General features: G+C 42.1%; 7 protein-coding genes across 7 annotated transcripts in view; all 7 read right to left on the bottom strand.

Moving 5' to 3' along the window:
• Positions 1 to 4,935: 4,935 nt before the first annotated feature.
• On the bottom strand, positions 4,936 to 16,348 carry LOC139313290 (vomeronasal type-2 receptor 26-like). The gene is made up of 6 exons (XM_070938826.1): positions 16,344 to 16,348; positions 12,151 to 12,442; positions 10,188 to 11,045; positions 8,760 to 8,978; positions 8,450 to 8,576; positions 4,936 to 5,840 (listed from the first exon to the last, which is right to left on the bottom strand). The coding sequence occupies exons 1-6, from the start codon at positions 16,346 to 16,348 to the stop codon at positions 4,936 to 4,938; spliced, it is 2,406 nt and encodes an 801-aa protein (XP_070794927.1).
• A 3,069-nt stretch (positions 16,349 to 19,417) lies between these two features.
• Positions 19,418 to 37,972, bottom strand: LOC139313281 (vomeronasal type-2 receptor 116-like). The gene is made up of 5 exons (XM_070938814.1): positions 37,956 to 37,972; positions 35,997 to 36,288; positions 30,721 to 30,939; positions 28,584 to 28,713; positions 19,418 to 20,322 (listed from the first exon to the last, which is right to left on the bottom strand). Exons 1-5 carry the CDS (start codon positions 37,970 to 37,972, stop codon positions 19,418 to 19,420), a joined length of 1,563 nt encoding a protein of 520 aa, XP_070794915.1.
• Positions 37,973 to 43,974: 6,002 nt separating this feature from the next.
• LOC139313271 (vomeronasal type-2 receptor 26-like) lies at positions 43,975 to 50,737 on the bottom strand. The gene is made up of 5 exons (XM_070938802.1): positions 50,621 to 50,737; positions 49,783 to 49,920; positions 49,207 to 49,452; positions 46,265 to 46,394; positions 43,975 to 44,879 (listed from the first exon to the last, which is right to left on the bottom strand). Exons 1-5 carry the CDS (start codon positions 50,735 to 50,737, stop codon positions 43,975 to 43,977), a joined length of 1,536 nt encoding a protein of 511 aa, XP_070794903.1.
• Positions 50,738 to 56,311: 5,574 nt separating this feature from the next.
• On the bottom strand, positions 56,312 to 57,172 carry LOC139313264 (vomeronasal type-2 receptor 26-like). The gene has a single exon (XM_070938791.1). It carries the CDS (start codon positions 57,170 to 57,172, stop codon positions 56,312 to 56,314), a length of 861 nt encoding a protein of 286 aa, XP_070794892.1.
• A 25,529-nt stretch (positions 57,173 to 82,701) lies between these two features.
• Positions 82,702 to 91,751, bottom strand: LOC139313257 (vomeronasal type-2 receptor 26-like). The gene is made up of 5 exons (XM_070938777.1): positions 91,522 to 91,751; positions 90,419 to 90,710; positions 84,649 to 84,867; positions 83,979 to 84,108; positions 82,702 to 83,606 (listed from the first exon to the last, which is right to left on the bottom strand). Exons 1-5 carry the CDS (start codon positions 91,749 to 91,751, stop codon positions 82,702 to 82,704), a joined length of 1,776 nt encoding a protein of 591 aa, XP_070794878.1.
• A 5,856-nt stretch (positions 91,752 to 97,607) lies between these two features.
• LOC139313250 (vomeronasal type-2 receptor 26-like) lies at positions 97,608 to 107,644 on the bottom strand. The gene is made up of 5 exons (XM_070938764.1): positions 107,528 to 107,644; positions 106,537 to 106,812; positions 100,538 to 100,756; positions 99,270 to 99,399; positions 97,608 to 98,512 (listed from the first exon to the last, which is right to left on the bottom strand). The coding sequence occupies exons 1-5, from the start codon at positions 107,642 to 107,644 to the stop codon at positions 97,608 to 97,610; spliced, it is 1,647 nt and encodes a 548-aa protein (XP_070794865.1).
• Positions 107,645 to 114,795: 7,151 nt separating this feature from the next.
• Positions 114,796 to 118,922, bottom strand: part of LOC139313247 (vomeronasal type-2 receptor 26-like) — a 7,287-nt gene continuing 3,160 nt past the window's right edge. The window contains exons 3-5 of the mRNA XM_070938750.1: positions 117,872 to 118,090; positions 116,463 to 116,592; positions 114,796 to 115,700 (exon numbers count right to left, since the gene is read on the bottom strand). Coding sequence (XP_070794851.1) covers positions 114,796 to 115,700; positions 116,463 to 116,592; positions 117,872 to 118,090 — 1,254 coding nt within the window. The remainder of the gene's footprint in view (positions 115,701 to 116,462; positions 116,593 to 117,871; positions 118,091 to 118,922) is intronic.

The following is a 118,922-nucleotide window of genomic DNA, read 5'->3' as shown; positions in this document are numbered from 1 at the left end:
AGGCAACTCAGCTTGGATCATCAGAGGCATTTAAAAGAAAAAAAGTCTCTGCCGATCAGGCAACTCAGCTTGGATCACCAGAGCCTTTTAAAAGCATTTTTTTACATGGTTTTAAAAAATGGTTTTAAAAGTAAAAAAAAAAAATGGCCATGCCCACCCAGTCACATTACCCCACCACCACCAAGCCACACCCACAGAACTGGTAGTAACAAATTTTAGATTTCAACACTGCACATAACAGGTGATGAATTTAGAAACTAACTTCATTTTCTCCAACTGAAATGGGGAATATAATAAAGACTTATATTCCTAGCAGTCAGTTAACTGATTGCCCTACACTTTTCTTTTTCTCCAAGTTGATCTTATCTGCCTGCCTTCATTCCTTCAACATTCCCTTTCTGGGAGATACAGGCCTAGGCAGAAATTTTCAAAACTAGGCAATGGAAGACGGTAGAGGTGGGAGAAATACTTAGATTGAATAGCCAAGAAGCAGTTACAGATAGAGACAAAGATCCCAGAGAGGAATGTGGGAGGCAAATTAAAAAAAAAAGCATAGCAACTAAAGTATTGAAGCGGGCAAGAGACGATGGATAGATGATTTTTTTTTTGTTATTGCTCTGATTTGCCTTTCCTTTTCTTTCTCTCTCTCTCTCTTTTACTTTTCTTTTTTTCTAGATAGGTGACACGACTATAAATTAGGTAGGATAGAAAGAAAATGTTTTTCAGTAAAAGGCAACATGATTAAAAGTTAGAATAAGTGATAGAAATAAGAGAAGGGGGAACATTAGTGTAGACACTTTTATATAATAAAATAAAAGTAGTAATAAGAGAAAACATGGAATAATTGAATAATGACAGATTTCAACTCATTATAATTGTGTATCATTATTAGAAGTATATAAGTTGATTGAATGTAATAACTATGATTAATTTTACTATTCTTATTTGTATTAGAATGTATGACACTCAGGTGCCACACAAATCACACATTGATTTGATATGTTTGAAAAAAAAACTTATTTAAAAAAATCCCTTTCCAATGGCTTCCCTGATATCAGCCATACTCCTTTTATCTTGCAACAGTTGTATGTGAATTAAGACTGATGTGTGTTAAGATTTAACTTCATTTAGGGGTATAACTACAGATTGTACAGCATTAGAGACTAAATTGATTTTAAATTAAATATCAGCAGCTAGGCTGTTGGTAGCGCAATACTGGAAGAAGGACTTTTTGCCTACTATTGAAGAGTGGACATTGAAAGTAGCGAACCTAGTGGAAATGGCGAAAATTTCAGCGTACTTGAAGGACTATACACAAGAAAGATATGTATTGGAATGGAGAAGATGGATTGATTATATTCAAAATAAGTATCAGACAAGACACTATCAAATAGCTTATGAATGAATGTTAAATTTTAGAAGTATTATGTTATCCATAGTAGAGTTAAGGTTTCAGGGGGGGATTTGGTACTTTAAGGATAGATAGGTTAATTTAGCTTATGATTGTTCACTGAAATATCCTGTATTTTGCTCTGGGAAGTCTGGGGGGGAGGGGGGGATGGGGGGAAGGGGTATGAGGGTGGTGGGGGGAGGGAAAAAGGGTAAGGGGAATATTGGGGATTTTTTTTTGTGTGTGTGTAAAACTTTTCAATAATAAAAGATTTAACTTCATTTAGGAAGGAATTTCAATTCATTCCCTTTTTGCAGCGTGGAAAGATTCGGTGCTGCAAGACAGAGTTTCTCTATGTCTCTCCCACAGATTTGCTGTTCCTCTTATATCATCATTTAAAAATCCCCACTGACATCCCACCTTCACTTCTGACCCCACCTGAAACCCACAACCAGAGTTAGAAGCTCTGGGAGAAAAATCATTTGGCTGCAAAACAGATGACAGACAGGAAATCGGCTCATCTTCTCAACATTTGATGGACTTTTCAGAAAAACGATCAAGGAATCAACTCTGCTTATGTTGGATATACAAGCTCTCAATGCCATTGAAAGTATTGGTTTTAACCTTGAAAGACTGCCTGAGTAGGTGGCTCAGTAACCTGACTAGGTGGCTGAGTGGGTAAGACACTGAGCTTGTCAATCAGAATGGTCGGCAGTTCAATGGTTCGAAGCCCTAGTACAGGTCTCCTGCGTGAGCAGAGGGTTGAACTAGATTACCTCTAAGGACCCTTCCAACTCTGTTACTGTTACCTGATTTGGAACAAAGGGATCAGAAGGACCAGCTTGCCCGAAGAGTTATGCTCAAAACTGAAGAGTTTGAAAGTGCAGAGGCCCTGTGTGACTCATGCTAACCTTGTGAAGTAGCTTGCTCCCAAAATTGGATCCGTTCCCATGTTCTATAAGATAATATGAGAGCAATCAACCGATGGAACAGAAGTTGTCTTCAGAAGTTGTGGGAGCCTCATCACTGGAAGTTTTCTCCTACTTGAATGTCCCCCTTCCAACTCTGTTAATCAGTTAATAATCCGTTCATAATTACAAATAGAATTATTCTGCAATGCATTTGGTATCTCAAGTATTGCTGTTAGCTTTATTGATTCAGTAAGTCTTCATATATTAACTGCCATTCTATGTGATGGCAGACCTCCATTTCCCATTGGTCCTGGGGATGGCCTGGCTTCGGGCCCACGATCTGCAGGTGGCGTGGTCAAGAAACGCCATCTCGTTCCCGAGCCTGCAGTGCATCGACCACCTCCGCCACACCTGTGCTGGCCAGGACATCTCCACCCCGGCCATTGCCTTGCCTCCTGAGCTGGTGCCCTTCACCAACGTGTTCAGCGAAAAAGAGGCGGACCGACTACCCCTGCACCGACCCTACGACTGCCCGGTGGACCTGCTCCCCAATGCGCCACTGCCCGCGGGATGCCTATATTCCATGTTGGAGACCGAGTTGGCTGCCCTACGGGACTTTCTGGACAAGAACCTGGCCCGAGGGTTCATCCGGCCTTCGTCCTCCCCTCTCTCAGCCTCGGTCCTCTTTGTGAAGAAGAAGACGGGGGACTTACGCCTGTGCTGCGATTACCGGTGCTTGAATGCCATCACGGTGCGGAATTGCTACCCCCTGCCGCTCATCCCGGAGCTGATGGAGAGGTTGTGGGAGGCCTCGATCTTCACCAAGCTCGATCTCCGAGGGGCCTAGAAATTGTTGAATGTTTCTTTGTAAATCGCCCTGAGTCCTTTGGGAGAAGGGCGGCATATAAATTACATAAATAAATAAATAAGGGCTCCTGAGACTAGACCATATTTGGGCAAGTGAGACAGACCTTGCACTGTAACTCCACCCCCACCTCTCATATCTCTGTGGGTCTGCAAGACTTTCTGGAGTATTATCAATAACTAAAGAAAAGTGACCCTATGTTTGTCACCTATGATATGAAAGCTTGATACCTTTAATTTACAGGATGGAATTGAAATTATGGATACAAGATTTGGGGTACAAAAAATTATGGATACAAGATTTGGGGTACAAAAAATTAGGTGGCACTTGGTCACAGAAAAGATGTACAAAAATATAGAATCCTATATCTGTAAAGTTGGAAGGGACTACTAGGATCATCTTGTCCCTCCTGTCGACTCACAAAGCATCTTGCTGTCAGACTGCGGTACTGTCTCAAAATTAAATGAATCTCCAAACTGCCAATCTTTAAGGAAAACTTTCTTTAATTGAGCTCAGCCACCGGATCATGACTCCGCATGGACAAGACTGACCTTTTGCCTCCCAATCCCTCCCTTTCCGACCCCCAAGTCTCTGCTTCTCATTGGCTGTCTTCCAAGTCATTCTTCAGACTTCTTTTCCCCGTCATTTCTCAGGAATGTGCCCCCCTCCCCTGATCTCCACAACAACCAAGCTTCAAAGGGATTTTGCAGGCAAAAGTTTCAGAGTTTATCTTTCGCTCTCCTCTGCTCTCTCTCTATGCAAGCGTTGCAACGCTGACACTTGAGTTGCCATAGGCCAGGTGGGATGGGAAACTGGTGAAATGGCACAGCAGCCAAAGACAGATGCACATTCCATGCTTATCTCTCTCAAGGCTGTATCCCAGAGTTACCTACAGCAGCTGGAGGGGAGTGACCTCTACAACCCACGAAATTGCTCCTTTGATGAATGTGATTGATGATACACCCTGGGGGGAGGGGGGAAACAGGGTCATAATTGGAGTGTAAGTTATGTAGGTTCAGAGCTGGCTTGCTGACTCACCAGTGAAGATGGCCCCTCCGGCACTTAGCTCATGCCAACTTCCTCCATCTCATCCTCCGAATCAGTATGCGAAGATAAATCAGCCTCCGGGGCCGGAGTCACAACACTGGTTAAAACCAGGAAGTAATGACACCCAGGCAGGTGGGCGGAGCTTTGCTCCACCATCACTACCGGATCACAGAACCACCCACCATGATCGCTACTGGGTCACCCTATCCGGTCTGAACCGGGAGCATTTCACCCCTGATCTAGGGCAAAAAACATACTTAAACATACTTATCTTTTATTTTATGTATACTGAGAGCATATGCACCAAGACAAATTGCTTGTGTGTCCAATCATACTTGGCCAATAAAAAATTCTATTCTATTCTAAACACTGATAGTGAATCCAATTCAACACATTTTAACTTTAACCCTTTTGATTTAAATAAATGAAGTAGGAAACTGTTATTTTTCCAAGCTGGTTACTGTGGCCTCACTGAGGTCAAGAGGAGTAAGTGAAAAAGGGTGATTGTTGCTGATACTTTGTATTCAGTCACATAATTTAATTTCCAATTATTTCATAGAGAAACTCCTCTCTCATTTCATCATTTTAGGAAATCAGATGAAATAATAATGCCCCCAAAGTCAGAATAAGTTCCCAATCCCTGCATAAATCAGAAGTGATTGTTCCTCATTATATTTTCTCTACAAGTTAGACCAGGTGTAGACAGAATAATGTAGCATTAGTTAGAGATTTTTGTTCCTCATCATATTTTCTCTACAATTGAGATGGGGCCTCAGCAGAATAATGTAGCATTTGGGGAAAAAGATACAAGCCAAGAGACCAGCCCCAGAGGCCAAGATGGAGAAGATCTCCACAGCCACCATGGACTTCCCTTTGGTGCTCAGGTAGGTGGGGAGGAAAGTGATCCAAACACTGCAAAAGACCAGCATGCTAAAAGTAATGAATTTGGCTTCATTAAAGCTGTCGGGCAATTTCCTAGCTAGAAAGGCCACCGTGAAACTGATGAAGGTCAGAACAGCCAGATAAGCAAGGACAGCATAAAACATTGAAACTGAGCCTTCATTACATTCCAAGATAATCTCTCCTACCAAGGAGTGGAAATCCAGATTGGGAAATGGGGGAGAGGTTACTAGCCAGGTGGCACAAAGGACTACTTGGACCAGGGGACAGGCTATGATAATGGAATTGGTCAGTGGTTTTCCTAAGAGTTTCCTTGTCTTGTTCCCTGGCTTGGTGGCCATGAAGGCAAGAACCACCATGACAGTTTTTGCCAACACAGAAGACACCGCAAGGGAAAAGAGAATGGCAAAGGCGGTTTGTCGAAAGAGACAGGTGAGCTTCCTGGGTTTTCCAATGAAGAGGAAGGAGCAGAGGAAGCAGAGCAGGAGGGAGACCAGGAGGATGTAGGTGAGATCTCGGTTGTTTGCCTTGACGATCGGTGTGTCACGATGTTTAAGGAAAATTGCCAGAACTCCCAAGGTGATCATGGAAAGAGAAAGTGTGAGAGAACTTAAAGCATATCCCAGGGTGTCCTGATAGGAAAGAAAATGGATCTTCTTGGCAATGCAGTGGTCCTTTTCCTTGTTAGGATATTGATCTTCTGGGCAGGGGTCACAGCGAGCTGCATCTGAAATCAAGATTAAATGATAAGATGAAAGTTCTTAGTCTTTGTCTAAGTATTTCAGGGACTTCTGCCACAAGCATTATTCCTCCCTCAAGGATACCGTGACTGTCCCACTGTGCATGTTGTGGACATCAAAGAGAAAAAATCATTCTTCAGTGATGACGACCCTGGCAATAAATTAGCCAGAGACAAGGTTCTGTTCAGTTCCAGTTAGCCTGGTCAGTTTGCACTGGAAAGAAAGACCAGTCATTGGCAACTTCCCTGACTACTGAGGCTTTCAGCGTGAGAGAAATTGCCAAGTGTACTTTTCCTCACATGCCTCTGCATAGCAGTGGCAAGAGAGGAGAGCAATGTTGAGTGAAGGATGTGTTTCTTCTGCTTGTGCTCTAGGTCCGTGATGGCAAACCTATGTCACACGTGCCCAAAATGACGCATGAAGCCATGTTGCCTGGCATGTGCGGCCTTGTCTGTTTGACTTCCAGGTTTCCAGCGTACATGCGTGTGTTACAATCAGCTGTCCTTCTCATGTATGGCAGTGCCAAAAACCTGTGAGCGCATGTGCGCTAGCCAGCTGATTGTTGAGCACGCATGCATGCTAGAACCCAGATGTTTGGCTTTTCCAGAGCACGATCCCTTCACACATGTGGCAGTGGTGAAAACTGGCCTGCTCATGCGCGTCGGCCAGCTGATCATTGGGTGCACATGCGCACTGGAACCCGGAAGTTCAGCTTTTCTGGAGCATGGCCCCGACAAGCGTGCATGTGTGCACGAGCGATGTTTCCGCGCAACCTTTTTGCCATCACTGCTCTAGGTAGAGACATCTAGTTGTGTACCCTTAAAGATAACAAGGAGGAAGATGGCCAAGAGGGATACTCTGGATTCAGAGTAAACCTCAGCTGTCAGGTGTGTCAAGAAAAACCTCAACTCCATGTTTGTAGAAAAAGGTACTTTTACTGAGCATGAACTGAATGCAACAAAAGGAAAGCAAGATCTGATGCAATAGGAGCGAAAATTACATATTGAAAATATTCCCAAATCCCACCCCACAAAGACCCAGGCTGAATATCCAATCCTGTGAGAAATAAGGATTATTCCTGTAAAAAGTATAGCCTAGTATAGCCTAAGCTACGCCATTTTAAAATCATGTTAAGGCTTTATTTTACCTTGTATAACCTGATTATATAATTTAGCTGACACTTCAGAACATGAGAAAGGAACTGTGTAATTCCTGTGTTCTTGAGAATATGTTTATCTTGCAGGAAATATGCTTTTGGGTCAACTTGCCCTCATTAATTAGGGGAAGTACGCATATGCTGATATCACACGTATAAGCAATATTTTTAAGTGGGGTATTTTTATATTGGAAATGTGGGGACTTTCCACAGGGGTAAAACATGTGCTAAACTTGTTATATAAGATCTGAAATTGTACTCCAGGGACATGCTTGTATCCTGTACGATGTAACCTGAAAACTGTATATAAGATGCTAAGAAAGAAGCCATAATTCGCCTTCTCTCTTTCTGAGAAGGACCTTTGCAAAGAATAAAACTAATCTTGTCTTGTCTATCAACTCTGTCGTTATTTTGAAGGTAATAGGTTTTTCCTGTGTATCACAAATCCCTAGCCCCCCAAGGCATCATGTGAGGTGCATCTTCAGATGGTCCCATCCCTCTGGTATTCCAGAACGGTTGACTTTGATGGACTATCAGCAACTCCATTCTGCTGCACCAAAGACAATGAGAAAATTCCCCCCCTCTCACGAGACATCTCCACCAGCACACTTCCCCCTCCCAAATACCTATACACCCTCCCCCCCCCCGTTACTATGGCAGCCAATGCAAGCAAGCAACATAGAGGCTGACATCAGCATTCAAAACTGTGTTTTAGTAGGTTGATTAAGCTCGATCAATGTCATTGTGGGTACTGTGAAAACCCCTGAAATGACCATAAGCTGTCTGTAACTTTCCCATCACTTCTCCTTATGGAAAACATGTTTATTTTTTTTCTTAGCAGATAAACTTGGTAAGGAAGAAGATAGAGAAAAGGAATGCAAGCTTTCTTACTGGTAGAAGTAAGATCCTTTGACTATAGAGTTAAATGTGATTGCTGGTTCATTCATTCAGAGATAGATTAACAGAGTTGGAAGGGACCTAGTAGGTCATCTAGTCCAACCCCCTGCCCAAGCAGGAGACCTTCCACTATTTCTGACAGATGGCAGTTCAGTCTCTTCTTGAAAGCCTCCAGGGATGAAGCCCCCACAACTTCTGAAGGCAACTTCTGTTCCATCGGTTGATTGTTCTCACTGTCAGAAAATTGCTCCTTATTTCTAGCTTGAATCTCTCTCCTTGTTCAGTTTTCATCCATTATTCCTTGTCTGGCCTTCAGGTGCTTTGGAAAATAGGTTGACCCAAGTTCTTCATTGAGTTCTTCATTTAGGAAGAAATCTTCCAGGGTAGAATCCACTTAATCTTCCTTTGTTTTTAGAGCTGCAAAATTGTCATAAATGCAGGTCTACATTAGGAAGACGGGCGCAACTGATTTGCTACCTCATGTTCTCTTTTTCTCCTAAACCTCCCCATTCCTGTTTGAGGATCTCCTTGAGCACAACTTGCCTGTTTGATTAGAAATGGTCCTCTCTGGGCAAGAAACACATCCATAGCAACAAGTGGGCTTCTCCTCTGCAACTTTCTTGGATTGACCTGGAAGGCAATGCTTCACACAACGGGAGAAAGGCTTCGTCTGAAAGGAGAGTGAGATTAGCTTTGAGATGGAGAGGTTAGAAATGTTCAGCTTGGCTTCGGGGTCTGCATAAAAGCAGCCCCTCTTCTTCCTTCCCCCAAATTCTGATACGAGTTTTCATCACAACATCCTGTTCTATTCTCTCAGCTTTTCTTAACCCTGGAAGAAGTATTTAGTCCCCACCTGGTTAGTCCACACAATGACATCGGGATCAATGCCAAAATCTGCCCCTGAAGGAGTTTCCGGATCAACCCATCCGACTTTCTGCCGAAGGATCGTCTTATTTGCAAAGACGATCCAGTTTAGGATGTCAAATCCTGCATATTTCATTCCATTATCTGAAAAAAAGACTTCATCCCCAGCACTGTTGTTAAAGCGGATGTTTCTCAAGAAAATATGGATCTGAAATTGTAAACCAAGCAAAGAATAAAAAAAAAAAAAGGATTGAGATTTTGGAAAAAGTGAAAAAAAGAGCAACTAAGATTTATTTATTCATTTATTATTTGTATTTCTATGCTGCCCACTCTCCGAGGACTCTGGGCGGCTTACACCAAAGACAGTATACTGAATAGCATATTGCCCCCAACAATCTGGGTCCTCATTGTACCCACCACGGAAGGATGGAAGGCTGAGTCAACCTTGAGCCGGTGAGATTTGATCCGCTGATCTGCTGAATTAGCAGTCAGCTGAAGTAGCTGCAGTACTGCACTCTAACCACTGTGCCATCTCGGCTCTTATGAGATGAGAAGATGATTAAGGGCCTGAAGACAAAAATATATGAAGAACGGTTGCAGGAATTGGGTTTGGCCAGTCTAAAGAAAAGAAGGACTAGGGGTGACATGATAGAAGTCTTTGTATTTGAGGGGCTGCTACAAAGAACAGGGGGGTCAACTTATTTTCCAAAGCACCTGAAGGCCTTGATAGTACAGTGGTTTAGTGCACCCTGTTATTAACACAGCTGCCTGCAATTTCTGCTGGTTCGAATCTCTCCAAGGCTCAAGGTTGACTCAGCCTTCCATCCTTTCTAAGGTAGGTGAAATGAGGACCCAGTTTGTGGGGGCAATAAGCTGACTTTGTATAAAATATACAAAAGAATGAAGGCTATTGTTTAATGCATTGTAAGCCGCCCTGAGTCTCCGGAGAAGGGCGGCATATAAATCAAATTAAAAAAAAAAAAAAAGGCAGGTCAAGAAACAAAGGGTGGAAACTAATCAAGGAGAGAAGCAACCTAGAACTAAGGAGAAATTTTCTGACAGTGAGAACAATTAACCAGTGGAACAGATTGCCTCCAGAAGTTGTGATGGGTGCTCCATCACTGGAGGCTTTTATGAAGAGACTGGACAGCCATTTATCTGAAATGGTATAGGATCTCCTGATTAAGCAGGGGGGGGGGGCGACTTGTTCCCCTTATGAAATTTCTGTTGACCAGAAATTTCTGTAACTTTCATGATATGAGAGTTAAATAATAGGGGATGAAAGTAGTTAGAGAAAAGGCAAGACGGAGGAGATCACAGGCAAAAGTTTATAAATCCTAAAACAGTGCAATGTGAATGTAGGCAAGAGAAGGAAGGATTCCTCGGCCAGAAGGGAAGATGTGAAGATGAGAATTACCTGCCAGGGCTTCACATGAAGTAGGTGTGGTTTATTTCTGCCCCTCTTCAATGCCCATTGTAATTCTGATGTATATGCAGCGTGTAATGCATGTGCCATGGAATAGGCAGCATTGTAGATGCTATAGCTGAAACCAGTCATCTTTCCATCAAAGACGGAGGCCGGGAGGGTTTCCAGGTTCTCCTCCCCTGTGCAAATCCTTCGGCCATCAGGTGAGGACACACCTATTTTCAAAACCTGACAGTCAAATACAACTTCCCACCATTCGGGGAGAAAGACGTCTCCATGGGGTTCGTGTGGATTCAGAGCCCAGAGATAATCTTTGAATCCTGGCACCGGCTTCGTATGGACGGTCAAAGACAAAGCGCCATGGAGGGATTTTAGTTTCCCCCACTCGTAGTGATTACCAAAAGCTGAAAATTCCCATTGGGTGGTCAGGATCCAGACCTTCTCAGTTGTAGCGTAGTTCTCTTCTTCATAAAAGGAGAGGGTCACTATAAGTCTGTGCAGTGCGTTAGAATCCCCCGAGACAATCACAACCTGAGCATCACTGTTCAAAATGGTCAAAAGCAAACGTATCTCGTCCCTGTGCAATTCGTTGAACATTGTAAAACGGGGCACAATATGTTTCACAAATTGTACACAAATGTCATTGTGGGCGAGGGCGGCATCAAAAATCCGGATGAAATGGTCACTGCTCTCTGACTTCTGAACAATGATCCCAATCCAGTTCCACTGGAAATAGAGAAGGACCCGGACGATGGCTGCGTTCTGTAGGTGATACTGAGGATCGATCTGGTAGAAGGTGGGGAACCAAGTCTTATCCTTCAAAACAGGATCTGAGCAGCGGTAACCTAGCTGAAGGGAGGGTGCAGATGGAGGAAAAAGAAAAAATTAAGCATGGAAAATGGTGCCTGTGTTTTTTTGTTACTAATTTCAGACCATCCAGATTAGCACGATTTCCAATCTAGACTCAGGGGTGAGATTCTACCGGATTGGACCAGTTCAGCGAACTGGGATCTCTGATGATCAGCTGGGAGTGAACCAATTCACTCCAACGATCAGGTTGCCCCACCCCCACCCCCCTGACACTGGGCTTTACTTACTTTTATCTTCTCAGCTGATTGGTGCAGCAGAGCGGATTGCTGTGCCCCACGTGTGTTACTCCCAAATGGTAACATAGAAGGTTAGTATTTGTAAAACTGTGCATGCACTTGCAACACACAATAGGCGCCCGTGAATCGTGTAATAACCAAACTGATTGTTAAACCGGCAGCATCCCACGACTATCTAGACCCCCTTCCCCCACAACCTTCCACCTTCATGAGATGTTTTCTATCGGTCACAGAATTGGGTCGGCGAGTTTTTGGCAGTAACCACACAAGGCAGAACTTATTTCCTTACATCTGCATTTCCCCCTGTCATCATGTTGTGGTCTTCCGGGTGCGATTCAAGGTGTTGGTCACCACCTTTAAAGCGCTCCATGGCATTGGACCTGGATACCTTCGAGACCGTCTTCTGCCACCAGTAGCCTCCCACCGGCCAGTCCACCCTCCCACAGGGTCTCCTCAGGGTGCCATCGGCCAAATTATGTCGGCTGGCGACACCCAGAGGGAGGGCCTTCTCTGTGGGAGCCCCAGCCCTGTGGAATGAGCTGTCCCCAGAAATTCGTAAAATCTCTGATCTCCGTGTATTTCACTGTGCCCTCAAAACCTTGTTGTTCCGCCAGGCTGGGCTATCAAGGTAAAGATTTTAATTGGGTTTTTAAAAATGGGATTTTAAATTTGGGGTTTTAAATTGAGCCTATCATTTAATAATTTTAATTATTTTTAATTTTTGTCTGTCTTTGTGCTTTTAATCAGGCTGTACACCGCCCTGAGTCCTTCGGGAGAAGGGCGGTATAGAAATAAAATTAATAAAATAAATAAATAAATAAATAAATAAATGTTACGTGCCCAAGTACCTGAGAAATCTTGAAATTGCCAAACATGGTGGCCATCTGGTATGAGATCCTGGAGTTGAGGCCCCCAAGGACAGAGAGAAGATTGTGCTGTGTATCACACTTATAGTTAGGAAACACTTTTCCCCGGCTGGAGAGCAGAGATAGGCTGACATCTGGAGTCATGCTTGCATACTGGTTCTCTTCGTAGATGCGGAAGCCCAGGGTGATGTTGGGGAGAATATGTGGGTCTCTGTTGATCTCCTGAATGGCAAATGCCAAAGCCAGAAAGTGTTGGTAGTTCTTGGGAACAGGTCTTTGTCGCAAGTGTTAGAGGACAAGAATTAGACAAGAGCAGGAAGAAGGTGTTTATTTTGTAAACAAAGCATTATCAGGATTCTAGGAGTTAATCATAGAACAGATCAATACAAATTAATTGATTTGTGTTACTGGTGTCAGAAAACAGGGTTACAGAAAACAATCAGTTGCACCTGTTACTATTGTCAACAGTGTATGACAAAGCCTCTTCTCTCTCTTTCAGCTCCACCTTTAAGTGAATTCATTCACAAGTTATAATTTACAGCATGAGCTCAGCTCAGGTTGGTATTGACTTTTCCAAAAATGAACTTTTCAGTCCAGTTAAGGAAACCTGGCTTATTATTTGATAATTGAGTCTGTCATTTGCACCTCTATAGCTGTCTGGTTTGGCTCTGCCACCCAACAAGACAGACACAGACTTTAGAGGATAATTAGAACTGCAGAAAAAACAATGGCTACCAACCTGCCTTCCATTGAGGACCTGTATACTGCACGAGTCAAAAAGAGGGCTGTAAAAGTATTTACAGACCCCTCGCATCCTGGACATAAACTGTTTCAACTCCTACCCTCAAAATGACACTATAGAGCACTGCACACCAGAACAACTAGACACAAGGACAGTTTTCCTCCGAACGCCATCACTCTGCTAAACAAATAATTCTCTCAACACTGTCAAACTATTTACTAAGTCTGCATTACTACTAATCTTCTCATCGTTCCTATCACCCATCTCCTCCCACTTATGACTGTATGACTGTAACCTTGTTGCTGGTATCCTTACGATTTATATTGAATGTTTCCTAATATGATTTGATTGCTTATTTGTTCCCTATGGCTATCATTAAGTGTTGTACCTTAAGATTCTTGACGAACGTATCTTTTCTTTTATGTACCCTGAGAGCATATGCACCAAGACAAATTCCTTGTGTGTCCAATCACACTTGGCCAATAAAGAATTCTATTCTATTCTATAAGACCACACCTGGAATTACTGCATCCAATTTTAGTCACCACATTACAAAAAAGAGGTTGAGACTTTGGAAAAAGTGCAGAGAAGAGCAGCTAAGATGATTAAAGGCCTGGAGAGTAAAACATATGAAGAACTGTTGCAGGATTTGGTCATGCCTAGTCTAGAGAAAAGAAGGTCTGGGGGTGATATGATAGCAGTATTCCAGTATTTGAGGGACTGCCACAAAGAAGAGGTGGTCAACTTGTTTTCCAAAGCACCAGAAAGCAAGACAAGAAACAATGGGTGGAAACTAATCAAGGAGAGAAACAATCTGGAATTAAGGAGAAACTTCCTAACAGTGAGGACAATTAACCAGTGGAATAGCTTGCCTTCAGAAGTTGTAGGGGCTTCATCACTGGAGGTTTTTAAGAAGAGACTGGACAGCCACTTGCCTCAAAGTGTATAGGGCTTGAACAGGGGGTTGGACTAGAGGATCTCCAAGGTCCCTTCCGGCTTTATTCTGATTGATTGATTTAGAAAACTGCACACTTTATTTTATCCAGTCGTGGGAACCTTTACAGGCTGTCAACTTCTGTCTTACATACTCAAGCACTTTTTCCCCAACTTGGCACACCTCACCTCTCACATTACCAAAGTCCTTTTCAATTAGGTGGCTTTACGAATCCAGAAAAAAAAGGGGTGTGTGTTAAATTGAATTAAATTGAATTGAATGCCTGAGAAGGTTGGCTTTTTCTGGCTTGAAATGAATAATGCATCTGGATGGCCCTCAGTTTGAAAGTGTCCTTTTAGTGTCTTGAAATACAGAAGTAGGGTGAGATTACTGAGCTGGCCTGTAGATTCTGGAAGAAATTAGCTCCATTGATAAATAACTTTATTGTCATTGTACGTGTATACATAGTATACCCGTACAATGAAATTCACTTAACACCCAAAGACCAGGTCCAACACACATAACAATCCCCAAACACACTCCCACCCACCACAATTCCCCACCCCTAAACCACCCAAACATCCACACAACAGACCAAGTAATATTGTCCAACAGCTCACTGATGGTGACCCTTTAGTTCATTGTTGAGTGCAATTATAGCTCTGGGATAAAAACCATTCAGAAAATAATAGGAGAGTAGTGAGAAGCTAGGCTTGGTGGGACAAAAGAAAGTCCTTTTCTACATGAAACGTAGCATTACAAGCCATCAGAGTAATGAGATGGAAATGTGAATTTAGTTGAGCTATAAGATAGAGGACCCTAGCATTATTTCTCTCCAAGTTCAGCCCAAACTGTCTTCTCTGCAAAGTGTACAATAGTGGCCAATATTGTGGAAACCTTTTGAGAAAACTGTATTTTTGAGTTTAATGGCTAATAACACCACTTTTTTGGGGGGGAGTTCCAAGATAATCCTATTCCACTGCTGGAATGGCCTGGGAATAGCCCAGACCTTCACCCAACTGAAAATCTATGGAGCCGACTAAAGAAACTTGTTAGTCAGAAGCGACCCAGCAATAAAACCCAGTTAATAGAAGCAATCCTTCAATCTTGGTTTCACATTAGAACAGCTGCAGAACTAAAAGACTTGGTTCACTCCATGGGAAGACGTTGTAATTCATGCTAAAGGTTACCCAACTAAGTATTAACTGACAAGGGGATAATTTCTGCATATCTCGTTTTTTCTACGGTGATAGTTTTTGTATATCTCATTTTTTCTATGTGTTTCCTTTTTCTTCTTTATACTGTAAGTGCTATTCTAATAACAAATCCTTCATAAAAGTTAGTGCATTGCATTCTTGATTAAATTATCTTTCCATTGATATATAATTTTATGGTACTACTCCAAAAAGAAAAGTGCTGTTATTAGCTAGTTTTAGAAAATACACTTTTCCCAAAAGTTTTCCACAATTTATGGCCACTACTGTACGTTGACTTCAGGAACATGGTGAAAAGGCTGACTCCCTATTCAAGTGATAAGCTTTCCTTCACCGCTGAAGAGTCAGAGGGCTTGAGAAGGGAATTAGAGGGAGATTGGTTCATCAAATAGAATCAATGGGTCTAATTCGGAAGGAACGTCAACGGAGGCTGGGTGGGATTTAAATCTTGAAGACTACCCTTTCCACATTGCCCTGAGAAAAAAGACAATCAAGAGAACACTTACAGAGAAAGGACATCCCAATCACCAGGAGGCTCGTATGGGAGCGGTAGAACTATAGTAATGGAGAGAGGTAGGTTTCCACCAATAATGAGATCTCCGGGTCTGTAATAGTCTTTTTGTTCTTGGAAAGGTCTCCTCCAGAAGCAATTTGGTCTCAGGTCCATCTGGACGGCTGCAGGCAAGGACCAAAGCAACACTAAAAGCCAAATCATTGACCACAGAAAGAGACCTTCTTCTTCTAGATCAAGCCAACAGAGAATGTTGCAGGGAAAAGTGATGCTATGGTGACTTCAGAGGACTCAAGTGATGCTTTAAGTCTTCAGGATAAGCATCCATCTAAGCTGCAACTCTCAAGGGACCTGGTCATATTATTCGGAGCATGATAGGCAAACATGTTATAACCAGACACAGATCTCTTTATGCTTAGTGAGGATTAATCTTTGAAAATCCACTGAGATGAAGTAAGAATTACTAGTGTTTTATGAATCCCGGGAGAAAGAAATGTCCACATTATCCCCATAACTTTGGAGTTCATGGTATTTTGACAAGAGGAAAAAAAAAAACTATTTCTGCAGCCACAATTGTGTGCCTCTGACTGTGAACTGGGCAACTGTAACTGGAGAGTAATGCAGCTTTAGAGTTAAAAGAACTTGGGGATCACCCAGTTCGATCCCCTTAACGTAGGATCTCATTGGAGCAAACTCTTTTAAATCTCTTTGGGATTGGTTGCTTTTGCTGCAACTACCAAACTCTTTGTCAACCCTGAAGCTGGCCTGACTGACGCCATTTTGGCGGCTTCAGTCTTGTCACAATGGTGAAAGGGATAGGGAGGGGGGAATAGAGATAGCTGGGGTTTCGTAGCCAAAACAAAATAGTTTCCCCTGAGAACCAAGGACATTCCCACAGGTGGCTGAAGAGAGGAGGAGTGAAGTAGGATGTATTTCTATTTGCACCTAGTCATCTCTGTCACCATTTTTATTAACAAGATTTATTGTATTCTTTCAAATTCCTTTGGCCTTTTTTTTTCTTTCTTTCATCCCCTCCTTTCCCTCAAAATACTAAGTTTTATATATATATATACATCAATATCATATTTATTTATTTATTTATTTATTTATTTATTTATTTATTTATTTATTTATTTATTGGTTCGATTTATATGCCGCCCTTTTCCGGAGACTCAGGGTGGCTTACAATGCGTTAAGCAATAGCCTTCATACTTTTGTATATACCTGCTTAGTAGGGCTTTTTGCCACCCACAAGCGGTGTTCTTTTTATACAAAGTCAGCTTATTGCCCCCACAATCCAGGTCCTCATTTTACCTACCTTGAAAGGATGGAAGGCTGAGTCAACCTTGAGCCTGGTGAGATTTGAACTGGCAGTAATTGCAGGCATCTGGCAGCTAAGTGCTACTTAACAGCATTTTAGTCCACTACACCAGTGGTCCCCAACCTTTTTATCGCCGCGGACCAATCAGCCTTTGATAATTTTACCGTGGCCCGCTGAGCGCGTGCAGGGGTGGGGGCTTTGGGCCACACGTGCGTACCTGCGCGGGGCTCTCTTCCCTGGAGCCTTTGCGCACGGCCCAGGAGCTTTTGCGCACGGCCCAGGAGCTTTTGCACACGGCCCAGGAGCCTTTGCGCTGCAGCGTTCATGTCCCCCGGCCGCTGCGCGGCCCGGTGCCAGGTACTCCACGGCCCGGCACCGGTCCGCGGACCGGGGGTTGGGGACCACTGCACTACACCACCAAGGCTCTTCTATTATTTTAATATTTTAAACTAATATTTTAAATTAGTTAAGTATTTCAAAACCAATCACTTTGACCGATGGATGATTTTCTAAGGACCAAATCCAGAGCACCATTCTGATCTACACCATTCCTCAGTCCCCACCCTTTGAACCAGAAGGGGTTAACTTTTCTTGAGTGACAATTGTAATACCCAAACATCACCCTACCAGACCAAATATCACCTTAAAAGACGATAATGCCCAGTTTTATATCCTCCTCCTACTCAGCCATGTGGAGTTCTTACCATCAAACAAGCAAGGTATCTTACTGGGCTACCCAGGATTGGAGACAAGTTGTTTATTTCCTTGTTCAGTTTCCATCCATGGTTTCTTGTTTTGCCTTCTGGTGCTTTGGAAAATAAGCTGACTCCCTCTTCTTTGTGTCAGCCCCCTCAAATGCTGAAACACCGATATTATGTCATCCCTTGTCAGTGGTGAAATTCATTTTTTTTACTACTGGTTCTGTGGGCGTGGCTTGGTGGGCGTGGTGTGGCTTGGTGGGCGTAGCTTGGTGGGCATGGCAGGGGAAGGATACTACAAAATCTCCATTCCCACTCCACTCCAGGGGAAGGATACTGCAAAATCTCCATTCCCTCATCACTCCTGGGGAAAGGATATTGCAAAATCTCCATTCCCACCCCACTCTGGGACCAGCCAAAGGTGGTATTTGCTGGTTCTCAAACTACTAAAAATTTCCACTACCAGTTCTCCAGAACCTGTCAGACCCTACTGGATTTCACCCATGCCCCTAGTCCTTCTTTTCTCTAAACTAGTGAAACCCTGTTCGTGCAACCATTCTTCATATGTTTTAGTCTCCAGGCCTTTAATCATCTTAGTTTTTTTTTTTTTTTAATTTGATTTATATGCCGCCCTTCTCCGGAGACTCAGGGCAGCTTACAATGTGCTCAGCAATAGCCTTCATCCTTTTGTATATTTTTATACAAAGTCAGCTTATTGCCCCCACAAACTGGGTCCTCATTTCACCTACCTTAGAAAGGATGGAAGGCTGAGTCAACCTTGAGCCTTGGCGAGATTCGAACCTGCAGTAATTGCAGGCAGCTGATCTTAAGTTGATTTTCTCTGCCCTTTTTCCAAATCTCAACATCTTTTTTTTTTTTTTTTTTTTTGCAATGTGGTAATTTGTAATGTAATGATTTTGAGAAGCTGTGGAGAGTCCTAGAAGGCCTGGAGGTGCCAACACATTTGGTGCAGTTCTGTACACAAACCAGGAAGCCATTGTGCAAATACCACACTGATTCATTCAAGATAGAGAAAGGAATGTGGCAAGATTGTATTCTTTATATTTTCTTATTTTATGTTGAAGGGAGCACATTTTGCCGTGCTCTCAAAACTTTTCTATTTCAGCAAGCTGGCCTGGCCTAACTCCCATCTTTTAAATTTTTAAATTTTTTAATTCGTGATTTTACAAATTGGGTGTTTTAATCTGTGTTTTGGCCGAAATATTTAATAATTTTAAGGGATATTTTTTTAATATTTGTATTATCTGTATTTTATCTTGGCTGTTCACCGCCCTGAGTCCTTCGGGAGTAGGGCGGTATAGAAATTTGATTAAATAAATAAATAAAATAAATAAATGTATTATCAATCTGTATGAAAGTGATCATGAGGAAACTGGAACTTGAAGAATAAAAAATCAGAGTAAAGACTGAAAGAAGGAACATTAATATTTTTTGATATGCTGATGATACAACTCTTCAAACATAGTTAAAAACACTGATAGTGAACTCAACCCAAAACCTTATTAAGACCCTTTTGATTAAAATAAATAAACTGGAAAAATCTTCCACTGGAAATTATTATCCACATCTTTGATATCAAAGTTTATTTTTAGGTTGATTATGGGGGCTCACTAGGAACAACAGTCATTAATGAAAAATGGAAGAGTGGGTGATTATTGCTGATTAACAAATATTTTGTGATTAGTCACATCATTTGATTTCCAAATATTAAAAATAAAAAGCCCTTGCTCATTTCTCTACTTTTAAGAAATCACATCAAATACAAAAATGTCCTAAACTCATAGCAAAAGTTCCCAATCTTTGCATAGTCAGAGGTTCTTGTGCCTCATTATATTCTCTCTACAATTCAGATTGGGCCTCAATAGGATAATGAAGCATTTGGGGAAAAAGATACAAGCCAAGAGACCAGCCCCAGAGGCCAAGATGGAGAAGATCTCCACAGCCACCATGGACTTCCCTTTGGTGCTCAGGTAGGTGGGGAGGAAGGTGATCCAAACACTGCAAAAGACCAGCATACTAAAAGTAATGAACTTGGCTTCATTAAAGCTGTCGGGCAATTTCCTAGCCAAAAAAGCCACTGTAAAACTGACTAAGGCCAGGAAACCCAAGTAGGCAAGGACAGTATAAAACATTGAAGCTGAGCCTTCCTTGCATTCCAAAATAGTCTCTTTTTCCAAAGAATGGAAATCCATGTTGGGAAATGGGGGAGAGGTTCCCAGCCAGGTGGCACAAAGAAGTACTTGGACCAGAGGACAGGCTAATACAATGGAGTTGGTCAGTGGTTTTCCTAAGAATTTCCTTGCCTTGTTTCCTGGTTTGGAAGGCATGAAGGCCAGAACCACCATGACAGTTTTTGCCAAGACAGAGGAAACTGCAAGGGAAAAGAGAATGGCAAAAGTAGTTTGTTGGAAGAGACAGGTGAGCTTCCTAGGTCGACCAATGAAGAGGAAGGAACAGAGGAAACAGAGCAGGAGGGAGACCAGGAGGAGGTAGGTGAGATCTCGGTTGTTGGCCTTGACGATTGGTGTGTCACAATACTTTAAAAAAATTATCAGGACCACAGATGTAATCACAGAAAGAAAAAGAGCAAGAAAAGCTAAGGTGTATCCCAGGGTGTCTTCATAGGAAAGGAAGTGGATCTTCTTGGAAATGCAGTGGTCCTTGTCCTTATTAGGATATTGGTCTTCTGGGCAGTGGTCACAGTGGCTTGCATCTGAAATCAAGGTAGAATGATAAAATGAAAGTTTTTAGTCTTTTGTCTAAGGATTTCAGGAGCATCTGCCATGAATACTGTCCCTCCTTCAAGGGAAATATGAGTGTCCCATTCAGTACTAATGGAGTGCTACTAATACTAATACCACTAATGTAATCCTTGGTTGTATAAACAGAGGCATTGAATCAAAATCATGTGAAGTGTTAGTACTGCTTTATAAAGCTTTAGAAAACCCACCCCAAGAATACTGCATCCAGTTTTGCTCACTACATTACAAAAAAGATATGGAGAGTTTGGAAAAGTTGCAAGAAGGGCAACTAAGATTGGAGAGGCCTGGAGAGCAAAACTGTTGCAATATTTTCAGGATCAGACTCAATAAAGATAATAAGAATTAGAGATTTAAATATATTTCTCTTTAATAATAATAGGCATTCTATATTCGCTGAATATTCAAGATAGAAGCAAAGAAAATGGTGAGGGTGGCTCCTTATATATACAAGGGGTGGAGCCAGGAATGGGAGTGGTAAATTATGAATACATTAAAATCCAAAGAATAAGTTAACCCCTGATGTCCCATATATACATTATTTACACAATAGAGAATAAGGCATTTACATCTGACAAATCCCCCTCTAAATGCCGGTTCGCTATACAACACCAATTACATTCAGATTCAGGACAATATAATACATACAATTTAGAAGTTAAATATTTGTGCTGTTTAGAAGGTAAAGGCTTCGTTAATATGTCAGCTAATTGTTCAGAAGTATCACAATGTATTGCTTTGATGAATCCATCTTGAGATAATTGTCTCACGTGCTTAAATTTTATATCAATATGCCTGGACCTTTGTCCAATGGCATCGGATCTGGATATTTCAATGGCTGCTTTATTATCTTCATGCACAACAAAAGGTAATGCAGGTTTTTTCCAAACATCTGAGATCAAGTCATTGAACCATACAAGGTTATTTGCAGCTTTGGATAAACAAACATATTCCGCTTCTGTGGTTGAAGTGGCTACCAGTTCTTGTTTACCAGTGTACCAGTAAACTGGACAATCATTCAATAGAAAAATATAACCAGAAGTACTCTTTCTGCATGATGTATCACCAGCCCAATCTGCATCCGCATAACAGGTAATTTTTGGTTCTTTGTCATTATTAGGTTCTAATACTAAACAAAAATCTAATGTACTTTTCAAATATCTTAGAATTCTTTTGACAGCTTCCCAATGATACATGGTTGGTTTGCTAACATATCTTGACAATAAATTGAGAGGTAATGCAATATCTGGTCTGGTCCAATTAGAGATATAAAGGAGTGAGCCTATAACTGATCTGTAAAATGTATTATCTTTAAATTCAGGGGAAGACTCATCAGTGTTTCTAAGGAAATCAGTTTGCATAGGAGTGTCACAGGTTTTGGCATTGTTTAAATTACATTTGTTTAGAAGTTCAATGATCTTATCTTTCTGAGTAAGTTTGAATCCCCTTCTAGTTTTGTTAATTTGTACACCAAGGTATTTATTCACTTTACCTAGAGATTTCAACGAGAAATGTTCGTTTAACTTATTTACAAAGATTTCTCTGCTCTCTTTGTGTTTTCCTATATATAAAATATCATCCACATAAATTAATACAAATTCAATGTGATCATCACTCTTTTTTACAAAGAAACAGTTATCAGCAGTGGTAGCGTTGAAATCCATGGTCTTTAGTACTTTTACCAAGCAATCGTACCATCTCTTGCCAGATTGCTTTAATCCGTATAGACTCTTGTTTAATAACCAAATTTCATTCTTATTAGTGTATTGACTATGTGGTGCTCTTACATATATTTCCTTATCTAGTTTTGCGTGTAAATACGCAGTCTGTATGTCATATTGAAATACGTCCAGATTGAGTGCAGATGCTACTACTAGAGCTGTTTTAACACTCTCTGTCCTCACCGTGGGGGAGTATGTGTCAGTATAATCTTCTGGATATTTTTGTGCATAACCTTGTGCAACTAGTCTAGCCTTGTATAAAGTATTGCCTCCTTCTAGGTTCTTAATTTTATAAATCCACCTGGTACCTATAATTGTTTTATCCTTAGGTGCGATCGCAGGAGTGAATACATTTAATCCTTGCAAACTTTCCATCTCTTTTTTCATAGCTAGTTCCCATTTTTCTCTTTCTTCACGAGGGAGTTTTAATACTTCCTCATATGTATTAGGTGTTATTTGTTCTCCATTCATATGCATTATGTAATCTTTGTATTTACTTGGTATTTGATTTCTATTGTTTCTAATAGCTCTTTCAGGTTTGCTATGGTTGTCGTGCAAATATCTAGCTTCCTTTTTTGTTAATGTGTCTGTCTTTATTTTATGCTGACTATTTGTCCAAGTTTTGGTTTTGTTCTTATTTTTGTTAATGTTTTGATTTTCTATTGTCCCTTCCTCGCAAGATATCGCATCTTTGCATTTATTTGGAAATATTTCATTAAGGTGCAGTTTAGACCAATTGGCCTGCTCATGGAACACAGCTGTTCTGGAGACTATAAATTTGTTATTATTATCAATGAATCTGTACCCTTTGGTTCCAGTTTCATATCCCATAAATCTTAATCTTCTGGATACGTTTTCTCCCTTTCTCCTCAACTGCTTAGGTATGTGCACATCTGCAGTGACTCCAAATATGTGCATGTGTGCTAATTTAGGTTTCCTATTGTACATCACCTCATACGGTGTCTTATTCACAATACTGGACCAGGTTCTATTTTGAGTGTAATTTGAATAATGTAGGGCTTCTGACCAGAATTGTTTGCCTAAACCAGCATCCTCTAATGTGCATCTAATCATGGTTTGTAGTGTGGAATTTTTTCTCTCTGCAATCCCGTTTTGAAACGCAGAAAATGGATTGGACGTGAAATGTAGCATTCCCCTATCCTTTAACCATTGGGAGAATTCTTTAGACATGAATTCACATCCCCTATCTGTCATAATTTGTTTTATTCTGATATTATGTTGTGTTTCTATGCGTTTGTAGAATTCCTTAAATTTCTGAAAGGTTTCATCCTTGTGCTTTAATGTGTAAACAAAACCATAGCGACTATAATCATCCACTATTGTTAGAAAGTAACGTTTTCTATAGGTAATTGATGGAGTTAATGGACCAACTAAATCCATATGTACTAAGTCAAAAATATTGTTAGTTGATCTGTTAGATTTTTTTGGTCTGGGACTGGTTTTTAGTTTGGTGGATTTACATACTGAGCATTCCAAATAATTTTCACAATTTTTTATTTTGACACCTTCTGCGTGTTCAGTCATTTTTTGAACTACAGGAAAGCTTGCATGTCCTAACTTCCTATGTAAGATGTGAGCACACTCATCATGAATTGGTTTACCTATTTTTGGTTTCTTCTCATTGTGTGTATTTTTGTGATCATGAGGTATTTTACATTCATCATTGTCACTGTTACTAACATTTTCATCATCTGCTTCAATACAATCTTCCATATTTGAATCAATGTTATGTAACCATCTTTCTTTTGTTATCAGATAGGGTAGACCTCCTTTTATCATCACAGTGCCTATATTTGTTTTGTCCTTCTCTAAAGTTGCTTTCCCCTTTGAGAAAACTATATTGATGTCAGAATCTCTGCTTAGTTTTATAGCACTTAGTATGTTATGAGGTATTTCTGGGATTAATAATACCCCCTCTATTTTACCTAAACCAGGCAAGGTCACATTTCCTCTGCCTAATACTTGAACCTTTTCTTGATTAGCTACCTTTATCACAAACTTATCTTCTGTAAATGAAGATAATATACTTTTGTTGTTAGTGGTGTGATTGGTTGCACCAGAATCAATAAGCCAATTATTGTTCTCATTTTGTTGTGTTTTGGTGCTTTCTTGTTTGTTTAGTCCATTTAGTGACGCAGATTTTCTCTCTTTTGAATTTTCTCTACCCCCTCTACTTTCTCTGTAATTTGGTGGGCTTCTATATTTGTGTCTATCTGTGGAAGACTGTCTATAATTGTATTTGCTCCTATATTCTGGCCTATGTCTCTCCCTTGAGACTTTGGGACAGTCTCTTCTACTGTGTTCCCTGGACCCACAATTGTGGCATCTAAAGGCTTCATTATATTTTTCTTGGAAAGCTACTTTCCTAAAAGATTTGTGTTCTGTTTGATTACTGGAACGATTTTTTCTTGAATTGTCTTCTGCTATCAATTTGTTAGATAGACTTTCTATGGTTAAATATCCTAAATTAATAGTATCTAAGTGTGACATAAAGCTATCCCATGATGGATCAAGTGAATTGATAATAACACTTTTCATTGTTTGATCTGAAATCACTTCCCCCCTCAATTGCAGCTCAGCTCTTATTTTGTTTAGAGATATCAAATGCTCACTTATAGAAACCCCTGGTTTCACTCTAGAAGAAAAGAAATCCTTAGACATTCTTGTAGTTGTAGCTACGCTATCGCTGTGAAATAGATTAAACATGCATTGAATTATTTCTGACACAGTTAGGTTTGATTTGATACTATGATACATTGCAGGAGATACGCTAGATATTATTATGAAAAATGCTCTATGATGTAAACAATCTATTTTTAAAGTCCAAGGTCTTCTTGGAGGACTAGTTATAAAGAATAGTAAATTTTCTTTCATAAAGACAACCTGAAGCTGTTGATACCACTCTTGTAAATTAATGCCATCAATTCTAAGTTTTGGGAAGTCACTGGGTAAGTTCCCCACATTATTTTGTCCATTACTTACAACCTGAGGCAGTCCGTGGTCTCGCAAGTGCAGGAAATTACAGAACGGCATGGGGATGCTCGCAACGAGTCTGCGCGGTTCTCTGGCCAGTTCAAGTCTTTCGGGGCCGTCTACGTAGCTTTGCACATGCGCGTTGCTCATTTCTTCCTTGGCGTCGTCGTGGAAGGTTCTCTCCATTTCAGCTCTCTCGTTCCGCTCCTCTTCAGATGAGTCGGTCTCTGGTTCGGTTTTAGGGGTTCTGGTGGTGGCGACAGCTCTTCTCTTTCTTTCGTGTGCGTTGGCACTTGATCCGGTCTGCGGTGTAGGACGGAATCGGCATGGCTCTCTGGGCTCAGGTGTCGTCGCCTTCGAAGTCAGGATGGGAGCGTGCAGGTCTCGAGTTGTCGGTTTGATCTCTTGCTTCTTCGTTGTTGCCTTGGAAATTTTCAATCTTGGCCCAAAAGCAGCAAAAAGCGTTTTCATTGCTGACTTTACTTGAGACTTTGTTAAATCGTCTTCACTTTCTGATTCTGGTTCTTCTGAAGAGTTTGAGTCTTCTTTTTCACTTTCGTCGTCTGATAGCGTTTTTCGCGCCAGAAATTTTGAACTGAGCGTTTTGATTGGCTCTGCTTCACTCTCTTTTGAAGTTCGTTGAAACCAAGATGGCTGCCATTCAAAATTTCGCGCGGGATCACATCTTTTCTTTTTCACAACGACTTTCTCAGTATTCATTTCACTCACAGTTTTTTGATCTTTGGGTTTTTCTTTAACGACGTTTTTCTCTCTCGCTGCTCCGTTGTTCTTCAGCATTTCTTGGAGGTTCGCGATGAGGCTTTCATCGTTCTTCTGACTTTTTAGTATCTTCAATATCTCTGACCTGAGTTCGTTATTTTCTATTTCGATTTCTTCCTGGTCATTATTTTCATTTATCAGTTCTTCTTCTTCAGTGGTGTATTCTTCGGATTCTCTCGAAATCGCGTTAGTGGATTCGTTGATCATCTCTTGTTCAGTTTCTATTTCCTTGCTGTAGGCCCTGGTGTTGGGCCTATCTTTCTTAGACATTTTTAATTATTTATTGAGTCAATTAACCATCCTCTGCTACCAGCTTGTTGCAATATTTTCAGGATCAGACTCAATAAAGATAATAAGAATTAGAGATTTAAATATATTTCTCTTTAATAATAATAGGCATTCTATATTCGCTGAATATTCAAGATAGAAGCAAAGAAAATGGTGAGGGTGGCTCCTTATATATACAAGGGGTGGAGCCAGGAATGGGAGTGGTAAATTATGAATACATTAAAATCCAAAGAATAAGTTAACCCCTGATGTCCCATATATACATTATTTACACAATAGAGAATAAGGCATTTACATCTGACAAAAACATATGAAGAATGGTTGCAGGATTTGGTCTTGCCTAGTCTAGAGAAAAGAAGGACTAGGAGTGATATGATAGCAGTATTCCAATATTTAAGGGGCTGCCACAAAGAAGAGGGGGTCAACTTAGTTTCCAAAGCACTAGAAGCTAAAACAAGAAAAATGGATGGAAACTAATTAAGGAGAGAAGCAACCTGGAATTAAGGAGAATTCAATCATATCAATTGATCTGTGGAATATCAAAGGTTAATTAACCTGTTAGAATAGCTTGCCTTCAGAAGTTGTGAGTTCTTCATCACTGGAGATTTTTATGAAGAGATTGGACAACCATTTGTCTCAAATGGTATAGGGCCTCCTGCTTTTGAGCAGGGGGGTTGGACTAGAAAACCTCCAAGGTCCCTTCCAGCTCTATTGAGCTGAATTGAGCACTTTATGGGCATCACAAATCCTCCTTCATTATTGATGAACCCGTGGATAAATTAGCCAGAAACAAGTGGAATAAAGGTTCATCATGGGGAATTTCCACAACTACTGTGGCTTTCAATGCGAGATGAATTACTAATGGTTTTTTTTCCCCCTCGCTTTATACTAGAACCTAGAAAAGACTGATAAATCTATCCGTCAGGAATCCTGCTATATTGTGTGTATGTACATTATCTGTTTGTTTGTGCTGAGGGGATTCCTGTATTTCTTGATACAGGAAGATGAACAGAAAGAAAGAACCAGAGGCAAAATAGCACCGAGAGTTCTTTGGCTCAAATTTGTATTTCAAATTTACTCATTCAGGCTCTTTTGAAGGGAAGAGCTAGCAGATATGTATAAACAGATTTCCTCGTTCTCCTAGAGGTCTATCAATTTCTTGGGAGACTGATAGTGCTGACAGAAGAAGCACACTCTAAATAATAATAATAATAATAAATAAAGCTTGAACCACACCATGGGATGTGTGAGGTGGAGTGCGCCTTTAAACCTTGATGAGTGTGAAAAATTGTCTGTGGAAATTGGATGGCTTAGATCAGGGGTGTCAAATTCAAGGCCGGATGCGGCCTGGTGGGTGCTTAGATTTGGCCCATGGGGCTGTCCTGGAAACAGCGAAGGACTGGCCCGCAGTGCCTCTGCCACCAAAAATGCAGCTCGGGAGGGCTGTGGGCAGCCTGTTGTGGTCCACCAGAAGCCTGCAGAGCTGGCAGCGGAGTTGGACAGTGATGAGGCTGAGGAAGAACATGGGCCAGTCTTGAAGTCTGGAGACGGCTCAGATGAAGGCTCTGCGTCAGAGGCAGAGATGGGGCCAGGGCCATCGGGAAGTGATGTGCAGACTCCGGAGCCTCCAGAGGCTGACAGTAGAGAGGCAGAGGAACAGGAGGAGCTTGTTCCTAGTGCACGTATGAGAAGAGCTGCCAGAAGGCAGGAGCAGATAAAGCAGAGAGGACAACTCAGGAGTAGGGCCAAGAGATGATTGGCCCCTCCCATAAGGAAAACAACATTGAGAGGATTGGTTCTTGTTTCACTGTATTCATTTCTTGTTGGCATTTTCTGCTTCCGAACTTTTGCCAAGAAAAGCCTTTGGCAGTTTGCTTAATTATCCCAAGGTCGGTGATAAACTGAGGAATGGTGTTTTGAAGAATTTGCTTTAATTAAGTTTGAACTAGGCTGAGAATGAGTTAATTCTCAGCTGTTCTAGTAAAGTCTATTTGTTTTCAAACTGTTTGTATTTAATACTAAATACTTGGGCCTGGGTCACAACACAGCCCCCCCCAAGCTCTTTTTGTGCTGACAGAGGGTTACAAGAGGCCACCACAGCTGGAAACAGAGCTCAGGGCCCCATTTTCACTGGCAGAGCACCGAGTTCCACCACAGGCGTCCCCGACACTAGTGACATCAAGTTGGCTATGCCCACCCTCCCCACGCCCACTCCAGCCCCCTGAGGTCAAACACAACCCTAATGCAGCCCTCAATGAAATTGAAATTGAGTTTGACACCCCTGGCTTAGATTCATTAATTGAAAACATCTGCTGAAAAGTATAAATATTTTGAGGCATGCCAATTCTGCCCAAAGTGACCAAAAATGAACTTTTTGATCTACTAAGTGGCTTACTCGATCCTGGAAAATCTACATTTGAAATGTGCTCTACCTGTCTGGTTAGAAATGGTCCCTTCTGGGCAAGGATCACATTGGTAGCAGCAAACTTGCTTGCCCTCTGGGACTTTTCTCCTCTCTCCTGCTTGGCACCTCTTCATGCCACACCTGGCAAAGGGCACCTTCTGAAAGTGAAAAGAGAAATACATGATATGGTATAAGCAATGAACATGTTTCATTTATGTTTATGGGGATTCTTAGTCATCCAGGTCATAGTAGTCCCAAAGATGCCTTTCAAAAGACAAGTGGATGTTTTGCTTCTCATCCAAGGAGATTCTTCAGCAAATCCATCTGAAGAAGCTTCTTGAATGAGAAGCGAAATGTCTTCAAAGAAGGATAAGAAAGTCCGGTTGCCTCTTGAAAAAGCATCTTTGGAATGCTTCATTTATTCCTTTCCATATTCCTGTTTCCATCTCCAGAATGACTTCCAATGAAATGATTCACCATGGTCTATCAGAAATAGGAATAGCTCTTAGACTTATATACCACTTCATAGTGCTTTACAGTCCTCTCTAAGTGGTTTACAGAGTCAGCATATTTTCCCCCAACAATCTGGGTCCTCATTTTACCCACCTCGGAAGGATGGAAGGCTGAGTCAACCTTGAGCTGGTGAGATTTGATCTGCTGAACTGCAGCTAGCAGTCAGCTGAAATAGCCTGCAGTACTGCTCTCTAACCACTGTGCCACCTCGGCTCTATCATGAAATCATGAAAAGCTCACAGAAGATTTATTTATTTTTTATTTGTTTTATTTTATTTTTATACCGTCCTTCTCCAGCAGGACTCAGGGCGGTGAACAGCCGAGATAAAACAGAGCATAAAAAATTTAAAAAACAGTTTAAAAGGTAATTAAATAATTTTGGCCCACAATTTAAAACAACCCAGTTAAAACCAATTTCAAATTAAAACCGAACGGATGGGATCAAGCCAGCCCGGCTAGGTGAAATAAATGAGTTTTCAGGGCCCGACAAAAAATTCAGAGGTCTGGTATCATGCGCATCTCTGGAGGTAGGTCGTTCCAGAGGGCGGGTGCCACCACAGAGAAGGCTCTCCCCCTGGGGGTCGCCAGCCGACATAGTCTAGCGGACGGCACCCTGAGGAGGCCCTCTCTGTGTGAGCGTACAGGCCGGTGGGAGGCTATTGGCGGCAGAAGGCAGTCTCGTAAATACCCCGGCCCTAAGCCATGGAGCACTTTAAAGGTGGTGACCAACACCTTGAAGCACACCCGGAAGACCACCAGGAGCCAGTGCAGCTCGCGCAGGAGAGGTGTCACATGGGAGCACCCCGTCGCTCCCATAATCCCCTACGCGGCCGCATTCTGGACCAGCTGGAGCCTCCGGATCCACCCCAAGGGGAGCCCCATGTAGAGAACATTGCAGTAGTCCAGGCGGGAAGTGATGAGTGCCTGAGTGACCGTGCGTAGGGAGTCCCGATCCAGAAAGGGATGCAACTGGCATATCAGGCGGACCTGATAAAAAGCCCCCCTGGCCACGGCCGTCATATGCTCTTCTAAAGACAGCCGTGCATCCAGGAGGATGCCCAAGTTGCGAGCCCTCTCCGTGGGGGCCAGCGATTCGCCCCCCAATAACCAGCGATGGCACCAGCTGGCTATATCGGGACGCCGTAAGCCACAGCCACTCGGTCTTGGAACGGTTGAGTCAGAGCCTGTTTCTCCCCATCCAGACCCGCATGGCCTCCAGGCACCGGGACATCACTTCAAGGGCATCGTTGGGGTGGCCTGGGGACACCCCAACAGACAGTCCATTCTCAACCCACCAATGAATTTTGTGGATTGGAAGTGGGACTTTGGCATGCAAAGGAAAACTTGTGACAGTGAGCTACAGTTTTTCTAAAACAAAGAATCATGCGGATCCGACTGAATAAAAAATGATCCATAGAAATCACTGTCATCTCAACTAATTCCATCAGAGTTTCAGAGGTTTTTCCCCAATACTGAGCTTTCTTGGATCTCCAGATGTTGTCCTCAAATGTGTTACGTGCAAGGCAGGTTTTCCATCAAATGACTGCTGTATTTTCTGCTTCAATAGTTCTATTTTCCAGTTAGAAGGAAATTCTGTATCCTAGGAGAGAATGCATTTTCCCCTGAATTTACATCGCTGCCTTTCAACTCACCTTTGAGGCCCAGATGATTGTGTTGGAGTTAATGGTGAAATCCTGGCCTGGGGGAGCCCTGGGATCTATTCGACCAACTTTCACAGGGACAAAAGACCGATTGGGACATAGAACCCAGTTGAGAAGATCATATTGAGCTGATCCTAGTCCATTTTCTGAGAAGGAGACTTCTTCTCCAGCACTATTGTTGAAGTGGACATTCTTTAAGTAGCCAAGAAGCTGAAAGAAAAGAAACATTCAGAAACTGGAGTAATCAGGCGAAAATCACGAATGAGACATCATGGCTTCTATCATTCTGTGATGGCCATCATCCTAGGAGATTGATGTAGATCTGAGAAGCCAGAGGAGTTCCCTTGGTGGAGATCTGAGCAATCAGGTGCAACAAATGATATCTGGCACTTTTCCCAACATTACAAAAGGTTATTTTTATTTTGGGGCATTTATATCATGGTTAGTTCAACTTCAGTTTTACCAGACTGATACCTAGATTTTTATGCCTGTTCCAGAATTAATAGTATGGTTTTAATCCTGTGATACTTGACTGCATAGTGTTCTGACCTAGGCTTCCTTAAAAAGCATGAAGCAGAGTCTTAGTCCTGGCAAAACCCCTTTTATTTACACAACTGTGAATTCCTTTCATTCACAGTCAGCAAGGCCAGGCAAACAGTCTTTCAGAGGAATATTTATCAACACAAACCTTATCTTGCTTGGAAAGCTGCCAGATAATTAGGTTCCAAATGCAGGGCAAGGCAAAACTTGGCACAAAACTTCCACTCTTGAAATGACCGAATGAACAAATTGTTTCCTGCAAAAGCCCACTCCCCGTTCGCTCCTCTTTTGTTTCCTGTGGGAGGAGCCAATCACCTCCAAGGTGTGGCTTTACTTCAAAGCCAACCCTGCTTTCTTAGTTGTTCTTGCCTTCTGGCAGCTCTGTGCATGCACACAATGGGAACAGGCTCCAGCTGTTCCTCTGCCTCACTGCTGTCTAGCTCCCTCTCTGCCTCCGATGGAGACCCTTCGTCTGAGCTTTCCCCAGCCCCCAGGGCTGGCCCATGTTCCTCCCCAACCTCCTCACTGTCCGACTCTGCGGCCAGCTCTGCAGGCCACCGGCAGGCCACAACACATACAGTTTTAAATGATTTCTTTGGCCAAGGTCTTGTAATTTAGAAATCCGTTTTAGAAACCACTAAATTATTTCTACAACAATAGTGTGCAATTCCACTGACTTTCTCTAGCTGATGTTCAAGGAGAGCAGGATAGAGGAACCAGGTCTGAACCAAAGTGTCTATATGCACTGGCTCCCGGTGGTCTTCCGGGTGCACTTCAAGGTGTTGGTTCTCACCTTTAAAGCGCTCCATGGCTTAGGGCCAGGGTATTTACGAGACCGCCTTCTGCTACTGATAACCTCCCACCGGCCAATATGCTCTCACAGAGAGGGCCTCCTCAGGGTGCCGTCGGTCAAGCAATGTCGGCTGGCGGCCCCCAGGGGGAGGGCCTTCTCTTTGGGGGCACCCGCCCTCTGGAACGAGCTACCTCCCGGAATACGGCTGATTCCGGATCTCCGCACTTTCCGTAAGGCCCTGAAGACGTTTTTATTTCAGCAAGCCGGCCTGGCCTGAATAGGTTTTAGGGGTTTTTAATTGTATTGCTAGGGGTTTTAAATTGGGGCGGCCGTTTAATTTAATTTATTTTTAATTATTTTAACTTTTATATTACATGTTATTTTAATTCTCGGCTGTTCACTGCCCTGAGTCCCTTTGGGGAGAAGGGCGGGATATAAATTTAATAAATAAATAAAATAAATAAATATATGGAAAGAAGAACCTGTTCTGGTTTGTCACTTCACTACCCAGGAAAGTCCAACATTCAGCCATTGATGCTGAAAGTCTGATGGAAATTCAGATCAGACACCCATTAGCCCCAATTGCACTTGTGCTCTGTGTTCTGAAGCTTACAGATCCTGTTTTCACACAACAAGCTGAACCGTACAATAAATGACAAACTAAACCAATGGGGTGGGGTCTTTTTGGATGCTAAACCATAGAATAAACCAAGGATAAAATGAATTGAGTGTCTCTTTAGAAATAGGATTCAGGGTATCTACTGAGGGAAACTGAGGTGGTTCTGCATGAATTTTGACTTGGAGTTCAACTAACCTCTTTAAACACCATTTACAGACACACCCAGATTGCCAACTTGCTCTGGTTGAACCTCCTTCCTGAAATGGTCATCTCCTGAAGCTTGGGTAATTGTTGAAGACCTTTCAGGACCTTGTAGGAAGTTCTTTCCTCTATGGCTCAAGCTCAACCCATCCAAGACTGAGTGGCTGTGGCTTCCGGCATCCTGATATAGTCAGTTGGTGCCATCTCTGACTATTGGGGGCAAATTGTTGGCCCGCACAGAGAGGGCTCGCAACTTAGGTGTCTTCCTGGAGTCATGGCTGTCCTTAGAAGAAATGTGATGGCTGTGGCCAGGAGGGCTTTTTATCAGGTCTGCCTGATATGCCAGTTGCGTCCCTTTCTGGATCGGGACTCCCTATGCACAGTCACTCATGTCCTCGTCACTTCCTGCCTGGACTATTGTAATGCTCTCTACATGGGGCTCCTCTTGAGGGGCACCCAGAGGCTCCAGCTGGTCCAGAACGCAGCAGCACGGGTAGTGATGGGAGCGTCATGGCGCTCCCATGTAACACCTCTCCTGCGCGAGCTGCACTGGCTCCCAGTGGTCCTCTGGGTGCGATTCAAGGTATTGGTTACCACCTTCAGAGCGCTCCATGGCTTAGGACCTGGGTATTTACAAGACCGCCTGCTGCTACCAATAGCCTCCTACTGGCCAATTCGCTCCCACAGAGAGGGGTTCCTCCGGGTGCCGTCAGCCAAGCAATGTTGGCTGGTGACCCCCAGGGGGAGAGCCTTCTCTGTGGGGGCTCCTGCCCTCTGGAACAAATTGCCCCCCGAGATGCGGAGGATTCCCAACTTATGCACCTTCCGCCGGGCCCTCAAAATGGTTTTATTTCAACAAGCCGGGCTGGCCTAATTTTTAAATTTTTTAATCATCAATTTTTAATTTTAAATGTCTAAATTGGGTAGATTTATTTTAATTAGATATGGGCCAAACTATTTAATATTTTTAAATTGTTTTTAAATTTTATATTTGTGCGTTTTATGTTGGCTGTACACCGCCCCGAGTCCCTTTGGGAGAAGGGCGGTATATTAATTAATTAATTAATTAATTAATTAATTAATTAATTAATTAATTAAATAAATAAATAAATAAATAAATAAATAAATATGGATCTTACGGACAAGTAGTTTGATTTACTTCTCTTTCCTTTCCTCTATCACTTTTCAACACAATAGTATACTTAATTCATACTATTGTTTCCCAGTTGCAATGGATGGCTGTGAAAGTTGGACCATAAGAAAGGCTGAGCACCAAAGAATTGAGGCCTTTGAACTCTGGTGCTGGAGAAGACTCCTGCGAGTCCCTTGGACTGCAAGGCGATCAAACTGGTCAATCCTAGAGGAGATCAACCCTGACTGCTCTTTAGAAGGCCAGATCCTGAAGATGAAACTCAAAACCTTTGGCCACCTAATGAGAAGGAAGGACTCCCTGGAGAAGAGCCTGATGGTGGGAAAGATGGAGGGCAAAAGAAGGAGGGGACGGCAGAGAACGAGGTGGCTGGATGGAGTCACTGAAGCAGTCGGCGGGAGCTTAAATGGACTCCAGAGGATGGTAGAGGACAGGAAGGCCTGGAGGAACGTGGTCCATAGGGTCACAATGGGTTGGACATGACTTTGCAACTAACAACAACAACAATTGTTTTTAATCACTGCTGTTTTAATCTATTCTGAGATTGATTGATACGGTAGCATACAGATATTTAAAAAGTAATTCAAGAAATAGATATGGGAAGCTGAGCATTTGTGGATTGGATAAAAATTCCCAGAAATTACCTGCCATAATTGGAAATTTGAAATCCTTTTTCCAGCTCTCATCATGGCGGGTCGTGGACTTGATTTGTACATGGCACGTAATGCATGTGCTACAGAATAAATAGCATTGTAGATATTGTAACTTTCACCAGTCATGCTCATTTCAAAAATGTAAGATGGTACATTTTGTAAATTCTCCTTTCCTGTACATCGTTTTTTCCCCTTTGTAGGGACTTTGCCTGGTTTGTGGAAATTGCAGTCAAAGATCATTTTCCACCACAGCAGAAGAAAGACGTCCCCTTGAGCATTGAAGGGGTCTAAAAGCATGAGGAAATCTCTGAATTTTGAGAGATCCCCAGTGTGGTCCCTAAAATGCAAAGCTCCATGGAAGGGCTTTAAAACTTTCATTACATCTTGAGATCCCATCACTCTAACTTTCCAATGGGAAGTTAGGATCCAAACTTTCCGAAATGATGTCTTGAAAAATTGCTCATGAGCAAGCGCAAAGATCTGCACATTTGCAATACTGCTGGAATCTCCAAATAGAACAATCACTTCAGACATGGACCAAGTTTTGAAAATAGGGTTGGATATCAACAGTGGAGTATCAAGAAAATCAGATTTCATCATTTCAGTGAAGGCCAGACAGATCTCCTTCTCCTTGAGCATTGGAATTAGAGATGAGACGAAATGTTCTCCATTGTCATTTTCAGGGGCCACCAGCCCAACCCAGTTCCACTGGAAATACACAAGAAGCTGGACTAAACCCACATATTGAGGAAATTCCTTGGGATTAATTCGGAAGAAGGAAGGATAATCTCTTCTGTCTCCCTGATTGAACTCAAAGCCAACACCGAGCTGGAGAAAGTGAGAATCCTCTTTAAGAGACAAAGTACAGTTTAATGGTTAATTCAAGGGTCACCATTGTGTAGCTGATTGCCACACCAGTCAGGGTGGCTCACTTGGAGTGGCAAGCTCAAGATTCTTCTCTTCTTAGGAAGAGCCACCAGATAAGACATTCTGCCTGGTTGTGATATGTCAGAAGACAAGGGAAGAGACCATCAACTTGATACAGAGAATAAACCTCACTAAAACTTATTTATGAAGAATGAGTTGAGAAGGAATTCCTCTTGGCAAGTACAGCATTTCAGAATTATCTCATTGTTTATCTTGTTGGAATTAAATAAGAACACCTCTTGACAGATAAAATGTAATAATGAATTGAACTATGCTTGAGTTCTTTAAGACAGATACTCTTGATGTGCCCCTCAAAACACTTTTGGTTTTATCTTTGGCTTCTTCTTTGTCTACTATATAAAGCATCCAGTGGAGCCCCCTTACCTGTAGGACCTTGAAGATGCTGAAGATGGAGGCCATCTGTCTTGAGGATTTGGAGTTGAGACCTCCAATGACGGAGAGCAGAGGGTCCTGCTTGTCACATTTGTAACCTGGAATCATTTTGCTTCGAGTGGAGAGCAGGGAGAAGCTGTTTGAGAAAATGGATAGCTCAATCTGGACATTGCTATAGATGTTGAAGCCAAGTGTGATGTTGGGCAACAGAACCAAATCCTTGTTGATCTCTGTGACTGCAAAGACTAAGGCCAGGAACTGCTGATAGTTCTTGGGTACAAATCTAGAGTGAGACAAACATTGGGGAATATTATAGGATGCTGATGGAAGTTGTCTTGCCTTTTTGGGTCTTTTTTGGGGCAGCACATCTTATGCTCCAATGGGTTTTGTTTTGTGTTTCTTTTTTAAAGGATGTTCTTTATTAACCTTGGATGACTTTGTGATGAAAGAGAAAAGCCTGTTTGTCCATATCACAGACTGTTTTCTGCCTCTTTATCATACCTCCCTGCTTCACTTTCCTCCAGTGCCTGTAAACCTTCCTAGTTGTTCCTCAAGCACTCTAAACAATTTTGGTTCTCTCTTGGAGCAGCTTCTTCAGGGGTGGCTGTTGGATGCTTATCCTACGGTTGGGTAGATAATATATAGAAAACTATGTTCTGTAACTTTAACTGCTACAAAGATGACTAATTGATTGTGCTAGGCAGACATAAAAGAAGGCAGGAAGTTCATTCACTTCTGCTCCTGCTATTAGAAGGTTGAACTGCTGAAAGAAACTGTGTCTGTGTTACTGAAGAGAACTGGAATTGTAAGCAAACTATGTTTTGTGTTGAACCGTGATTGTTTGAAGAAGTGCCTTGATAGTACAGTGGTATACGCACCCTGTTATTAACACAGCTGCCTGCAATTTCTGCTGGTTCAAATCCCTCCAAGGCTCAAGGTTGACTCAGCCTTCCATCCTTTCTAAGGTAGGTGAAATGAGGACCCAGTTTGTGGGGGCAATAAGCTGACTTTGTATAAAATATACAAAAGTATGAAGGCTATTGCTTGATGCATTGTAAGCCGCCCTGAGTCTCCGGAGAAGGGCGGCATATAAATCAAATTAAAAAAAAAAAAGTGTTATCTTTGTTTTGAGAAGCCAAGTTTGTTTTTTTACTACAAGTAAAGACTGTTTATTTTTCTTTAAACGTTCAGAGTCTGTGAATATCTGTGTGTTTTGCTAAGCAATGTATCTATTCGCTGTCTAGTCCGTTGTACCACTTTGCAGAGGGCAGTTTTACCCTCAACAGTGGCAACCATTTCTGAGCACAAGATCTCTCTCTCTCTCTCTCTCTCTCTCTCTCTCTCTCTCTCTCTCTCTCTCTCTCTCTCTCTCTCTCTCTCTCTCTCTCTCTCCGCCCCCCTGTGTGTGTGACAGCATTTATTGAAGGTTCATGAGCACTGCTGATTGCAAAAGTGAGTTTTGGTTATTTTAGTTATTTTTGGTTATTTACAGTATCCAGCTCTGAAAAAAGATTAAGCTTTTCTTTCGCTTTGCCATCATGACTTTCTGTCCAAATTGATGTTATAATGATGTGATGTTTCTTCACTAGGCCAGCATTGTTAGAACATAGCACAGTAGAGTCAGAAGGGACTTTGGAGGTCCTCTAATCCAACCCTCTGCTCGAGCAGGAGACTCATTGCAGACAAATAGTTGTCCAGTCTCTTTTTGAAAGCCACCAGTGATGGACTTTTGAAGGCAAATTTGTTCCATCAGTCGATTGCCCTCACTGGTAGAAAATTTCTCCTTGGTTCTAGGTTGCTTCTCTCCTTGGTTAGTTTCCATCCATTGTTTCTTGTCTTGCCTTTCAGTGTTTTGGAAAATAGTTTCACCCCCTTGTCTTTGTAGGAGCCCCTCAAATATTGGAAGATTGCTAACATGTCTCCCGTAGTGCTTCATTTCATTACACATACCCAATTCCTGTAACCATTCTTCATATGTTTTAACCTCTAGCCCCCCTAATCTTCTTTGTACCTCTTCTCCACACTCTTTCCAGAGTCTCAACATCATTTTTATATCATGGTATAGATTCAAGTGTAGCTTTTAATGTGTTGTCCCTTTTCTCATCTTTATGTTATCATCTTCCTGATGTAGAATTCTGGAAAGATTGAGAATTGTCATCTACTTTAAGGGTTTGGTGCGTTATTGTGAAAAGATTTGAACCACACTTCTTGTCGCTGTTAGTTGCGAAGTTGTGTCTGACCCATCGCAACCCCATGGTCATTCCTCCAAGCCTTCCTGTCCTCTACCATCCTCTAGAGTCCATGAACTACACTAGAAGATTGCAAACATCGTGAGAAGAAGCATTTCTGAAAGGAGACCCTGAATCTAAAAGAAAGCAAATATCATCTACATTTTTTCCCCATCCAAGTGAAACTTACACCATTGTAAAATCAAAGAAAGTTGGGGATTTTTGAAAGCGTGGGGTGTTGGGTATAATCACCGTTGCCAGGGGCAAATTCCCACCAATATTGAGATGACCAGGCCTGTAATAACTTTTCTGAATCTGGAAAGGGGTGGACAGCAGTTTGCATCCTCTTACTGTTTGCATCCTCTTAGCAGTAATGGGAGGCAGGAGCCAAAACAGCAGCAGCGGGAGAGGCAGCCCAGTCATTCTTATCACTTTTCCTCCTATAACAGAAAACCAAGGTTTGTGTAGAAGTTGAATTGCAGGTAGCACTTGAAATGTCACTAAAGCTTTAGAACCATAGAGAGAAACTGTGTCACCTGGATGGCCCCAGGGCAAATTTATATCAACCGTGCTTCTTACCTGTGTGTGATCTGTCACCAAAGAGAAAATTAAGGCCAGCCAGGTATCACCAAAGGTCACCCAGGAATGACCGCAGTTCTTTACATGCTACACAGTTCTTTACATGCTAAGGTGACACGTCCCACCCTCACCTTGAGAACCAAGAGTATATTGTTTAAAGCAGATTTTTATCTTGGAAGATATTTGTGGGTAGAAATCCATAGAGGATACATTGAGAATGGCTGTTCTTTTGATAATTGCAAAGGAAAGCAATTGTTCTGTCTAGTTAGCAATAGTTTCTCTTCAGACATCTGAAGAGAAAAACAGGTTGGTGTCCCTTGTCCCTAATCCATAGAGCAGATGGACTTGAGAGTCAAGATGAAATTGGATATTTGACCTACATGACCTACATGAGCCCCAGCGGTGGGTTTCCAATATTCTTACCACCGGTTCACACTGTGTGCGCACACTCGCTTTGCACGTGTGGCTTCCATGCATGCCCCCAGCCTTCCACGCATGTGCTTTTCTCACTCGTGTATTTATTTATTTATTTATTTATTTATTTTAAAATTTGTATACCGCCCTTCTCCCTGAGGACTCAGGGCGGTGAACAGCCAAATAAAAACATAAACTACAAACATTAAAATACAATTAAAAAGATATATATAAATTTGGCCCCATGTGTCAGGTTTCGCTGCTATCTTAAATAAACTTCATTTTCAAACGCAAAGTTTCTAATGAATCCTTTTTTTTTATTTAAGAATAGAAAGAACGACATGCCTGACTTCAGTTGCAGCCAAGATTGGCACCTCCTTCCACACCACTCCTTTTCCGTTCTTCAACCCCAATGTCTCATTGGCCACTGTGCAAATCCATCTCTTCGTCCCATTCCCTTTCTCTTCACAAGAATTCCCCCCTCCCTCTGTTGCCCAGGTAACTCTATCTGCTGAAGAGCCAGGAACTAGGTGAAAGTTCATTCCAGCACTAAGCAAGTCTTCCTGTGCCTTTTATGTCAGCGTTGAAAGAGATCACAATTTGGAATGCTGACACCATGATTAAAAACAATAACAAACAATTAAAAACATTTTTAAAAGTTTTAGGCCAGCCCGGCTTGCTGGAAAAAGAAGGTTTTAAGGGCACGGCGGAAGGCACCGAGGTCTTGGATTCTCCTTATCTCTGGGGGCAGCTGATTCCAGAGGGTAGGTGCCCCCACAGAGAAGGTCCTCCCCCTGGGGGTCTGCCAGTTCTGCAGGCTGCTGGTGGACAACAACAACCTCGTGCCTCTTGCTAATAATGAAATGGTGCTATGAAAGTTTGTTTCCTTTTTCTTGTGAAGTATGTCTTCAGAATTGTCAATGGTATTCATGGGAAAGATATCATTATACATGGTAAACCTCTGGATTGGCTGAGGTAATATGAATGGGTGTACAATGTTATAGGGTGGTCTCCTTTTTCCAAAGTTGATCCCAGTTAGTTTGGTTGAAGGGGAGATACTTGAGACTAAACCCTGAATTTTAAGGTCATTAGTGACGCCTTCTCAGTTCGAGGCCAGGTATCATCCTTATGCAATGGCCATACTCTTGGAAGTACAATCATGCATAGACCTGCTCACTGATGGAACACACATTTTGTGCCTTCCCAACCTGCTGAGCAAGAGGTTTGTGGCATGGAGAGCAACAGCTGGGGAATTTCCAAGATGCCTGGTGAGCTAGATGAGTGGCTGAGCTCAAGATGTGACCCCCTTCTATGATTCAGAACCATAAAGCCTGGACTTGTCCTTATTTTAAAGAAGGAGACATTCTCTAAATGCAGAAGATCCAAGCTCCAACTTAGACTTGCAGGTAGGGCCACCAAAGATTCCGAAAGCCAGCAGAGCTATCACCAGAGTCTATGACAATTCACCATGCCTAACTCTCCATGGCTAACTTTCCATGGCCCTGGGATAACTCGTTGCAGGACAAGAGTTACACTAGTATCAAAGAAACGGTGGACTGGAATCATGAAAGAAAGGATGCAAAAGGAGGGACATAATGAAATGTGGATGATAAATATTAAAATAATTTATTTTAAATAATTAAATTGAATTTTTAAATTGTCACGCAGTGAATTGCCCCATGGTGAGTTGGCCATGTCGAGTTGGTCGCAACAAATTGGCCAAAGCAAGTTGTCCCATTCCGAGGTCACCTATCGTGACCGAGGCCCAACTAGTTAAATGCAAACAGTTTGAAAACAAACAGGCTTTATTAGAACAGCTAAGAATTAACTCATTCTCAGTGTAGTCCAAACTAAATTAAAGCAAATTCTTCAAAACACCATTCCTTAGTTTATCACCGACCTTGATATAATTAGGCAAACTGCCAAAGGCTTTTCTTGGAAAAAGTTCAGAAGCAGAAGATGCCAACAAGAAATAAATACAGTGAAACAAGAAGCAAATTCTCTCAACGTTGTTTTCCAGCAAAGAGGCCAACAGCCATTGTTGGTCTTTTAAGCCTTATGGGAGGGGCCAATCATCTCTTGGCCCTACTCCTCTCTGCTTTAGCTGCTCCTGCCTTCTGGCAGCTCTTCTCATCCTCTTGTTCCTCTGCCTCTCTAGTGTCAACCTCTGGAGGCTCCGAAGTCCGCACGTCACCAAGTCAGTATAGTATAGACCCCAACAGATATATAATATACATTAATAAGAAAGAAAATAAGAAAAAAAAAAGTATTGGAACGATTTAAGAACAGTGTCAGACCCAACCCTCACTGTATTGGCAGTTGATCTTTATTTATTTATTTATTATTTATTTATTAGTCATATTTCTATGCCACCCACTCTCCGAGGACTCTGGGCAGCTTACACCAAAGACAGTATACTAAATAGCATATTGCACCCCAACAATCTGGGTCCTCATTTTACCCACCTCGGAAGGACGGAAGGCTGAGTCAACCTTGAGCCAGTGAGATTTGATCTGCTGATCTGCTGAACTAGCAGTCAGCTGAAGTAGCTGCAGTACTGTACTCTAACCACTGCACCACCTCAGCTTCTCATCTTGAGCATGATCTCTTCTTCTGGCACTTCTTCAAATGTCTGTAGAGATTCTCAGTCATCCAAGTCATGGTTGTCTCAAATGTGCTTTTTTTTTTCAGGAGGCAACTGGACTTTCTTGTTGTTGTTGTTTTTTTTCTTTGAAGATGTTTCACTTCTCATCCAAGAAGATTCTTCAGCTCTGACATTCCCCACTATCCTGTCAGAGGATAGTGAAGCTTCTTGGATGAGAAGTGAAATGTCTTTAAAGAAAAAAACAAACAAACAAAAAAATCCAGTTGCCTCCTGAAGAAAAAAAAAATCTTCAAATCTTTTTCCATTAACAAACTTGTCTTGGGAAAGTCATCGCCATGTAAGAGAGGAATTCCCTGCAAGGCTCTTATTCTTCCTTGGGTATGGTTGAGAGCACAGGAAAAATATTCAGAGGGTCATATGTTTGATACATACAGGCTGTCCTGTATGGCAAGTATAAAAAGATACCACTGATTGAAAGACTCTATTCCTGTGACTCAGGAGAGGTGGATATCATTGGTCACACACTCCTTCGATATTCCTTTTACAGAGAGAGTTGAAAAAAAAAATCCTTCCAATAATTGCTAGATATCCTGGCCCTTCTGACACTCCAGGCATCTCCAGTGGCTGCTTAAGGATGAACAGTCCATAACTGGGTACCTACGAGACCACCTTCTGCAACCTATAACCTCCCACCAACCAGTACGCTCCCACAGAGTGGGCCTCCTCAGGGTACCATCACTAAAGCAATGTCGACTGGTGGTTCCCAGGGGGAGAGCCTTCTCTGTGGGGGCACCTACCCTTTGGAACAGGATACCCCCAGGGATAAAAATAATCCCAGATCTTCGTACTTTCCGTCGGGCACTTAAGACCTTCCTCTTTCACCAAGCCGGGCTGGCATAATTAATTTTTTTCTTTCCTTTTCCTAATTGTGTAAATTTTATTCTGAAGATCTTAACTTAACTGATAAGCCAAATTGACTTAATTATTATTTATTGCTTCTATTCACATTTTTATATATATGTTTATTTTGACTGTTTACCGCCCTAAGTCCTTCGGGAGAAGGGCGGTATAAAAAATTAAATAAATAAATAAATAAATAAATAAATAAATAAATAAATAACTACAGCGCAGGTGGCTAAATTCTGTGCCGCAGCACTGGGGATTCATTGGAAACATGTGTCTAATCCAACATAGCTACCATATTTTATACAGCAAATGTGGCAAACCCTTTGCACTGCTTATTCCATTCCCTTTTAGTATTAAACTGACTATGGGCCTCATAGGTTATGGATTGTAATTTTACTATAGTTAGACCATGTGTAATTGACAGACTGGATTTCATCATAGATTTTATCTGTTATTTATTATTTTATTCTAGAATTTTTAATTGGATATTCACCTAGTGTTTTTACTTGTTCTGGTTTCTGGGCTATCACTGTAATAAACTGAAATTAATTATCCCTGACCTAGAAGATGAAATGGAAATGAGGAGTTACTAGATTGGGATGCAAACATCTGGATGACCACTTGGTGGTATTAAAGAGGTATGGAAAACAGAATTAAAACACTTAATAAAATTTGCACTCTAAAAAAATAAAAATCACTAACAGGATCAGTTAGTTGATCACTAACATGAACTTTGTGATTAGCCAAATCATGTTTTCCAGTTAATAGACAAAATCTCCTCTCATTTCAGAAAGTTTTAGAAATCAAATCAAATTAAAATCAAATCAAATTAAAATTGAACTTTTGAATGCCAGCATAAATTAAAGATGTGTGTGTCTCATTATATTTTCTCTATGATTCAGATTAGGCCTCAATAGGATGATGAAACATTTGGGAAGAAAGATACAAGCCAAGAGACCAGTCCCTGAGGTCAAAATGGAGAAGATCTTCACAGCCACCATGGACTTTCCTTTGGTGCTCAGGTAGGTGGGGAGGAAGGAGATCTAAACACTGCAAAAGACCAGCATGCTAAAAATAATGAACGTGGCTTCATGAATACTCACTATTATGACCAGTTATAGCACTTGAGTAAGACATTATTAAATGGATTTGTTTCTTCTTCTCTGTCATGTTTTAGAAATATCATCGGATACTAAACATGCCTCAAAGATAAATATGTTTCCTATCACTGCATGAGTTAGAGATTTTTGTTCCTTATCATATTTTCTTTACAATTCAGATGGGGCCTCAGTAGAATAATGTAGCATTTGGGGAAAAAGATACAAGCCAAGAGACCAGCCCCAGAGGCCAAGATGGAGAAGATCTCCACAGCCACCATGGACTTTCCCTTGGTGCTCAGGTAGGTGGGGAGGAAGGAGACCCAGACACTGCAAAAGACCAGCATGCTGAAAGTAATGAACTTGGCTTCATTGAAACTATCAGGCAATTTCCTAGCCAAAAAGGCCATGATAAAACTCACGAGGGCCAGAAAACCCAGGTAGGCCAGGACAGTGTAAAACATTGAAGCTGAGTCTTCATTACATTCCAAGATGGCCTCTCCTATCAAGGAATGGAAATCCAAGTTAGGAAACGGGGGAGAGGTTATCAACCAGATGGCACAAAGAACTACTTGGAAAAGAGGACAGGATACAACAATGCAATTGGTCAGTGATTTTCCTAAGAATTTCCTTGCCTTGTTCCCTGGCTTGGTAGCCATGAAGGCCAGAACCACCATGACAGTCTTTGCCAACACAGAGGAAACTGCAAGGGAAAAGAGAATGGCAAAGGCAGATTGTCGGAAGAGACAGGTGAGCTTCCTCGGTTGACCAATGAAAAGGAAGGAACAGAGGAAGCAGAGCAGGAGGGAGACCAGGAGGAGGTAGGTGAGATCTCGGTTGTTGGCCTTGACGATCGGTGTGTCACGATGCTTATGGAAAATTGCTAGGACTGCCAATGTGATCAAAGAGAGAGAAAGAGTAAGAGATGCTAAAGTGTATCCCAGGGTATCTTCATAGGAAAGGAACTGGATCTTCTTGGCAATGCAGTGGTCTTTGTCCTTGTTGGGATATTGGTCTTCTGGACAAAGGTCACAGTGAACTGCATCTGAAAACAAGAATCTTTGTCTTAAGTATTTCGGAGGCACCCACAGTTAGCCTTATCTCCAATCCAGCCTATGAACTCATGTGTGACTCTTTTCTGTTAGGTCCAATTCAAGAAGAATGTAAAGAAAGAATCCCATAGACAATTTAGGATGCCTTTAACAGCAAATTGCCCTTGATTCCAAATGCCTGAGAATTAAATGCCTGGAGATTAGATGTCCTTCTCCTGTCACTGGGCATTTATATTATTATTTTGGCTTTCTTTGTGAGTGAAAAATTGGCACTTCATTTTTCCCCCCTCTTTATATTTAAAGCCTAAGAAGATTGACTGATCTATCAGTCAGGAATCCTGCTATTTGCTGTTTTATCTCAGGGGTGAAATCCAGCAGGTTCTGACAGGTTCTGGAGAACCAGTAGCGGAAATTTTGAGTAGTTCAGAGATCTGGCAAATACCACCTCTGCCCGGCCTCAGAGTAGGTTGGGAATGGAGATTTTGCAATATCCTTCCTCTGGAGTGGGGTGGGAATGGAGATATTCCCCTGCCACCACACCCACAGAACCAGTGGTAAAAAAATTTGGATTTCCCCACTGCATTATCTGTTGGTGTGTCATAAGACCAGAAGGTGACACACTCACATGGAGATGCACAAGTGCACACACACAGAGATGTTGAACAGGGGTGGGTGAGGAAATGACTCATTTTTTCCCATCATCATCTTAGACTTTTCCGGGAGAGGCTAACAGACATTGGTAGATGGATCCTTCTTCCTGACAGGCTACAAGTTTCCAGGGATATTGAGGGTCCTGATAGAAGCAGCACTATAAGTAATATCAGTTTTGAAACCCTGGACACACCGTGCCATTCATTCCGAAAAAGTATTAGTAGTTGGTTTTCCCAGTCCTGCCAGGGTGGGAAGTTAGACTGTGCAGGCAGGACAATTCGTATCTGTATTCTGAAACGGGCCAAACCTAGCACTTCCTGACTCGGTGGTTACTTCCCCAAACCCCCATAACTTTAACCTTAGACTGTCTACTGTTGACCTCACCCCATTCCTAAGAGGTCTATAAGGGGCGTGCATAAGAGCACCAATGGGCCTGTCCTACTGTCTCCATTTATTTATATCCTTATCCTCTATTTATAATCATGTTTATACTTATATCTGTTATCTTATACGTGTTTGCCAAATAAATAAATGACCAGAAAGCTCTTAATATTTTGATCTACTGAACGTCTTCCTTGATCCATTCGAAGGGTCCTCTACCTGTCTGATTAGAAATTATATTTTATTCTTGATACTGTTTCCAGAAATCACCCAAAATTTCTTAGTGTATTGATCCAATGAATGGCTTCCTTGATCCTGAAAGTTCTACATTTCCAGTATACTGTACCCGTCTGATTAGAAATGGCCCCCTCTGGACAAGGGGCACATTGGTAGCAGCAAATCTGCTCGCCCTCTGGGACATGTCTCCTCTCTCCTGCCTGGCACCTCTTCAGGCCACACCTGGCAAAGGGCACCTTCTAAAAGAGAAAAGAAAGACTGGAGATAGTGTTATTTGATCACCTGATTGTAGGGACTCTCCAATGGCCATGATTTTGAGGACCAGGCATAAGTAGCATCCATTTAGTGCTGTCATGACTTCAAATGGTCACTAGAGGAATGGTTGATCAATGCAATTATGTTCTTGATTTCTGCCTTTGAGTTACAATCACTCAATCAGAATCAGAACAGAGATGGAAGAAACCTTGGAGGTCTTCTAGTCCGACTCCCTGCTCAAGCAGGAGACACTATACCATTTCGGACAAGTGACTGTCCTGTCTCTTCTTAAAAACCTCCAGTGATGAAGCACCTACAACATCTGAAGTCAAGTTGTTCCACTGGTTAATTGTCCTCACTGTTAGGAAGTTTCTCCTTATTCTAGGTTGCTTCTCTCCTTGATGAGTTTCCATCCACTGTTTCTTTTCCTGGTGTTTTGGAAAATACGTTGAACCCTCCTCTTTTTGGCAGCCTCTCAAATACTGGAAGACTGCTATCATGTCATCCCTGGTTCTTCTTTTCTCTAGACTAGCCATACCCAAGTCTTGCAACTGTTCTTCACATGTTTTAGCCCCCAGGCCTTAAATGTCTTAGTTGCTCTTCCATCCACTTTTTCCAAAAATCTTTTTTGAAATGTGATGACCAAAACTGGATGCAGTATTGTAGGTGTAACCTTACTAAGACTTTGTAAAGTGGTGTTAATACTTTACATGATTTTGATTCTATGCCTCTATTTATACAACCAAGGATTGTATATTCAAACATGAATCTGATTCATAAAAAGCAGATCCTTCACCACACAACTTTTATCCTTTGTGAGTCAATCCACTTTTTTCCAGTGAGAAGGACATTCTGCATCTCCATTAGAGAATGAATCTTTCCCTAAATTCAGAACATCTCCTTCCAGCCTACCTTTGTGGCCCAGATAATTGCATCCAGGTCAATGGTTAAATCCTGGCCTGGGGGAGCCCGGGGTTCTATTTGCCCAACTTTCACTGGGACATAAAATCCAGTTGAGGAAAAAAATCCAGTTGAGAAGATCATATTGAGCTGATGCCAATCCATCTTCTGAGAAGAAGACTTCATCTCCAGCAATGCTGTTGAAGTGGACATTCTTCAAATAGGGAAGGAGCTGAAAGAAAAAAAGATACTTAGGAACTGGGATAATTAAAAATAACAAGCCATGGTTTCTATCATTCTATGATGACTATCATTTTAGGAGATAATTGGAAGCCTGTAAAGCTAAACCTGTTAGCGTGTTGGATTTTTGAGTGATCAGAAGCTGTATCAAATCACAGGAATGTATCATGGAGATTCACAAAGGCTTCTTTTCACACAATAATCTTAGGAGTACAATAAATCTTATAATAAACAATTGGTCTGTGTTCACACAAGATGCTAAGCCACAGAAAAATAAAGGAAGAAAAATCCATCCCAGTTTCAATCCAGGAGGAAAATGCTGGAAATAAAATGGAGGCTGGCTACAAGGTTTATTTGGTTTTCTAGAAACTTCAGTCACAGCAGCATGTTTCTGGGGTGGCTGACCAATTGGCTGAGTGAGTGGATGGATTTTTATAGGGTTCTGGGGTTTGGTGATTGAGATGCTCCAGGGGTGTTGTGCAAGGTAGTGCGCCTTGTGTCTTTTGCTATTCTAATGGTGGTGTGTAAATACTTATATGTCCTAAAGGTTACGTCCTTTATTTGAGTGGGGGAATGTAAATTCTTAATCCCATCAGCTTCAGCCTTCTATAGGAGCTGTGGCTGAAGGCGTTTTGTTTATGAATAGATTGACCCCCGTCTTTCTTAATAGGTACAAAGTATCCATCTCTAAAGAAGTAAGCTTGAGGCTATGGCAGGAAGACTGGGGCTGCTTTTTGCCTTTGTTAGAATTTTTTTCTCCATTTCTCCTTGGGGAAATATAATATGCTGCCTCTTTTTATATTCCCCAATATATTTCATTCCATAGGAGGGGGAGGCTTCCCACAGAAGCTAAACTGATTTGTCTTTTTACAGGCTGGATTCAGACTATGTTCAAAATGAAACTTAGGTGGCTCTGCAAATGTGGCCAGTGCGACTTCTACTGAGACTTTGAAGCATCTTGTACAAAGGAACTCAGATTATCATCTTGCGTTGGCTGACATCTCCTCCTTGGAATGGGAAAGTCAGGGAACTTTTCAGAATTTTATAGGAAAAAACATTCTCTAGGGATCTCATAGAAAACTGGCTTAGTTTACTTCTCCCTCCTACTTCTTCATCAAAACATTATACGTAATTCATTTTACCATATTGTAAATAATTGACATTTTTATTTGTTTTGAAAAATAGATGGGTAGTGTGGAAATTCTCTCCATAGATTCTCACAATCTCGGTTGTCCCAAATGTGCCTTTTCAAAAGGAAACTGGACTTTGTTTTTTCTTTGAAGACATTTCACTTCTCATCCAAGAAACCTCTTCAGCTCTGACTGGATGGTGGGGAATGGAAGGATTCATATTTCTTACAGACAGCTGCTCTTTTGCATCCTTTTAAAGAGTTGTTGAGGGCACTTGGAGGTTAATTGCAGGGCAGAAAACATCCTTCAGCCAAGAAGGCTCCACACCCATTTGTACTACTCAAGTGACCCCGAGGACACAGATGAGCCTCCAAGTGGCCTCAACATTCTCTGTAATATAATGCAAATGAACAACTGTGTGCAAGAAATATAAGCGTGGAAATATTTACTACGTCGATCAAGAAACATCCATGAGATCTTTCTTCTCTAAAGATCTTTCAAATGGATGAAAAGTCACTGAGATTACCTGCGATGGTTGCACACTTGAGATCCTCTTTCCAAGCCTCATCGTGGGTGGTCGTGCTCCTGAGCCATGCATGGTATCTAATGCATGTGCCACAGCATAAATGGCATTGTAGATATTGTAGCTCATACCCATCATGCTCACTTCAAACGTGTAAGATGGCAGAGTCTGTAAATTCTCCTTTCCCGTACAGGGTTTTTTCCCCTTTTGAGGGATCTCTCCTGGTTTGTGGATCTTGCAGCCAAAGGCCTGTTCCCACCATGGAGGGAGAAAGACATCTCCTTGCGGGTTCAAGGGGTCTAAAGACAGAAGAAAGTGCCTGAATTCTGGGACATTGTGGCTATGATCCCTGAAATGCAAAGCACCATGGAAATGCTTTATGATTGAAAAGAATTCCTTAGGTTCCAGTGCGCTAACTTCCCAATGAGAAGTCAGGATCCAAACTTTTCCAAATGGCACCTTAGTCTTATGTTCATACACGGGCAAAGTGATATATAGAGTTACAATTTTATTGGAGTCTCCAAACAAAACAATCACTTCAATTTTAAACGTTTGGAAAAATAATATTAATTTGGGTACCGTATTAAGAATATCATCAGTATTTAACATTTTAGTGAAGGCCAGGCAGATCTCCTTCTCCTTGAGCATTGGCGTTAGAGTTGAGATGAAATGTTCTCCATTGTCAGTTTCTGGGGCCACCAGCCCAACCCAGTTCCACTGGAAATACAGGAGCAGCTGGATTAAACCCACATATTGAGGAAATTCCTTGGGATTAATCCGGAAGAAGGAAGGGAAAATCTTTCTGTCTCCTGGAGTGATTTTGAAGAAATCAAAACCAAACTGCAGAAAGGGAGAAGCTTGTTTCAGAAAGCAGTTTTTGAAGACAAGTTCAAAGTTTATGCTGATGTAAAGGATCACCATCCTGTGGTTTTTGGCTCCACCAGTCAAGCTGTTTGACTCTGGTTGGAGTGAGAGTTCTCCATTTACATTACAGTACAAAATATCTTGAAGAAAAAACAAAGGAAGTCCAGTTGCTTCTTGAAAAAAGCACCTCTGGGACACCTATGTCATAGTTTGCCTGCCTCTGGCATGTGAGAAGCCAAGAGAAAAAGCCATCAACCTGATTCACACAATAAATCGGACTGAAGAGTGGCTACATTTAGAAAGAATCAGTTAGGAAGGAAATCATGGAGTGAATCGTTTCAGAAAGACCTTATTCTTGACCTCTTTGTCATGGGGGTATCAAGAAACATATCCTGACAGACAAAATTCAAAAATAAACTATTCAACTCTTGCATGAGTTCTCCAAATCATGGACCCCTGATTGTCCAAAAATAACATTGACTTCGTCTTTGGATTCTGAGTGCGCTTCTGTTCTGTATCTGCTCCCTACTGATATCCTATGGAACCCCCTTACCTGTGGGACCTTGAAGATGCTGAAGATGGAGGCCATCTGCTTTGAGGATTTGGTGTTGAGATCTCCGATGACAGAGAGAAGAGGATCCAGCTTGTCACATTTGTAATCTGGAACCATTCGGCCTCGTGTAGACAGCAGAGAGAGGCTGTTCCAGGAAATCCTCCTAAAAACATGTCTATTGTCATAGATATAGAAGCCAAGTGTGATGTTGGGGAGGATGGCCAAATCCTTGTTGATCTTTGTTACTGCATGTACCAAGGCAAGAAAGTGCTGGTAGTTCTTGCAGAGAATACTATAATGATAAAACGCTTTGGAATATTACAGGGAAATTTGTGTGTTGTGATGTACTTTTCCTTCTCTCTCTCTGTGTGTGTTATGTATATTCTCCTAGACTTTGGGAGATGGGAATCCATTTCTTGTGATCCTTTGGTCAAAAGTTGTGGTTAAAATATTATATAGATGGTACTCTCCTAACATCATGGTAAGTGCAAATAAAGGCTGAAATTACTAAAGGACAGTTAAAAAGAGCATTAATGATTCCAAAAGTAGGTTTGCCTTTTTTTAAAAAATACAGAATAATAGACTTGGGACCCCGGAGGTCTTCTAGTCCATCCCCCTGCTCGAGCTGGAGACCCTACACCATTCCAGACAAATGGTTGTCCAGTCTCTTTTTGAAAACCTTCAGTGATGGTACAACAAGAGCTTCTGAAGGCAACCTATTCCATTGGTTAATTCCTCTCACCATTAGGAAATTTCTTCTTAATTCTAGGTTTCTCTTCTCCTTGGTTAGTTTCCAATTATTGTTTCTTGTCTTGCTTTTGGTGCTTTGGAAAATAGTTTGATCCCCTCTTCTTTGTAGGATCCCCTCAAATATTAGAACAGTGCTAAATATGTTTTCTAAAGACACCTCCATTCTGTAAAAGGATTAGGCTTTTCTTTGAGTTTTCTACCATGACCTTCTGTCCAAATAAAAAATTATAATGAAAAGAAGGACTAGGGGTGAGATGATAGCAGTCTTCCAAGATCTCAGGGGCTGCCACAAAGAAGAGGGAGTCAAGCTATTCTCCAAAGCACCTGAAGGCAGGACAAGAAGCAATGGGTGGAATCTAATCAAGGAGAGAAGCAACTTACAACTAAGGAGAAATTTCATGACAGTTAGAACAATTAATCAGTGGAACAACTTGCCTCTATAAGTTGTGAATGCTCCAACACTGGAAGTTCTAAAGAAGAGATTTGATAACCATTTGCCTGAAGTATTGTAGGGTTTCCTGCTTATGCAGGTGGTTAGACTAGAAGACCTCAAAGGTCCCTTCCAGCTCTGTTATTCTATTCTATTCTTTAAACCTTCACTCAGTTGGCATAGTTTCTAGCCTGTAACCCCTTCCTCGATGTTTATGGTGTTTCATCTGGATGAAACTGGAACATTCTAGCCTATTTAATGAAAATTTATCTTGGAAAGAACCAAGGCTTCTAAACTTCACCAGGACATTGTGAACATCACTAGAAGAATAATTTCTGAGAGGACTCCCTGAACCCAAAACAAAGAGTTGCTGCTGCCATGGGCATGGGTATGGATAGATGAGATATATGGGCTTTTATGTTGCAGATTTTTAAAGTTGTGAGTTGACCAGAATCATCGTTATGTGAGATGGGTGGCCATATAAATTTGTGTAATAAATAACATAAATAATACCGGTCTGAAAGTGGCATCAGTGATGGCTCACTGTTGAATTCCATCTTTCTATAGTTGGAAAAGGTTACCAGGGGCAAATTCCCCCCAATAATGAGATCACCAGGCCTGTAATAATCCTCCAGAATCTTCAAAGGGTTCCTAAGTATACATACACTTTGCATTATCATATCAGTCGTTGTTGAAGGCAGGAGCCACAGGAGAAGCAACAGGAGAAGCAGCCCATTCATGATTCTCACCTTCCTTCCTGAATCAAAAATCAATGTGTCAGCATTCCGAGTAATGCACCTCTTGAAAGGAGAACTCTAAGGCAGGTAGATTCCTCAAAGAACATGTTTATTGGATACATCATATCGGCACAGCCAGTGAAAGCCAACTCTGAACATTCCCAGGGTTTTCACCTAATTAGAAATAGAATAACAGAGCTGGAAGGGACCGTGGAGGTCTTCTAGTCCAACCCCCTGCCTAGGCAGGAAACCTACACCACTTCACACAAATGGTTATCCAACATTTTCTTAAAAACATCCACTTTTTTAAAATTTTCAAAGTAAAACTCCCCCCCCCCCAGGTGTCACCAGTCACATTGTCCAATGAATACAGCTGGCAGGCTCCTCTCCTCCTTCATCAGCCACCTATTACAATGACCTTGGTTCCCACAGGAAAAACTTTTTATTTTGACTGTTACAGTAGGTGGGCTAACTACTTCCCCCCTCCCTTTCCCCTCTCAGGCTTCGTGGCAGCTATGAGGCAGCACAAGATGGTTTCAGCCAGGTCTGCTTCAGAGTTGATAGTATGTTCATCAAGAATCTGAACTGGATTTGGTCCCCAGAAAATCTCACTCAGACTTTAACACAGCAGTCTATGCAACTTGGGTGGCTTAAGGGCAAATTTATATCAAGAATGCTTCCACTTACTTGTGTTTAAGTTGTCATCCAAGAGAAAATTGATACCTGTTAAGTTTCACTGTTAGCAAGAAATTACACTTCTGTGGAAGACACGCTGAGGAGACATGTCTAGCCTTCCTTGGGAGAGCCCAGAGCTTATTTCTTTCAAGCAGGTTTTATCTTGGAAATTTTTTCTGGGTAGAAATCCACAGGGGATACATTACGAATTACTCTTCTTCTGATAATTGCAAGGCAGACTAACATTCTACCCTCCTTAGCAATAGTGTCTCTTTGTATACCAGAAGAGGAAAAACATGCTTGTGTCTTTTATGGATGCAAGGATCAGATGGACTTGAGGATCAGGATACAGGTGGTATTCAGCCTACCTGAAACTGAGTACCTGCACCCAAGATCGAATCTGGCCTGTGCCTTAGTTTGTTCGGACAGAGTTAGGGCCAAAGGTCAATGTGCTAGCATGGTGATCAACTGTAGCCAAGTAAATGTGATTAATAATATAGGTATTTGTGTGGAAGGATTATTTATTCCTGCATGGTAAGAGATGATCTTAGAAGCTTATATCTTCCATTGCCCTTAAGAATAGAAAAGGAGTTACTCAAGATGGAAAGCTAATTTAAACCATGCAAGAATGTTTTTTAATGATTAATTAGAACCTGAGAAATTTGTCTGCTGTCAGCCAATGGGGGAAAAATACTTTCAACCACAATATTGTCATAGATTCACGATGTAGAACAAGATTTGGAAGATGTTCCTAGGTGTCTTTCCTTTTTCTCTACAGCTGACTCCAGTCAGTGAAGCTTGGAAACAATACAAAACATTTTAAAAGCAATAAATTATGCAAAATAAGTATACACAGCATCTGAGATAGTAAGCCACCAAGCACGCGACATTTCCCGAATCTGAAGTCCCTGCACTCCATCACTCAAGCCTTAATCATCTCTCATCTGGACTACTGTAATGCACTCTACATGGGTCTATCCTTGAAATCCATTCATAAACTTCATCTAGTACAAAGTACAGATGCTCGAGCAGTCTTCAGGGCCCCTAGAACAGGGATGTCAAATTGGCAGCCCACAGGCCAAATGCATAATGCACAGGCCACACCCATCTCAGCTCCACAAATGGAAAAAATGTCACGGTACATCATGTGACAGCAACATGACGCGGTGAGCTTGACACCTGTGCCTTAAAATATCAATAACAATAGCACTTAGACTTGTATACCACTTCACAGTGCTTTTCAGCCATCTCAAAGTGGCTTACAGAGCCAGTATAGTGCCCCCAACAATCTGAGTCCTCATTTTACAAACCTTGAGAAGGAAGGAAGGGTGAGTCAACCTTGAGCTGAGGAGAACTGAACTGCTGACAGTCGGCAGAATTAGCCAGCAATACTGCATTCTAACCACTGTGCCACCATGGTACAGTGGTTACACAGTGGCACATATTACACCTCTGGTCTATGATTGTACTGGCTGACAGTCTGCTTTCCAAGTGCAGCTCAAGGATTATAACCATTAAAGCCCTTAATGGCATAGGTCCAGGCTACCTGGATCAGGCCCACTTCACTCATGCTGGCAGAGATAGCTACTGCAGATCCCATTCGTCAAAGAACACCAGGTGTCAATGTCTACAAGAAGAACCTTCTATTCTAGAGCACCCATCCTCTGGGAGATCCTACCGCACAGAGTGAGATCTGCTCCCAACCTCCTATCTCTCTTCAAGAGAGTGAAGACCTGCCTCTGCCAACTGGCCTGGGGACCCAATGAGGGATGTTCTGTCCTCACTACACGTTAGTCTCTGTGCAGCTTGACATGCAGCTAAACCCACCTATCCTCCAATATAAGAGACCGTGTGCATAGATCTGAAGGCTTAATTGAAAGAACAGGATATGGTGAAACTGGGGAAAATAGGGATACATACAATGAGAACCAAATACTAGGTAGGCAGTATTGAGTTACTGCTGAACATAACAATTAATAAATACGAGCAATCTAAATGTCACCAGTGATCTCTGTGTGTGGGAAGTGGGTTTGTCCTTGGATGACCATGTTCAACAGATTAAGATTCTTCTTTGTGCTTCTGCCGTCTCCAACTGCTAAAGGAAATGGAGTCTGGCTTCCCAGCATGCACTTGTTTTGAGAGTGCGGGCTGATGAGTAATGAGGTGGGATCAGCTTCAGACAATATACTTGGTATTTGTCTGTCTGGCCAATAGATGGGGCTAGAGAGCAACAACAGTATATAAAAGTTATATGCTGTGGCATGACAAGGGATTACCACATTGGAGGTAGCTACTACAGTGATAGCAAACCACAGCTCCCCCTCTGCATTCCCTTGCTTATCTTTTAATCACAATACTTTCATTTTTTTTTTACTTCAAAGTTTATTTCATTGTGCCACTACTTTGCTATTGTTAGGTTTGCACTTCTTTTAATTTCTCTGTTTTTAATGTTGGAAGCCACTTAGAGTAGCTCCATGGTGAGATAGGTGGCAAAAAAATATATATATCCATAAATAAACAAACAAAAACAATTATAGTAAAACCAACCCAAAATATTTTTAAAGATACATTTTATTAAAATCAATATTTATTTATTTTATTTATTTATGTAATTTATATGCCGCCCTTCTCCCGAAGGACTCAGGGCGGCTTACAGAGAGAACATTCAACAGAACGAAAAATTACATAAAAATTAAAATCCAATTAAAATTTGTTTAAAATTATTCCAATGTAAAAATCACCCCAGTGGATCAGCCCATTTGATGAAAGAGCCACGTCTTCAGTTCGCGGCGGAAGGAGAGGAGGTCAGGGGCTGTCCTAAGGAGGAAGCTGCCCTGTTGAAAACTAATAATTATATTTTCAATGTTAATGATTTCTTTCAAGATTGCCTTTTGGATGTTCTTGGTGGACAACCGACATTAATGAAAAATAAAAGGATAGGGGATTGTTGTAGTTCAATACATACTTTGGAATTGGTCATATAATTTTATTTCCAGTTATTTAATGGACAAACCACTCCATTTTTTTTTAGAAATCAAATCAAATCAACTACAAAACTGTTGCAAATTCAAAACAAAACTTTTTCAATCCCTGGATAAATCAGAGATTCTTGTTCCTTATTATATTTTCTTTACAGTTCAGATGGGGCCTCAGCAGAATAATGTAGCATTTGGGGAAAAAGATACAAGCCAAGAGAGCAGCTCCAGAGGCCAAAATGGAGAAGATCTCCACAGCCACCATGGACTTCCCTTTGGTGCTAAGGTAGGTTGGGAGGAAGGAGATCCAAACACTGCAAAAGACCAGCATGCTAAAAGTAATGAACTTGGCTTCATTAAAACTATCAGGCAATTTCCTAGCCATGAATGCCACAGTGAAACTGACAAGGGCCAGGAAACCCAGATAGGCCAGGACAGTGTAAAACATTGAAGCTGAGCCTTCATTACATTCCAAGATTGTCTCTCCTATCAAGGAATGGAAATCCAAGTTAGGAAATGGGGGAGAGGTTATCAGCCAAGTAGCACAAAGAACCGCTTGGACAAGAGGACAGGATACAACAATGCAATTGGTCAGTGATTTTCCTAAGAATTTCCTTGTCTTGTTCCCTGGCTTGGTAGCCATGAAAGCCAGAACCACCATGACAGTTTTGGCCAACACAGAGGAAACTGCAAGGGCAAAGAGAATGGCAAAGGCAGTTTGTCGGAAGAGACAGGTGATCTTCCTCGGTTGACCAATGAAAAGGAAGGAACAGAGGAAGCAGAGCAGGAGGGAGACCAGGAGGAGGTAGGTGAGATCTCGGTTGTTGGCCTTGACGATCGGTGTGTCACGATATTTAAGGAAAATTGCCAGGACTCCCAAGGTGGTAATGGAAAGAGAAAATGTGAGAGAACTTAAAGCATATCCCAGGGTGTCTTGATAGGCAAGGAAGTGGATCTTCTTGGGAATACAGTGGTCCTTGTCCATGTTTGGGTATTGGTCTTCTGGGCAGGGGTCACAGAGCACTGCATCTGAAATCAAAAGTCTTTGTCTAAGGATTTCAGGGGCTTCCACAGTGAGAATTATCTTTCCTGCCTCATATCTCAGATGTGACTCCTTTCCATATAGGCCAACTCAATAACAAAGTGATGGAAGGACAGCCTGGGAAGCTTATGGTGCTCTGTAAAAAACAAAGCATAGTTGGTTCAAAATGATCCTGAGTGGGATCAGTTGCTCAGAGATTAGGATCTCTCCCTCTCCAATCACCGGACATTATTTTGGCTTTTTTGTGAGAGAAAGGTTGGCATTTGATTTTTTCCCCCTCATGTTATAATGGGAGCCTAAGAGGATTGACTGAGCTCTCGGTCAAAAAATCCTGCTATTTGCTGCTGAGTTACCTTATCATTTGGGGAGTTATAAGGAGACATGCAGGTACACGTGCCAGTGGTGGGATTCTAAAATTTTTACTACCGGTTTTGTGGGTGTGGCTTGATGGACGTGGTGCGGCTTGGTGGGCGTGGCTTGGTGGGCATGGCATGGCATGGTGGGTGTGGCTTGGTGGGCGTGGCAGGGGAGGGATACTGTAAAATCTCCATTCTCTCCCCACTCCAGGGGAAGGATACTGCAAAATCCCCATTTCCTCCTGATCAGCTGGGACTCAGGAAGCAGAGAATAGATGGGGGTGGGGCCAGTCAGGGGGTGGTATTTACCAGTTCTTTGAACTACTCAAAATTTCCGCTACCAGTTCTCCAGAACTGGTTAGAACCTGCTGAATACCTCATCTGGCATGCACACACAAACACACATGTAACAGGAGGTGGGAGAGGGAATTTCTCTATTTCAAATCACTTTTTCCCATCATTCAGTGAGATTTTTTTTGCAGACATAAGTAGATTTAATGAATTTCTCTGACAGGCCTAGATATTTCAAGTGAGATAAGTTTTTAATATCAAAATATATTTTATTCTTTATATTGTTTCCAGTGTAACCTATCAGAAACCAAAGAATCAAAATTTCTTAATATATTGATCTACTAAATGGCTTCCTTGATCCTGGAAGTTCTACATTTCCAGCATACTCTACCTGTCTGATTTGAAAATGTCCCTTCTGGACAAGGGTCACACTGGTAGCAGCAAACCGGCTTTCCCTCTGGAACTCTTCTCCTCTCTCCTGCATGGCACCTCTTCATGCCACACCTGGCAAAGGGCACCTTCTGAAAGAGAAAAGAGAAATACTTGAGAAGGTCTATTCAATGATCATGCATCATTAAATCTCCACATTCATATTTCTGTCTTCAAAAGATCTTTAGAAGAACTGATTCACCATAGTGTAACATCAACTAGAAGGAATTCCTGGGGAAGTTTCCTAGTGGCATTGCCAGCTAACCAATTGTTACTTGGGATTGGAACATCTCTCATTAAGGCAGTTACAGGTAGTCCTCACTTAATGAACCTTAATAACCCCTGGGCCACAGTATAGCAGAAAGTCTCAGCTGTCCCAGCACAGCACAAAGTCCTTTACCACTCGGCATAGTCTCATAGTGTCAGGGCATTGATTAAACCCATGTTTGGCTCTGGGACAAATCACCCTGATTAATTAGAGGATGGATCGAGGCTTCTCCAAGTTGCAATATTCTGAAAAGAAACGCGAAGAAAAGTTCTCTAATAAAACTCATTTATTTGTTATAAAGAAAATAAATCACCTCACTAACTAAGAAAGATAATTGCTACATTTGAAAATAATTCTGGCCAGCTGCTTTCCAGCAACCGGCAGCCGTGGCAAGAGAACAAAGGAAGGAATGTGAAGGAATGTGGGTGGATCCAAAAACACGTAGCTTACTGATAAGAAGTTGGCAAGCTACGGAAAGTCTGACAGTCCAGAAATAATTAGCTCAGCTGGTAAACAAAATAACGCAGTGACACATAGTGCAAAGCCCCAATTGCTAAAGCTCAGCAGCAAAGTCCCAGCCATCCTGTCTGAAGAAGATGGTGCAAAGACCCAGCTATAGGATAACTCATCACCCTGCACCAGTGCTGGTATTCAGCCAGTTCTACCCGTTCGGGCGAAGCAGTGGTGGTGGCTGTGGGAGGCTCTGCCCACCCGTCATCGTGTCCCGTTTTTGACACTCTGTGCATACCCAGAAGGTCCTACACATGCGCAGAAGTGTTGTGCATGCGCTCACATTTGTGAACCAGTAGCGAAGGTAAGTCAATATCACCCCTGCCCTGCACTCTGATTCCCCAGCTACTCCAACACCTCAACTGACCTTCATCATTTTATTGTTCCCAATGTGGCATGGACAGCCAGGCTGTTTGGGAGGAAACTCCTGGCTACACAAGGCCATTTCCCAAGGTCTCCTGAGTTAACCATCATGTATGTCCCAGGGAAGAAGCCCTTATATGGCCAGGAACTGCTTCACAAAGGGTCAAGCTGGTCATGCATCATCACCAGTGGGAGGAAGAAGAAGTCAAAATCCAGTAGGGGCAGCAGAGGATAGAAAATTAACAGAGTTGGAAGGGACTTCATAGGTCATCTAGTCCAAACCCACCCCCCAAGCAGGAGACCCTATACCATTTCTGACAAATGGCAGTCCAATCTTTTCTTGAAAGTCTCAAGTGATGAAGCTCCCACAACTTCCAAAGGCAACTTCTGTTCCATGGGTTGATTGTTCTCACTGTCAAAATGTTCCTCCTCATTTCTAGGTTGAATCTCTCCTTGGTTAGTTTCCATCCATTATTCCTTGTCTGGCCTTCAGGTGCTTTGGAAAATAGCGTGACCCCCTCCTCTCTGTGGCAGCCCCTCAAATATTGGAAGACTGCTATCATGTCTCCCCTGGTCTTTCTCTTCACTAGACTAGCCATGCCTGGTTCCTGCAACCTTTCATTGTATGTTTTAGCCTCCAGTCCCCTCATCATCCTGGTTGCTCTTCTATGCACTTTTTCTAGAGTCTCAACATCTTTTTTATAGTGTGGTGACCCAAACTGGATGCCGTACTCTAGGTGTGGCTTTACTAAAGCTTTATAGAGTGGTATTAGTACCTCACTTGATCTTGATTATATCCCTCTGTTAATGCAATTTAGGCTTGCATTGGCTTTTCTTTGCTGCTGGCTCATATTTAGCTGGTTGTCCACTAAGACTCCAAGATCCCTCACACAGTCACTGCTATTAAGCCTGGTTTCCCCAGTTTATATGTGTGCTTTTGGTTTTTCTTACCTAGTTCATGGGGTCAAAGAGCAGAGATGGGGGAAGATAATGATTTTGACCACATGACCACAGTGGCCATAACTTTGAGGATGGGAGGTAAGTAACAGTCATTCAGTAACCTCAAACGGTCATTGAACAAATGGTTGTTGAGTGAGGATTGCCTGCAATTATATTCTTGCTCTCTGCCTTTGAACTATAGCTTCTCCTCAAAGGAAGAATCATAAACTTCCAACTAAACAGGAATGATCAATGGAGTTGATTGATGCCTTCTTGACTTGTAATCTGGATTTCAACCAGATTCCCTCTCCCATCCCAACCCTTCTTGAAAATGGCACAAATCAGACATGAATCTGTTTCGTGAAAAGCAGATCATTCAACCACACAGTTGCCTTCTTTTCTGATTCAATCATCATCATCATCATCATCATCATCATCAATTAACAACCCCATAATCCCTTGCGGGGTAGAGTCTGGGCAACTGAATGGAGCTAACAGAGTGTTTACTGGCCGGATGCCCTTCCTGATGCCAATGCGGAGTTTTGTTCAGCAGATATATTTTCATTGTGCCCAGGGAGAGAAATATCTGCCTCTACCTAGGATTGAACTCACAGACTCCTGATTGTGAGGCAAAAGCTCTACCTCTAGGCCACTGCACCACTCCTTCTTTTCTGATTCAATGAACCTTTTATTAACATTGAGAAGCATCCCCAACAACCTTTTCCCTGAGTTCAGAACATTTCTTTCCATCTCACCTTTCCAGACCAGATGATTGCATTGGAGTTGATGATGAAATCCTGGCCTGGAGGAGCTCCGAAATCTATTTGCCCAACTTTCATGGAGACAAAAGACCAATTGGGGAGAAAAATCCAGTTGAGAAGATCATACTGAGCTGATCCTAGTCCAACTTCTGAGAAAAAGATTTCATTTCCAACACTATTGTTAAACCGGATGTTCTTCAAATAGGCAAGAAGCTGAAAGAAAAAAGACCTTAGAAAGTGAGGTAATTAGAAATGAGATATTCTGGCTTCTATCATTCTCTGGTGACCATCATTTTAGGAGATAATTACAAATCTTTAAAGCTAGGCATGGTTGGTGGATACCTGAGTGATCTGGAGCAGCATCAAATCACAAGAATCTATTCATGGGGCATAAGAGATAATAGAATAGAATAGAATAGAATAGAATAGAATAGAATAGAATAGAATAGAATAGAATAGAATAGAATAGAATAGAATAGAATAGAATAGAATAGAATAGAATAGAATTCTTTATTGGCCAAGTGTCATTGGACACTCAAGGAATTTGTCTTGGTGAAGTTTTTTTCCCAAACGCCATCACTCTGCTAAACAAATAATTCCCTCAACACTGTCAAACTAGTTACTAAGTCTGCATTACTATTAATCTTCTCATCGTTCCTATGACCCATCTCCCACTTATGACTGTATGACTGTAACCTTGTTGCTAGTATCCTTAAGATTTGTATTAACTGTTTCTCTATGACTATCATTAAGTGTTGTATCTTATGATTCTTGGTGAACATATATTTTCTTTCATGTACACTGAGAGCGTATGCACCAAGACAAATTCCTTGTGTGTCCAATCACACTTGGCCAATAAAGAATTCTATTCTATTCTATTCTATTCTATTCTATTCTATTCTATTCTATTCTATTCTATTCTATTCTATTCTATTCTATTCTATTCTATTCTATTCTATTCTGTTTTCCCATAAGTGAGCAGTACAACAAATGCTGTACTAAATAAATGGTCAATGTTCACACAGAATCCTAAGCCATTAAAAAATTGAAGCTAGCTAAAATGAATTGAGTTTAATGTCTTGTTACAGGTTGCATTCAGACTAAATCAAGGGTGAAATGCTCCCGGTTCAGACCGGCTCGGGCGAGTAGGTAGCAATGGCGGCGGGCAGTTCGGAGAACCGGTAGCAAAAATCCCTTCCCCCCCCAGCCTCCAGCTTGCTTACCTTTGCACGCCTGCCTTGCTTCACTTGCTGTAATCCCTGCAATCCATTGCATCAGCAAGCAACTGAATCTCCCTGCTTGCAATCAAGCTCATCGGTGAGCAGCTCTATCTGCCTGCCTGCCTGCCTGTAAGTTTTTTCCCCCTTTGGGAGCTTTAAAAAAAATTGTTAATTGGGGTTTTTTTTAGTTGTTCTTTTTTTAGACCTAGCCATTTAAAGTTTAGGAAGTTTTAAATTTAGCTGCTTTTATATAAAAATAAAAATAAAATAAAATAAAATAAAATAATATTTGTGCAGCTTTCTGAGATTTAGTGTGTTTCTGTAGTGTTTCACTCTAACTACACAATCACATAAAATCTCACAAAACTGTATGTGGAATTTTGTGTGTGTAAAGTGTGAAAGTTGTTTTTTTGGGCTTTTTGTGGCTGTGTGAGGTTCCTGCTTGTTGCAGGGGCCATTTTGGGTCTAGCACAGCTGCTTTTACATTGTGGGTGAGCCAATTGTGTTGTGTTGTGTTGTGTGTGTGTAAAGTGTGAAAGTTGGTTTTTGGGGCTTTTTGTGGCTGTGTGAGGTTCCTGCGTGTTGCAGGGGCCATTTTGGGTCTAGCACAGTTGCTTTTACATTGTGGGTGAGCCAGTTGTGTTGTGTTGTATTGTGTTGTGTTGTGTTGTGTTGTGTGTGTGTAAAGTGTAAAAGTTGTTTTTTTTGGGCTTTTTGTGGCTGTGTGAGGTTCCTGCTTGTTTTCAGGGGCTATTTTGGGTCTAGCACAGCTGCTTTTACATTGGATGAGCCAGTTGTGTTGTGTTGTGTTTTGTAGGTTAAAAAAGGGCAAAGAAGTGACATCGATTTGGCCACGCCCACCCGACCAACAAGCCACGCCCACCCAGTCACCTGACCACCAAGCCCCACCCACTAATTAAGCCACCTCCACAGAACCAGTAGCGAAAACTTTTAGATTTCACCCCTGAACTAAATGCTAATGTAACTTTGCTGGTTCCGCAAATGTGGCCAGTATGACTTCTCCTGACCTGGGCAAGCATGTTGAAGACAGACACCCAGATTATCATCTCCCTCTGGGCTGACACCTCCTTCCACAAATAGAGTTTCATCCTCTGAAACTAACTATTAAAGATTATTCAGGACCATTGTCAATGTTATCAAGAACTGGTTCGGGAATAATTTTTTAGTGGAGTGGGCAGAAGAATAAAAATATTAAGAATTATTAAGTATGGTAGTCTTGTAGGAAAGTGGGTGGAGACAGGTTAGTTTATTGATTGTTTAGTTTAAGAAAAGGGATATTATGTTTAGATATGAATATATGTAAAAGATTTGAGTTAAGAGATATAACGATGGGGGGGAAGGAAATGGGTAGACTATGAACTGAATAAATGTTAAATTAGGATTTATTATATAGTTTTATAGTGGAAGGTTGCTTTGAAATGTTATATTAATATACATAAAAGATTTGACTTAAGAGATTGTGAGAAATAAAGAAATTAGGGTTATTCCTGTAAAACAATATAGCTAAGTTACGCCATTTTAAAATCATGTTAAGGCTTTATTTTATACACATTTCCTGTGTATCACAGAGATATATGTATGGGGGGTAGAAAAAGGGTAGATTATGAGCAGAAATCGCTAAATTGGGAGATATAATAATATTATTATTTTAAATTAGGAGTTATTAGATAATGTTATAGTAGAATGTCACTGAAATGTATAGTATAAGGGGGATATGATAATTTTATTAGAAAGAAAGTGTCAGCATATGGGGATGGAGTAAGTGGATGGTAAAGTATTATATAATCTGTTATGAATTTGGGTTTTATTATGAAGAAGTCACAGGGGGAGGGGAGGGGGAGGGGGGTTAGGGAGGAGGGGGAAAAAGGGGGGGGAATTTGTATTTGAAAAACTTTTTCAATAAAAAGAACTGGTTCGGTTATCTATCCCTTTTTCATCAAATCATTGTTTTAGCATATTTCATTAATTGCTGATTTAGTTTGTTTTCAGATGTAGTTAGATGGGGTGGCATGGAAATATTTAATGAATTAACCAAGAAACACCCATGAGAAGTTCTAAGAATCTGTGGACCAGATCAAATTTAGAGAAATTACCTGCCATGACTGTATACTGGAGATCCTCTCTCCAAGCCTCATCATGGTTGGTCGTGCTCCATACATCGCATGCAAAGCGTGTGCCACGACATAAACGGCATTGTAGATATTGTAACTTTCACCTGTCATGCTAGTTTCAAATATGTAAGATGGCAGATTCTGTACATTTTCCTTTCCTGTGCATTGTTTTTCCCCCTTTTTAAGTCTCACTCCTGGTTTGTGGATCTTGCAGTCAAAGGCATCTTCCCACCATGGAGGGAGAAAGACATCTCCTTTTGGGTTCAAGGGGTCTAAAGACAAAAGGAAGTGCTGGAATTCTGGGACATCATGGCTATGATCCATGAAATGCAAAGCACCGTGGAAGGGCTTTTTTAATGCCAAAGTCTTGTGATAAATACTAATTTCCCAATGGGACGTCAGGATCCAAACCTTTCTAAATGCAATTTTCGTCCATATTTCAAACAAATGCAGAGAGTGATATAGAGTTGCTATACAGTTGGATTCTCCAAGCAGAATGATCACTTCAGCTCTAAACCATCTTTTAATTAAAGAACTATATTTTGACATTGCAATACCGTAAGGTTCATATTCCAACAGCTGACTGAAGGCCAGGCAGATCTCCTTCTCCTCCAGCAATGGACTCAGAGATGAGATGAAACGTTCTCCATTGTCACCTTCAGGGGCAATAAGCCCAACCCAGTTCCACTGGAAATACAGGAGCAGCTGGACTAAACCACCATATTGAAGAAATTCACTGGGGCTAATTCGGAAAAAGGAAGGAAAAACAATTCTGTCTTCCTGAGTGAACTTGAGGAAGTCAAAACCGAGCTGCAAAAAAGGGAGTGTCTTGTTTTAGAAATTAATTTTTCATGACAAGGTCATATTTTATGCTGAGGTTAAAGATCATCATCCAGGGTTTTTTTTTTTTTTTAAATAATCATGTCAGACATGCAGATTCACAATGATAAGATTCCAGTTTACCACATTACAAAAGAAGATTTTTAAAAAATTGATTTACTATTAAATATGTTTTTTAGCGCTTAATAAACATTGTGTTGTCTGGGTATTTAATTTGCTTAACAATACAAATTCACATTCTTAATCTCCACCCCTCTTTTCCAACCATTGGTAAAATAAATTCCATGTTTGATAATATTCTACATCCTCTTTCTGTTTCGTGTTTAATGTCAATCTATCCATTTCTGCACAATCTAGTATCTTCTTGATTATTTCTTCGACTCACGGTATATCTTCATTTTTCTTTCTTTTCTTTTCTTTTTTTTTTATTTTAAAAAACAAACTTTATTAAATTTAAAAAGATAAAATTATATAAAACATTCACAACATTAAAATACAATCAACAATACTAATCACAACAAAGTGAAAATATGTAATATATATAAGTACAATTGTACACATTTCTGCACAATCTAGTATCTTCTTGATTATTTCTTCGACTCATGGTATATCTTCATTTTTCAATATCATGCGAAAATAGAATAGAATAGAATTCTTTATTGGGACCTTGGAGGTCTTTTAGTCTAACCCCTTGCTCAAGCAGAAAACTCTATACCACTTCAGACAAATGGCTATCCAATATCTTCTTAAAAGCTTCAAGGGTTGGAGCGTTCACAACTTCTGGAGGCAAGTTAAATGTCTCCTTAGTTCTAGGCTGCTCCTCTACTTGTCCTGCCCTCAGGGGCTTTGGAGAATAAGTTGACCCCCTCTTCTTTGTGGCAGCCCCTGAGATATTGGAACATTGCTATCATGTCTCCCCTAGTTCTTCTTTTCATTAAACTAGACATACCCAATTCCAGCAACAATTCTTTACATGTTTTAGCCTCCAGTTCCCTAATCATCTTCATTGCTCTAGAGCCTCAGCATCTGTTTTATCTCGTGGTCACCAAAACTGAATGCAATATTCCAAGTGTGGTCTTCCCAGGGCATTATAAAGTGGTATTAACACTTCATGTGATCTTGATTCTATCCCTCTGTTGTTGTTAGTTGCGAAGTCGTGTCCGACCCATCACAACCCGATGGACGTTCCTCCAGGACTTCCTGTTCTCTACCATCTTCTGGAGTCCATTTAAGCTCATGCCGACTGCTTCAGTGACTCCAGCCAGCCATCTCATTCTCTGTCGTCCCCTTCATCTTTTGCCCTCTACCGTTCCCAGCATTAGGCTCTTCTCCAGTGAGTCCTTCCTTCTCATTAGGTGGCCAAAGGATTTGAGTTTCATCTTCAGGATCTGGCCTTCTAAAGAGCCGTCAGGGTTGATCTCCTCTAGGACTGACCAGTTGGATGGCCTTGCAGTCCAAGGGACTCGCAGGAGTCTTCTCCAGCACCAGAGCTCAAAGGCCTCCATTTTTTGGCACTCAGCCTTTCTTATGGTCCAACTTTCACAGCCATCCATTGCAACTGGGAAAACCATAGTCTTGACTATACACACTTTTGTTGGCAGTGTGACATCTCTGCTTTTTAGTATGCTTTTTAGTATCCCACTGTTAATGCAGCCTAAAATAAGTTCATCACTTGCATGAGTTCTTCAAATCATGTACTCCTGATTTTCCCCAAGTTAATTTGGTTTCATCTTTGGCTTTTGTGCTTGCATCTGTCCTCTCTCTGGTATCCCATGGAACCCCCTTACCTGTGGAATCTTGAAGGTGCTGAAGATGGAGGCCATCTGCCTTGAATACTGGGAGTTGAGACCGCCAATGACAGAGAGCAGAGTGTCCTGCTTGTCACATTTGTAATCTGGAACCATTTGGCCTCGGGTCGAGAGAAGAGAAAGGCTGTTCCAGGAAATTCTCACAACAGTGTCCTTATTGTCATAAATATGGAAGCCAAGTGTGATGTTGGGAAGGAGAGTAACATCCTTGTTGATCTCTGTGACTGCATAGACCAAGGCCAGGAACAGCTGGTAATTCTTGAACGTAGTGCTGTAATGAGAAAACATTGGGGATGATTCAGTGGTGAAATCTAAAATTTGTTACTACCAGTTCTGTGGGCGTGGCTTGATGGAGGAGTAATGTGACTGGGTGGGTGTGGCCATTTTTTAAAAAACTTTTAAAACCATTTTTTCTACAACCTCTTTGGCGAAGAGGTTGTAAAAAAATGCTTTCAAAAGGCTCTGACAATCCCAGCTGAGTTGCCTGATCGGCAGAAGCTTTTTTTCTTTTAAAAGCCTCTGCCGATCAGACAACTCAGCTGGGATCGTCAAAGGCATTTAAAAGAAAAAAAGCCTCTGCTGATTAGACAACTCAGCTTGGATCGTCAGAGGCATTTAAAAGAAAAAAAGCCTTTGCCGATCAGGCAACTCAGCTGGGATCATCAGAGGCTTTTAAAAGCATTTGACGAACCCAGCTGAGCCACGCGATCATCAGAGGCTTTTTTTTTACTTTTAAAAGCATTTTTTCCACTGAAGGGGTTGTAGAAAAAATGCTTTTAAAAGGAAAAAGAAGGCCTCTGATGATCGTGCGGCTCAGCTGGGCATTGGGGGGGTGGGCAGGGATTTTTGCTACCGGTTCTCCAAACCACCCACCTCCATCGCTACCGGATCAGGCGATCCGGTCCGAACCGGGAGCATTTCACCCCTGGGATGATTACACAAAAGCTTTTTTGTGATGATGGAATTCACCTTTCCTTGAGTATGTTTTTTGTGCGTGTTCTCCTGGAAGTGATGAATCCATATGTTGCGAGCCACTGGACAAGAAAATGTGATTAAGAAGATTATGTGGATGGTACTGCCATGAAACCATGGATCATGAGAAGTACCACATTTGCAACCCTAAAGAGCCATGACTCATCCATGTGAGAAATATCTTAAATAGGTTTGGCAGTTTGATTGTCCTTTCGAAGGCTGTTTCAGCTCTGGGAATCACTGCTGTTCACAATACTCTACTGGAGGCCACAAGGTAGTTTTACAAAAAAACCCCACAAATGATTCCATTGTCTTTTCACACAACACCTCCACAGTGTACATGGATTGACCTTCTCTTTGAGTTTTTCCCCATGACTTTCTGGCCAAATTAATACTTTAAGTCAGTGGTGAAATCCAAATTTTTTTACTACAGGTTCTGTGGGCATGGCTTGGTGGGTGTGGTGTGGTGTGGCTTGATGGGTGTGGCTTGGTGAGCGTGGCAGGGGAAGGATACTGCAAAATCTCCATTCCCACCCCACTCCAGGGGAAGGATACTGCAAAATCCCTATTCCCTCCCCACTCCTGGGGGAAGGATATTGCAAAATCTCCATTCCCACCCCACTCTGGGACCAACCTTGGTGGAGCAGCAGACTAAAGTGCTGTTAAGTAGCACCAGCTGCCTGCAATTACTGCAAGTTCGAATCTCACCAGGCTCAAGGTTGACTCAGCCTTCCATCCTTTCGAGGTAGGTAAAATGAGGACCCGGATTGTGGGGGCAATAAGCTGACTTTGTATAAAAAAGAACACCGCTTGGGGGGGCCCTGAAAGCCCTACTAAGCAGGTATATACAAAAGTATGAAGGCTATTGCTTAACGCATTGTAAGCCGCCCTGAGTCTCCGGAGAAGGGCGGCATATAAATCGAACTAATAAATAAGTAAACCAAACATGGTATTTGCCGGTTCTCCGAAGTACTCAAAATTTCCGCTACCGGTTCTCCAGAACCTGTCAGAACCTGCTGGATTTCACCCCTGCTTTAAGTCAACTTCTTCACAAAGCCACCACAGTTTCTCATACCTACAGTACCCCTACTATAAGTCCATGTTTTTGCCATACGCTAAATAAATAAAGTTCCTGATTAAACTGGAATATTCTAGTCTATTTTATGAGCATGGTTCTTCATCTAGGAAAACACCAAAGCTTCTGAACTACAGCTGACCTTGCAGTATCACTAGAACAAGAATTTCTGAAAGGAGTTCCCTGAAGCAATGGGTGGAAAATAATCAAGGAGAGAAGCAATTTAGAACTAAGGAGAAATTTCCTGACAGTTAGAACAATTAATCAGTGGAACAACTTGCCTCCAGAAGTTGTGAATGCCCCAACACTGGAAATCTTTAAGAAGATGTTAGGTAACCATTTGTCTGAAGTGGTGTAGAGTTTCCTGCCTGGGCAGGGGGTTGGACTAGAAGATCTCCAAGGTCCCTTCCAACTCTGTTATTCTATTCTATTCTATTCTATTCTATTCTATTCTATTCTATTCTATTCTATTCTATTCTATTCTATTCTATTCTATTCTATTCTATTCTATTCTATTTCCAAACAAAGCAGAAACTCTTCTAACCCACTCCCTTCCAGGTGAAACATACCTTCTTAGGATTGGTTTCTTCGATGGCTTACGGTCAAATTGTATCATTCTAATGTGAGCAAACTTTTCCAGGAGCAAATTCCCTCCAATAATGAGATCTCCAGGCCTGTAATAGTCCTTCACAGTATGCAAAGGGTTCCTCGGTGCACAAACACTTTGCATTATCTTGCAAGTTGTTGAAGGCAGGAGCCAAAAGAGAAGCAGCAGGAGAAGTAGCCCATTCATTATTCTCACCTTCCTTCTAGATCATGATTAAAAAAAAATCTCATCAAGGTTTTTAGCACAGAAGAAGTAGACTGTGACTCTTGGGTGGCCTTAATATCAAGTGGGCTTTCTCTTACCTCGTTCGAGTCATCACTGAAGAGGAAATGGAGTCACGTTTTATGGATCACACAAAATTACTTCTTTGCAAAACAGACTAAGGTGATATCTCTAGATCCTTTGGCAGAGTTCAGTCCTTATTTCATTCAAGCAGGTTTTATCTTGGAAGACTTGAGGATTGAGATCTACGGGGGATACATTAAAATTTCCCGTTCTTCCAACAATTGCAAGAAAAAGTACCATCCTACTCGTTTAGCAATACTCTCCAGACACCTGAAGGGGAAAACATGTTTATGTGCCTTGTTGTTGATCCTAGGAGCAGATGGACTTGAGGGTCAAGGTGCAGGACAAGGTATTCGGCCTACCTGAAACTCAGCACCTACACCCAAGATGGAGTCTGGCCTTTGCCGGAGTTGTTAAGATAGAAGAGCATGGTGATCAGTTGTAGCCTTGTGAAAGTGACCAATAATGCAGGTGTATGTGTGTGTAAGAACTGGTTTGAAAAATAGGTTGAGCCCTTTGTCTCTGTGGCAGCCCCTCAAATGTTAGGTCACTGCTATCCTGTCTCCTTTGGTCCTTCTCTTCACTAGACTAGCCATGCACAGTTCTGCAACTGTTATTAATATGTTCTAGCCAGGGGTGAAATCTACTTACCTTCCCAACTGATTTGGAAGTGCACACGCTGTGTGCACTTCTGCGCATGTGCAAAACTTTCTGCGCATGCACAGAGTGTAAAAAACAGGTTACTTCCTGGTTAGAACCAGGAAGTAATGGTGACTGGGCAGGTGGGCAGAGCCTCGCACCGCCATCGCTACCGGTTCTCCGAACCACCAGCCGCCATTACTACCTGTTATGTCCTTATAAGGACATCCGCCCGGATTGGCTGCCAGCCATCGGGCGGGAAAGTTTGAATCACTGTCAGGAGCGGTGCGACTGCCGGAGCGAATATAAGGAGAGCTCCGGCAGCGCGCAGCCAGTCTTGCTACTGTTTCTTGTTCTAAATAAAGCTACAAATGTAACGAGCTGGTCGCGTCTTCCATTCCTGCGCCGATCTAACACTGGCGATGAAGGACTAGGACCAAGAGACGAACCTCGTGGCGCCAAAGCCAACAAGACCAAGACTCCGGCACCTGAACCACAGTAGGCATTTCCGAAGGCATGGCATCCACTGAAGTCACTTTGCCAGCCCTTGCTCCTTTCCGCCCAGGGAAGGACAAGTGGAAATCCTACGTGGTCAAATTTCGGCAATACCTGAGAGGCAACAACATCAGGGATGCCGATGATGACCGAAAAAAGGGCATTTTCCTGACCAACTGCGGCTCCGAAGTCCTCGACATGGCAATCGATCTCGTAGCACCATGAGACATCGAAGAAGTGCCATGGGCAGACCTGCTGCAGATCCTGGAAGACCACTATGCCCCAACTGGAACACCAGTGGCGAACCGTTTCACCTTCCATCAAAGGGACCAGAAGGAAGGTGAGACCATCAAAGAATTCGTGGTGCCCTGCGCCAAATAGCAGCCAGCTGTGAGTTTGACCACGTGGACAACGCCATCGCTGACTGTGTGGTTTTCGGCATGAGGGACAGAGGCCTGCAAAAGAAATTCCTGAGCAGGAAGAAACTCGTGCTCAAGGATGTGGTGGAGGAAGCCACCGCATCTGAAATCTCGGAGAAAGCGGCTGCCGCAGTAAGCAGAGCCAAGGGAATCCACAAGATATCCAGACCCCCAAGGCGGGAAACCGCCCAACGAAGCTACAAGGGGGAGCGCTGTGCCAGCTGCAGAGGGAACCATGCCAGGGCAACCTGCAAGTGGAGATATGCGACCTGCCGACGCTGCAACAGAAGGGGTCACATCGCCGAAGCTTGCAGAGCCGAGGAACCAGCCCCAGAGGCCTCCAGCCACCGTCCCCGCGAGAATCAGAAGGATTACCAGAGATCATCCAAATGGTCCTCTGGCCCATCCAGACGCAGAAACGATTCCACGAATATCTCTACGGGAGGAGTTTCACCATAGTCACCGATCACAAGCCGCTCCTGGGGCTCCTCGCAGGCGACCAACCCACCCCGACCTTCATGTCCCCACGGATGACGAGATGGGCCATCTTCTTAGCCGGCTACTCCTACAGGCTCGTGCACCAGCCAGGCACAGCCATAGGAAACGCCGACGCGCTGAGCAGATGCCCATTGAAGGATCCTGTAGAAGACCCAGCCCCCACGCTCCACCTCTTCCACATAGATGACGACGCCAGCTGTCCAGTCTCATCTGCAGATGTGGCCGTCCACACCCAGAAGGACCCCACACTCCGCCAAGTGAAGTCCTGGATCCTCAGGGGGTGGCCATCACAGAAGACGGAGGAGAAGTTCAGCCCATTCACCAGAAAGCAGAAGGAGCTGTCCACCATGAAGGGCTGTTTACTATGGGGAGACAGGGTGCTTATTCCAAGCACTCTGCAATGGCGGACACTTTACATAAAGGGCACCCAGGCATCGTCCGCATGAAGGCCCTGGCACGGAGTTACGTCTGGTGGCCCTCACTGGACAGAGACATTGAAGAATGGGTCTCCAGATGTGACCCGTGCCAAGAAGTTCGCCCAGCGCCGCCACAAGCCGAAACAGCGAAGTGGGAGACCCCCAGCAACCCCTGGTCGAGGATACATATCGACTTCGCGGGTCCGATGCAAGGGCGCCACCTCCTTATCATGGTAGATGCCTTCTCCAAGTGGCTCGAGGTGGTACCCATGGCATCTACCACAACGGAAGCGACGATCCGGGCCCTGCGCCGCCTTTTCGCCACCCATGGACTACCAGATGTGCTGGTCTCCGACAACGGCCCGCAACTCACATCCCTGGCCATGGAGGTGTTCCTGGCAGGACTGGGCATCCGCCATGCCCTGTCCGCCCCGTACAGGCTGGCTGGGAATGGACAAGCGGAACGGATGGTGAGGCTCACCAAGGAGGCACTCACCAAGATGGGCACGGGCAACTGGCAGGAAAGAATAGACAACTTCCTCCTCACCCAGCACATCACGCCGCATGCCACCACCCACAAGAGCCCGGCCGAACTGTTGATGGGCAGAAGGTTGAGGTCACCATTGGACCGGCTGCACCCACAATACAGCCCAGAAGTGACCGCAACGCTTCGCACCTTCAGCAAAGGAGATTCGATTTTCACGCTGAATTTCCACAGCTCTCCTAAGTGGCTGAAGGGGAAGATAGACAGCACAACCGGCCCGAAATCCTACACCGTGGAGCTGGAAGATGGACAGGTCTGTAGACGTCACATCGACCAGCTCTGGAAAAGGTGGGGGGGGGGAGCGCAAGAAAACCAGCCTGACGAGGGAGGCCTACAACACCCCAACGAGGTAGGCCCGCAACACCCCGATGAGGTAGGCCTGCAACACCCTGACGAGGTAGGCCTACAACACCCCTGCGAGGTAGGCCTACGACACCCCGACAAGGTAGGCCTACCACACCCCGGTGAGGCAGACCACCGCCACCCCGACGAGGCCGGCCAAGCACACTACCAGGCGCTGACACATCGACAGTCCAGAGCGGTAGACCGGGGCCAGCCGAATGGGGGATGGCAACACCAACCCAGCGAGGTGGGCACCCGGCACGACAGGGCGAGAGACCACCAACACAGCACACGAGTAGACCGGCACCTGCCCAGAGGGGAAGCACCACACCCCGCCAGCGAAGGCAACCCATGTCAGCCCTGCCAGGGAGACCTCCACTCCAGGCGAGTAGACCGGGGACCATCAGAGATGGGCACACCGCAGCCCATGGGCGAGGGTGGCACACAGCTCCCCGGCGAGAAGGACCCCCGCCCAGCACAGAAGACAATCTGGCAACAACAACCCAGCCCAGATGACCCCAGCCACCAACCTGCGGTAGACCAGGGACTAGGGCGAAGGGAAAGCCGACAACAACCCGGCCAGGGAGGCCTGTGCCACCCTGGCAGGGGAGACCTCCACCGACCCGTGGAGGTAGCCCCGCAACGACATCCCGACCAGGTCGACCACCACCGACCCGATGGGGGAGGCCAACACCAGCCCGGCCAAGGAGACCTGCACCACCCCTGCGAGGTCGGACACCACGACCCGAGCCAACACCATCCACAGCAGGCAGACCAGACCCAAGGGCACCGATCCGAACCACCCACCAGACAACAACGAGCCGAACCGCAACCGAACCGTGGCGCCCGGGAGATCGGGGAAGAGCAAGTGACAGCCGGTGACTTACCAAGACTCAGACGCTCTTCCCGGGTCGGAACCGAGCCGCTCCGACGAGGCGAGAGATCCACAGGCCAGGAGGAAGACCACCAGAACCAGCCATCCAAGGTCTGCGGTCCGGCCGGAGGTGCTGAGGGTGACCCCGCACACTCGCCAGCCGAACCGAGCCCGGTTCCGGGGAGGGAACCAGGAGACACAGGAGCCCCGTCCGTCCAGGTCGGGGACGAGGAAGAAGTGAGACTGCGCAGGTCAGCTAGGGTGCCGAGGCATCCTACGTACCTGCGGGACTACGTAACGTTTATAAATGAACTTTGAATTTTTTTCGGACTAAGGGGGGAGGAGTGTTATGTCCTTATAAGGACATCCGCCCGGATTGGCTGCCAGCCATCAGGCGGGAAAGTTTGAATCACTGTCAGGGGCGGTGCGACTGCCGGAGTGAATATAAGGAGAGCTCCGGCAGCGCGCAGCCAGTCTTGCTACTGTTTCTTGTTCTAAATAAAGCTACAAATGTAACGAGCTGGTCGCGTCTTCCATTCCTGCGCCGATCTAACACTACCGGTTCAGCCAAACTGGTCTGAACCAGGAGCATTTCACCCTTGGTTCTAGCCTTCAGTCCCCTAATCATCTTGTTTGCTCTTCTCTGCACTCTTTCTAGAGTCTCAACATTTTTTTTTTTTATAATGTGGTGACCAAACTGGATGCAGGATTCTAGGTGTGGTCTTACAAAGGCTTTATAGAGTGGTATCAGTACCTCCCTTGATCTTGATTGTATCCCTCTGTTCATGCAATTTAGGATTGTGTTGGCTTTTTTGGCTGTCGCTGAACATGGCTGGCTCATATTTAACTGGTTGCCCACTAAGACTCCCTCTCACATTTACTGCTCTTAAACATGGTTTCACCCAGTCTATATGTGTCCTTTTGTTTTTTCTTTCCTAAGTGTAAGACTTTACTTTTCTCTACATTGAATTTCATTTGTTAGATAGGGCCCAGGGTTCAAATCTGATTTAGGAGATTTAAGGCCTTTGTACAGATTTGGCTTGTGCAATACTTGTGCCTGTTCCTGGATTGAGTGCCCTTCTTCCTAGTCACTTAGGCCTTAGTCATCTCACAGGTGGACAGTTGCAATGGGGTCTCCATGGAGCTGCCTTTGAAGACCACTTGGAAGCTACATCTGGTCAACCTCTGGTAGCAATAATAATGGGTAATTGGCTTCCATATGCAATTAAGTTGTTGATTATCACCTATCAACATAAAGGTATTGGAATCTGAGGAAGCTCCAATCAGATTAAAGCTGGAAGGGACCTTGGAGGTCTTCTAGTCCAGCCCCCTCCTCAAGCAGGAGATTCTATACTATTTCAGACAAGTGACTATCCAGTGTCTTCTTAAAAACCTCCAATGATGAAGTACCAACAACTTCTGAAGGCAAGCTCTTCCACTGGTTAATTGTTCTCGCTGTTAGGAAGTTTATCTTCAATTCCAGATTGCTTCTCTCCTTGATTAGTTTCCATCCACTGTTTCTTGTCCTGTCCACTGGTGCTTTGGGAAATTAGTTGATCCCTTCTTCCTTGGGGCAGCCCCTCAAATACTGGAAGACTGCTATCATGTCATCTCTGGTCCTTCTTTTCTCTAGACTAGCCAAACCCAAATCCTTCAACTGTTCTTCATATTTTTTATCCTCCAGGTCTTTAATCATCTTGGTTACTCTTCTCTGCACATTTTTCCAAAGTCTCAACATCTTTTCTATAATGTGATGACCAAAACTGGATGCAGTATTCCAGATGTGGCCTTACTAAGGCTTTATAAAGTGGTACTAAGACTCCACGGGATTTTGATTGTATGCCTCAGTCTCCTGTAGCTTTGCTCTTTCCTGTACAGATGGTCCTTGACTTATGAGCACAATAGATCCCAAAATTTATGTTGCTAAGCGAGACAATTGTTAACTGAGTTTTGCCTGATGTTATGACCTTTCTTGCCACCGTTGTTAAATGAATCACTGCAGTGGTTAAGTTAGTAACATGGCTGTTAAGTGAATCTGGCTTCCAAATTGACTTTGCTTGTTGGAAGGCTGCAAAAGGTGACTGCCCAGGATACTGCATGACTCCCCAGAATACCCCAACCCTTATACATATGAGCCAGTTGCTAAGCATATGAATTTTGAGCATGGGGGTGCTGCAAGGGTTGTTACAGAGGTGGCATTCAGCAGGTTCTGACCAGTTCTGGAGAACCGGTAGTTGAGATTTTGAGTAGTTCGGAGAACTGGTAAATACCACCTCTGACTGGCCCCACCCCCATTTATTCTCTGCCTCCTGAGTCCCAGCTGATCAAGAGGGAATGTTAATTGCAGTAACCTTCCCCTGCCACACCAACCAAGCATGCCCACCAAGCCATGCCACGCCTACCAAGCCACGCCCACAGAACCGGTCGTAAAAATTTTTTGAATCTCACCACTGGGTTGTAAGTGTGAAAAACAGTCGTAAGTCACTTTTTCAGTGCTGCTACATGTCAGGGTTCCAAGTAACACCCCCCAATGAAAGAAAACTCCAAGGCTTGAGGTTCCTCAAAGTTCCATTTTATTAGAGATGTCATCTGGGAAAACCTGAATCTGAAAGCTTCTAGGTTTTCCCCACCCAAAGGAAAGTCCAAATCCCTGCCTCACCCACATGTCAATCACATGGTCCAATCAATGCACCACCCCATCAGGAGATGCCTCCCAGTCACACCTCTCCAGGTGCAGGGCAGAATGTCCTTGACTCCCAGAGAAAGGAATGTTATTAGTACTATATATCTCCCCAGCTCTATACAATCACCCCTCGCAGTTTCCCCCAGCACTAAATGTGGCAGGCCTGAAGGTTCAATGCAAAAGATGGCTTCCTGGCCTGACGACTTTGAACAGTCACTAAACAAATTGTTGTAATTCAAGGACTATCTGTATCTTCGGACCCGGTTGGATGATGAGCCATCACTAATGCTGCTCCATTTCTTTTCCTCTATTCATTTTCTCTCGCCTATCTTAAAATGGAAACATTAAACCAGAGGTTGTACATTATTAAAAAAAAAGAGTTTTCCTTGAGTCACAGCTCTGATAATAAGATGTCTTGAATAGAATCTAAGTGGGGATCATAGTCAGATGCTCTTATTTTAATGGTTTCTTTGTAGAAGGGGCAGTAGGGTTTATTTTAACCACAAATATTTTCCAAACTTGAGCGGGTTGACATTTGGGGTTTCCTGCTATATTTTAATACAAAATATGGTGACAAGACATGTGATCCAGGAAAGGAAAAGAACTAGAAAAGCTAAATATCTACCAAGAGCCTTGATAGTACAGTGGTTTAATGCACCCTGTAATTAACACAGCTGCCTGCAATTTCTGCAGGTTCAAATCTCCCCAGGCTCAAGGTTGACTCAGCCTTCCATCCTTTCTAAGGTAGGTAAATTGAGGACCCAGTTTGTGGGGGCAATAAGCTGACTTTGTATAAATATACAAAAGTATGAAGGCTATTGCTTAACGCATTGTAAGCTGCCCTGTGTCTCCGGAGAAGGGCGGCATATAAATCAAATTAAAAAAAAAAATATTGTGGCCTGTCAGCCGCCAGCCCCTCCACCACCCTCCAGCAGCCGACTCAAGAGGAGGAGGAGGAGGCGTGGGAGTCAAGATCAGCATCATGACAATCTGAGAGATCCGAGAGGGAAAAGGGAATGGAGCTGCCAGAGAGAGAGAGAGAGAGAGAGAGAGAGAGGCGGAGCCTGGGCTGTCTGTCAGCCCTCAGATGAAGAGTCAACAGCCCCCAGGTCTGGAGGTGGCTGATGAGGAAGAGGAGGAACAGCTGGGTCCAGTGCCTGATGCATGGATGTGCAGAAGGCAGAGGAGAGGAGAGCAGTGGAAATCCATGGGCCAGTCCTTGGAATGGAAGAGCCACTGCTGCAGTGGCGAAATGTAAAATTTGTTACTACCGTTTATGTGGGCGTGGCTTGGAGGTGGGGTAATGTGACTGGGTGGGCGTGGTCAACTTTTTTTTTACTTTTTTTTACAACTTATTGGGGTGAATCGGTTGTAAAAAAATGCGTTTAAAAGTAAAAAAAAAAGGCTCTGACGATCACAGCTGTGCCTCACGATCGTCAGAGCCTTTTTTTACCTTTTAAAAGCATTTTTTTTTTTGGAAACTATTCAGCCAAATAGGTTGTAAAAAAAATGCTTTTAAAAGTAAAAAAAAAGGCTCTGACAATCACAGCTGTGGTGCGTGATTGTCAGAGCCTATTTTTAGCTTTTAAAAGCAGGAAGTAACGACACCCGGGCGGGTGGGCGTAGCCTCGCGCCACCATCACTACCAGTTCTCCGAACCACCTGCCACAATCGCTACCGGATCGCCTGATCCGGTCCGTACCGGGAGCATTTCACCCCTGCACTGCTGCTAGCGAAGCCCCACCCTAGCTCTGGGGAGAAAAGGCAGGGGGCAGAGATGAATAGATGTGGTAGACAACTATTCATCTCCCTGCCAGACAGACTTGTTAGCCTGCGGTGAGAGAGAAACTTTTTGCCGGGGCTGCTGGCGCCCCTAATAAAGGAATCATTGATTTAACTTCAGAGGGTTTGTCGTGTTTGGGGAGCTGGGTCAGAACACTAAATTGAATCATAATGCCTCTTGAATATTCATGTGAGGGAGTGGTTTTGTTTGTTATTTGTGTGATGAACGACTGGACACTATGGACTGCATCGAGCACAACCGAGCCACTCTAGGAATATTCATCACGTGTTACAAAATTAAAAACAACAACTGGTTTTCCAGTCTCTTAAACACACTGATGGATGATGGGTATTACCAAACCCATGGACTTTGTCTCTCTGTATGGAACCTGTAATGTGGCTGATCCATCCCTTCTTCTAGGGAAGACAATTTCACAGTAGAGGAACCAGGATTGATGCAAGCTTAACTCAATATGGGTCTGTACAAGTGCCTAATAAAGCCAGTGACTTTTGGAGTAAGAACAATCTAACAGACTTTCAATACCTAATAAATTCAAATTCTTGTGCTGAAAAGTCTTCAGTTCCATCCATGAACTGTCATTTCTTTCAGATAATGAAGCCATGTGATACCGATCTGGAACAAAGCTGAGACTGATTTAGGTCTCGCATTGGGATACTAGTTCTTGTAAGGACTCCCAATGTGCAAAGCACAACTGTGCAGATGTCATAGTTTCCATATACAATTGTTCATTTCTTCAGATGTCTTTGTATATACCTGCTTCTTTGTGTGTGTGTGTGTGTGTGTGTATGTGTGAATTATTCAAAGATTAATGTGATTGATTCTCAGTAGAATTGCAATTCCCTAAAAGGAGCAGGTCCACAGTCTGGGGTTTCTTCTGGGCACATGGCCCCCACTGGAAGAGAAGGTGGGTGCTATGACCAGGAGAGACTTTGTGTCAAGGTTTGAACCATTTTTGAAATGTTTAGGTCTTATCCCTATTCAACTTGCCAAAGAACTGGGGGGAAGGGAAGGGTAGAAAGAATGCAGATGCTCCAGAGATGGAACGTGAGAGCCAAGGTCCCACCAAGGCCACTGATGCAGGTGTCCGACAGAAAAGTGAACTGTTCTCAAAACAAAAGGGTGGTTCATAATTGGACAATGTGACCAACCAAGGGTGGGGAGAAAGAGAAGCTATTGTTTAACTATACAAGCATTCTGCGGGAATAACCAGAGTTGATTTTGATTCTTCAGTGGCAAAATGGACTCTCCAATAAGATTTTTCTTTTGGGATTTCAAAGTTCTTGAGAACGTCTACTTTTCTTGGATTTGCTAGTCGGACGGTTGACATTTTGCCCAGCCAGTGTGCCATTTTGAAACATGCTTTGGTTATGATCACTCATGACTGTCTCATTTCACATCTGGACTACTGCAAAGTGCTGCCCCTGCAACCCACTCACCTGTGCAAACTACAGCTACACCTGGTGCAAAATGCAGGTAGTTTCCAAGTGAGATCATGATATCCAAATAAATCCAGGAGCCGCACTGGTTCTCACTTCATTTGCAGAGGAAATTCCTGATGATGACTTTTATCTAGAAAGCCTTATATGCTGCCGGATAACCCTTAATCCCACCTCTCTTAAAGCTCCAAATCTCCTAAAGAAGCTCAAGTTGAGAAACACTGATCTAGGAGACTCAGCAAGCTTAAATCATGCAGCCCATTATTGTTCCATCCATTTCCTCATCTTTACTGTATGCTTTATCATGATACACAGGGGTGGGTTCCACTTACCTTTACTACCAGTTCGCAATGGGAGCGTGTGTGCTTCTGTGCATGTGCAGAAGCTTCTGCGCATGCGCAGATCACCCATGATGATGTGGTGGTGGGTGGGCGGAGCCTCCTGCCAGTTTTACTACCAGTTCTATAGAACCGGACCAAACCAGGAGCAACCCACCACTGACGATACAGGTGGCCACTGGGAACAGAGGTTCTATGACAAGACAGTCTTGCCAATGGTTCATTACATTTCTTTGTCAAACATAGCTGCCTTTGTCTTCAACTACATACTTACAATGGGTATGAATATCAAATCAATGGAACATTTAGAATACAATAACAGAGTTGGAAGGGACCTTGGGGGAAACCCTACACTACTTCAGACAAATGGTTGTCCAATCTCTTCTTAAAAAATGTCCAGTGTTGGAGAATTCACAACTTCTGGAGGCATGTTAATTGTTCTGCCAGGAAATTTCTCCTTAGTTCTAGGTTGCTTCTCTCCTTGAAAAGTTTCCATCCATTGCTTCTTGTCCTTCTCTCGGGTGCTGTGGAGAATAGCTTGACTCTCTCTTCTTTGTGGAAGCCCTTCAAATACTGGAAGACTGCTGCTATCATGTCACCCCTAGTCCTTCTTTTCATTAAACTACACATACCCAATTCCTGCAACTGTTCTTTATATGTTTTAGCTTCAACTCCCCTAATCATCTTTGTTGCTCTTCTTTGCACTCTTTCCAGAGTCTCAACCTCTTTTTCACATTGTGGTGAGCAAAACTGAATGCAGTATTCCAAGTGTGGCCTTACCAAGACATTATAAAGTGGTATTAATACTTCACATGATCTTGATTCTATCCCTCTGTTTATGCAGCCTAGAACTGTGTTGGCTTTTTTGGCAGCTGCTGCACACTGCTGGCTCATATTTAAATGGCTGTCCATTAGGACTCCAAGATCCCTCTGACAGTTACTACTATGGAGCAAGGTACCACCTAAACTGTACCTGTGCATTTGGTTTTTCTTGCCTAAATGTAGAACCTTACTTTTACATTTGTTGCAAACTGATTGAGATTGTGGACAACATATTGTCACCTGAAGGCAGGACAAGAAGCAATGGGTGGAAATAATCAAGGAGAGACGCAACCTAGGAGAAATTTCCTGACAGTTAGAACAATTAATCAGTGGAAGGACTTCAGAAGCTGTGGATGCTCCAATACTGGAAGTTTTTAAGAAGAGATTGGACAACCATTTGTCTGAGATGATATAGGATTTTGTGCTTGATTAGGGGATTATTTATTTATTTTATTTTATTTTATTAAATTTCTATACCGCCCTTCTCCCGAAGGACTCAGGGCGGTGAACAGCCACAAGATAGAACACATAAATACAAAAATTTAAAAGAAATCAAAAACGAATTAAATAATTTAGCTGAATTTAAAATACCCCATAATTTAAAACAAATTAAAATTTACATTTAAAATTGGATTGGACTAGAAGACCTTCAATTCGGTTATTCTGTTATATTAAACAGAAATTTTGCTCTCCAAATAACCATAAGCATTTAAGCATTTTGTGTATTTTTATGTGTAAATTTATTAAACAAGCAAGAGACTGTCATATAACCTTGTTTTCCTCCCATCTTAATAATGAACAAGTCACAACCAGTCATTTATTCTCATCCATCCTTCATTCCTTTCTTCCATCTATGTCCTCATCCTTCTTTCATCGTAATAATTAAGTAATAAAAATAACAAGGGAAAGAAAGTGTCATTAATGTCTACTTTACATGATCATATTTAATAATAAATATGTATCTCAATGAATTAATAGAGAGTAGAATAATGTGGTTCATTTAAACCTTTAATGGGTGATTGAATGCAAAATTTAGTAGGAAAACAGCAAGCCTCAGGGATGTAAGGAAATGAACAGGCTAAAAAACATTGATTGTGAATTTAACCAAACCTATTTTTAAAGATTCATTTGATTATAATAAAGTGTGAAACTGTCTAGGTGGAAATACTGTAAATATCCATATCTCTAATATCTGTGAGTATTTTCCAAGTTAATCACTGGGATCTCAGTGGGAAAAAATGGAATTAGTGAAAAATGCAGGTAATTCCCAAAACCAAAAAGAAGTTCTAAATTCTGCAAAAAAAAATCAGAGATTCTTGTGCCTCATTATATTCTCTCTACAATTCAGATTTGGTCTTAGTAGAATAATGTAGCACTTGGGAAAAAAAATACAGGCCAAGAGACTGGCTCCAGAAGCCAAGATGGAGAAGATCTCCACAGCTACCATGGACTTCCCTTTGGTGCTCAGGTAGGCAGGGAGGAAGGTGACCCAAACGCAGGAAAACACCAGCATGCTAAATGTAATGAACTTGGCTTCATTAAAGCTGTCAGGCAATTTCCTGGCCAGAAAGGCTACCATGAAACTGATGACAGCAAGGAAACCCAGATAGGCAAGGACAATGTAAAAAATTGAATCTGAGCCTTCATCACATTCCAAGATGACCTCTCCTATCAAGGAGTGGAAGTCCAAGTTGGGAAATGGGGGAGAGATTACAAGCCAGGTGGCACAAAGAACTGCTTGTATCAGGGGACAGGCTATGATAATGGAGTTGGTCAGTGGTTTTCCTAAGAGTTTCCTTGTCCTGTTTCCTGGCTTGGTGGCCATGAAGGCCAGAACCACCATGACAGTTTTTGCCAACACAGAGGAAACTACAAGGGAAAAAAGAATGGCAAAGGTAGTTTGTCTGAAGAGACAAGTGAGCTTCCTGGGTCGACCGATGAAGAGGAAGGAGCAGAGGAAGCAGAGCAGGAGGGAGACCAGGAGGACGTAGGTGAGATCTCGATTGTTGGCCTTGACAATTGGTGTGTTGTGATGTTTACGGAAAATCACCAGGACAGCAGTTGTGATCAGTGAAAGGAAAAGAGCTAAAGAAGCTAAAATGTATCCCAGTGTCTCTTGATAGGAAAGGAAATGGAGCATCTTGGCAATGCAGCGGTCCTTGTCCTTGTTGGGATATTGATCTTCTGGGCAAAGATCACAGCGGGCTGCATCTGAAATTAAGAATATTTGTGTAAGAATTGTAGGGACATCTGTCATGAGCACCCCAAAGGTGACATGATTGTCCTTTTACTCCTCTGGCCAACCCACATATGACAATAGTTTTCCTGATGGGATATGACAGTTGGTATGGTTAGTAGGGAAACCATGCATTATGCCCTAAAATTATCCTGCATCAAATTATTGAGGAGCAGAAAAATGGTCTGTTGGGTCAGGACAGCCCAGATCCATAAATTGACAGTTTCTGCTGAAAAGAATGAATACTCTGATGTAGTGTATTCCCAACGAAAATGACAAAATTAACATCTTTCTCTACTGAATGACTTCCTAGATCCTGGAAGATCTTCGTTTGAAAAGTGTTCTACCTGTCTGATTTGAGATGGTTCCTTCTGGACAAGGGGCACATAGGTAGCAGCAAACTGGCTTGCCCTCTGGAACTCTTCTCCTTTCTCCTGCCTGGCACCACTTCTTGCCACACCTGGCAAAGGGCACCTTCTAAAAGAGAAAAGGGAAGTGTTTGAGGTAGCTTGTGCAATGAAGATTCTACAGTTATTCATTTTCACATTCCTATTTTCCTGTTGAGAATGTTATCATAAGAAATTGGTCACCAAAGCATTACAGAAACCAGGAAAAGGTCATGGGAGAATCAGGCCAGTGGCATGAATGACTCACCAATGGATGCTAAAGTTTGAATCTTGAACCTCAGTGTGCAAAGGAAGGCTTGTTACATTGAGCTACAGTTTTTCTAAAAGAAGGAATGATGAAGATCCAACTGAACAGGAATAGTCCATGGAAATCACTGCCTGATCTAATAGCATCTTGGTTTCAAGCAGAAGTTCTTCCCGTTCCCACCCATTGTTGCAGCTTTCACAAATTTGATCTGAAATCTGTTAACCTCAAGTGCAGGGAATTCATCAAATACCAAAGGTCTTTTCTGCATCTATAGACCTTGTTTTCACCTTTGAAGTATGTTCAGCATCCCCAGGAGAAAGTGATTATCTTCCTAAATTTACAACATTTCCTTCCTGAGCTCACCTTTGCGGCCCAGATGATTGCATCAGAGTTAATGGTGAAATCCTGGCCTGGGGCAGTCCTGGGATTCTTTTGCCCAACTTTCATAGAGATTAAAGATTTATTGGGGTGGACAACCCAGTTGACGATATCATAACGAACAGTTCTCAGTCCATTTTGTGAGAAGGAGACTTCATCTCCCGCACTGTTGTTGAAGTGGACAGTCCTCAAATTGGCAAGAAGCTGAAAGAAAAGGGATCTTCAAAAATTGGAGCAATTAGCTGAAAGGCAGAAATGAGAGATCGTGGCTTCTATCATTCTGTGCTGGCCATCAGTTTAGGAGATATGTGTACATCTGAAAAGCTACAGTTGCTCCCTTATTTGAGATCTGAACAATCAGGAGTAACATCAGATATTTGACTCATTTCCCAACAATACAAAAGATTCTCTTTATCAAAAAATTGGAAAAATGAGAAAATACCAACGCAGGATGAAGTTATTAAGAAAATATTGGAATGTGCTGAAATGAGCAAATTGACATTTGAAATTAGAGAACAAAAAGATAAACAATACTATAAGATATGGGACCTATTTTATCAATGGTTAGATAAAAAAATATGGAAATGAAATATGGTAGAGACTTTCACAATACAAGAATTGTAGAACTACAGTATGTGAAATATAACATATAGATGTATTATTATTGGATAGATTCAGGAGGCTGAAATGAATGTTATAATAAAAATTAACTCAAATCTTAGAATACTTTGAATGATAATGAGGGAAAAAATAGTCATAGTTAAATAAATGATTAATGAGGATAACAATATATAGATATATATTAGGTCGATGATATGAGAATCTAGGTAAATTGTAAATTGTAAGCTATGAATTCGGTGAATGATGCACAAAAGACTTGTAACCAAACGACACAGTTTGCAATTGAAGATGGTTTTATGTATGTTTGTTTAAAAATAAAAAATTAAAATTAAAAAAAAAAGATTCTCTTTATCATTGGGCATTTGGATTTTGGCTTCCACAACCCCAGTTTTAACCAAATGACAGAATTACAGGTAGACCTCAATTTATGACCACGATAGAACCCAAACTTTCTGTTGCTAAGTGAGATATTTGTTAAGTGAGTTTTGCCCTTTCTTGCCACAGTTGTTAGAGAATCACTGCAATTGTTAACTTAGTAACGTAGTTAACGTAGTAATGTAGGGCTCGTTGCCTTGGAAGAGTGAGGAAAATCCTCAGGGATGACTCTCACCCTAGTCATCATTTCTTTACCCTCCTACCATCACGAAGGAGATATAGAAGTATAGCCAGCCACACAAACAAACTGAAGAACAGTTTTTAATCCGTGGGCTGTCAGACTCCTGATTGAGAAATAAAATCATGACTATGTAGTATGATGGACTGCAGGGCCGGGGTAATGTGTAACATGTTCACACTGGTGCAATAGGACTGGGTGTTTTGTTAATATGATTTATTAGGTTAGGGATTTTCTATCTTCACTGTGAGTTGTATTGTGTTGGAGGGGAAGGGGGAGGGGGTGCACTGAGGGAGCTCCACCAATCTCATTGCCCATATGTTGTGCAGTGACAGTAAAGATTTGAATTGAATTAAGTGAATTTGGTGTCCCCATTGATTTATCTTGATTTATCTTGTCAGATAGTTACAAAAGGGGATCATCTTCCGCCGCGCCCTAAAAACGTTTTTATTCCAACAGGCTGGTCTGGCCTAACTCTCCCTTTTAAATTGGGTTTTAAATGTTTTATATAAATTGGATGTCTTAAATTTGTTTTTTGAGCCCAAATTATTTAATTTATTTTTAATAGTTTTTAACTTTTGTATGTCCTTTGTATTTTTATCTTGGCTGTTCACCGCCCTGAGTCCTCCAGGAGTAGGGCGGTATACAAATATGATAAAATAAAATAAAAATAAAATAAATGTGACATTTTTAATAAATATGAGTCAGTTGCCAAGCATCTGATTCTGATCCCATGTCCATTTGGATGCTGAATGGTTGTAAGTGTGAAAAATGGTCATCAGTCGCTTTTTTCAATGCTGTTGAGTGGTGGGATTCAAATAATTTAACAACCGGTTCTCTGCCCTAATGACTGGCTGGGTGGGCGTGGCCATGGTGGGTGTGACAGGCAGCACTCGGCCTCCTGCACCGCCCTGGGAGCAAAAACAGGCTGTGGGGGGCGGGCGTTCCTCCCACCCGCCCCGTTTTGGGCCTAGTAGGCCTCCCTGCAGCCTCCTGGGAGCCAAAACAGGCTGTGGGGGAGGGGTTCCTCCCACCCACCCCGTTTTGGGCCTAGTAGGCCTCCCTGCAACCTCCTGGGAGCAAAAACAGGCTGTGGGGGGGCGTTCCTCCCACCCGCCCCGTTTTGGGCCTAGTAGGTCTCCCTGCAGCCTCCTGGGAGCAAAAACAGGCTGTGGGGGAGGGGTTCCTCCCACCCGCTCCATTTTGGGCCTAGTAGGCCTCCCTGCAGCCTCCTGGGAGCAAAAACAGGCTGTGGGGGGACGGGCGTTCCTCCCACCCGCCCCCTTTTGGGCCTAGTAGGCCTCCCTGCAGCCTCCTGGGAGCAAAAACAGGCTGTGGGGGGGGTTTCCTTCCACCCGCCCCCTTTTGGGCCTAGTAGGCCTCCCTGCAGCCTCCTGGGAGCAAAAACAGGCTGTGGGGGGGGTTTCCTTCCACCCGCCCCGTTTTGGGCCTAGTAGGCCTCCCTGCAGCCTCCTGGGAGCCAAAACGGGGTGCATGGGGACTTCTGGAAGGGGCTGGGTGGGGAGGGGAGGGGCCAGCCAGCAATTTAACAACCGGTTCTGCCGAAGTGGTGCGAACTGGTTGAATCCCGCCACTGATGATGTTGTATCTTTGAATGGTCACTAAAGGAACTGTTGTAACTCGAGGACTACCTGTACTTACACGCAAAGATTTTAAAACCACATCCCAATTTTTTTTTTATTAAAAAGTTTTACAAAGAAAATTCCACCTCCCCTCAATATTCCCCCCCACCCTTTTTCCCTCCCCACCCTCCCCCCAGACTTCCCAGAGCAAAATACAGGGTATTTCAATTAACAATCGTAAGCTAAATTAGCCTAACTATTCTTAAACTACCTAATCCCCCCCTGAAACCTTAACTCCACTATGGATAACATAATACTTCTGAAGTTTAACATTCATTCATAAGCTATTTGATATTTTCTTGTCTGATACTACATCCCAAATTTTTATTGTATGGTTTTCCTCTAACCAAGGAGAGAATCAACCTAGAACTAAGGAGAAATTTCCTGACAGTTAGAAGTTACTATTAATCAGTGGAACAACTTGCCTCCAGAAGTTATGGGGTGCTTCAACACTGGAGGTTTGCAAGAAGAGATTGGACAACCATTTGTCTGAAATGCTATAAGGGCTTCCTGCTCGAGTAGGGGGTTGGACTAGAAGACCTCCAAGGTCCCTTCCAATTCTGTCATTCTGTTCTGTTAAGAAGCTGAACACTACAAGAAACAGCAAACTAAACAAATGGGGTGGAGTCACACAAGATGGTAACACATAGAAACATAATTTGAGGTTAAAATGAATTGAGCTGAGTATCTTTTACAGGTTGGATTCAGGCTAAATACTGAGGGAAACTGAGGAGGTTCTGCAGATATACCCATTAGGACCTCAACTGTCCTGCTGAAACATCTTGCATCTTGCACAAATGCACCAGTGGTGGGTTCCTCCCGGTTCGGCCCGGTTCTCCCAAGCCGGTAGCAGTGACAATATGACGTCACCGAACTGGTTGGAAGCTTCATTTCTGATGCTTTTTTCAGCCTCTGAAACCTCCCTTTGAGAAGCTGGGCATTCGGAGTATAAGACGCACTCAGATTTTCACCACTTTTTTTGGAGGAAAAGGTGCATCTTATACTCCAAAAAATATGATATTATATTTAATTCATATTATTGTTTTGTTAAACTAATTGCTGTTTTAATCTGTTCAGAGATGCAATGATATGATATCCCTTGATACGATATCAAGAAATGCATATGAGAAGCTTCCTCTCTATTGATCTGTGGACTGGATAAAATGTCGCAGAGATTACCTTCCATGGATGGACATTTGAGATCCTCTTTCCAAGCTTCAGCATAGCTGGTCGCGCTACTGATCCATAAATCGCATGCAATGCGTGTGCCACTGCATAAATGGCATTGTAGATATTGTAACTTTCACCTGTCATGTTCATTTCAAAAATTACATCTGGAAGATCCTGTAAATTCTCCTTTCCTGTACATTGTTGTTCCCCTTTTGGAAGGACCCTGCCTGGTTTAGGACTAAGGCAATCAAAGAGCATTTCCCACCAATTCATGAGAAAGACGTCGCCTTCTTTGATCAAATGGTCTAAAGACAGGAGGAAGTGGCTGAATTCTGAGACATTGCCAGTCTGGTCCCTAAATTGCAAAGCCCCATGCAAGATCTTTACACCTTGAAAAAGGTCTCCAACCAGAGTAAATTTCCAATGAGATGTTAGGATCCAAACATTCTCGACCTTTCTATATTTTACACAAACGTTCAAAACTGTCAAAAAATTTGCAATATCAGTGGAGTCTCCAAACAGAATAATGACTTCAGCTTTAAACAAAATTTTGAACATTAGTTTATTTAGTGCAACAGTAAATTTTTCGGATTTCCACTTTTCATTGAAGGCCAGGCAGATCTCCTTCTCCTTCAGCATTGGCATCAGAGTTGAGATGAAATGTTCTCCACTGTCATCTTCAGGGGCCACCAGCCCAACCCAGTTCCATTGGAAATGCAGGAGCAGCTGGACTAAACCCACACATTCAGGAAAGTCACTGGGATTAATCCGGAAGAAGGAAGGATAAACTGGTTTGTATTCCTGAGGGAACTCAAAGCCAACACCGAGCTGCAGAAACAGAGATTCTTCTTTCAAAGACAAAGTAAAGTTTTGTGCTGACTTTAGGGATCCCTATTGCATGCTTTTTTACCTACCAGTCAGGCAGTCCTACTTTTGGTTAAAATAAGATTAAGCTGCTTCTCTTCCTAGGAAGAGCTGATAGTTATATACACTGCTCAAAAAAAATAAAGGGAACACAAGCAGAAGACATCCGAGATCTGAATGAATGAAATAGCCTTATTAAATACTTTGTTCGTTACATACAGTAGTTTTGTGTTCCCCTTAGTTGTTTGAGCAGTGTATAAACTACTGTATGTAACGAACAAAGTATTTAATAAGGCTATTTCATTCATTCAGATCTCGGATGTCTTCTGCTTGTGTTCCCTTTATTTTTTTGAGCAGTATATTTTGTCTGGTTGTAACATTTCAAAAGCTAAGAAATTGTTAACCTGATACAGGTAATAAATTGCAATGAAATGGTGGCTAAACTTTTATGAAAGTTAGAAATTAATTCTTCTTGGCAAGTACAGAATTATTTCATTATCGGTCTGCTGGGGTTATATATCTTGAAACATAAAATAAAAAAAATGAATTCAACTATAGGATATTCTCCTCAGCAACATCATTTACATTCTTGTCTTCTGTGTGTGTTTCCATTCTTTGTCTACATCATACTGTATCCAATGGATCCCTCTTACTTGTGGGACCTTGTAGATGTTGAAGATGGAGGCCATCTGCCTTGAAGATTTTTATATAAAATATAAAAATCAATTCAACTATATCATGGATTCTCTAAGTTACCTATTGTACTTCTGAAGATTTTCCCAAAACAACTCTGTGTGTTCTATTGTTTTTATATTTCATACTGTATTCAGTGAAGCCCCCTTACCTGTGGGACCTTGAAGATGCTGAAGATGGAGGCCATCTGGATTGAGGATTTGGGGTTGTCACCTCCAATGACAGAGAGCAGAGGGTCCTGCCTGTCACATTTGTAACCTGGAACCATTTGGCCTCTTGTGGAGAGAAGGGAGAGGCTGATTAAAGAAATCTTCCTCTCCATCCGAACATTGTCACAAATCTGGAAGCCAAGGCTGATGTTGGGGAGGAGAACCAAATCTTTGTTGATCTCTGTGACTGCGAACACTAAGGCCAGGAACTGCTGGTATTTCTTGAGTATGGGTCTATAGTAAAGAAAACATTGGAAACATTACAGGGGAGAAGTGTGTGCTGGGGAAATTCAGCAATTCACAGATTTCATTGAGTTGTGTGTTGTTGTTGTTTTCATAGATGCCATTTGATTAAAATTGTATGGCTTAGTGACAAAGGAGAAAGGCAAGCTGTGCCATTGGTTAATTGCTCTCACCATTAGGAAATTTCTTCTTAGTTCTAAGTTGCTTCTCTCCTTGGTTAGTTTCCAATGGTTGTTTCTTATCTTGGTGCTTTGGAAAATAGTTTGATCCCCTTGTCTTTGTAGAAGCTCTTTAAATATTGGAACAGTGCTATCATGTCCCCGCCCCTACTCCTTCTTTTCATTTGACCCCATTCCTGTAACCATTCTTTGTACCTGTTAGCCTTCAGTCCCGTAATCATCTTTGTGGCTCTTCTCTGGATGCTTTCCAATGTCTCAAAATATTTTTGTACTGGTCACCACAACACAAAACTGGTCTTATTACAGTACCATACATTGAAAAATGATTAAGCTTTTCTTTGAGTTTTCTACTATGCTTTTCTTCCCAAATGAACATTATGTCAACTTTGTTTTAGGCCAGCACAGTTTCAAATTTGTCGTTCCTTCCTCACTTTTTATATGGTCTATCACTTTCCTGATATAGAGTTCTAGAATGATTGAGAATCCTAACCTGTTTTATGATCAAAGACAAGAAGAACTACACTAGAACATTAGAACAATAGAACAAGGATTTCTAAAAGGAATCCCTGAATCCAGAACACAACCAAAAATTCACGCATCTTTCCCTGCCAGGTGAAACTTACAAAATGTTAAAAGGAAGCCGGAATGGTTCCTTCTGAAAACGTGGGACACTGGAGGACATAAGAGTTGCCAGGGGTAAATTCCCACCAATAATGAGATCACCAGGCCTGTAATAGTTCCATTTTCCATAAGGCTTGAACAAATTCCTCAACACACATACGGTTTGCCTCCTCTTAGCAGCAGTTGGAGGAGAGAGGCAGAAGAGCAGCAGCAGGAGAGGCAGCCCAGTCATTCTTGCCCTTCCTAAGTCAGAAATCAAGATTCGTGCAGAAGCTGAATTGCAGGCATGAACAAAGAGAAAAGTAAGGATAGCTGAGTCTCAACAAACCCAAGAATGACTCATTTCAAAACAAGCTAATTTGTCATATCCTGCCCCTAGTGGAAGACTTTGGAACATATTTTCAAAGCAGCTTTTATCCTGGAATAATTTGGAGGACAGAAATCCAGAGGGATACATTAAGAATTACTCTTCTGACAATTGCAAAGAAAAGGAATCCTCCTACTCACTCAGCAATAGATTTTATTTACACACCAGAATGAAGAAAAACATGTTTGTGTCCCTTGTTGTTAATACCTAGTGCAGATAGACTTGAGAGTCAAGGTGAAGTTGAGTATTTGACCTACATCAAACTGAACCCCTGGAAACAAGATTGTCAGGTTTCGTTGCTATCTTAAATAAACTTCATTTTCAAACGCAAAGTCTCTAAGGAATCTTTTTTATTTAGTTAAGAATAGGGAATGACATTCCTGAACTCTGTTGCAGCCAAGATTGGCACCTCCTTCCACACCCCTCCCTTTCCGTTCTTCAACCCCAATGTCTCATTGGCCACTATGCAGATCCATCTCTTCGTCCCATGCACTTTCTCTTCACAAGAATTCCCCCCCTCCCTCTGTTGCCCAGGTAACGCTATCTGCTGAAGAGCCAGGAACTAGATGAAAATTCATCCCAGCATTAATCAAGTCTTCCTGTGTCTTTTATGTCAGCGCTGAAAGAGATCACAATTTGGAACGCTGACATCCGGCCCCTCTCCCTTCACTTCTCCGACGTAACCTGCCCCATAGGAAAAACACAACAAGATAAGTATCATTGTCCCCTTCTTTGCTGCGAACCCCCCCCCAGCTTTCCCGGGTGGTCTGCATGGAATTTTGCTATAAGGCGGTCAGCTTGGATGTTTGAACTCTTCACCCAGGAAGCCTCTGATAACGGGTAGCTCTTCCATTTAATTAAGTATTGGAGGCGCCTCCTGTGCCATCTTGAGTCAAGAATTTGTTGCACTTCGTAGTGAGTTTGGCCCCCAATAACCAGGGGCCCAGGGGGATCACGTGGCGTTGGCCTTAAGGTAGACCCCACTACAGGCTTCAGAAGGCTACTGTGAAAAACAGGGTGAATTTTCCCCAAGAGCCGTGGCAACTGCAGTTGTACTGTAACGGGTTTGATTATTTTTACTATAGGGAACGGTCCTATAAATTTCGGGCCTAATTTCTTGCTCGGGAGTCTAAGTCTCAAGTACTTGGTGGAAAGGTAGACTTTATCTCCCAATTGAAATGGTCTTTGGGGAGTTCGGTGCTTGTCTGCTTGTCTCTTATAAGATTGAGCCACCTTGGCCAATGCCCTCTTGACATCCTCCCAAGTTTCTCTCAACATTGCCATCCAGTTGGTCAAGCTGACTGAGGAAGGGGGCTCCCTCGGGTACTCTGGCATGGGGCCAAAATCCATGCCACTCACTACTTTGAACGGGGTTAACCCCATGCTGCTGTGGACAGCATTATTATATGCGACCTCCGCAAAAGATAGGAGGTCTGCTCAATTGGACTGCTGGTAGTCAACGTAGCATCTCAAGTACTGTTCTATCATAGCGCTCAGTCTTTCTACCCCCCTCCATTGGTGCTCGGGTGAAATGCTGAGCTGAGACCTTGGGATGACCCTATGGATCGTAGAAACTCCCTCCAAAACTTTGCTGTGAACTGGACATGAATTTTTGATAAGACATCACATTTTAAGGTGACGTAAAAGATCAAATACCTCGAGGTGACTGTCACAACTGCAACATTTACACTTTTTTTAGTGTAATTATGGTGAAGGTTTTTACCAAAGATGTTTTTTATTCCAGACACTACCAGTACTGGTGACTGATATTTCATTGAAACAATGGCAAAAGGCTATTTCTAGGTTTACATGGAAAATATGGAATATGAATAGAATAGAATAGAATAGAATAGAATAGAATAGAATAGAATAGAATAGAATAGAATAGAATAGAATAGAATAGAATAGAATAGAATAGAATAGAATAGAATTCTTTATTGGCCAAGTGTGATTGGACACACAAGGAATTTGTCTTGGTGCATACGCTCTCAGTGTACATAAAAGAAAAGATACGTTCACCAAGAATCATAAGATACAACACTTAATAATAGCCATAGGGTACAAATAAGCAATCGGGAAGCAATATCAATCTAAATCAGAAGAATACAAGCAACAAAGTTACAGTCATACAGCCATAAGTGGAAGGAGATGGGTGATGGGAACGATGAGAAGATTAATAGTAGTGCAGACTTAGTAACAAGTTTGACAGTGTTGAGGGAATGATTTGTTTTGCAGAATGATGGCATTCGGGAAAAAACTGTTCTTGTGTTTAATTGTTCTGGTGTGCAGTGCAGGAGTGTAGGAGTTGAAACAGTTTATATCCAGGATGTGAGGGGAATTGTTGCAAGATTGGTAAACCAGTGGTGGGTTGCCCCCGGTTCAGATTGGTTCGCAAGAACCGATAGTAAAACCGGCAGGAAGCTCCGCCCACTGACACGGATGTCATCAGGAAGCCTTTGCATATGCAGAGTGAGGCCCCATTGCGAACTGGTAGTAAAGGTAAGTAGAACCCACCTGTGTGGTAAACCCTTACTAGGTGTCTCTGCAGCCCAACAATGGAACCAATTTCCTAAAGCAGAGCTGAGCTAAAATGTTTAGAAATGCTTCAGTTTGGATTCCTGGACTGAAGACAGGGAAGGATTAGATGGTCTCTCTCATACATAGATTCTTACTGAGGATTTTTTAAAATGTCATCAGGTTGTTTTTGACTCCTAGTAAACATCTAGATAAGGGACATGGTGGTTCAGTGGCTAAGATGCTGAGCTTGTCAATCGAAAGGTTGGCAGTTCAGCAGTTCAAATCCCTAGTGCCACATAACCGGATGAGCTCCCATTACTTGTCCCAGCTTCTGCCAACCTAGTAATTCGAAAGCATATAAAAAATGCAAGTAGAAAAATAAGGACCACATTTGGTGGGAAGGTAACAGTGTTCTGTGTGCCTTTGGCATTTAGTCATGCCGGCCACATGACCACGGAGTCGTCTTCAGACAGTGCTGGCTCTTCGGTTTTGAAACAGACATGAGCAGTGCCCCCTAGAGTCGGGAACAACTAGCACATATGTAGATACACATAGATTTTCTTGATAGTTTACTGCAGTGTAATGTCTACCTTACATATTTCAAAAGACAAGTTCAAAAAAATGGAAAGAGGGACACTTAAAGAGGGAGCTGAGGGAGATGAAACACTGGAAAAGACACCTAGAGAGCAGTTGGAGGTCTAGTCACTCCGAATCTGACCGAACATGGGTAAGGTCTCATATTAAGACCTACCTAGTGGCGATAAAAGCAGCAAAATCTAACTATTTTTCCGCTCTTATTGCTTCGGCAGATAACCGCCCGGCTGCCCTGTTAAGGGTGACCCACTCCCTCCTCCACCTGGGAGCGCGGGAGGATCCCTTGCAGGGTCGCGCTGAGGATTTTGTTCAGTATCTGCACGATAAAATCACTCAGATTCGGGAAGACTTGGTCTCTGACTGGGTAGGTACAGACGGAATGATGGAGGCTGGTCTTGAGACTGCCATTTGGGAGGAGTTCGACCCTGTTGCTTCCGAGGACGTGGACAGGATACTGGGGTGGCTGAACGTGACCACATGTTTATTGGACCCGTGTCCCTCCTGGTTGGTGCTGGCCTCCCGGGAGGTTAAGCGAGGCTGGCTCCAGGGGATTATCAACGCTTCCTTGAGTGAGGGTGTCTTGCCATCCACCTTGAAAGAGGCGGTGGTCCCTCCTCAAGAAGCCCTCTCTGGATCTGGCTGTTTTGGCTAACTACCGTCTGGTCTCCACCCTTCCCTTCGTGGCGAAGGTTGTTGAGAATGTGGTGGCGCAACAGCTTCCTGGGCACCTGGATGAAGCTGTCTATCTGGATCCGCTCCAGTCTGGCTTCAGGCCTGGGCACAGCACGGAAACGGCATTGGTCGCATTGGTGGATAATCTTTGGAGGGCTCGGGATAGGGGTTGTTCTTCTATCCTGGTCCTGTTTGATCTCTCAGCGGCTTTTGATACCATTGACCATGGTATCATGCTGTGCCGGTTGGAGGGGTTGGGAGTGAGGGGCACCGTTCTGCGGTGGTTCTCCTCCTATCTCTCCGACTGGATGCAGTCGGTGTTGGCAGGGGGGCAGAGGTCAACCCCAAGGTGCCTTGTTTGTGGGGTGCCGCAGGGGTCGGTCCTCTCACCCCTTCTGTTCAACATTTATGTGAAGCCACTGGGCGAGATCATCCGTGGCTTTGGGGTGGAGTTCCATTAGTACACTGACAATACTCAGCTGTACATCTCCACCCCAGGCCATCCCAACGATGCCCTTGAAGTAATGTCCCGGTGACTGGAGGCCATGTGGATCTGGATGGGGAGTAACAGGCTTCGACTCAACTCTTCCAAGACTGAGTGACTGTGGCTTCCGGCATCCCAATATAGCCAGCTGGTGTCATCACTGGCTATTGGGGGTGAGTTATTGGACCCACAGAGAGGGCTCGCAACTTGGGCGTCCTCCTGGATGCACGGCTGTCTTTAGAAGAGCATATGACGGCTGTGGCCAGGGGGGCTTTTCATCAGGTTCGCCTGATTCGCCAGTTGCGTCCCTTTCTGGATCAGGACTCCTTACACACAGTCACTCAGGCACTTGTCACTTCCCGCCTGGACTACTGCAATGCTCTCTACATGGGGCTCCCCTTGAGGAGCACCCGGAAGCTCCAACTGGTGCAGAATGCGGCCGCGTGGGGGATTATGGGAGCGAGGGGGCGCTCCCATGTGATGCCTCTCCTGCGTGAGCTGCATTGGCTTCTGGTAGTCTTCTGGGTGCACTTCAAGGTGTTGGTTACCACCTTTAAAGTGCTCCATGGCATAGAACCTGGGTATTTGCGGGACCGCCTTCTGCCGCCGATAGCCTCCCACTGGCCAGTACGCTCCCACAGAGAGGGACTCCTCAGGGTGCCGTCAGCCAGTCAGTGTCGGCTGGCGACCCCCAGGGGGAGGGCCTTCTCTGTGGCAGCACCTGCCCTCTAGAACGATTTGCCCCCGGAGATATGCATGATACCAGATCTCCAGGCTTTTTGCCATGCTCTAAAATCTTTTTTTCCACCAAGCAGGGCTGGCGTAACACCCACCCCCCTTTTGAGATGTTAGATTTTTAATTGTCTATGGGTTTTAGTTGGGATGTTTTAAATTTTGGGCCAAAGTTGGGTAATTCTTTTTTAAAAAAATTAAATTTAGTATTGGAATGTTTTTTATTTTTGGCTGTGCACCACCCTGAGTACAGCAGGAGAAGGGCAGTATACAAATTTAATAAAAATAAAAATAAAAATAAATGAATAAACTAAGGTAGAATATCAACAGATAGCCCAAAGCTGCAAAATGAAGTCAGGAAAGAGAAGGCTCAGAATGAATAAAGACTTGCCACAAAAGTCAAAGAGAATAATAAGAAAAGTATCTTTCAACATATAAATAATTTTCCCCCTCTTTTATAAAAGATTTTTAATTTTTAAATATCTTTTAGTATTTTATATATTCAATTTTAAATTGGTTTTAAAAGTTTGGGGTTTTAAATTTGTCGGGGCCAAAATTATTTAATTTGATTTTATTCTACTTTTAAATTTTGTATGTATGTGTTTTTATTGTTTGGCTGTGCACCGCCCTGAGTCCTTCGGGAGTAGGGCGGTATAGAAATCAAATCAAATCAAATAAATAAATAAATAAATAAATAAATAAATAAATAAATGAGAAAAAGGTCAAAGATTTTTGTTTCTTATCATATTTTCTCTACAGTTCAGATCGGGCCTCAGCAGAATAATGTAGCATTTGGGAAAAAAGATACAAGCCAAGAGACCAGCCCCAGAGGCCAAAATGGAGAAGATCTCCACGGCCACCATGGACTTCCCTTTGGTGCTCAGGTAGGTGGGGAGGAAGCTGATCCAAACACTGCAAAAGACCAGCATGCTAAAAGTAATGAACTTGGCTTCATTAAAGCTGTCAGGCAATTTCCTAGCTAGAAATGCCACTGTGAAACTGACAAGGGCCAAAACAGCTAGATAGGCAAGGACAGTGTAAAACATTGAATCTGAGCCTTCCTTACACTCCAAGATGGTCTCTCCAAACAAGGAGTGGAAGTCCATGTTGGGAAATGGAGGAGAGGTTCCCAGCCAGGTGGCACAAAGAATTACTTGCACAAGAGGACAGGCTAAGACAATGGAGTTGGTCAATGGTTTTCCTAAGAGTTTCCTTGACCTGTTTCCAGGCTTGGTGGCCATGAAGGCCAGAACCACCATGACAGTTTTTGCCAAAACGGAGGAAACTGCCAGGGAAAAAAGAATGGCAAAGGCAGTTTGTTGTAAGAGACAGGTAAGCTTCCTTGGTTGACCAATGAAGAGGAAAGAGCACAGGAAGCAGAGCAGGAGGGAGACCAGGAGGATGTAGGTGAGATCTCGATTGTTGGCCTTGACGATCGGTGTGTCACGATGCTTATGGAAAATTACTAGGACTGCCAATGTGATCAAAGAGAGAGAAAGAGCGAGAGATGCTAAAGAGTATCCCAGAGTGTCTTGATAGGCAAGGAAGTGGATCTTCTTTACAATGCATTTGTCCTTGTCCATGTTGGGATACTGGTCTTCTGGGCAGGAGTCACAGCGAGCTGCATCTGAAATGAAGAATCTTCATCTAAATATTTCTGGAGCAAGCATAGTAAGAATTATACCTCCTACCTCACATCTCAGATATGACTCCTTTCCACATCTGTCAATTCAATAAGAAAGGACACCGTGGGCAGCTTATCGTGCCCTATAAAAATCAACTTGTTTTTTGTTCAAAATAAGCCTGGAGGATCAGCTGTTCAGATATTGAGATCTCTGTCTCTGTAATCACCTGTACCACATTTTGCAATTTTTTTCTGAGGGAGAGAAGGGTTGGCACTTGATTTTCCCCCCACTTTGAAATGGAAGCCTAAGAAGATTGACTGCTCTCTCAATCAGGAATCCTGCTTTTTGCTGCATAGTTTCATCATCATTCAGAGTGTTATAAAATCATAAGGTAACACACAAATGCACACAAACCAGGGGTGAAATAATAGAAAATGAACACCCAACCACGTTGTACCATACATTCAAGGAAATGATCATAGGTGCTTTTCCTATTGGTATGTGATAAGAGGAATGGAAAAGAGAGCAAGAAATCTGCAAATTTTTGTCTTGAATGCACCTTGTAAATTTGGGGAAGAGAGCAATCTTGCCAATCCTAGTTCCTCAGAAATGGGAAATTAGGCTGGTGGGGGCACAACAATTTGCATCTCTAGTGTGAAGCATGTCAGACCTACCACAAATCACCAAAATTACTTAATATTTTAATATATTGAATGGTTTCCCTGAACATGGAAGATCTACATTTGAAGGTTGCTCTACCTGTCTGATTAGAAATGGTGCCTTCTGGACAAGGGTCACATTGGTAGCAGCAAACCTGCTCACCCTCTGGAACAGTTCTCTTCTCACCTGCCTGGCACCTCTTCCTGCCACACCTGGCAAAGGGCACTTTCTAAGAGAGAAAAGAGAAAAGATTGAGATGGCCTATTTGATGGTCATACATCATTTAATTTCCCCCTTGAGAGCTCCATCTTCAAAAGGTCTTTAGAAGAACAGGTTCACCATCCTGAAACATCAACCAGAAGAGTTCCTGGAGATTTGAAACCAGTGGCACAACCAGCTAACCAATTGATGTTTGGGACTGGCACTTATCTCATGATGAAAAGAAGAATGAGGGCTCACATGTTAGCAGTGTTCCAATATCTCAGGAGCTGCCACAAAGAACGGGGAGTCAATTTATTCTCCAAAGCACCTTAAGGCAGGACAAGAAGCAGTGGGTGGAAACTAATCAAGGAGAGAAGCAACCTAGAACTAAGGAGAAATTCTCTTCTCTTCTCTTCTCTTCTCTTCTCTTCTCTTCTCTTCTCTTCTCTTCTCTTCTCTTCTCTTCTCTTCTCTTCTCTTCTCTTCTCTTCTCTTCTCTTCTCTTCTCTTCTCTTCTCTTCTCTTCTCTTCTCTAAAAGCCTTGGTGGCACAGTGGTTAAACTGCAACTTTTCAGGCTAATTCTTCCAACTGACAACAGTTCAATTCTCCCCACTTCAAAGTTGACTCAGCCTTCCACCCTTCCATCCAACTGAGGACCCAGATTATTGGGGGCAATATGCTGACTTTGTAAACCATTTAGAGATGGCTGTAAAGCACTATGAAGTGGTACATAAGCCTAAGTGCTGTTGCTATTGCTAAAGGTAGTCCCCACTTATTGAACCTAATTGAGGCACTAACCCTTGAGCTACAGTGTAGTTGAAAGCTTTAGATATACTAGTATTGTAGCAAAGCATGAAGCCCCTGCTGCTCCAGCATTGCCTCAAAGCATAAAGCCCCCAGTCATGGTGCAAAGACCCAACTGCATCCACCATCATCACCCTGCAGTCTAAGTGCCTGCAATTATCTGCTCCCTCAGCTGACCTGCACCATATTTTTTCTCCTGAGGAAGCAAGCCCAGCCAGGCCATTTAGGAGGAAACTGTGCTCTACATGAGGCTTTTTCACAAGGAGTAAACCAGTATGAGTGACCTTGGGAAGAAAGCTCTATGCATGTCCAGGAGAACATGAACCTTTTTCTGAATTCAGGACATTTCCTTCCAGCCCACCTTTTTGGCCCAGACGATTGCATTGGAGTTGATGGTAAAATCCTGGCCTTGGGAAACCCTGGGATCCATTTGCCTGACTTTCATGTGGACAAAAGTTTGATTGGGGAGGAAAATCCAGTTGAGAAGATCATAACGAGCAGACATGGGTCCATTTTCTAAGAACGAGACTTCATTTCCAGCACTGTTATTGAACCTGACATTCTTCAAATAGGCAAGAAGCTGAAAGAAAAGAGACCCTTGGATAGTGGAGTAATTAAAAATGAGACATCATGGATTCTATCATTCTCTGCTGACCATCATTTTAGGAGATAATTACAAATCTTTAAAGCTTTACATGTTAGCTTGATGGATAACTGAGTGATCGAGAACATCATGAAATCATGTGAATCTCATATTGGAGAATTAGAGATGGAAAACCCCCCACCCCCAACAGTGAGGCTAATTAACCAATGGAACAACTTGCCTTCAGAAGTTGTGGGTACTTCATTACTGGAGGTTTTCTAGAAGACCTCTAAGGAAGGTCCCTTCCACCTCTATTCTGATTTATTGAAAAGGGAACCGTGATTAATGAGCCGTGGTGGCACAGTGGTTAGAATGCAGTATTGCAGTCTACTTCTCCTGATTGCTGATTTCCAGCAGTTTGACAGTTCAATTCTGAGGGGCTCAAGGTTGACTCAGCCTTCCATGCTTCTGAGGTAGGTGAAACAAAGACCCAGATTGTTCGGGGCAATATATTGACTATGTAAACCACTTAGAGAGGGCTGCAACTCACAGTGAAGCTGTACATGTCTAAATGCTAATTCTATTGCTAATAAGCCTTAACTGGAGAACGACCAGATGAATCTCAAAAGTAAAAGCCTTGATAAGAGCCTGATAGCTCAGCAGACTAAAAGTATTGTGATTAACACCAGCTGTCTGCAATTACTGTAAATTCGAATCTCACCAGGCTCAAGGTTGACTCAGCCTTCCATCCTTTCTAAGGTAGGTAAATTGAGGACCCAGTTTGTGGAGGCAATAAGCTGACTTTGTATAAATATACAAAAGTATGAAGGCCATTGCTTAACGCATTGTAAGCCGCCCTGAGTCTCCGGAGAAGGGTAGCATATAAATCAAATTAAAAAAAAAAAAAGAAATCCAGTGATTTATTAGGAGCTTCATGGAGGCACGTTCCAAGTGAAGCCAACTCTGACCCCATGTAATTTGTGGCCCAGGCTTGACCCTGTTTCCCCCCTCCCCCCAGGGTGTGTTATCAATCACATTCGCCAACAGAGCAATTTTGCGGGTTGTAGAGATCACTCCCCTCCGGCCGCTGTGGGTAACCCTGGAGATACCCTTGAGAGAGATATGTCTGGAATATGCTTTTGTTTTTGGCTGCCATGCTGCTTCACCGTTTTCCCATCCCCCTTGCCTATGGCAACTCGAGAGCAGGCCAGGGATGTTTTGTGAGTTGACATGGTGTGTGCATTTATGAGTTATTGTTTTTTGTTTTTTTTTGCAAAACTTTTAATAGAAATATTTTTTTTAAAAAAATAGAGGTCAAACAAGGCAAGGAAACTAGAGGAAGAGCTGGAAAAAGAATACACGGGGTAAAGCTAATTGTTTCTGATTGGCAGGGATCCCTCCACCAATCAGAATGTCCATCCCAACCAGGGGGAAGAGAAACATCTTGGAGGGAAAGATAAGCAAGATATTTTTGGATCACTTTGCATTGGAGTCCTTCGGTGAGTGCTGAGATTTACAGGGGCTCCCTTCACACAGTAAGCTGAGTAGCACAAAGAAAACACTTAAACAAATGGACCATGTTCACCCAGGATAGTAAGCCATTAAAAACAAAGCAGGTCAAAATAAATTGAGCCTAGCATCTTATTACAGGTTAGTTGGATGCAGGCAGCATGCAAAAAGAAACTTTGGTGGTTCTTCAAATGTGGCCAGGACTTCCACTGGCCTTTTGAAACATCTTGCATTAAGGCAACCAGATCTTGCCTCTCTTGGTCTGGGGGTTGACACCTCCTACCTGGAATAGGGGTTCATCCCATGAAAATCAGATAACCATTCAAGATCTTTCAGGACCTTCTAGGAAGAATTTTCCTTCGAGGATCTTATTGAAAACTGCTTTAGTTATGCATTGTCTTTTTAATCAAATCATTATAGTTATTTTATCATATTTTAATAATGGCTCTTTGTTTGCTGTTTGCTATTTTATACTTTAGTTTATTTTCAGATATGATTAGATGGGCGACATGGACATATTTCATAAATTAACTGCAGAAAAAACAATTACTACCAACTTGCCTTCCAGGAACTGTATAATACATGAGTCAAAAAGAGGGCTGTGAAAATATCTACAGACCCCTCGCATCTTGGACATAAACTGTTTCAACTACTACCCTCAAAAAGATGCTATAGACTTCCGGTTGGCTCCGAAAGCTTTGAAGACGCTCTTCTATGAGCGCCCGATCCTTGGTTCGGTAAAAGCCCCAGAACAGCCGAAAAACAGCTGTCTGGAGGCTTGGAACCCTCTCTCCGGGCAAAGGGGAGAGAGAAGAGTCGACAGGCGGAGGTAGAGCCCCCCAAGTGCGCTAGGAGAAATCCTGGGGCGCAAAGGGTGTGGGCTCCCTATTGAAGCCTGTCAAGGGACGACTCCGCCAAAGCGGAGCTAGAAGCTGCGACCAAAATCTGCTGAAAATCAATGGGGGGACTTTTAACATGTTTACTTTGATCGCAGACAGAGCAAATCAGGAGAAAACAAAAGGAACTTGCAAGTAATACTTTAACTCCGTTTTAAAATGCAGAAAATGGCACCTGAGGGCGGGAGGAGGAAACTACAAGGGAAAGTGCTTGTTAAGGCTTGTTAACATTTGCAACAGTGATACAGCTACTGGATTACACCTTAAGAGAAAGTTTTAAAGTGGAAGCGCCCAGGGAAAGAAGTTGGTATTGAGGAAAAGAATTTGGTACTGACTTTAACTAAAATCTTGTTTTTATACTGTGTGGAAAAGAGTTGAATTGTTGTCCTGATAGCTGGATGAATACAAAGTGGCTGAAATATGGCTGACAACAGGGCTGGTGAATCAGCAAATTCCCAAGCCGTGACTGTCCAGGCTTTTCAAGAACTTCTAGACTCTTTTACTTCTGCCCTGTTGGATACAATTGAAAGGGCTTTTTCAAAAAAACAGCTTGGGAAAATATAAGCAGTTGTTAGAGGGACAGCAGGAAATTATTCAATTTGTTTTTGGAAGATCAAGAGATGGTCAGGATTAAAAGACAGGCTGGCACAGTTGAAACAAAGGTTTTGGTGGACATTTCCATTCAATTGACAGAGAAGCAACAAATAGTTTCTTTATTGCAAGCTGACAATCTTTATGGCAACAAATTTTGGCTATATGGACAAAGAAATGGACTGAATGATTATACAAGCAAGAAGAGACGAAATGGGGATTTCAAGTTAGAAAACGCGACCTCAAGAAGAGAGCGAGTATTTCAGAAACATCAACCTCAAATCACCATTTTAAAAGTTTCAAAAATAAAATTGGGGGGACTGTTGAAAGAATTTATAAAAAAAAAGGATTGGAAAAAATATAGAAAGAAGAGAAGAACAGAAGATTAAGAAAGATATCTTCCTGTGGATTTTGAAATTGGCATCAGGCAAACATTGTTTTAATGGTATTAAGAGATTTTTAAAATGTTTAACATAAGATTATATTATTTTAAAAGATATATGAGATAAATTGTATAAGCTTTTAAGATGCCTAACCCTTTGAAGCGAAGAGGATTAATGTTAAATTCAGAATTTTATTGCAAAATGATAATTAGTTTTGGATAGTAAAGGGCTGCTCTCTAAAAAGTTAGAGGTATTAAGACGGTTAATTGAAAATTTGAAAGACATTCTCCTGTAGATTTTGAAATTTATATTTGGTAAATAAGTGTTTCAAAGGTATTAAGAGATTTTTAAAATGTTTAACATAAGACTATATTATTTTAAAAGATATATGAGATAAAATGTGCAAGATTTTAAGATGAAAAATTTTTCTTTTTTTTTTTCTTTGAAGGAAAGAGGATTAATGTTAAACTCAGAATTCCACTAGGGAGCAATGTTCAAAAAGAATGATGTTCGAGGGTATAGAAATGGAATTTATTCATGATTTTTACTGTTTGTAAGACTGTTAAAGTATCGGATTATACATCAAGAAAAAGTTTTTTTTATAAGTAGGAAGAATGAATTTAATTTAATTGGTCTTGAGAATTTATAAAAGGGAGGTTGATGAATTGGAGCAAAGGAAGTTAAAGAACATGTGGGAGTTTTGAACTTTATAATTACTTAGTTTATTTTAGCATATGTTTATTAGATGCTATACCCTGTTTTTGCTCTGGGAAGTCAGGGGTGGGGTGGGGAGGGTGGGATAAGGGATGTGGGGGGAAGTGGTGAATAGAGAAATGTTTTAGCAGAAGAAAGTATCTACGAGAATAAGTTGCTCAGGAGTTGCTCAGACACTAAAGGAGGAAAATATTTCACAGCAAAGAAGTTAGAAAGGAGAGAGGAGGAGGGGGTAGGAAGAGGAGAGGGAGGGTGAGGAATGGAAGAATGGAGAGGAGGAAGGGAAGGGAAGGGGACAGGAGTAGGAGTGAAGGTGAGAAGGGGGAAAGAAGAGAGAAGTGGGGGAAAGAAAAAGGAAGTAGGATGAGGTGGGAGAGGAGGCAGGAGAAAGTAGGAGAGAAGAGGAGGGAGGGAAGGGAAAGAAAGGAGGAGAAGAAGAAGGTTTGTTGTGGAATGAGGGAAGAAAGAGAAGAAGAGCAACTCCGAATGTAATTAAAATGTCTTATTTTAATGCTTTCTTTAAGGGAAACATGTATATGTAGGATTTCTTATGTATAAGAAAATGTACAATTTCTATTATGTGGGGAGGGGGAAAGGGTGGGGGGGAGAAAATTGTCTGTATTTCTTATAAAACTTTTCAATAATAAAAAAAAAGACGCTATAGAGCACTGCCCAACAGAACAACTAGACACAAGAACATTTTCTTCCCAAACACCATCACTATGCTAAACAAATAATTCCCTCAACAGTGTCAAACTATTAAGTAAGTCTGCATTACTATTAATCTTCTCATCCTTCCTATCACCCATCTCCTCCCACGTAAGACTGTGTGACTGTATCCTTGTTGCTGTATCCTTATGATTTATATTGATTGTTTCCTCGTATGATTTGATTGTACCCTATGACTATCATTAAGTGTTGTACCTTATGATTCTTGACGAATGTATCTTGTCTTTTTATGTACACTGAGAGCATATGCACCAAAGACGAATTCTTTGTGTGTCCAATCACACTTGGCCAATAAAGAATTCTGTTCTGTTCTATTCTATTCTGTTCTGTTCTGTTCTGTTCTGTTCTGTTCTGTTCTGTTCTGTTCTATTCTAATTTCAGGAAGAAATGTCTATGGGAAGTTCTAAGGATCTGTGGTAAAATTCAGAGAAATTACCTGCCATGACTGGACATTTGTGATCCTTTTTCCAAGCCTCATCATGGCTCCTGATCCATGCATGGTATGTAAAGCGTGTGCCACAGCATAAATGGCATTGTAGATGTTGTAACTTTGGCCTGTCATGCTTGGTTCAAACATGTAAGATGGCACATCCTTTAAATTCTCCTTTCCCTTACATTGTTTTTTCCCCTTTTTAAGTCTCTCTCCTGGTTTCTGGATCTTGCAGCCAAACATGCTTTCCCACCACAGAGGGAGAAAGGGGTCTCCTTGAGGGTTCAAGGGGTCTAAAGATAGAAGAACATGCCTGAATTCTGGGATATCATAACTATGATCCCTGAAATGCAAAGCACCATGGAAAGGCTTTAGAAGTGTCAACATTTGGTGAGATGCGCTTATCTCCCAATGGGAAGTCAGGATCCAAACAATTTTAACTGCAGAATTACTGGATTTTTTAAAATAATGCAGAGATGTATATATAGTTTTAATACACTTGGATTCTCCAAATACAATAATCACCTCAGCTTTATTCCACGTTGGGATTAAAGAGATACATTTTTCCCCTGAAAGGATAGCAGATACAGATTCCAATAGGTGAGTGAAGGCCAGGCAGATCTCCTTCTCCTGGAGCATCGGCCTCAGAGTTGAGATGAAAAGTTCTCCATTGTCATTTTTAGGGGCCACCAGCCCAACCCAGTTCCACTGGAAATGCAGGAGCAGCCGGACTAAACCCACATACTGAGAAAGTTCATTGGGGCTGATCCGGAAAAAGGAAGGGAACACAGTTCTGTCTTCCTGAGAGAATTTGAGGAAGTGGAAACCTAGCTGCAGAAAAGGAGCATCTTGTCATAATTTTTTATAACAATATTATATACTCATGTTAAGGGTCAGTATCAGTAGTTTTTCCTCCTCCCAATTCAATCGATTCACTTTGAATGGAGTGAAAGGCTTCTAGTTACAATTACAAATTCTGATTTCAACAGGTGTGTGAAGTGTCAGCACTCCAAACTACATTCGTTCCAGTACTGACATAAGGAGGAGAAGAGGGGGCAGATGGCAAGAGGACGCTTGACTTTTCACCTACTTATTTTCCCTGAAGATAATATCCCCTAGCCTAGGAGATGGGATGGGAGGGGGGACATTCCTGGGAGCTGAAGTAGTAGATATGGGGACAATGATTTGGAAGCTGGCCAATGAGACACAGAGAATTGGGGAACGGAAAGGGGAGGTTTGGGGTCAGGAAGTCAGTGTTGGCTACGATGTAGTCGGGGACAGATTGTCGTGCTTAATAAATGAAAGATTTCATCAAAGACTATTTGTTTGGAAATAGGAAATAAATAGACTATTTATTTGAGATGACACCGAAACCTGACATGAAGATTATGCAGCTGAATGCTTTTTTTTTGCTATGTATACACGAGATTGGTTTATTCTACAAGTGTACTTTGCTTAAGCACTAATAAATATAATTTTTTTATTTTTATGTAGGTCCCCTATATAACCCCTTTACCTGTGGGACCTTGAAGATGCTGAAGATGGAGGCCAACTGCCTTGAGTATTGGGAGTTGACATCTCCAACAACAGAGAGCAATGTATCCTGCTTGTCACATTTGTAAACTGGAACCATTTGGCCTCGTGTAGACAGAAGAGAGAGGCTGTTCCAGGAAATCCTCCTAACAGTCTCCTTATTGTCATAAATATGGAAGCCAAGAGTGATGTTGGGAAGCAGAACCAAATCCTTGTTGATTTTTGTGATTGCATGTACCAAGGCCAGAATTAGCAGATAATTCTTGAATTCAATGCTGTAATGAGAAAACATTGGGAAATATTAGAGAGAACATTTTGGGTGCTAAGGGAGGTTGCCTTTTCTTAACTGTGTTTGTAGGTGTGCTCTCCCGGACTTTGAGGTGGTGAATATATTTGTTGTGTGTCCTTGGACAAGAAAATGTGATTAAGAAGATTATGTGGATGGACCATCCTCGTGAAACCATGGTCCATGTAGAGAGCGGCTGAGACGTTTACACATTTACAACCCTAAGCAGCCATGACTCATCCAAATGAGAAATATCTTTAATAGATTTAGCAGTTTGATGATCCCTTTGAAGGGTACCATTTTTTTTCAGACGCTCCACAGTATAAGAAACACCTTGTTTTGAGGGGAAGAAAATAAGGAAAAAAATTCTGTTTGAGAGGCTACATTTGCAGCATCCAAAAGCTCCGTTTGAGAGGATGCACAGAGGCCAAAGATTGGGGGCCGGTGGGTGGGTGAGGCAACATTCAGTGTATAAGATGCACCCAAATTTTCACCCTCTTTTAGGGGGCAAAAGTGTGTCTTATACTCTGAAAAATACGGTATTTCAGCTCTGGGAACCACTCTGTTCAGAATATCCCACTGAAGGCAACAAGATTGATTAGCTATTCATTGTAAATAGATTTGCCTTTTCTCTGAATTTTCCAGCATGACTTTTTTGTCCAAACGAATAATAGAAATAACCTTTTTCACTAAGCCAGCACAGTTTCTGACACGTATACCCTTCCTCACTTATTGTGCTGTTTATCATCTTCCTGAAGAAACTGGAACATTCTACCCTATTTTATAAGAAGGTTTCTTTATCCAAGAAAGCACCAAGGCTTCTGAAGTACAGCAGAACCTGCAAGCCTCAGTAGAATAAACATTTATGTTTTTTAACTACATTCTCCTCAGACAGGGTCTCATCACTTTTCCATTGTTGCGCAAATAAATTCTGGCTGCCGTTAATATATGTAAAATCAAATATGCAGTCTTTTTATTATATTTTTCTGGTAGAAGGCCCAGCAAAAATATCTCTGGTTTCAGATCTATATGTAATTTTATCATTTTTTTCCAGCCATGACTGTATTTTTATCCAATATTTTCTAGCTCTTGGGCATGAACACCACATGTGATATTCTTAGATTGTGCAGAAATGGATAGATTAACACTTGCTATTAAGGATAAAGAAGAAACAGAATATTTTTTGATATGGGACACATTTAATCAATGGCTCGGTAATAGAAACAGAAGTTAGAAAGGAAGAGATATAAAGGGAGGAAATGGTACAGAGGAGAGTCATTAAAAAGAAGACAATGTTAAATGTTAAGTATTAAGGTTATTATATCATAATATTATTATATTATTAATATCATGGTGATGAGAAAGGGAAGTTGGTGCTGCGGCGAGACGCACAGGGTTTCTAGGGCTCCTGGAACTTCGCTGAGAAACTCCGCTGTTGGACAGTCCAAACTGGACCACACAGTCTTGTTTTGACTGTGTTAGTAGAGGGCACGTCCTGAGGGTCCCAGGGACATCACTAAGTCCCTGGTTGAGCCAGGAAAGCCCTTTTTCCAGCAGTGGAGCAGCAGCCATTAGTTTAGGAGATAAAAGGTATGAAAATTCAGCAAGAGGAATATAAGTTACAAGCTTTTGCAGACAATTTGGTTTTCATTATGGAAGAAACTTTAACATGAATAAATAAATTGCTAGAAAGAATTGGAGAGTTCAGAGAAGTGGCTGGTCTAAAAATTAATAAAGAAAAGACAAAGATATTGACTAAAAATATGCTGAAAAAGCAAAAAGAAGAACTGATGGAGATTTCAAGTATCCAGATTACGAATAAGGTAAAATATCTGGATATACAATTAACAGCAAGGTGTAGCTCTCTCAAAGAAGATAATTATATTAAGCGACAGATAGGACAAGTTTTGGAAAAATGGGGAAATTTGCAACTATAATTGGGAGAATTGCAACCATTAAGATAAACATTTTGCTTAGAATTCTATATTTATTCCAAACGATTCAGATAAAGCTGGACAAGGAATTTTTTATAGATTTGAATAAAATGATACTGAAATACATTTGGCAGGGGGAAAAGGCAAGAATAAAAATGAAGCTGTTACAAGATGCTAAAATGAGGGGTGGTTTTGGCTTACCTAACTTTGAATTTTATTACCAAGTAGCTAGTTTAATGTGGATTAAAGAATGGATATCATTAGGAAATAGTAGTTTGTTAAATTTGGAGGGACATGATTTGTTGTTGGGATGGCATGCCTTTTTGTGGTATAAAGGAACTAAAATACAGGGGTATTTTAGAAGACATAAAATATGTGAAGCCTTATGGTTGAACTGGGAGAAGATAAAAAAAGGACACTATTTGAAGATACCAGTCTGGGTATCTATAATTGAAGCATTTTCATATCCAAGGACGTTTAAATGGAAACAAATCATAAGGAACTATTGGATGAAAAGGGTGAACTTAAATTAAAGCAAGATATAGAAGATCAAGGGTATAAAATGGATTGGTTTACATATATGCAAATACTTTCTAGATATCGAGAAGATCTTAAACAAGAAGGGTTTTATAATGTATTGACTAATTTGGATAAGATTTTGACAGGTTCTGATGATCATGTAATTAAAAAGCTATATGGTTATATGCTAGAAGTTAAATTGGAAGAACTAGTTAAAGAATCAATGATAGCATGGGGGAAGAATTTTGGCTATGGTATTGATTTAGAGAAATGGCAAAAATTGTGGTCACATAATTAAAAAATGACAATGTCTACAGCATATAAAGAGAATTTGTATAAGATGTTTTACAAGTGGCATTTATCCCCTCGAGAATAGCCAGAACGTTCCAGAATAAATCTGAGAAATGTTGGAAATGTCATCAGACCCCAGGATCCTACTACCACATATGGTGGACATGCGTAGAAGCAAGGAGATATTGGACTAAGATACACACGTGGTTGGAAAAAATGATAAAGAGACATATTGATTTTAAACCAGAGATATTTTTATTAGGGATCGTACTGGAGATATACAATAAAGAACTGCAATATTTAATCATGAATCTCTTGACAACAGCTAGAATTGTATTTGCTAAAAACTGGAAAGGAGAAAAGTTACCTAACGATGAAGAAATTATTAAGAAAATGATGGATGGTGCTGAAATGAGCAAATTGACATCTGAAATAAGAGAACAGGAAGATAGACAATATTATTTGATATGGGATTTATTTTACCAAAGGATAGAGAATAAGAATTAGAGATAATTATGATACAAATCGATGTTGAAATTTTTTGAAAATAAGTTAAAATGTTTAGTGATAAATTGAAGAAAGGAGGAGCACAAAAAATGTCACCGACTGTTACACTGTCTTTGATTGTATGTAATGTAAAAAAAAAAACCCCGCTGGGGGAAAAAAAGAAGAAGATGATATTAAATGTTAATTATTAAGGTTATTATATCATAATGTTATTATATTATTAATATGATGGTGATGACCAAATATAACGAAGATGTATAAATATGACTATCATAATATAACTGTACCCAGAATACACACTGTTTGATGAAAATTGAGTGTTATATAATTAAAACAAATAAAACATGGGGAAAAAAAGAATATTAATTTATGAAAAGCATCTTCTGAATCCCCAAATTGCAGAAACTCTTCGAATCTATTCCCTTCTGAGTAAAACATACCTTTTTGTAATTCTTGTCTTTGATGGCTGATGGTTAAACTCTATCATTCTAAAGGGAGCAAACTTTTCCAGGAGCAAATTCCCCCCAATAATGAGATCTCCAGGCTTGTAATAGTCCTCCACAGTTCGCAGAGGGTTCCTTGCTACACATACAGTTTGCAAAATCTTATGCCTTGTTGAAGGCAGGAGCCAAAAGAGAAGGAGCAGGACAGCAAACCCATTCATACTTCTCACTTCCTTCTTAGACCATATATCAAAGTTGGTTGAGAAGCTGAACTGCAGGTGACTTCCACAAAATCCCACCAAGGCTTTAGGAGAGAAGAAGCAGGCTGTGCCACATGGGTGGACTTGAGGCTAATTCATATCAAGGGTGCTTTCCCTTATCTAGTTTGAGTTAGAATAGAATAGAAAAGAATTCTTTATTGGCCAAGTGTGATTGGACACACAAGGAATTTGTCTTGGTGCATATGCTCTTGGTGTACATAAAAAGAAAAGATATATTCGTTAAGAATCATAGGGTACAACACTTAATGATAGTCATAGGGAGAAAATAAGCTATCAAAACATATTAGGAAACAGTCAATATGAATCGTAAGGAAACCAGCAACAAGGTAACAGTCATACAGTCATAAGTGGGAGGAGATGGCTGATAAGAACGATGAGAAGATTAATAGTAGTGCAGATTTAGTAAATAGTTTGACAGTGTTGAGGGAATTATTTGTTTAGCAGAGTGATGGCGCTCAGGAAAAAACTGTTCTTGTGTCTAGTTGTTCTGGTGTGCAGTGCTCAATAGCATTGTTTTGAGGGTAGGAGTTGAAACAGTTTATGTCCAGGATGCGAGGGGTCTCTCAGTATTTTCACAGTCCTCTTTTCAACTCAAGCAGTATACAGGTCCTCAAGGGAAGGCAGGTTGGTAGCAATTGTTTTTCCTGAAGTTCTAATCATCCTCTGAGTCTGTGTCTTTCTTGTTGGCTTGCAAAAGTTGTCACTGAAGACAAAATTTAGCCCAGTTCAGTTTCATGGATCGCAAGAAATTACTTGTTTGCAAAAAAACTTGAGGTGAAATGTCCAGTTCTTCTTGGGAGAGCTCAGACTTTATTTCATCTAGACAGGTTTTATTTTGGAAGACTTTTGTGGGTAAAAATCTATGGGGGATACATTAAGAATTACTGTACTTCTGATAATTGCAAGGGAGAGTAACATCCTACCCACTTAGCAATTGCTTTCCTACATGTACCAGAAGGGGAAAAACATATTGGTGTCTCTTGTTCTTCAAGCAGATGGAATTGAGGATCAGGGTCCAGGTGGGATTTGGCCTACCTGAAACCCCTGAGCAACTGCACCCAAGGTGGAGTGTGGCCTATGCCTGATTTTTTTTTTCTCATATAGGGCTAAACATGGTGATGAAGTCTTGTAAAAGTGGTCAATAATGCAGGTGTTGGTAGAAGAAGTGTTTTATTGATTCTTACATGGTTAGGGATGATATCGAAGCTCATTTCTCTTATACATCTTACAAATAGTGAGTGGGGTATTCACGATATAAGGCTAATTTAAACTCTTCACCGGAAGTGTCTGTGGAGATTCTCAGTCATCCAGGTCATGGTTGTCCCAAAGGTGCTTTTTCAGGAGGCAACTGGACTTTCTTGTTTTTCTTTGAAGACGTTTCACTTCATTGGAAGAGCTTCACGACCAGACTGGGGACAGATGCTACGTTAGAAAATCTATCTTTGTGGCCACTAAGAATTGACACTGACTTGATAGTATATAAACTACCAATCCTTTCAGCAGATTCCACACCAATTTGCACTATTCAGAAGACCCTGAGGATACAGGTAAACCTCCCAGTTGCCTCAAAGACTCTGAGAAAGAGTACTAACAACCAGATGACTGCAAGGAATATAAATTCTTCCATCTTCCTCCATTCAGTCATAACTTTAGAAGCTTCTTGGATTAGAAGTGCAACTTCTTCAAAAAGTCCAGTTGCTCTTTAAAACAACAACAACAACAAGAACAAGAACTTTGGGACAATCATGACCTGGGTGTCTGAGAATCTCCATAGAAATAAACAATCAATTTTGATGGCACTATAATGATAGCCCTATAGCCCTATATAGGCCCCATAGACAATTTACTGTATCAATTACATTACAAGTGTGAAGTGTGAAATTTTGACTTAGAAGAAGAAATTGTAAAGGGACCAATGATAGCATGGGCAAAAAATATTGGGCACAACATTGAGTTAGAAGAATGGGAAAAAATATGGGAGAAAAACTATATATTAACAAAATCTGTTGCATATAAAGAGAACCAGTATAAAATGTTCTAAAATCAAGTACAAGGCACCTACTTCCATGTATGGTAGCTTTGCCCAGAAATTAAAAAATTCTGGCTTAAAATACAAAAATGGCTAAAAGAAATTACACACTATAAAATAGAATTTAAACCTTGACTGTTTCTTCTGGGGATTACTAAAAAAAATTATCCTAAAAGGATAAAATATTTAATTATTCATACAACTACAGCAGCTAGAATCGTACTGGCGTAAGCTTGGAAAATCTCCACTATTCCAACAGACAGTGCAATAATCCAGAAAATTTTCGAATGTGCAGAAATGGACAAACTTACTTTAGAGTTAAACAATAAGGAACCTCAGAATATTACTTTACTTGGGATAACTAGTATCAATGGATAGAAATTAAAAATAAGGAATGTATAGAACAAAATAAGATATAAAATGTGATTAAATATGTCGATTAAGAAAGAATATGGGGGAATAGATGAAGAAAGTTAAGAATTAAGTACTGTCAGAAAGACATAGAATTGTATAATTATTACGGATGTATTTTTGTCATAAAGGTATTTTAACTTGGGTTTTTGGATTTTAAGTGTTAATAAAGGGATTTCTAAAAAAAAAAAAAAAAAAAAGAGTCCAGAGGTTTATGATGAGTGATGATGTCAAGTTTGTCCCAACCTGAGCATATAGGAAAGAAAGACCCTCAACAACATTTTTGAAGTTAAAGGTTTACTTTTACTAAAGTCAATTTAGTTAATTTAGTAATTAACACAATAAGAACATCCATCCATTCATTCATTGATTCATTCAATTTTTATATCTACTGAAATCAACAACGAGAGGCTTACTGTAACCAGTTGAAGTATTTGATAAGGCATTATTTAATGAACATTTTCCTCCTCTGTTTTCATGTTTTAAAAATATCATCAGGTGGTAAACATGTCAACAATATAAATATGAATGTTTCCCATGGCTGCATTAATTAAAGATTTTTGTTTCTTATCATATTTTCCCTACAATTCAGATCGGGCCTTAGTAGGATAATGTAGCATTTGGGGAAAAAAATACAAGTCAAAAGAGCAGCTCCAGAGGCCAAGATGGAGAAGATCTCCACGGCCACCATGGACTTCCCTTTGGTGCTCAGGTAGGTGGGGAGGAAGGTGATCCAAACACTGCAAAAGACCAGCATGCTGAAAGTAATGAACTTGGCTTCATTAAAGCTGTCTGGCAATTTCCTAGCCAGAAAGGCCACCGTGAAACTGATGAGGGCCAGAACACCCAGGAAGGCAAGGACAGCATAAAACATTGAAGCTGAACCTTCATTACATTCCAAGATTGTCTCTCCTACCAAGGAATGGAAGTCCAACCTGGGAAATGGGGGAGAAGTTGCCAGCCAGGTGGCACAAAGAAGTGCTTGGACCAGGGGACACACTATGACAATGGAGTTGGTCAGTGGTTTTCCTAAGAGTTTCCTTGTTTTGTTTCCTGGCTTGGTGGCCATGAAAGCCAGAACCACCATGACAGTTTTTGCCAAAACAGAGGAAACTGCAAGGGAAAAGAGAATGGCAAAGGCAGTTTGCCGTAAGAGACAGGTGAACTTCCCAGGTTGATCAATGAAGAGGAAAGAGCAGAGGAAGCAGAGCAGGAGGGAGACCAGGAGGATGTATGTCAGATCTCGATTGTTGGCCTTGACGATCGGTGTGTCATGATGCTTATGGAAAATTACTAGGACTGCCAATGTGATCAAAGAGAGAGAAAGAGCGAGAGATGTTAAAGAGTATCCCAGAGTGTCTTGATAGGCAAGAAAGTGGATCTTCTTTGCAATGCATTGGTCCTTGTCCATGTTGGGATACTGGTCTTCTGGGCAGGAGTCACAGCGAGCTGCATCTGAAATGAAGATTCTTCATCTAAATATTTCTGGAGCAAGAATAGTAAGAATTATACCTCCTGCCACACATCTCAGATATGACTCCTTTCCACATCTGTCAATTCAATAAGAAAGGACACCCTGGGCAGCTTATCGTGCCCTATAAAAATCAACTTGTTTTTGGTTCCAAAAGAGCCTGGAGGATCAGTTGTTCAGATATTGAGATCTCTGTCTCTGTAATCACCTGTACCAAATTTTGCAATATTTTTCCGAGGGAGAGAAGGGTTGGCACTTGATTCCCCCCCCCCCACTTTGTAATGGAAGCCTAAGAAGATTGACTGCTCTCTCAGTTAGGAATCCTGCATTTTGCTGCATAGTTTCATGATCCTTCAGAGTGTTATAAAATCATAAGGTAACACACAAATGCACACAAACCAGGGGTGAAATAATACAAAATTTGAACACTCAACCACGTTGTACCATACATTCAGGGAAATGATCATAGTTGCTTTTCCTATTGGTATGTGATAAGAGGAATGGAAAAGAGAGTAAGAAATCTGCAAATTTTTGTCTTGAATGCACCTTGTAAATTTTGTGAAGAGCACAATCTTGCCAATCCTAGTTCCTCAGAAATGGAAAATTAGGCTGGTGGGGGCACAACAATTTGCATCTCTATTGTGAAGCATGTCAGACCTACCACAAATCACCAAAATCACTGAATATTTTAATATATTGAATGGTTTCCCTGAACGTGAACGATCTTCATTTGAAGGTTGCTCTACCTGTCTGATTAGAAATGGTGCCTTCTGGACAAGGGTCACATTGGTAGCAGCAAACCTGCTCACCCTCTGGAACAGTTCTCTTCTCACCTGCCTGGCACCTCTTCCTGCCACACCTGGCAAAGGGCACTTTCTAAGAGAGAAAAGAGAAAAGTTTGAGATGGCCTATTTGATGGTCATGCATCATTTAATTTCCCTCTTGAGAGCTCCATCTTCAAAAGGTCTTTAGAAGAACAGGTTCACCATCCTGAAACATCAACCAGAAGAGTTCCTGGAGATTTGAAACCAGTGGCACAACCAGCTAACCAATTGATGTTTGGGACTGGCACTTATTTCATAATGAAAAGAAGAATGAGGGCTCACATGTTAGCAGTGTTCCAATATCTCAGGAGCTGCCACAAAGAACCGGGAGTCAATTTATTCTCCAAAGCACTTGAAGGCAGGACAAGAAGTAGTGGGTGGAAACTAATCAAGGAGAGAAGCAACCTAGAACTAAGGAGAAATTTCTCTTCTCTTCTCTTCTCTTCTCTTCTCTTCTCTTCTCTTCTCTTCTCTTCTCTTCTCTTCTCTTCTCTTCTCTTCTCTTCTCTTCTCTTCTCTTCTCTTCTCTTCTCTTCTCTCCTCTCCTCTCCTCTCCTCTCCTCTCCTCTCCTCTCCTCTCCTCTCCTCTCCTCTCCCCTCCCCTCCCCTGTCCTGTCCTGTCCTGTCCTGTCCTATCCTATCCTATCCTATCCTATCCCATCCTATTCTTTCAAAGACTTGATGGCACAGTGGTTAGAGTGCAACTTTTCAGGCTAATTCTTCCAACTGACAACAGTTCAATTCTCCCCTGTTCAAAGTTGGCTCAGCCTTCCATCCTTCCATCCAACTGAGGACCCATATTGTTGGGGGCAATATGCTGACTCTGTAAACAGCTTAGAGATGTCTGTAAAGCACTATGAAGTGGTATATAAGTGGTATATACTATGAAGTGGTACATAAGCCTAAGTGCTGTTGCTATTGCTAAAGGTAGTCCCCACTTATTGAACCTAATTGAGGCACTAACCCTTGAGCCACAGTGTAGCGGAAAGCTTTAAATGTCCCAGCATTGTAGCACAGCCTGAAGCCCCTGCTGCTCCAGCATAGCTTCAATGCATAGAGCCCCCAGTCATGGTGCAAAGACCCAACTGCATCCACCATCATCACCCTGCAGTTTAAGTGCCTGCAATTATCTGCTCCCTCAGCTGACCTGCACCATATTTTTTCTCCTGAGGAAGCAAGCCCAGCCAGGCCATTTGGGGGAAAACTGTGGTCTACATGAGGCTTTTTCACAAGGAATAAACCACCATGAGTGACCTTGGTAAGAAAGCTCTATGCATGTCCAGGAGAACATGAACCTTTTTCTGAATTCAGGACATTTCCTTCCAGCCCACCTTTTTGGCCCAGACGATTGCATTGGAGTTGATGGTAAAATCCTGGCCTTGGGAAACCCTGGGATCCATTTGCCCAACTTTCATGTGGACAAAAGATTGATTGGGGAGGAAAATCCAGTTGAAAAGATCATAGCGAGCAGACATGGGTCCATTTTCTAAGAACGAGACTTCATTTCCAGCACTGTTATTGAACCTGACATTCTTCAAATAGGCAAGAAGCTGAAAGAAAAGAGACCCTTGGAAAGTGGAGTAATTAAAAATGAGACATCATGGATTCTATCATTCTCTGCTGACCATCATTTTAGGAGATAATTACAAATCTTTAAAGCTTTACATCTTAGGTTGATGGATAACTGAGTGATCGAGAACATCATGGAATCATGTGAATCTCATATTGGAGAATTAGAGATGGCTCTCCACCCCCAACAGTGAGGCTAATTAACCAATGGAACAACTTGCCTTCAGAAGTTGTGGGTGCTTCATTACTGGAGGTTTTCTAGAAGACCTCTAAGGAAGGTCCCTTCCAGCTCTATTCTGATTTATTGAAAAGGGAACCCAGATTAATGAGCCGTGGTGGCACAGTGGTTAGAATGCAGTATTTTTTTTTTAATTTGGTTTATATGCCGCCCTTCTCTGGAGACTCAGGGCGGCTTACAATGCTTTAAGCAATAGCCTTCATTCTTTTGTATATTTTATACAAAGTCAGCTTATTGCCCCCACAAACTGGGTCCTCATTTCACCTACCTTAGAAAGGATGGAAGGCTGAGTCAACCTTGAGCCTTGGAGAGATTCGAACCAGCAGAAATTGCAGGCAGCTGTGTTAATAACAGGGTGCACTAAACCAGAGGCGCACCCAGAGGCTCCAACTGGTCCAGAATGCGGCCGCGCGGGTGATTATGGGAGCAGCATGGCGCTCCCACGTAACACCTCTCCTGCGCGAGCTGCACTGGCTCCTGGTGGTCTTCCGGGTGCACTTCAAGGTGTTGGTTCTCACCTTTAAAGCGCTCCATGGCTTAGGGCCAGGGTACTTGCGAGACTGCCTGCTGCTACC

This window comes from Pituophis catenifer, unplaced genomic scaffold (genome assembly GCF_029215685.1).
Source record: "Pituophis catenifer annectens isolate HBS135680 unplaced genomic scaffold, rPitCat1.0.hap2 SCAF_1, whole genome shotgun sequence".
NCBI lineage: Eukaryota > Metazoa > Chordata > Lepidosauria > Squamata > Colubridae > Pituophis > Pituophis catenifer.
Note: the sequence above shows the minus strand (reverse complement) of the source record. Positions and strands in the feature narration are given on the sequence as shown.

Coding starts and splice junctions, on each gene's coding strand:
- LOC139313290 (XM_070938826.1), bottom strand. Junction 11,046..12,150: donor GCAATTTCAAGATTTCTCAG/GTACTTGGGCAC, acceptor CCCTCCCTTCAG/CTAGGTTACCGCTGCTCAGA. Junction 5,841..8,449: donor GACCATTTCTAATCAAACAG/GCAAGTTGTGCT, acceptor TCTTGATTTCAG/ATGCAGCTCGCTGTGACCCC.
- LOC139313281 (XM_070938814.1), bottom strand. Junction 30,940..35,996: donor GCATCTTCAAGGTCCTACAG/GTAAGGGGGCTC, acceptor CTTTTCTTTCAG/CTTCTTGGCTACTTAAAGAA. Junction 28,714..30,720: donor CAATCATCTGGGCCTCAAAG/GTGAGTTGAAAG, acceptor TTTCACTTTCAG/AAGGTGCCCTTTGCCAGGTG.
- LOC139313271 (XM_070938802.1), bottom strand. CDS start 50,737: ATGGTTCCAGATTACAAATGTGACAAGCTGGATCCTCTTCTCTCTGTC. Junction 49,921..50,620: donor GCATCTTCAAGGTCCCACAG/GTAAGGGGGTTC, acceptor CTGTATTTCCAG/TGGAACTGGGTTGGGCTGGT. Junction 46,395..49,206: donor CAAGTGTGCAACCATCGCAG/GTAATCTCAGTG, acceptor TTTCTCTTTTAG/AAGGTGCCCTTTGCCAGGTG.
- LOC139313264 (XM_070938791.1), bottom strand. CDS start 57,172: ATGGACAAGGACCACTGTATTCCCAAGAAGATCCACTTCCTTGCCTAT.
- LOC139313257 (XM_070938777.1), bottom strand. CDS start 91,751: ATGACTGGGCTGCCTCTCCTGCTGCTGCTCTTCTGCCTCTCTCCTCCA. Junction 90,711..91,521: donor CGGCTTCCTTTTAACATTTT/GTAAGTTTCACC, acceptor TCTTTACTATAG/ACCCATACTCAAGAAATACC. Junction 84,109..84,648: donor CAATCATCTGGGCCGCAAAG/GTGAGCTCAGGA, acceptor TTTCTCTTTTAG/AAGGTGCCCTTTGCCAGGTG.
- LOC139313250 (XM_070938764.1), bottom strand. CDS start 107,644: ATGGTTCCAGTTTACAAATGTGACAAGCAGGATACATTGCTCTCTGTT. Junction 100,757..106,536: donor CAACGTGGAATAAAGCTGAG/GTGATTATTGTA, acceptor CTTTTCTTTCAG/CTTCTTGCCTATTTGAAGAA. Junction 99,400..100,537: donor CAATCGTCTGGGCCAAAAAG/GTGGGCTGGAAG, acceptor TTTCTCTCTTAG/AAAGTGCCCTTTGCCAGGTG.